At 34.1% G+C, this 140,537-nt stretch overlaps 1 protein-coding gene across 1 annotated transcript; it reads right to left on the bottom strand.

Annotated features, from left to right (window-relative positions):
- Positions 1-69,405: 69,405 nt before the first annotated feature.
- LOC143237152 (tyrosine-protein kinase transmembrane receptor Ror2-like) lies at positions 69,406-136,866 on the bottom strand. The gene is made up of 9 exons (XM_076476085.1): positions 136,495-136,866; positions 101,216-101,491; positions 90,556-90,680; positions 85,446-85,614; positions 84,906-85,239; positions 83,758-83,960; positions 80,943-81,031; positions 74,380-74,533; positions 69,406-74,040 (listed from the first exon to the last, which is right to left on the bottom strand). The coding sequence occupies exons 1-9, from the start codon at positions 136,610-136,612 to the stop codon at positions 72,851-72,853; spliced, it is 2,658 nt and encodes an 885-aa protein (XP_076332200.1). The 5' UTR covers positions 136,613-136,866; the 3' UTR covers positions 69,406-72,850.
- Between the last annotated feature and the right edge of the window lie 3,671 nt (positions 136,867-140,537).

The following is a 140,537-nucleotide window of genomic DNA, read 5'->3' as shown; positions in this document are numbered from 1 at the left end:
TAGTTAACCATTCTTGTTTGACGTAGGTTTCATAGAGAAATACTTAAAACAAAAATTTCGTAAACGATAAAGGATGACTGTCACAAGTTAGGCCTATATATTTATCATTGTTAGTTTCGCTGTCAAACAAATCAAAAGATATACTTTCATACATCATTGTTACTTTCAGAATATGCAGTGCATACTGGAGGGGTTTACTCATTTTGATAACCAAAAACAAAAGGTTAGTAAAAACTATCTTTACATTCCAGACAAATATAATTTTATTAATATTTTAGTTAACGTATCGCCTTTGCGGCTTCCTCATAGCTAATATGAAAGACCCACAAAGGCGATACATTGGTTAAAATTTTAAAAGAATGTTTTATGTATATCTGGAGTGTAAAGGTCGTTTTTTTCTCAACTTTTTATCATTGTTGCTTTCGTTCTCAAACAATAAAACAAAAGATTGGCCTTCTTGATGACGCGAAACCCCTTTGAAATAAGAATGTATCTCAGAACGGCTGGTATGGGTACTAACACTTTTACTGATAAGGAGAGAATAGCGTTTCGACCTTCCTTGATCATCTTCAGGTTTATTAAATTATTTAATAAAATGTAATAACAAGCACATAAAATGTGTAAAAGAATAAATATAAATTCTTATTTTTATTAGGTTTTATCCCAGAACTACACAATTTCCATCGCAGGGAATCGAACTCCAATGTTTAGCAATGTAAATTTATACTTACTGCTGACCTATCGAGAGAAAGCACATATTCAGGTGGTTGGGGTGTTCGATTCGTAATCTGAACGTCGCTGTTTTGAATCCCCGTCACACCAAACATGCTCGTCCCTTCGACCATGGAAGCGTTATAATGTGACGATCAATCCCACTGTTAACTGGTAAAAGAGTAGCCCAAGAGTTGGCGGTGGGTGGTGATGATAAACTGACTTCCCTCTTGTCTTACACTGATAAATCAGGGGTGACTAGTGCAAATAGCCCTCGTGTAGCTCTGCGCGAAATTCAAACCAAACTTAATTTTTTAATATTTCATTGACGAATTACAGCAGTTAGTTGTTCAGAAAGGCGACATTTAGAAACAGCGATTTTCGTTGATATGTAGTTTAAACATCGCAATATCCATTCGCCATTTTTCTCTCTCCTTTGAAAATAGCAACCTGTATGAGTTTTTTAGTATGATATATAATTAAGCAGATAAATAAGAAAAAAAATAATGAAAACATGTCCAAGTCCAAGAAAAATAAGAAACTAAATCATTATAAGACAGAATTTAAAGAAAGACATATCTGTCAACATATTAACATTGTGGAGACCAAATTCAATTGTTTGAAATACATTTAGTTACTCTTATTATGTTTATTACTGTTCCTGAGATTCTGTTTTGATTACTATTAGGTTTTCGTTTTCTTTTAAATGATTCTCCAACGAATTTGAATGTGTACGTGGTTTGTTTTGTTGTGACTAGTGGAGGCCTAATTATGTAATTGCTGAAAACGAACGCGTAAGAGCCCAGCAATAAAGGAATTAATGATTTTGCAGAAAAAAACAAAGCAAAAACTGAAGATTCGAGTTAAGGTAGAATTTTATGAGGAGACTTTAATCTAGTAAATTACAGACAAGGTAGAGTTGGTATTGAAATAGAAAAAATAATTTCCTTGAAAACAAAAATATATGTTTTGCTCTGCAATTACGATAAGTATGATAATTTAATTTAAGTAAACATTTTCGTTTTTTGTTAGCATGCCACCTAAGCCATAGGTCAGAAGAGGCACATTCCTCCACTCTATGACTGCAGAAAAGGACAAACCAGTGTAAACTATAAGACGTACCAAATTATCCATTCAAAACAAAAACTAAACCACACCGAAACGTTAAAATAATTGTACAGCTGTACCGCTATCATTTGGAACAGTCCCTCGATGGGTCAACGGTAACTTTACTAACTTACAATGCTAGAAAATTTAGGATTAGATTCTCCGCGATGGAAGATGGATACTATTATTTAAAAATATGTGGAGTTTCAGTGCCGTTGGGTTTGTACTTTTCATTCTATGTCTTTGACTCTTTGAATAAATAATTTTGGTAAATCTTTGTATATCCTTTCCTCCTTCACTTTTCCATGTGCAGTCTTTGGATTTGAAATGTCACATGTTATTTGTTGTTTACTGCAGAATGGACATATTATCAATTACATCTTTTCTCTCTTCTCACGCTACCTCGAAATGTGATTTTGTGATTGGTTGAACCGTTTTAAAAAACGCCTACTAACGTAACACTTCAGCTCAGTTGGTAGAATATTTGACTACTGGGTGAGAGAGTTCGAGTTTGAGTCCGAACCAAATAATTGTAACGAAAATACAACAATGTTTGTTTTTGTTTGCTCTGTACCTCAATGTAGAGATAATGTTATGCGTCCTCTATCGGTTATACTTAAAGGATATATTTTTAATCTCGTCTTCCTGGTCCAACATGGGCAGGTGGTTAGGGCGTTTAACACACAATCTGAGAATCATAGGTTCTAATCCTTGACAGGTTACGAATTGAATTGAAGTGTTTAAGCAACGCATTCACAAGTCGGAAACCAGAAAAATCAGAATCATAGGTTCTAATCCTTGACAGGTTACGAATTGAATTGAAGTGTTTAAGCAACGCATTCACAAGTCGGAAACCAGAAAAATCCAAACATCTGTTCAAAGCGAAAACCAAAATATACGTGTATGAACTAAAATGTAAGTTTAGATAACAGAATGAAAGTGGAACAAAATATGAATAGTGAAAATTTACTTGAGAATTGAGTTCAAAGACTTAGACTTGAACAAGTACATATTGGTGAACTGGCTTAGGTTTGATTATATAGATAATGGTCGGTTGGTCTAGACTTAAACATACATACTTATCAGCCGGCCTAGACTTAAGTATGTAAAAATTGGTCGGCTGGTTTAAACATAGGCATGTGCATACTGTCAGCTAGATTAAATTAAAACGTTAAGTAAGATGTCCTCAGTGGTAGAGAACAAAACACGTGTATATCAAAATACAAACATAGAAGATATCAGCAAAGCTGCGGTTTCATAGTTTGATCAATTAGCTTAAGAGAACCAGCAACCATGAAGTAAATATTGAGTGTATCGAGACACTGGTTCACTTATACCCATTTTTGTCACTGAATTTTGTGTTTTAGAATTCTCACCTATTACAAGACGCCCCATTTTGCTTCCCATGCTGGAGTATACTTTATTATTATTTTGTCTGAATGGTTCTGGTACCCCAAATTGTTCCACATCAAGTACAAAAGATACATTATAAATCTTCTATATAAATACATCTTTATGGTCTGAGTATAATATCTTGCTTCTAAAACAGCTGTGACAAAACGATCATTTTCGGAGTCATCACACTATTCAAGAAACGCGAAGCAAGGTCAATATTTAACTCTAAAACAGCCATTTCAATTTTTCATTGTTGTCATATGACTTTCTGATTTCAATATTAAAAATCGTTTTAATATAACGCATACCTAATATTCCTTAAAAAGAGTTGGAATATAAGTGTAATACTGATTTTTTCTCCAAATTTGGTCAAAATGGTTACCACAACATAATTGGTCATTAAAACGCATGCCGAAATTATTTCAACAATCAAACATGCATTCTGACGTTAAAATCCCGTATGTTAACGAGATGACAGGCGGTTTGAAGCGATAAAGATGAGATTGATAGTTTTAAGTTGGGTCTGTACAATTTTACATTGTAAACAACGAATATAAGGATTAAGAAGTAATTTGTTTATTCGTCAGATATGAGTTTCGTTACGGCAGTACCAAATGTGTTCGTCTTCCCCATTACACCCATCATTCTGATGCATCTACAAAAACATTTGAATTTGTTTTTCAATTATCATTTAAAACTTTTTTTTTTAATTTCGTGCAAACCTACGCGAAGGCTACCTGCTCTACCCGTCCCTAATTCAGCAGAGTAAGATCAGATGGAAAACAGCGAGTCATCATCGTCCGCCACCAACTTTCGGGCTACTCTTTTACAAACGAACAGTAAGACTGACTGTAACATTATAACGCCCCCACGGCTTAAAAGTCGAATATGTTTGTTGCGACGGAGATTCGAACCAGCGATCCTCATATTACAAATCGATAGCCTTAACCCCCTGGTCTCTTGAGGAAGCTCATTGCATTATTTATCCTTAAACTCTAACACTATATACTTTCATACAAAACATGCAAACCAAATAGGTCATATCACTAGTTCCCTAGAATCGTTCAGCTTAGAGACTTCCACCGCCAAAGCAATGGATTCGATACCAGTAGTGGTTAAAGCACATTAAGCACATTTGTGCTTAATTCACAAATAAAATATACATCTATTCAAAGGTAAAAATGTATAAAACTTACTTACAATGTTGTGCTTTTAATCTTTAAAGATTCTATTCGTAACATTTTAATGTAGGTGAAGTTTAGTTTTGTTGATAACATTCTATACTAGAATAAATCAACATGTATAGTTTGGTTTCGTTGATAACACAATATTGTAGAATCAGTCAACATGTCGAGTTTGCTTTCGCTGATAACATTATATGGTTGAATCACTCAACATGAAGAAATTGGTTTTGTTGATAATATCAGGTTGTTGAATCGCTTAACATGAAGAGTTTGGTTTTGTTGATAATATTATATTGTAGAATAAGTCAACATGAAGAGTCTGGTTTCGTTGATAACATTCAATTGTAAAATCCTGCAACATGGACAGTTTGGTCATGCTGATAACATTCTATTGTAAAATCAGTCGACGAGTGGAGTTAAATTTCGTTGATAACATTATATTGTTGAATCCCTCAACATGGACAGTGTGGTTTTGCTGATAACATACTATTGTAGAATCAGTCGAGGAATAGAGTTTGGTTTCGTTGATAACAATATATTGTAGAATCAGTCAACATGTAGAGTTTGGTTTTGTTGATAACATTATATTGTAGAATCAGTCAACATGAAGAGTTTGGTTTCGTTGATAATACATATTGTTAAATCACTCAACATGAAAAGTTTGGTTTCGTTGATAATATTATATTATAGAATCAGTCAACATGAAGAGATTGGTTTCGTTGATAACATTATATTGTTGAGTCAGTCAACATGAAGTGTTTGGTATCGTTGATAACATTATATTGTAGAATCAGTCAACATATAGAGTTTGGTTTCATTGATAACATTATATTGTAGAATCAATCAACATGAAAAGTTTGGTTTCGTTGATAACAATATAATGTAGAATCAGTCAACATGAAGAGTTTGGATTCGTTGACAACAATATATTTTAGAATCAGTCAACATGTACAGTTTGCTTTCGTTGATAACATCATTTCGTTCAATCACTCAACATGAAGAGTTTGGTTTTGTTGATAATATTATGTTGTTGAATCACTCAACATGAAAAGTTTGGTTTTGTTGATAATATTATATTGTAGGATCATTCAACATGAAGAGTTTGGTTTCGTTTATAACATTATATTGCAGAATCGGTCAACATAAAGAGTATGGTTTCGTTGATAACATTATATTGTAGAATCGGTCAACATAAAGAGTTTGGTTTTGTTGATAACATTATATTTTTGAATCACTCAATATTGAAAATTGTGATTTCGTTGATAAAAATCAATTTTCAAATCACGCAACATGGACACTTTGGTCATGCTGATACATTCTATTGTAGAATCAGTCGAGGAATAGAGTTTGGTTTCGTTGATAACATTATATTGTTAAATCCCTCAACTTGGAGAGTGTGATTTTGCTGATGGGATACTATAGTAGGATCAGTCGAGGAGTAGAGTTTTGTTTCGTTGATAACATTATAATATTAAATCACTCAACATGAAAAGTTTGGTTTCGTTGATAACATTATATTGTTGAATCAGTCAACATGAAAAATGTGGTTGCATTGATAACAATATATTGTAGAATCAGTCAACATGTAGAGTTTGGTTTTGTTGATAACATTATATTGTAGAATCACTCAATATGAAAAGTTTTTTTTTCGTTGATAACAATATACTATAGAATCAGTCAACATGTAAAGTTTGATTTTGTTGATAATATCATGTTGTTAAATCACTCAACATCAAGAGTTTGGTTTAGTTGATAATATTATATTATAGAATCATTCAACGTGAAGAGTGTGTTTTCGTTTGTAACATTATATTGTATAATCGGTCAACATGAAGAGTTTGGTTTTGCTGATAACATTATATTGTTGAATCACTCAACTTTGAAAAGTCTGGTTTGGTTGATAACATTCAATTGTAAAATCACGCAACATGGACAGTTTGGTTATGCTGATACATTCTATTGTTGAATCAGTCGAGGAGTAGAGTTTCGTTTCGTTGATAACATAATATTGTTGAATCACTCAACATCAACAGTGTGGTTTTTCTGATAACATACTATTGTAGAATCACTCAACATGAAGAGTTTGGTTTCGTTGATAACAATATAATGTAGAATCAGTCAACATGAAGAGTTTGGTTTCGTTAACAACAATATATTTTAGAATCAGTCAACATGTAAACTTTGCTTTCGTTGATAACATTATATTGTTGAATCACTCAAAATAAAGAGTTTGGTTTTGTTTATAAAATTATTTTGTTGTTGAATCACTCAACATAAAGAGTTTGGATTTGTTGATAATATTATATTGTAGAATCAGTCAACATGAAGAGTGCTGTTTCGTTGATAATATTATATTGTAGAATCAATCAACATGTAAAGTTTGGTTTTGTTGATAACATTATATTGTAGAATCAGTCAACATGTAGAGTTTGCCCTCGTTGATAACATTATATTGTTGAATCACTCAACATAAAGAGTTTTTTTTCGTAGATAACAATATACTCTAGAATCAGTCAACATGAGGAGTTTGGTTTTCTTGATAACATTATATTGTAGAATCACTCAACATGAAGAGTTTTTTTTCGTTGATAACAATATAATATAGAATCAGTCAACATGTAAAGTTTGATTTTGTTGATAACATTACATTGCCGAATCAATCAACATGTACAGTTTGGTTTCGTTAATAACATTATATTCTTGAATCAGTCAACATGAAGAGTGTGGTTCATTGATAATAATATATTGTAGAATCAGTGAACATGTAGAGTTAGGTATTGTTAATAACAATATATTGTTGACTCACTCAACTTTGAAGAGTCCGGTTTGGTTAATAACATTCAAACATGAAGAGTTTGGTTTCGTTGATAACATTATAGTGTACAATCAGTCAACATGAAGAGATTTTTCGTTGATAACAATATAATGTAGAATCAGTCAACATGTAAAGTTTGATTTTGTTGATAACATTACACTGCCGAATCAATCAACATGTACAGTTTGTTTTCGTTTATAACATTATATTGCAAAATCGGTCAACATAAAGAGTTAGGTTTCTTTGATAACATTATATTATAGAATAGGTCAACATGAAGAGATTGGTGTGGCTGATAACATTATATTGTTGACTCACTCAACTTTGAAGAGTCCGGTTTGGTTAATAACATTCAATTGTAAAATCACGCAACATGGACAGTTTGGTCATGCTGATACATTCTATTGTTGAATCAGTCGAGGAATAGAGTTTCGTTTCGTTGATAACATTATATTGTTAAATAACTCAACATAAAGAGTTTTGTTTTGTTGATAATATTATATTGTAGAATCAGTCAACATGAAGAGTTTGATTTCGTTGATAACATTATATTGTAGAATCAGTCAACATGTAGAGATTGGATTTGTTGGTAAAATCATATTTATGAATCACTCAACATGAAGAGTTTGGTTTCGTTCCTAACATTCAATTGTAAAATCACGCAACATGGACAGTTTGGTCATGCTGATAACATTCTATTATAGAATCAGTCGACGTGTGGAGTTAGGTTTCGTTGATAACATTATATTTTTGAATCCCTCAACATGGACAGTGTGGTTTTGCTGATAACATACAATTGTAGAATCAGTCAACATGTAGAGTTTGGTTTCATTGATAACATTGTATTGTTGAATCAGTCAACATAAAGAGTGTGGTTCATTGATAACAATATATTGTAGAATCAGTGAACATGTAGAGTTAGGAATTGTTGATAACATTATATTGCAGAATGAATCAACATGTAAAGTTTGGTTTTCTTGATAACATTATATTGTTGAATCAGTCAACATGTAGAGTTTGGATTCGTTAATAACAATATATTGTAGAATCAGTCAACATGTAGAGTTGGGTTTTGTTGATAACATTATATTGTAGAATCAGTAAACATGAAGAGTTTGGTTTCGTTGATAACATTATATTCTTGAATCAGTCAACATGTAGAGTTTGGTTTTGTTGATAACATTATATAGCATAATCAGTAAACAGGAAAAGTTTGGTTTCGTCAATTACAAATAAACTGTTGAATCAGTCAACATGAAATGTTTGGTTTTGTTGATACCATTATATTTCTGAATCACTCAACATGAAGAGTTTGGTTTTGTTGATAATATTATATTCTGGAATCAGTCAACATTAAGAGTTTGGTTTTATTGATAACATTATATTCTTGAATCACTCAACATGAAAAGTTTGCTTTCGTTGATAACATTATATTGTTGAATCAGTCAACATGAAGAGTTTGGTTTCGTTGATAATATAATGTTGTTGAAACACTCAACATGAAGAATTTGGTTTCGTTGATAACAATATATAGTAGAATCAATCAACATGTACAGTTTGGTTTTGTTGATAACATTATAGTGTTGAAACACTCAACATGAAGAATTTGGTTTCGTTGATAACAATATATAGTAGAATCAGTCAAAATGTACAGTTTGGTTTTGTTGATAACATTATAGTGTAGAATGAATCAACATGAAGAGTTTGGTTTCGTTGATAATATTATATTGTAGAATCAGTCAACATGAAGAGTTTGGTTTCGTTGATAACATTATATTGTAGAATCAGTAAACATGAAGAGTTTGGTTTCGTTTATAACATTATATTGTAGAATCGGTTAACATGAAAAGTTTGGTTTTGTTGATAACATGATATTGTTGAATCACTCAACTTTGAAGAGTCTGGTTTCGTTGATAACATTCATTTGTAAAATCACCAACATGGACAGTTTGGTCATGCTAATACATTCTATTGTAGAATAGGTCGAGGAGTAGACTTTGGTTTCGTTGATAACCTTATATTTTTGAATAACTCATCATGGAGATTGTGGTTTTACTGATCACATACTATGGTAAAATCAGTCGAAAAGTAGAGTTTGGTTTCTTTTATAACAATATATTTTAGAATTAGTCAACATTCAGAGTTTGGTTTCGTTCATAACATTATATTCTTGAGTCAGTCAACATGAAGAGTTTGGTTTTGTTGGTAAAATTATATTGTTAATTCAGTCAACATGGAGAGTTTGGCTTCATTTTTAACATTATATTGTTGAATCAGTCAACATGAAAAGTTTGGTTTTCTTGATAACATTATATTCTTGAATCACTCAACATGAAGAGTTTGGCTTTGTTGATAATATTATGTTGTTGAATCACACAACATGAAGAGTTTGGTTTTGTTGATAACATTATATTGTAAAATCAGTCAATATAAATAGTTTGGTTTCGTTTATAACATTATATTGTTGAATCAGTCAACATGAAGAGTTTGGTTTCGTTGATAACATTATGTTGCAGAATCAATCAACATCTAAAGTTTGATTTTGAAGATAATATTATATTGTAGAATCAGTCAACATGAAAAGTTTGGTTTCGTTGATAACAATATATTGTTGAATCAGTCAACATGAAGAGTTTGTTTTCGTTTATAACATTATATTGCAGAATCGGTCAACATGAAGTGTTAGGTTTCGTTGATAACATTATATTCTAGAATAAGTAAACATGAAGAGTTTGGTTTCGTTTATAACATTATATTCTTGAGTCAGTCAACATGAAGAGTTTGGTTTTATTGGTAAAATTATATTGTTAATTCAGTCAACATGGAGAGTTTGGTTTCGTTTTTAACATTATATTGTTGAATCAGTCAACATGAAAAGTTTAATTTTGTTGATAACATTATATTCTTGAATCACTGAACATGAAGAGTTTGGTTTTGTTGATAATATTATGTTGTTGAATCACTCAACATGAAGAGTTTGGTTTTGTTGATAATATTATATTGTAGAATCAGTCAACATGAAGAGTTTGGTTTCGTTTATAACATTATATTGTTGAATCAGTCAACATGAAGAGTTTGGTTTCGTTGATAACAATATATTCTAGAGTCAGTCGACATATAGAGTTTGGATTTCTTGATAACATTATATTGTAAAATCAATCAACATGTAAAGTTCAGTTTTGTTGATAATATTATATTGTATAATCAGTAAACATGAAGAGTTGGATTTCGTTGTTGACAACATATTGCAGAATCAATCAACATGTACAGTTTTTTTTCTTTGATAACACTATATTGTAGAATCAATCAACATATAAATTTTAATTTTGTTGATAACATTATATCGTAAAATCAGTCAACAGGAAGTGTTTGGTTTTGTTGATCACATTATATTGTAAAATCAGTCAATATGTAGAGTTTCCTTTCGTTGATAACATTATATTATTGAAACACTCAACATGTAAATTTTAATTTTGTTCATAACATTATATCGTAGAAACAGTCAACATGAAGTTTTTGGTTTTGTTGATACCATTATATTTCTGAATCACTCAACATGAAGAGTTCGGTTTTGTTGATAATATTATATTCTGGAATCAGTCAACATTAAGAGTTTGGTTTTATTGATAACATTATATTCTTGAATCACTCAACATGAAAAGTTTGCTTTCGTTGATAACATTATATTGTTGAATCAGTCAACATGAAGAGTTTGGTTTCGTTGATAATATAATGTTGTTGAAACACTCAACATGAAGAATTTGGTTTCGTTGATAACAATATATAGTAGAATCAATCAACATGTACAGTTTGGTTTTGTTGATAACATTATAGTGTTGAAACACTCAACATGAAGAATTTGGTTTCGTTGATAACAATATATAGTAGAATCAGTCAAAATGTACAGTTTAGTTTTGTTGATAACATTATAGTGTAGAATGAATCAACATGAAGAGTTTGGTTTCGTTGATAATATTATATTGTAGAATCAGTCAACATGAAGAGTTTGGTTTCGTTGATAACATTATATTGTAGAATCAGTAAACATGAAGAGTTTGGTTTCGTTTATAACATTATATTGTAGAATCGGTCAACATGAAGAGTTTGGTTTTGTTGATAACATGATATTGTTGAATCACTCAACTTTGAAGAGTCTGGTTTCGTTGATAACATTCATTTGTAAAATCACCAACATGGACAGTTTGGTCATGCTAATACATTCAATTGTAGAATAGGTCGAGGAGTAGACTTTGGTTTCGTTGATAACCTTATATTTTGGAATAACTCATCATGGAGATTGTGGTTTTACTGATCACATACTATGGTAAAATCAGTCGAGGAGTAGAGTTTGGTTTCTTTCATAACAATATATTTTAGAATTACTCAACATTCAGAGTTTGGTTTCGTTCATAACATTATATTCTTGAGTCAGTCAACATGAAGAGTTTGGTTTTGTTGGTAAAATTATATTGTTAATTCAGTCAACATGGAGAGTTTGGCTTCATTTTTAACATTATATTGTTGAATCAGTCAACATGAAAAGTTTGGTTTTCTTGATAACATTATATTCTTGAATCACTCAACATGAAGAGTTTGGCTTTGTTGATAATATTATGTTGTTGAATCACACAACATGAAGAGTTTGGTTTTGTTGATAACATTATATTGTAAAATCAGTCAATATAAATAGTTTGGTTTCGTTGATAACATTATGTTGCAGAATCAATCAACATCTAAAGTTTGATTTTGAAGATAATATTATATTGTAGAATCAGTCAACATGAAAAGTTTGGTTTCGTTGATAACAATATATTGTTGAATCAGTCAACATGAAGAGTTTGTTTTCGTTTATAACATTATATTGCAGAATCGGTCAACATGAAGTGTTAGGTTTCGTTGATAACATTATATTCTAGAATAAGTAAACATGAAGAGTTTGGTTTCGTTTATAACATTATATTCTTGAGTCAGTCAACATGAAGAGTTTGGTTTTGTTGGTAAAATTATATTGTTAATTCAGTCAACATGGAGAGTTTGGTTTCGTTTTTAACATTATATTGTTGAATCAGTCAACATGAAAAGTTTAATTTTGTTGATAACATTATATTCTTGAATCACTGAACATGAAGAGTTTGGTTTTGTTGATAATATTATGTTGTTGAATCACTCAACATGAAGAGTTTGGTTTTGTTGATAATATTATATTGTAGAATCAGTCAACATGAAGAGTTTGGTTTCGTTTATAACATTATATTGTTGAATCAGTCAACATGAAGAGTTTGGTTTCGTTGATAACAATATATTCTAGAGTCAGTCGACATATAGAGTTTGAATTTCTTGATAACATTATGTTGTAAAATCAATCAACATGTAAAGTTTAGTTTTGTTGATAATATTATATTGTATAATCAGTAAACATGAAGAGTTGGATTTCGTTTTTGACAACATATTGTAGAATCAATCAACATGTACAGTTTCTTTTCTTTGATAACACTATATTGTAGAATCAATCAACATATAAATTTTAATTTTGTTGATAACATTATATCGTAAAATCAGTCAACAGGAAGTGTTTGGTTTTGTTGATCACATTATATTGTAAAATCAGTCAATATAAATAGTTTCGTTTCGTTGATAACATTATGTTGCAGAATCAATCAACGTGTAAAGTTTGGTTTTGGTGATAATATTATATTTCAGAATCAGTCAACATGAAGAGTTTGGTTTCGTTGATAACAATATATTGTTGAATCACTCAACATGAAGAGTTTGGTTTCGTTCCTAACATTCAATTGTAAAATCACGCAACATGGACAGTTTGGTCATGCTGATAACATTCTATTATAGAATCAGTCGACGTGTGGAGTTAGGTTTCGTTGATAACATTATATTTTTGAATCCCTCAACATGGACAGTGTGGTTTTGCTGATAACATACAATTGTAGAATCAGTCAACATGTAGAGTTTGGTTTCATTGATAACATTGTATTGTTGAATCAGTCAACATAAAGAGTGTGGTTCATTGATAACAATATATTGTAGAATCAGTGAACATGTAGAGTTAGGAATTGTTGATAACATTATATTGCAGAATGAATCAACATGTAAAGTTTGGTTTTCTTGATAACATTATATTGTTGAATCAGTCAACATGTAGAGTTTGGATTCGTTTATAACATTATATTCTTGAGTCAGTCAACATGAAGAGTTTGGTTTTATTGGTAAAATTATATTGTTGAATCAGTCAACATGAAGAGTTTGTTTTCGTTTATAACATTATATTGCAGAATCGGTCAACATGAAGTGTTAGGTTTCGTTGATAACATTATATTCTAGAATAAGTAAACATGAAGAGTTTGGTTTCGTTTATAACATTATATTCTTGAGTCAGTCAACATGAAGAGTTTGGTTTTATTGGTAAAATTATATTGTTAATTCAGTCAACATGGAGAGTTTGGTTTCGTTTTAACATTATATTGTTGAATCAGTCAACATGAAAAGTTTAATTTTGTTGATAACATTATATTCTTGAATCACTGAACATGAAGAGTTTGGTTTTGTTGATAATATTATGTTGTTGAATCACTCAACATGAAGAGTTTGGTTTTGTTGATAATATTATATTGTAGAATCAGTCAACATGAAGAGTTTGGTTTCGTTTATAACATTATATTGTTGAATCAGTCAACATGAAGAGTTTGGTTTCGTTGATAACAATATATTCTAGAGTCAGTCGACATATAGAGTTTGGATTTCTTGATAACATTATATTGTAAAATCAATCAACATGTAAAGTTCAGTTTTGTTGATAATATTATATTGTATAATCAGTAAACATGAAGAGTTGGATTTCGTTGTTGACAACATATTGCAGAATCAATCAACATGTACAGTTTTTTTTCTTTGATAACACTATATTGTAGAATCAATCAACATATAAATTTTAATTTTGTTGATAACATTATATCGTAAAATCAGTCAACAGGAAGTGTTTGGTTTTGTTGATCACATTATATTGTAAAATCAGTCAATATGTAGAGTTTCCTTTCGTTGATAACATTATATTATTGAAACACTCAACATGTAAATTTTAATTTTGTTCATAACATTATATCGTAGAAACAGTCAACATGAAGTTTTTGGTTTTGTTGATACCATTATATTTCTGAATCACTCAACATGAAGAGTTCGGTTTTGTTGATAATATTATATTCTGGAATCAGTCAACATTAAGAGTTTGGTTTTATTGATAACATTATATTCTTGAATCACTCAACATGAAAAGTTTGCTTTCGTTGATAACATTATATTGTTGAATCAGTCAACATGAAGAGTTTGGTTTCGTTGATAATATAATGTTGTTGAAACACTCAACATGAAGAATTTGGTTTCGTTGATAACAATATATAGTAGAATCAATCAACATGTACAGTTTGGTTTTGTTGATAACATTATAGTGTTGAAACACTCAACATGAAGAATTTGGTTTCGTTGATAACAATATATAGTAGAATCAGTCAAAATGTACAGTTTAGTTTTGTTGATAACATTATAGTGTAGAATGAATCAACATGAAGAGTTTGGTTTCGTTGATAATATTATATTGTAGAATCAGTCAACATGAAGAGTTTGGTTTCGTTGATAACATTATATTGTAGAATCAGTAAACATGAAGAGTTTGGTTTCGTTTATAACATTATATTGTAGAATCGGTCAACATGAAGAGTTTGGTTTTGTTGATAACATGATATTGTTGAATCACTCAACTTTGAAGAGTCTGGTTTCGTTGATAACATTCATTTGTAAAATCACCAACATGGACAGTTTGGTCATGCTAATACATTCAATTGTAGAATAGGTCGAGGAGTAGACTTTGGTTTCGTTGATAACCTTATATTTTGGAATAACTCATCATGGAGATTGTGGTTTTACTGATCACATACTATGGTAAAATCAGTCGAGGAGTAGAGTTTGGTTTCTTTCATAACAATATATTTTAGAATTACTCAACATTCAGAGTTTGGTTTCGTTCATAACATTATATTCTTGAGTCAGTCAACATGAAGAGTTTGGTTTTGTTGGTAAAATTATATTGTTAATTCAGTCAACATGGAGAGTTTGGCTTCATTTTAACATTATATTGTTGAATCAGTCAACATGAAAAGTTTGGTTTTCTTGATAACATTATATTCTTGAATCACTCAACATGAAGAGTTTGGCTTTGTTGATAATATTATGTTGTTGAATCACACAACATGAAGAGTTTGGTTTTGTTGATAACATTATATTGTAAAATCAGTCAATATAAATAGTTTGGTTTCGTTGATAACATTATGTTGCAGAATCAATCAACATCTAAAGTTTGATTTTGAAGATAATATTATATTGTAGAATCAGTCAACATGAAAAGTTTGGTTTCGTTGATAACAATATATTGTTGAATCAGTCAACATGAAGAGTTTGTTTTCGTTTATAACATTATATTGCAGAATCGGTCAACATGAAGTGTTAGGTTTCGTTGATAACATTATATTCTAGAATAAGTAAACATGAAGAGTTTGGTTTCGTTTATAACATTATATTCTTGAGTCAGTCAACATGAAGAGTTTGGTTTTGTTGGTAAAATTATATTGTTAATTCAGTCAACATGGAGAGTTTGGTTTCGTTTTTAACATTATATTGTTGAATCAGTCAACATGAAAAGTTTAATTTTGTTGATAACATTATATTCTTGAATCACTGAACATGAAGAGTTTGGTTTTGTTGATAATATTATGTTGTTGAATCACTCAACATGAAGAGTTTGGTTTTGTTGATAATATTATATTGTAGAATCAGTCAACATGAAGAGTTTGGTTTCGTTTATAACATTATATTGTTGAATCAGTCAACATGAAGAGTTTGGTTTCGTTGATAACAATATATTCTAGAGTCAGTCGACATATAGAGTTTGAATTTCTTGATAACATTATGTTGTAAAATCAATCAACATGTAAAGTTTAGTTTTGTTGATAATATTATATTGTATAATCAGTAAACATGAAGAGTTGGATTTCGTTGTTGACAACATATTGCAGAATCAATCAACATGTACAGTTTCTTTTCTTTGATAACACTATATTGTAGAATCAATCAACATATAAATTTTAATTTTGTTGATAACATTATATCGTAAAATCAGTCAACAGGAAGTGTTTGGTTTTGTTGATCACATTATATTGTAAAATCAGTCAATATAAATAGTTTCGTTTCGTTGATAACATTATGTTGCAGAATCAATCAACGTGTAAAGTTTGGTTTTGGTGATAATATTATATTTCAGAATCAGTCAACATGAAGAGTTTGGTTTCGTTGATAACAATATATTGTTGAATCACTCAACATGAAGAGTTTGGTTTCGTTCCTAACATTCAATTGTAAAATCACGCAACATGGACAGTTTGGTCATGCTGATAACATTCTATTATAGAATCAGTCGACGTGTGGAGTTAGGTTTCGTTGATAACATTATATTTTTGAATCCCTCAACATGGACAGTGTGGTTTTGCTGATAACATACAATTGTAGAATCAGTCAACATGTAGAGTTTGGTTTCATTGATAACATTGTATTGTTGAATCAGTCAACATAAAGAGTGTGGTTCATTGATAACAATATATTGTAGAATCAGTGAACATGTAGAGTTAGGAATTGTTGATAACATTATATTGCAGAATGAATCAACATGTAAAGTTTGGTTTTCTTGATAACATTATATTGTTGAATCAGTCAACATGTAGAGTTTGGATTCGTTTATAACATTATATTCTTGAGTCAGTCAACATGAAGAGTTTGGTTTTATTGGTAAAATTATATTGTTGAATCAGTCAACATGAAGAGTTTGTTTTCGTTTATAACATTATATTGCAGAATCGGTCAACATGAAGTGTTAGGTTTCGTTGATAACATTATATTCTAGAATAAGTAAACATGAAGAGTTTGGTTTCGTTTATAACATTATATTCTTGAGTCAGTCAACATGAAGAGTTTGGTTTTATTGGTAAAATTATATTGTTAATTCAGTCAACATGGAGAGTTTGGTTTCGTTTTTAACATTATATTGTTGAATCAGTCAACATGAAAAGTTTAATTTTGTTGATAACATTATATTCTTGAATCACTGAACATGAAGAGTTTGGTTTTGTTGATAATATTATGTTGTTGAATCACTCAACATGAAGAGTTTGGTTTTGTTGATAATATTATATTGTAGAATCAGTCAACATGAAGAGTTTGGTTTCGTTTATAACATTATATTGTTGAATCAGTCAACATGAAGAGTTTGGTTTCGTTGATAACAATATATTCTAGAGTCAGTCGACATATAGAGTTTGGATTTCTTGATAACATTATATTGTAAAATCAATCAACATGTAAAGTTCAGTTTTGTTGATAATATTATATTGTATAATCAGTAAACATGAAGAGTTGGATTTCGTTGTTGACAACATATTGCAGAATCAATCAACATGTACAGTTTTTTTTTCTTTGATAACACTATATTGTAGAATCAATCAACATATAAATTTTAATTTTGTTGATAACATTATATCGTAAAATCAGTCAACAGGAAGTGTTTGGTTTTGTTGATCACATTATATTGTAAAATCAGTCAATATGTAGAGTTTCCTTTCGTTGATAACATTATATTATTGAAACACTCAACATGTAAATTTTAATTTTGTTCATAACATTATATCGTAGAAACAGTCAACATGAAGTTTTGGTTTTGTTGATACCATTATATTTCTGAATCACTCAACATGAAGAGTTCGGTTTTGTTGATAATATTATATTCTGGAATCAGTCAACATTAAGAGTTTGGTTTTATTGATAACATTATATTCTTGAATCACTCAACATGAAAAGTTTGCTTTCGTTGATAACATTATATTGTTGAATCAGTCAACATGAAGAGTTTGGTTTCGTTGATAATATAATGTTGTTGAAACACTCAACATGAAGAATTTGGTTTCGTTGATAACAATATATAGTAGAATCAATCAACATGTACAGTTTGGTTTTGTTGATAACATTATAGTGTTGAAACACTCAACATGAAGAATTTGGTTTCGTTGATAACAATATATAGTAGAATCAGTCAAAATGTACAGTTTAGTTTTGTTGATAACATTATAGTGTAGAATGAATCAACATGAAGAGTTTGGTTTCGTTGATAATATTATATTGTAGAATCAGTCAACATGAAGAGTTTGGTTTCGTTGATAACATTATATTGTAGAATCAGTAAACATGAAGAGTTTGGTTTCGTTTATAACATTATATTGTAGAATCGGTCAACATGAAGAGTTTGGTTTTGTTGATAACATGATATTGTTGAATCACTCAACTTTGAAGAGTCTGGTTTCGTTGATAACATTCATTTGTAAAATCACCAACATGGACAGTTTGGTCATGCTAATACATTCAATTGTAGAATAGGTCGAGGAGTAGACTTTGGTTTCGTTGATAACCTTATATTTTGGAATAACTCATCATGGAGATTGTGGTTTTACTGATCACATACTATGGTAAAATCAGTCGAGGAGTAGAGTTTGGTTTCTTTCATAACAATATATTTTAGAATTACTCAACATTCAGAGTTTGGTTTCGTTCATAACATTATATTCTTGAGTCAGTCAACATGAAGAGTTTGGTTTTGTTGGTAAAATTATATTGTTAATTCAGTCAACATGGAGAGTTTGGCTTCATTTTTAACATTATATTGTTGAATCAGTCAACATGAAAAGTTTGGTTTTCTTGATAACATTATATTCTTGAATCACTCAACATGAAGAGTTTGGCTTTGTTGATAATATTATGTTGTTGAATCACACAACATGAAGAGTTTGGTTTTGTTGATAACATTATATTGTAAAATCAGTCAATATAAATAGTTTGGTTTCGTTGATAACATTATGTTGCAGAATCAATCAACATCTAAAGTTTGATTTTGAAGATAATATTATATTGTAGAATCAGTCAACATGAAAAGTTTGGTTTCGTTGATAACAATATATTGTTGAATCAGTCAACATGAAGAGTTTGTTTTCGTTTATAACATTATATTGCAGAATCGGTCAACATGAAGTGTTAGGTTTCGTTGATAACATTATATTCTAGAATAAGTAAACATGAAGAGTTTGGTTTCGTTTATAACATTATATTCTTGAGTCAGTCAACATGAAGAGTTTGGTTTTGTTGGTAAAATTATATTGTTAATTCAGTCAACATGGAGAGTTTGGTTTCGTTTTTAACATTATATTGTTGAATCAGTCAACATGAAAAGTTTAATTTTGTTGATAACATTATATTCTTGAATCACTGAACATGAAGAGTTTGGTTTTGTTGATAATATTATGTTGTTGAATCACTCAACATGAAGAGTTTGGTTTTGTTGATAATATTATATTGTAGAATCAGTCAACATGAAGAGTTTGGTTTCGTTTATAACATTATATTGTTGAATCAGTCAACATGAAGAGTTTGGTTTCGTTGATAACAATATATTCTAGAGTCAGTCGACATATAGAGTTTGAATTTCTTGATAACATTATGTTGTAAAATCAATCAACATGTAAAGTTTAGTTTTGTTGATAATATTATATTGTATAATCAGTAAACATGAAGAGTTGGATTTCGTTGTTGACAACATATTGCAGAATCAATCAACATGTACAGTTTCTTTTCTTTGATAACACTATATTGTAGAATCAATCAACATATAAATTTTAATTTTGTTGATAACATTATATCGTAAAATCAGTCAACAGGAAGTGTTTGGTTTTGTTGATCACATTATATTGTAAAATCAGTCAATATAAATAGTTTCGTTTCGTTGATAACATTATGTTGCAGAATCAATCAACGTGTAAAGTTTGGTTTTGGTGATAATATTATATTTCAGAATCAGTCAACATGAAGAGTTTGGTTTCGTTGATAACAATATATTGTTGAATCACTCAACATGAAGAGTTTGGTTTCGTTCCTAACATTCAATTGTAAAATCACGCAACATGGACAGTTTGGTCATGCTGATAACATTCTATTATAGAATCAGTCGACGTGTGGAGTTAGGTTTCGTTGATAACATTATATTTTTGAATCCTCAACATGGACAGTGTGGTTTTGCTGATAACATACAATTGTAGAATCAGTCAACATGTAGAGTTTGGTTTCATTGATAACATTGTATTGTTGAATCAGTCAACATAAAGAGTGTGGTTCATTGATAACAATATATTGTAGAATCAGTGAACATGTAGAGTTAGGAATTGTTGATAACATTATATTGCAGAATGAATCAACATGTAAAGTTTGGTTTTCTTGATAACATTATATTGTTGAATCAGTCAACATGTAGAGTTTGGATTCGTTTATAACATTATATTCTTGAGTCAGTCAACATGAAGAGTTTGGTTTTATTGGTAAAATTATATTGTTGAATCAGTCAACATGAAGAGTTTGTTTTCGTTTATAACATTATATTGCAGAATCGGTCAACATGAAGTGTTAGGTTTCGTTGATAACATTATATTCTAGAATAAGTAAACATGAAGAGTTTGGTTTCGTTTATAACATTATATTCTTGAGTCAGTCAACATGAAGAGTTTGGTTTTATTGGTAAAATTATATTGTTAATTCAGTCAACATGGAGAGTTTGGTTTCGTTTTTAACATTATATTGTTGAATCAGTCAACATGAAAAGTTTAATTTTGTTGATAACATTATATTCTTGAATCACTGAACATGAAGAGTTTGGTTTTGTTGATAATATTATGTTGTTGAATCACTCAACATGAAGAGTTTGGTTTTGTTGATAATATTATATTGTAGAATCAGTCAACATGAAGAGTTTGGTTTCGTTTATAACATTATATTGTTGAATCAGTCAACATGAAGAGTTTGGTTTCGTTGATAACAATATATTCTAGAGTCAGTCGACATATAGAGTTTGGATTTCTTGATAACATTATATTGTAAAATCAATCAACATGTAAAGTTCAGTTTTGTTGATAATATTATATTGTATAATCAGTAAACATGAAGAGTTGGATTTCGTTGTTGACAACATATTGCAGAATCAATCAACATGTACAGTTTTTTTTTCTTTGATAACACTATATTGTAGAATCAATCAACATATAAATTTTAATTTTGTTGATAACATTATATCGTAAAATCAGTCAACAGGAAGTGTTTGGTTTTGTTGATCACATTATATTGTAAAATCAGTCAATATGTAGAGTTTCCTTTCGTTGATAACATTATATTATTGAAACACTCAACATGTAAATTTTAATTTTGTTCATAACATTATATCGTAGAAACAGTCAACATGAAGTTTTTGGTTTTGTTGATACCATTATATTTCTGAATCACTCAACATGAAGAGTTCGGTTTTGTTGATAATATTATATTCTGGAATCAGTCAACATTAAGAGTTTGGTTTTATTGATAACATTATATTCTTGAATCACTCAACATGAAAAGTTTGCTTTCGTTGATAACATTATATTGTTGAATCAGTCAACATGAAGAGTTTGGTTTCGTTGATAATATAATGTTGTTGAAACACTCAACATGAAGAATTTGGTTTCGTTGATAACAATATATAGTAGAATCAATCAACATGTACAGTTTGGTTTTGTTGATAACATTATAGTGTTGAAACACTCAACATGAAGAATTTGGTTTCGTTGATAACAATATATAGTAGAATCAGTCAAAATGTACAGTTTAGTTTTGTTGATAACATTATAGTGTAGAATGAATCAACATGAAGAGTTTGGTTTCGTTGATAATATTATATTGTAGAATCAGTCAACATGAAGAGTTTGGTTTCGTTGATAACATTATATTGTAGAATCAGTAAACATGAAGAGTTTGGTTTCGTTTATAACATTATATTGTAGAATCGGTCAACATGAAGAGTTTGGTTTTGTTGATAACATGATATTGTTGAATCACTCAACTTTGAAGAGTCTGGTTTCGTTGATAACATTCATTTGTAAAATCACCAACATGGACAGTTTGGTCATGCTAATACATTCAATTGTAGAATAGGTCGAGGAGTAGACTTTGGTTTCGTTGATAACCTTATATTTTGGAATAACTCATCATGGAGATTGTGGTTTTACTGATCACATACTATGGTAAAATCAGTCGAGGAGTAGAGTTTGGTTTCTTTCATAACAATATATTTTAGAATTACTCAACATTCAGAGTTTGGTTTCGTTCATAACATTATATTCTTGAGTCAGTCAACATGAAGAGTTTGGTTTTGTTGGTAAAATTATATTGTTAATTCAGTCAACATGGAGAGTTTGGCTTCATTTTTAACATTATATTGTTGAATCAGTCAACATGAAAAGTTTGGTTTTCTTGATAACATTATATTCTTGAATCACTCAACATGAAGAGTTTGGCTTTGTTGATAATATTATGTTGTTGAATCACACAACATGAAGAGTTTGGTTTTGTTGATAACATTATATTGTAAAATCAGTCAATATAAATAGTTTGGTTTCGTTGATAACATTATGTTGCAGAATCAATCAACATCTAAAGTTTGATTTTGAAGATAATATTATATTGTAGAATCAGTCAACATGAAAAGTTTGGTTTCGTTGATAACAATATATTGTTGAATCAGTCAACATGAAGAGTTTGTTTTCGTTTATAACATTATATTGCAGAATCGGTCAACATGAAGTGTTAGGTTTCGTTGATAACATTATATTCTAGAATAAGTAAACATGAAGAGTTTGGTTTCGTTTATAACATTATATTCTTGAGTCAGTCAACATGAAGAGTTTGGTTTTGTTGGTAAAATTATATTGTTAATTCAGTCAACATGGAGAGTTTGGTTTCGTTTTTAACATTATATTGTTGAATCAGTCAACATGAAAAGTTTAATTTTGTTGATAACATTATATTCTTGAATCACTGAACATGAAGAGTTTGGTTTTGTTGATAATATTATGTTGTTGAATCACTCAACATGAAGAGTTTGGTTTTGTTGATAATATTATATTGTAGAATCAGTCAACATGAAGAGTTTGGTTTCGTTTATAACATTATATTGTTGAATCAGTCAACATGAAGAGTTTGGTTTCGTTGATAACAATATATTCTAGAGTCAGTCGACATATAGAGTTTGAATTTCTTGATAACATTATATTGTAAAATCAATCAACATGTAAAGTTTAGTTTTGTTGATAATATTATATTGTATAATCAGTAAACATGAAGAGTTGGATTTCGTTGTTGACAACATATTGCAGAATCAATCAACATGTACAGTTTCTTTTCTTTGATAACACTATATTGTAGAATCAATCAACATATAAATTTTAATTTTGTTGATAACATTATATCGTAAAATCAGTCAACAGGAAGTGTTTGGTTTTGTTGATCACATTATATTGTAAAATCAGTCAATATAAATAGTTTCGTTTCGTTGATAACATTATGTTGCAGAATCAATCAACGTGTAAAGTTTGGTTTTGGTGATAATATTATATTTCAGAATCAGTCAACATGAAGAGTTTGGTTTCGTTGATAACAATATATTGTTGAATCAGTCAACATGAAGAGTTTGTTTTCGTTTATAACATTATATTGCAGAATCGGTCAACATGAAGTGTTAGGTTTCGTTGATAACATTATATTCTAGAATAAGTAAACATGAAGAGTTTGGTTTCGTTTATAACATTATATTCTTGAGTCAGTCAACATGAAGAGTTTGGTTTTATTGGTAAAATTATATTGTTAATTCAGTCAACATGGAGAGTTTGGTTTCGTTTTTAACATTATATTGTTGAATCAGTCAACATGAAAAGTTTAATTTTGTTGATAACATTATATTCTTGAATCACTGAACATGAAGAGTTTGGTTTTGTTGATAATATTATGTTGTTGAATCACTCAACATGAAGAGTTTGGTTTTGTTGATAATATTATATTGTAGAATCAGTCAACATGAAGAGTTTGGTTTCGTTTATAACATTATATTGTTGAATCAGTCAACATGAAGAGTTTGGTTTCGTTGATAACAATATATTCTAGAGTCAGTCGACATATAGAGTTTGGATTTCTTGATAACATTATATTGTAAAATCAATCAACATGTAAAGTTCAGTTTTGTTGATAATATTATATTGTATAATCAGTAAACATGAAGAGTTGGATTTCGTTGTTGACAACATATTGCAGAATCAATCAACATGTACAGTTTTTTTTTTCTTTGATAACACTATATTGTAGAATCAATCAACATATAAATTTTAATTTTGTTGATAACATTATATCGTAAAATCAGTCAACAGGAAGTGTTTGGTTTTGTTGATCACATTATATTGTAAAATCAGTCAATATGTAGAGTTTCCTTTCGTTGATAACATTATATTATTGAAACACTCAACATGTAAATTTTAATTTTGTTCATAACATTATATCGTAGAAACAGTCAACATGAAGTTTTTGGTTTTGTTGATACCATTATATTTCTGAATCACTCAACATGAAGAGTTCGGTTTTGTTGATAATATTATATTCTGGAATCAGTCAACATTAAGAGTTTGGTTTTATTGATAACATTATATTCTTGAATCACTCAACATGAAAAGTTTGCTTTCGTTGATAACATTATATTGTTGAATCAGTCAACATGAAGAGTTTGGTTTCGTTGATAATATAATGTTGTTGAAACACTCAACATGAAGAATTTGGTTTCGTTGATAACAATATATAGTAGAATCAATCAACATGTACAGTTTGGTTTTGTTGATAACATTATAGTGTTGAAACACTCAACATGAAGAATTTGGTTTCGTTGATAACAATATATAGTAGAATCAGTCAAAATGTACAGTTTAGTTTTGTTGATAACATTATAGTGTAGAATGAATCAACATGAAGAGTTTGGTTTCGTTGATAATATTATATTGTAGAATCAGTCAACATGAAGAGTTTGGTTTCGTTGATAACATTATATTGTAGAATCAGTAAACATGAAGAGTTTGGTTTCGTTTATAACATTATATTGTAGAATCGGTCAACATGAAGAGTTTGGTTTTGTTGATAACATGATATTGTTGAATCACTCAACTTTGAAGAGTCTGGTTTCGTTGATAACATTCATTTGTAAAATCACCAACATGGACAGTTTGGTCATGCTAATACATTCAATTGTAGAATAGGTCGAGGAGTAGACTTTGGTTTCGTTGATAACCTTATATTTTGGAATAACTCATCATGGAGATTGTGGTTTTACTGATCACATACTATGGTAAAATCAGTCGAGGAGTAGAGTTTGGTTTCTTTCATAACAATATATTTTAGAATTACTCAACATTCAGAGTTTGGTTTCGTTCATAACATTATATTCTTGAGTCAGTCAACATGAAGAGTTTGGTTTTGTTGGTAAAATTATATTGTTAATTCAGTCAACATGGAGAGTTTGGCTTCATTTTTAACATTATATTGTTGAATCAGTCAACATGAAAAGTTTGGTTTTCTTGATAACATTATATTCTTGAATCACTCAACATGAAGAGTTTGGCTTTGTTGATAATATTATGTTGTTGAATCACACAACATGAAGAGTTTGGTTTTGTTGATAACATTATATTGTAAAATCAGTCAATATAAATAGTTTGGTTTCGTTGATAACATTATGTTGCAGAATCAATCAACATCTAAAGTTTGATTTTGAAGATAATATTATATTGTAGAATCAGTCAACATGAAAAGTTTGGTTTCGTTGATAACAATATATTGTTGAATCAGTCAACATGAAGAGTTTGTTTTCGTTTATAACATTATATTGCAGAATCGGTCAACATGAAGTGTTAGGTTTCGTTGATAACATTATATTCTAGAATAAGTAAACATGAAGAGTTTGGTTTCGTTTATAACATTATATTCTTGAGTCAGTCAACATGAAGAGTTTGGTTTTGTTGGTAAAATTATATTGTTAATTCAGTCAACATGGAGAGTTTGGTTTCGTTTTAACATTATATTGTTGAATCAGTCAACATGAAAAGTTTAATTTTGTTGATAACATTATATTCTTGAATCACTGAACATGAAGAGTTTGGTTTTGTTGATAATATTATGTTGTTGAATCACTCAACATGAAGAGTTTGGTTTTGTTGATAATATTATATTGTAGAATCAGTCAACATGAAGAGTTTGGTTTCGTTTATAACATTATATTGTTGAATCAGTCAACATGAAGAGTTTGGTTTCGTTGATAACAATATATTCTAGAGTCAGTCGACATATAGAGTTTGAATTTCTTGATAACATTATGTTGTAAAATCAATCAACATGTAAAGTTTAGTTTTGTTGATAATATTATATTGTATAATCAGTAAACATGAAGAGTTGGATTTCGTTGTTGACAACATATTGCAGAATCAATCAACATGTACAGTTTCTTTTCTTTGATAACACTATATTGTAGAATCAATCAACATATAAATTTTAATTTTGTTGATAACATTATATCGTAAAATCAGTCAACAGGAAGTGTTTGGTTTTGTTGATCACATTATATTGTAAAATCAGTCAATATAAATAGTTTCGTTTCGTTGATAACATTATGTTGCAGAATCAATCAACGTGTAAAGTTTGGTTTTGGTGATAATATTATATTTCAGAATCAGTCAACATGAAGAGTTTGGTTTCGTTGATAACAATATATTGTAGAATCAGTCAACATGTAGAGTTTGCTTTCGTTGATAACATTATATTATTGAAACACTCAACATGTAAATTTTAATTTTGTTCATAACATTATATCGTAGAAACAGTCAACATGAAGTTTTTGGTGTCGTTGATAACATTATATTGCAGAATCAGTAAACATGAAGAGTTTGGTTTTATTGATAACATTATATTGTTGAATCACTCAACTTTGAAAAGTCTGGTTTCGTTGATAACATTCAAGTGCAAAATTACAAAACATGAACAGTTTGGTCATGCTGATAACATTCTATTGTAGAATCATTCGATATGTGGAGTTACGTTTCGTTGATAACATTATATTGTTGAATCCCTCAGCATTGACTGTGGTGTTTTCCTGATAGCATATTATTGTAGATTCAGTCGAGTAGTGGTGTTTGGTTTCGTTAATAACAATATATTGTAGAATTAAAGACATGTAGAGTTTGGTTTCGTTCATAACATTATATTGTATAGTCAGTCAACATGAAGAGTTTGGTTTTGTTGGTAACAATATATAGTAGAATCAGTCAACATGTACAGTTTGGTTTTGTTGCTAACATTATATTGTTGAAACACACAACATGAAGAATTTGGTTTCGTTGATAACAATATATAGTAGAATCAATCAACATCAAAAGTTTGGTTCTTTTGATAACATTATATTGTTGAATCACTCAACATGAAGACTTTTGTTTTGTTGATAATATTATATTGTAGAATCAGTCAACATGAAGAGTTTGTTTTCGTTTATAACATTATATTCCATAATCGGTCAACATAATAAGTTAGGTTTCGTTGATAACATTATATTTTTGAATCACTCATCATGGAGAGTGTGGTTTTACTGATCACATACTATTGAAAATCAGTCGAGGAGTAGAGTTTCGTTTCGTTGATAAGAATATATTTTAGAATTAGTCAACATTCAGATTTTGGTTTCGTTCATAACATTATACTCTTGAGTCAGTCAACATGAAGAGTTTGGTTTTGTTCGTAAAATTATATTGTTAATTCAGTCAACATGGAGAGTTTGGTTTCGTTGTTAACATTATATTGTTGAATCAGTCAACATGAAAAGTTAGGTTTTGTTGATAACATTATATTGTTGAATCACTCACCATGAAGAGTTTGGTTTTATTGATAATATTATATTGTTGAATCAGTCACCATGAAGAGTTTGGTTTCGTTGATAACATTATATTGTAGAATCAGTAAAAATGAAGAGTTTGGATTTGTTGATAACATTATATTGTTGAATCAGTCAACATAAAGAGTTTGGTTTCGTTGTTCACATTATATTATAGAATCAGTCAAAATGAACAGTTTGGTTTCGTTGATAACATTATATTGTTGAATCAATCAACACGTAAAATTTGGTTTTGTTGATAATATTATATTGTAGAATCAGTCAAAATGAAGAGTTTGGTTTCGTTGATAACAATATATTGTAGAATCAGTCTAAATGAAGAGTTTGGTTTCGTTGATAACAATATATTGTAGAATCAGTCAATATGTAGAGTTTCCTTTCGTTGATAAAATTATATTCTTGAATTACTCAACATAGAGAGTTTGGTTTTGTTGGTAACATTATATTGTTGAATAAGTCAGCATGAAAAGTTTCGTTTCGTTGATAACATTATATTGTAGAATCAATCAACATCTAAAGTTTGGTTTTCTTGATAATATTATATTGTAAAATCAGTAAACATGAAGAGTTTGGTTTCGTTGTTGACAATATATTGCAGAATCAGTCAACATATAGAGTTTGCTTTCCTTGATAACACTATATTGTACAATCAATCAACATGTAAATTTTAATTTTATTCATAACATTATATCGTAAAAACAATCAACATGAAATTTTTGGTGTCGTTGATAACTTTATATTGCATAATCAGTAAACAGGAAAAGTTTGGTTTCGATAATTACAAATATACTGTTGAATCAGTCAACATGAAATGTTTGGTTTTGTTGATAACATTATATTTTTGAATCACTCAACATGAAGAGTTTGGTTTTGTTGATAACAATATATAGTAGAATCAGTCAACATGTACAGTTTGGTTTTGTTGATAACATTATATTGTTGAAACACTCAACATGAAGAATTTGGTTTCGTTGATAACAATATATAGTAGAATCAGTCAACATGTACAGTTTGGTTTTGCTGATAACATTATATTGTAGAATTAATCAACATGAAGAGTTTGGTTTCGTTCATAATATTATATTGTAGAATCAGTCAACATGAAGAGTTTGGTTTCGTTTATAACATTATATTATTCAATCAATCAACATCAAAAGTTTGGTTTTTTTGATAACATTATATTGTTGAATCACTCAACATGAAGACTTTTGTTTTGTTGATAATATTATATTGTAGAATCAGTCAACATAAAGAGTTTGTTTTCGTTTATAACATTATATTCCAGAATCGGTCAACAAAATAAGTTAGGTTTCGTTGATAACATTATATTGTAGAATCGGGCAACATGAAGAGTTTGGTTTTGTTGATAACATGATATTTTTGAATAACTCAACTTTGAAGAGTCTGGTTTCGTTGATAACATTCATTTGTAAAATCACCAACATGGACAGTTTGGTCATGCTAATACATTCTATTGTAGAATAAGTCGAGGAGTAGACTTTGGTTTCGTTGATAACATTATATTTTTGAATCACTCATCATGGAGAGTGTTGTTTTAATGATCACATACTATTGTAAAATCAGTCGAGGAGTAGAGTTTGGTTTCGTTGATAACAATATATTTTAGAATTAGTCAACATTCAGATTTTGGTTTCGTTCATAACATTATATTCTTGAGTCAGTCAACATGAAGAGTTTGGTTTTGTTCGTAAAATTATATTGTTAATTCAGTTAACATGGAGAGTTTGGTTTCGTTGTTAACATTATATTTTGAATCAGTCAACATGAAAAGTTAGGTTTTGTTGATAACATTATATTCTTGATTCACTGAACATGAAGAGTTTGGTTTTGTTGATAATATTATGTTGTTGAATCACTCAACATGAAGAGTTTTGTTTTGATGATAATATTATATTCTGGAATCAGTCAACATGAAGAGTTTGGTTTCGTTTATAACATTATATTGTTGAATCAGTCAACATGAAGAGTTTGGTTTCGTTGATAACAATATATTCTAGAGTCAGTCGACATGTAGAATTTGGTTTTCTTGATAACATTATATTGTAAAATCAATCAACATGTAAAGTTTGGTTTTGTTGATAATATTATATTGTATAATCAGTAAACATGAAGAGTTGGATTTCGTTGTTGACAACATATTGCAGAATCAATCAACATGTACAGTTTGTTTTCGTTGATAACACTATATTGTAGAATCAATCAACATATAAATTTAATTTTGTTGATAACATTATATCGAAAAATCAGTCAACAGGTAGTGTTTGGTTTTGTTGATAACATTATATGGTAAAATCAGTCAATATAAATAGTTTCGTTTCGTTGATAACATTATAATTCAGAATCAATCAACATGTAACGTTTGGTTTTGGTGATAATATTATATTGCAGAATCAGTCAACATGAAGAGTTTGGTTTCGTTGATAACAATATATTGTAGAATCAGTCAACATGTAGAGTTTGCTTTCGTTGATAACATTATATTATTGAAACACTCAACATGTAAATTTTAATTTTGTTCATAGCATTATATCGAAGAAACAGTCAACATGAAGTTTTTGGTGTCGTTGATAACATTGTATTGCAGAATCCGTAAACATGAAGAGTTTGGTTTTCTTGATAACATTATATTGTTGAATCACTCAACTTTGAAGAGTCTGGTTTCGTCGATAACATTCAATTGTAAAATCACGAAACATGAAAAATTTGGTCATACTGATAACATTCTATTGTAGAATCATTCGACGTGTGGATTTAGGTTTCGTTGATAACATTATATTGTTGAATCCCTTAGCATTGACTGTGGTGTTTTCCTGATAACATATTATTGTAGATTCAGTCGAGTAGTGGAGTTTGGTTTCGTTAATAACAATATATTGTAGAATTAAAAACATGTAGAGTTTGGTTTCGTTCATAACATTATATTGTATAGTCAGTCAACATGAAGAGTTTGTTTTTGTTGGTAAAATTATATTGTTAATTCAGTCAACATGGAGAGTTTGGTTTCGTTGTTAACATTATATTTTTCAATCAGTCAATATGAAGAGTTTGGTTTTGTTGATAATATTATGTTGTTGAATCAATCAACAGGTAAAGTTTGATTTTGTTAATAACATTATATCGTAGAAACAATCAACATGAAGTTTTGGTGTCGTTGATAACATTATATTGCATAATCAGTAAACAGGAAAAGTATGGTTTCGTTAATTACAAATATACTGTTGAATCAGTCAACATGAAATGTTTGGTTTTGTTGATAACATTATATTTTTGAATCACTCAACATGAAGAGTTTGGTTTTGTTGATCATATTATATTCTAGAATCAGTCAACATTAAAAGTTTGGTTTTGTTGATAACATTATATTCTTGAATCACTCAACATGAAGAGTTTGGTTTTGTTGATAATATTATATTTTAGAATCAGTCAACATATAGAGTTTGGTTTTATTCATAACATTATATTGTAGAATCAGTCAACATGAAGAGTTTGGTTTCGTTGATAACATTATATTGTAGAATCAATCAATATGTAAAGTTTGATTTTGTTGATAACATTATGTTGCAGAATCAATCAACGAGTAAAGTTTGGTTTTGTTGATAATATTATATTGTAGAATCAGTCAACATGTAGAGATTACTTTCGTTGATAACATTATATTGTTGAAGCACTCAACATGAAGAGTTTGGTTTTGTTGATAATATCATGTTGTTAAAGCACTCAACATTAAGAGTTTGGTTTTGTTGATTACATTATATTATAGAATCAGTCAACATGAAGAGTTTGGTTTCGTTGATAATATCATATTGTTAAATCACTGAACATGAAAAGTTTGGTTTCGTTGATAATATTATATTGTAGAATCAGTCAACATGGACAGTTTGGTCATGCTGATAACATTCTATTGTAGAATCAAACGACGTGTGGAGTTATGTTTTGTTGATAATATTATATTGTTGAATCACTCAACTTTGAAGAGTCTAGTTTCGTTGATAACATTCATTTGTAAAATCACCAACATGGACAGTTTGGTCATGCTAATACATTCTATTGTAGAATAAGTCGAGGAGTAGACTTTGGTTTCGTTGATAACATTATTTTTTGAATCACTCATCATGGACAGTGTGGTTTTACTGATCACATACTATTGTAAAATCAGTCGAGGAGTAGAGTTTGGTTTCGTTGATAACAATATATTTTAGAATTAGTGAACATTCAGATTTTGGTTTCGTTCATAACATTATATTCTTGAGTCAGTCAACATGAAGAGTTTGGTTTTGTTCGTAAAATTATATTGTTAATTCAGTCAACATGGAGAGTTTGGTTTCGTTGTTAACATTATATTGTTGAATCAGTCAACATGAAAAGTTTGGTTTTGTTGATAACATTATATTCTTGAATCACTGAACATGAAGAGTTTGGTTTTGTTGATAATATTATGTTGTTGAATCACTCAACATGAAGAGTTTGATTTTGTTGATAATATTATATTCTAGAATCAGTCAACATGAAGAGTTTGGTTTCGTTTATAATATTATATTGTATAATCAGTAAACATGAAGAGTTGGATTTCGTTGTTGACAACATATTGCAGAATCAATCAACATGTACAGTTTGTTTTCGTTGATAACACTATATTGTAGAATCAATCAACATATAAATTTTAATTTTGTTGATAACATTATATCGTTAAATCAGTCAACAGGAAGTGTTTGGTTTAGCTGATAACATTATATTGTAAAATCAGTCAATATAAATAATTTCGTTTCGTTGATAACATTATGTTGCAGAATCAATCAACATGTAAAGTTTAGTTTTGGTGATAATACTATATTGTAAAATCAGTCAACATGAAGAGTTTGGTTTCGTTGATAACATTATATTGTTGAAACACTCATCATGTAAATTTTAATTTTCTTCATAACATTATATCGTAGAAACAGTCAACATGAAGTTTTTGGTGTCGTTGATGACATTATATTCCAGAATCTGTAAACAGGAAGAGTTTGGTGTCGTTAATAACATTATACTGTTGAATCAGTCAACATGAAAAGTTTGGTGTTGTTGATAATATTATGTTGTTGAATCAATCAACAGGTAAAGTTTGATTTTGTTAATAACATTATATCGTAGAAACAATCAACATGAAGTTTTTGGTGTCGTTGATAACATTATATTGCATAATCAGTAAAGAGGAAAAGTATGGTTTCGTTAATTACAAATATACTGTTGAATCAGTCAACATGAAATGTTTGGTTTTGTTGATAACATTATATTTTTGAATCACTCAACATGAAGTGTTTGGTTTTGTTGATAACATTATATTGTTGAATCAGTCAACATGAAGAGTTTGGTTTTGTTGATAATATAATGTTGAAACACTCAACATGAAGAATTTGGTTTCGTTGATAACAATATATAGTAGAATCAGTCAACATGTACAGTTTGGTTTTGTTGATAACATTCTATTGTTGAAACACTCAACATGAAGAATTTGGTTTCGTTGATAACAATATATAGTAGAACCAGTCAACATGTACAGTTTGGTTTTGTTGATAACATTATATTGTAGAATGAATCAACATGAAGAGTTTGGTTTCGTTCATAATATTATATTGTAGAATCAGTCAACATGAAGAGTTTGGTTTCGTTGATAACATTATATTGTAGAATCAGTAAACATGAAGAGTTTGGTTTCGTTTATAACATTATATTGTTGAATCAATCAACATCAAAAGTTTGGTTTTTTTGATAACATTATATTGTTGAATCACTCAACATGAAGACTTTTGTTTTGTTGATAATATTATATTGTAGAATCACTCAACATGAAGAGTTTGTTTTCGTTTATAACATTATATTCCAGAATCGGTCAACATAATAAGTTAGGTTTCGTTGATAACATTATATTGTAGAATCGGTCAACATGAAGAGTTTGGTTTTGTTGATAAAATGATATTGTTGAATCACTCAACTTTGAAGAGTCTAGTTTCGTTGATAACATTCATTTGTAAAATCACCAACATGGACAGTTTGGTCATGCTAATACATTCTATTGTAGAATAAGTCGTGGAGTAGACTTTGGTTTCGTTGATAACATTATTTTTTGAATCACTCATCATGGAGAGTGTGGTTTTACTGATCACATACTATTGTAAAATCAGTCGAGGAGTAGAGTTTGGTTTCGTTGATAACAATATATTTTAGAATTAGTCAACATTCAGATTTTGGTTTCGTTCATAACATTATATTCTTGAGTCAGTCAACATGAAGAGTTTGGTTTTGTTCGTAAAATTATATTGTTAATTCAGTCAACTTGGAGAGTTTGGTTTCGTTGTTAACATTATATTGTTGAATCAGTCAACATGAAAAGTTTGGTTTTGTTGATAACATAATATTCTTGAAACACTGAACATGAAGAGTTTGGTTTTGTTGATAATATTATGTTGTTGAATCACTCAACATGAAGAGTTTGATTTTGTTGATAATATTATATTCTAGAATCAGTCAACATGAAGAGTTTGGTTTCGTTTATAATATTATATTGTATAATCAGTAAACATGAAGAGTTGGATTTCGTTGTTGACAACATATTGCAGAATCAATCAACATGTACAGTTTGTTTTCGTTGATAACACTATATTGTAGAATCAATCAACATATAAATTTTAATTTTGTTGATAACATTATATCGTAAAATCAGTCAACAGGAAGTGTTTGGTTTAGTTGATAACATTATATTCCAGAATCTGTAAACAGGAAGATTTTGGTGTCGTTAATAACATTATACTGTTGAATCAGTCAACATGAAAAGTTTGGTGTCGTTGATAACATTATATTCTAGAATCAGTCAACATTAAAAGTTTGGTTTTGTTGATAACATTATATTCTTGAATCACTCAACATGAAGAGTTTGGTTTTGTTGATAATATTATATTTTAGAATCAGTCAACATGAAGAGTTTGGTTTCGTTGATAACATTATATTGTAGAATCAATCAATATGTAAAGTTTGATTTTGTTGATAACATTATGTTGCAGAATCAATCAACGAGTAAAGTTTGGTTTTGTTGATAATATTATATTGTAGAATCAGTCAACATGTAGAGATTACTTTCGTTGATAACATTATATTGTTGAAGCACTCAACATGAAGAGTTTGGTTTTGTTGATAATATCATGTTTTTAAAGCACTCAACATTAAGAGTTTGGTTTTGTTGATTACATTATATTATAGAATCAGTCAACATGAAGAGTTTGGTTTCGTTGATAATATCATATTGTTAAATCACTGAACATGAAAAGTTTGGTTTCGTTGATAATATTATATTGTAGAATCAGTCAACATGGACAGTTTGGTCATGCTGATAACATTCTATTGTAGAATCAATCGACGTGTGGAGTTATGTTTTGTTGATAATATTATATTGTCGAATACATGAACATGGATAGTATGTTTTGCTGATAACATACTGTTGTAGAATCATTCGAGGAGTAGAGTTTGGTTTCGTTGATAACAATATATTGTAAAATCAGTCAACATGGACAGTTTGGTCATGCTGATAACATTCTATTGTAGAATCAATCGACGTGTGGAGTTATGTTTTGTTGATAATATTATATTGTTGAATACATCAACATGGATAGTGTGTTTTGCTGATAACATACTGTTGTAGAATCATTCGAGGAGTAGAGTTTGGTTTCGTTGATAACAATATATTGTAGAATCAGTCAGCATGTAGAGTTTAGTTTCGTTGATAACATTATATTGTTGAATCACTCAACATGAACAGTTTGGTTTCGTTGATAACAATATATTGTTGAAACAGTCAATATGAAGTGTTTAATTTCGTTGATAAAATTATATTGTAGAATCAGTCAACATGAAGAGTTTGTTTTCGTTTATAACATTATATTGCAGAATCGGTCAACGTGAAGAGTTTGGTTTTGTTGATAACATTATACTGTTGAATCACTCAACATGAACAGTGTGGTTTTACTGACAACATACTATTGTAACATCAGTCGAAAAGTAGAGTTTGGTTTCGTTGATAACAATACATTGTAGAATCAGTCAACATGAAGAGTTTGTTTTCGTTTATAACATTATATTGCAGAATCGGACAGCATGAAGTGTTAGGTTTCGTTGATAACATTATATTGTAGAATCGGTCAATAGGAAGAGTTTGGTTTTGTTGATAACATTATATTGTTTAATCACTCAACATTAAGAGTTTGGTTTTGTTGATACCATTATATTGTAGAATCAGTAAACATGAAGAGTTTGGTTTCGTTTATAACATTATATTGTTGAATCAGTCAACATGAAAAGTTTGGTTTTGTTGATAACATTATATTGTTGAATCACTCAACATCAAGAGTTTGGATTTATTGATAATATTATATTGTAGAATCACTGAACATGTAAATTTTAATTTTGTTGGTAACATTATATTGTAGAATCAGTCAACTTGAAGAGTTTGATTTCGTTGATAACATTATATTGTAGAATCAATCAATATTTAAAGTTTGATTTTTTGATAACATTATGTTCCAGAATCAATCAATGATTAAAGTTTGGTTTTGTTGATAATATTATATTGTAGAATCAGTCAAAATGTAGAGTTTGCTTTCGTTGATAACATTCTATTGTAGAATCAATCAACATGAAGAGTTTGATTTTGTTGATAACATTATATTGTAGAATCAGTAAACATGAGAAGTTTTTTTTTCGTTGATAACATAATATTGCAGAATCGGTCAACATGAAGTGTTAAGTTTCGTTGAAAACATTATATTGTATAATCGGTCAACAGGAAGAGTTTGGTTTTGTTGATAACATTATATTGTTGAATCACTCAACTTTGAAGAGTCTGGTTTCGTTGATAACATTCAATTGTAAAATCACGCAACATGGATAGTTTGGTCATCCTGATACATTCTATTGTTGATTCAGTCGAGGAGTAGAGTTTGGTTTCGTTGATAACATTATACTGTTGAATCACTCAACATGAACAGTGTGGTTTTACTGACAACATACTATTGTAAAATCAGTCCAAAAGTAGAGTTTGGTTTCGTTGATAACAATATATTGTAGATTTAGTCAACATGGAGAGTTTGGTTTTGTTGATAACATTATATTGTAGAATCAATCAAGATGAAGAGTTTGGTTTCGTTGATAACATTACATTGTTGAATCAGTCAACATAAAGAGTTTGATTTCGTTGATAACAATATATTGTAGAGTAACTGAACAGGTAGAGTTTGGTTTTCTTGATAACATTATATTGTAGAATCAATCAACATGTAAAGATTGGATTTGTTGACAATATTATATTGCAGAATCAGTCAATATATAGAGTTTCGTTTTGTTGATAACATTATATTGTACAATCAGTCAACATGAAGAGTTTGGTTTCGTTGATAACATTATATTGTAGAATAAATCAACATGTAAAGTTTGATTTTGTTGATAACATTATGCTGCAGAATCAATCAACATGTAAAGTTTGGTTTTGTTGATAATCTTATATTGTAGAATCAGTCAACATGAAGAGTTTGGTTTCGTTAATAACAATCAAATAAAAATCACCCAACATGAACAGTTTGGTCATGCTGATACATTCTATTGTTGTATCACTCGAAAAGTAAAGTTCGGTTTCGTTGATAACATTATATTGTTGAATCAGTCAACATGAAGTGTTTAGTTTCGTTGAAAACATGATATTCTTGAATCACTCATCATAAGGAGTTTGGTTTGTTGATAATATTATATTGTAGAATCAGTCAACATGAAGAGTTTGTTTTCGTTTATAAAATTATATTGCAGAATCGGACAGCATGAAGTGTTAGGTTTCGTTGATAACATTATATTGTAGAATCGGTCAACAGGGAGAGTTTGGTTTTGTTGATAACATTATATTGTTGAATCACTCAACTTTGAAGAGTCTGGTTTCGTTGATAACATTCAATTGTATAATCACGCAACATGGATAGTTTGGTCATGCTGATAACATTCTATTGTTGAATCAGTCGAGGAGTACAGTTTGGTTTCGTTTATAACATTATATTTTTGAATCACACAACATGGACAGTGCGGTTTTACTGATAACATACTATTGTAAAATCAGTCGAAAAGTAGAGTTTAGTTTCATTAATAACAATATATTGTAGAATCAGTCAACATGTAGAATTTGGTTTTCTTGGTTGAATTATATCGTTAATTCAGTCAACATGGAGAGTTTGGTTTCGTTGTTAACATTATATTGTTAAATCAGTCAACATGAAAAGTTTTGTTTTGTTGATAATATTATGTTGTTGAATAACTCAACAGAAAGAGTTTGGTTTTGTTGATAATATTATGTTGTTGAATAACTCAATATGAAGAGTTTGGTTTTGTTGATAATATTATATTGTTGAATCAGTAAACATGAATAGTTTGGTTTCATTGTTAACGATATACTGTAGAATCAGTCAACATGTACAGTTTGCTTTCATTTATAACATTATATTGTAAAATCAGTCAATATAAAAAGTTTGGTTTCGTTGATAACATTATATTGTAGAATCAGTAAACATGAAAAGTTTTGTTTTGTTGATAACATTATATTGTTGAATCACTCGACATGAAGAGTTTGGTTTTGTTGATAATATTATGTTGTTGAATCACTCAACATGAAGAGTTTGGTTTTGTTGATAACATTATATTGTAAAATCACGCAACATGAACAGTTTGGTCATGCTGATAACATTCTATTGTTGAATCATTCGATGTGTGGAGTTAGGTTTCGTTGATAACATTATATTGTTGAATCCCTCAGCATTGACTGTGAAGTTTTGCTGATAACATACTATTGTAGATTCAGTCGAGGAGTAGAGTTTGGTTTCTTTGATAACAATATATTGTAGAATCAGTCAACATGTAGAGTTTAGTTTCATTTATAACGTTATATTGTCGAATAACTCAACATGAAGAATTTGGTTTCGTTGATAACATTATATTGTTGAATCAGTCAACATGAAGAGTGTGGTTTCATTAATAATAAGATATTATAGAATCAATCAACAAGTAGAATTTATTTTATTGATAACAATATCTTATAGAATCAGTCAACATGTAAACTTTGGTTTTGTTGATAATTATATATTGTAGAATCAGTAAACATGTAGAGTTTGCTTTCGTTGATAACATTATATTATTGAATCAGGTAGCATGTAGAGTTAGGTTTTATTCATAACATTATGTTGCAGAATCAATCAACATGAAAAGTTTGGTTTTGTTGATAATATTATACTGTAGAATCAGTCAACATGAAGAGTTTGGTTTCGTTAATAACAATCAATTAAAAATCATGCAACATGGACAGTTTGGTCATGCTGATACATTCTATTGTTGAATATGTCGAGAAGTAAAGTTCGTTTCGTTGATAACATTATATTGTTGAATCAGTCAACATGAAATGTTTAGTTACGTTGAAAACATGATATTTTTGAATAACTCAACATGATGAGTTTGGTTTGTTGATAATATTATATTGTAGAATCAGTCAACATGAAAAATTTGTTTCGTTGATAACATTATATTGTAGAATAAATCAACATGTAAAGTTTGGTTTTGTTGATAATCTTATATTGTAGAATCAGTCAACATGAAGAGTTTGGTTTCGTTAATAACAATCAATTAAAAATCACCCAACATGGACAGTTTGGTCATGCTGATACATTCTATTGTTGAATCAGTCGAGGAGTAAAGTTCGGTTTCGTTGATAACATTATATTGTTAAATCAGTCGAGAATTAAAGTTCGGTTTCGTTGATAACATTATATTGTAAAATCAGTCAACATATAAAGTTTGGTTTCATTGATAACGTTATATTGTCGAATAACTCAAAATGAAGAATTTGTTTTCGTTGATAACATTATATTGGTGAATCAGTCAACATGAAGAGTGTGGTTTCATTAATAACAATATATTGTAGAATCAATCAACAAGTAGAATTTATTTTATTGATAACAATGTTTTGTAGAATCAGTCAACATCAAGAGTTTGGTTTCATTGATAGCATTATATTGTGGAATCAATCAACATGTAAATTTGGTTTTGTTGATAACATTGTATTGTAGAATCAGTCAACATGAAGAGTTTGGTTTCGTTGATAACATTATATTCTGGAATCAATCAACATGTAAAGTTTGATTTTGTTGATAACATTATGTTGCAGAATCAATCAACATGTAAAGTTTGGTTTTGTTGATAATATTATATTGTAGAATCAGTCAACATGTAGAGTTTGCTTTCGTTGGTAACATTATATTGTTGAATCACTCAACATGAAGAGTTTGGTTTTGTTGATAATATCATGTTCTTAAACCACTCAACATGAAGAGTTTGGTTTTCTTAATAATATTATATTGCAGAATCGGTCAACATGAAGAGTTGGGTTTCGTTGATAACAATCAATTAAAAATCACGCAACATGGACAGTTTGGTCATGATGATACATTCTATTGTTGAATCAGTCGAGGAGTAGAGTTTGGTTTCGTTGATAACAATATATTATAAAATCAGACAACATGTAGAGTTTGTTTTCGCTGATAACATTTTATTGTTGAATCACTCAACATGAAGAGTTTGGATTCGTTGATAACATTATACTGTTGAATCAGTCAACATGAAGAGTTTGGTTTCGTTGACAACAATATATTGTAGAATCAATCAACATGTAGAATTTGCTTTCGTTGATAAGATTATATTGTTGAATCACTCAATATAAAGAGTTTGGTTTTATTGATAATATCATGTTGTTTATTCATTTAACATGAAGAGTTTGGTTTCGTTGATAACAATATATTATAAAATCAGACAACATGTAGAGTTTGTTTTCGCTGATAATATTTTATTGTTGAATCACTCAACATGAAGAGTTTGGATTCGTTGATAACATTATACTGTTAAATCAGTCAACATGAAGGGTTTGGTTTCGTTGACAACAATATATTGTAGAATCAGTCAACATGTAGAATTTGCTTTCGTTAATAAGATTATATTGTTGAATCACTCAACATAAAGAGTTTGGTTTTGTTAATAACATTATATTGTTGAATCAGTCAACATCAAGAGTTTAGTTTCGTTGATAACAATATATTGTAGAGCCAGTCGACATGTAGAGTTTGGTTTTCTTGATAACATTATATTGTAGAATAAATCAACATGTAAATTTTAATCTTGTTGATAACATTATATTGTAGAATCAGTCAACATGAAGTGTTTGGTTTTGTTGATAACATTATATTGTAATATCAGTCAATATAAATAGTTTGGTTTCGTTGATAACATTATATTGTTGAATCAGTCAACATGTAGAGCTTTGTTTTGTTGATAACATTATATTGTAGAATCAGTAATCAGGAAGAGTTTCGTTTCGTTAATAACATTATATTGTTGAATCTGTCAACATGAAAAGTTTGGGTTTGTTGATAACATTAAATTGTTGAATCACTCAACATGAAGAGTTTGGTTTTGTTGATAATATTATATTGTAGAATCAGTCAACATGAAGAGTTTGCTTTCGTTGTTAACATTTTATTGTTGAATCACTCAACATGAAGAGTTTGGTTTTGTTGATAATATCATGTTGTTAAACCACCCAATATCAAGAGTTTGGTTTTGTTGATAACATCATATTGTACAATCAGTCAACATGACGTGTTTGGTTACGTTGATAATATCATGTTGTTAGATCACTCAACATGAAAAGTTTGGTTTCGTTGTTAATATTATATTGTAGAATCCGTCAACATGAAGAGATTGGTTTCGTTGATAACATTATATTGTTGAGTCAGTCAACATGTAGAGTTTGGTTTTCTTGGTAAAATCATAATTTTGAATCACTCAACATCAAGAGTCTCGTTTCGTTGATAACATTCAATTTTAAAATCACGCAACATAGACAGTTTGGTCATGCTGATAACATTCTATTGTAGAATCATTCGACGTGTGGAGTTAGGTTTCGTTGATAATATTATATTGTTGAATCCCTCAACATGGACAGTGTGTTTTGCTGATAACATTCTGTTGTAGAATTAGTCGAGGAGTGGAGTTTGGTTTCGTTGAAAACAATATATTGTAGAATCTGTCAACATGTAGAGTTTGGTTTCCTTGATAACATTATATTGTTGAATCACTCAACATGAACAGTTTGGTTTCGTTTATAACATTATATTGTTAAATTAGTGAACATGTAGAGTTTTGTTTCGTTGATAACATTATATTGTAGAATCAATCAACATGTAAAGTTTGGTTTTCTTGATAACATTATATTGTAGAATCAGACAACATGAAGTGTTTAGTTTCGTTGATAACATTATCTTGTAGGATGAATCAACATGAAGAGTTTCGTTTTGTTGATAACATTATATTGTTGAATCACTCAACATGAAGAGTTTGGTTTCGTTAATAACAAGATATTGTAGAATCAGTCAACATGTAGAATTTGCTTTCGTTGGTAACATTATATTGTTGAATCACTCAACATGAAGAGTTTGGTTTTGTTGATAATATCATGTTCTTAAGCCACTCAACATGAAGTGTTTGGTTTTCTTAATAATATTATATTGCAGAATCGGTCAACATGAAGAGTTGGGTTTCGTTGATAACAATCAATTAAAAATCACGCAACATGGACAGTTTGGTCATGCTGATACATTCTATTTTTAATCAGTCGAGAAGTAAAGTTCGGTTTTGTTGATAACATTATATTGTTCAATCAGTCGAAGAGTAAAGTTCAATTTCTTTGATAAAATTATATTGTTGAATCACTCAACATGGACAGTGTGGTTTTCCTGATAACATACTATTGTAGAATCAGTCGAGAAGTAGAGTTTCGTTTCGTTGATAACAATATATTGTAGAGTCAGTGGACATGTAGAGTTTGGTTTTCTTGATAACATTATATTCTGGAATCAATCAACATGTAAAGTTTGATTTTGTTGATAACATTATGTTGCAGAATCAGTCAACACTAAGAGTTTGGTTTCGTTAATAACAAGATATTGTAGAATCAGTCATCATGTAGAGTTTGCTTTCGTTGGTAACATTATATTGTTGAATCACTCAACATGAAGAGTTTGGTTTTGTTGATAATATCATGTTCTTAAGCCACTCAACATGAAGAGTTTGGTTTTGTTGATAATATTATATTGCAGAATCGGTCAACATGAAGAGTTGGGTTTCGTTGATAACAATCAATTAAAAATCACGTAACATGGACAGTTTGGTCATGCTGATACATTCTACTGTTGAATCAGTCGAGAAGTAAAGTTCGGTTTTGTTGATAACATTATATTGTTCAATCAGTCAAGGAGTAAAGTTCGGTTTCGTTGATAAAATTATATTGTTGAATCACTCAACATGGACAGTGTGGTTTTCCTGATAACATACTATTGTAGAATCAGTCGAGGAGTAGAGTTTAGTTTCTTTGATAACAATATATTGTAGAGTCAGTCGACATGTAGAGTTTGGTTTTCTTGATAACATTATATTGTAGAATCAATCAACATGTAAAGTTTAGTTTTGTTGATAATATTATATTGTAGAATCAGAAAACATGAAGTGTTTGGTTTCGTTGTTAACAATATATTGTAGAATCAGTCAACATGTAGAGTTTGCTTTCGTTGATAACACTATATTGTAGAATCAATCAATATGTAAATTTTAATCTTGTTGATAACATTATATTGTAGAATCAGTCAACATGAAGTGTTTGGTTTTGTTTATAACATTATATTGTAAAATCAGTCAATATAAATAGTTTGGTTTCGTTGATAACATTATATTGTAGAATTAGTAATCAGGAAGAGTTTCGTTTCGTTAATAACATTATATTGTTGAATCAGTCAACATGAAAAGTTTGGTTTTGTTGATAACATTAAATTGTTGAATCACTCAACATGAAGAGTTTGGTATTGTTGATAATATTATATTATAGAATCAGTCAACATGAAGAGTTTGGTTTCGTTGATAACATTATATTGTAGAATCAGTCAACATGAAGAGTTTGGTTTCGTTGATAACAATATATTGTAGAATCAGTCAATATGTAGAGTTAGGTTTTGTTGATAACATTATATTGTAGAATCAGTCAACATGAACAGTTTGGTTTCTTTGATAACATTATATTGTAGAATCAATCAACATGTAGAGTTTGCTTTCGTTGTTAACATTATATTGTTGAATCACTCAACATGAAGAGTTTGGTTTCGTTGATAACATACTATTGTAGAATCAGTCGAGGAGTGGAGTTTGGTTTCGTTGAAAACAATATATTGTAGAATCAGTCAACATGTAGAGTTAGGTTTTGTTGATAACATTATATTGTAGAATCAGTCAACATGAACAGTTTGGTTTCTTTGATAACATTATATTGTAGAATCAATCAACATGTAGAGTTTGCTTTCGTTGTTAACATTATATTGTTGAATCACTCAACATGAAGAGTTTGGTTTTGTTGATGATATTATGTTGTAGAATCAGTCAACACGAAGTGTTTGGTTACGTTGATAATATCATGTTGTTAGATCACTCAACATGAAAAGTTTGGTTTCGTTGATAATATCATATTATATTGTAGAATCAGTCAACATGAAGAAATTAGTTTCGTTGATAACATTATATTGTTGAGTCAGTCAACATGTAGAGTTTGGTTTTCTTGGTAAAATCATATTTTTGAATCACTCAACATGAAGAGTCTCGTTTCTTTGATAACATTCAATTGTAAAATCACGCAACATGGACAGTTTGATCATGCTGATAACATTCTATTGTAGAATCAGTCGACGTGTGGAGTTAGGTTTCGTTGATAATATTATATTGTTGAATCCCTCAACATAGACAGTGTGTTTTGCTGATAACATACTGTTGTAGAATTAGTCGAGGAGTGGAGTTTGGTTTCGTTGAAAACAATATATTGTAGAATCTGTCAACATGTAGAGTTTGGTTTCCTTGATAACATTATATTGTTGAATCACTCAACATGAACAATTTGGTTTCGTTTATAACATTATATTGTTGAATCAGTGAACATGTAGAGCTTTGTTTCGTTGATAACATTATATTGTAGAATCAATCAACATGTAAAGTTTGGTTTTATTGATAACATTATATTGTAGAATCAGACAACATGAAGTGTTTAGTTTCGTTGATAACATTATCTTGTAGAATGAATCAACATGAAGAGTTTCGTTTTGTTGATAACATTATATTGTTGAATCACTCAACATGGAGAGTTTGGTTTTGTTGATAATATTATATCGTTGAATCTGTCAAAATAAAGAGTTTGTTTTCGTTTATAACATTATATTGTAGAATCGGTCAAGAGGAAGAGTTTGGTTTTCTTGATAACATTATATTGTTCAATCACTCAACTTTGAAGAATCTGGTTTCGTTGATAACATTCAATTAAAAATCACGCATTATGGACAGTTTGGTCATGCTGATAACATTCTATTGTAGAATCAGTCGACGTGTGTAGTTAGGTTTCGTTGATAATATTATATTGTTGAATCCCTCAACATGGATAATTTTTTTTTGCTGATAACATACTGTTGTAGAATTAGTCGAGGAGTAGAGTTTGGTTTCGTTGATAACAATATATTGTAGAATCAGTCAACATGTAGAGTTTGGTTTCATTGATAACATTATATTGTTGAATCACTCAACATGAAGAGTTTGGTTTTGTTGATAATATTATATTCTTGAATCACTCAACATGAAGGTTCTGGTTTCGTTGATAACATTATATTGTTGAGTCAGTCAACATGTAGAGTTTGGTTTCGTTGATATCATTATATTGTAGAATCAGTCAACATGTAGAGTTTGCTTTCGTTGATAGCATTATATTGTTGAATCACTCAACATGAAGAGTTTGGTTTTGTTGATAATATTATGTTGTTGAATCAGTCAACATGTGGAGTTTGGTTTGTTGATAACATTCAATTGTAAAATCACGCAACATGGACAGTTTGATCATGCTGATACATTCTATTGTAGAATCAGTCGAAGTGTGGAGTTAGGTTTCGTTGATAACATTATATTGTTGAATCACTCAACATGAAGAGTTTGGTTTTGTTGATATTATTATGTTGTTGAATCACTCAACATGTAACGTTTGGTTTTGTTGATAACATTATATTGTTGAATCAGTCAACATGTAGAGTTTGGTTCTGTTGATAACATTCAATTGTAAAATCACGCAACATGGACAGTTTGGTCATGCTGATACATTCTATTGTAGAATCAGTGGAAGTGTGGAGTTAGGTTTCGTTGATAACATTATATTGTTGAATCACTCAACATGGACAGTGTGGTTTTGCTGATAACATTCTATTGTAGAATCAGTCGAGGAGTAGAGTTAGCTTTCGTTTCGTTGATAACATTATACTGTTGAATCACTCAACTTGAAGAGTTTGGTTTTGTTGATAAAATTATGTTGTTGAATCACTCAACATGTAAAGTTTGGTTTTGTTGATAACATTATATTATAGAATCAGTCAACCTGAGGAGTTTGGTTTTGTTGATAACATTATATTGTATAATCAGTCAACATGTAGAGTTTGGTTTTGTTGATAGCATTATATTGTATAATCAGTCAACATGAAGAGTTTGGTTTTGTTGATAGCATTATATTGTAGAATCAATCAACATCTAGAGTTTGGTTTCTTTTATAACATTATATTGTAGAATCGGTCAACATGTAGAGTTTGGTTTTGTTCATAACATTATATTGTAGAATCAATCAACATGTAGAGTTTGGTTTGTTGATAGCATTATATTGTAGAATCAATGAACATGTAGAGTTTGGTTTTGTTGATAGTATTATATTGTAGAATCAATGAACATGTAGAGTTTGGTTTTGTTGATAACATTATATTGTATAATCAGTCAACATGTAGAGTTTGGTTTCATTGATAACATTATATTGTAGAATCGGTCAACATGAAGAGTTTGGTTTCGTTTATAACATTATATTTTAGAATCGGTCAACATGTAGTTTGGTTTTGTTGGCAACGTTTTAAAGCAAATTCATTTATTATAAAATATTAGAAACCTCGAACATGTTCACTTTTCTACACATGTCAATATTTTTATCTTTTATTATAAAATATTTATTAACTCATGTACAAGTTGTAAGTATTCTAAGTTGAGTTTACTTACACATTGAAAATTAATGTCAACCCTTATGCAGTTATTAAGTAACGTTGTCGAGGTTGTTTCGTTGGTATTGGATTGTTTGTTTGTTTGTTTCGGAATTTCGCACAAAGCTACTCGAGGGCTATCTGTGCTAGCCGTCCCTAATTTAGCAGTGTAAGACTAGAGGGAAGGCAGTTAGTCATCACTACCCACCGCCAACTCTTGGGCTACTCTTTTACCAACGAATAGTGGGATTGACCATCACGTTATAACGCCCCCACTGCTGAAAGGGCGAGCATGTTTGGCGCGACCGGGATGCGAACCCGCGACTCTCAGATTACGAGTGGCACGCCTTAACACGCTTGGCCATGCTGGGCCCCGTTGGTATTGTATGTGACTGATTGATTATTTGGAATTAATCACAAAGCTACACATTAGGCTGTCTGTGCTCTGCCCACAACAGGTATTGGAACTTGGATTTTTGAAGTGTGAGTCCTCAGACATACCGCCGTGCAACGGGGGTGCTACTGGATATGACAGATATAATGTGGTTGGTATATATTATTAAACATTGGTGTCTTCTGTTACTCACAAGTTTTTATGATTGCTAATAATTGTGAGAAATCCAGGAATCAGCACATGGTGAGTTTCAGCTCCTCTCTGCTGGGGAGAGCAGGGATTTGAAACATGTGACGTACCAAGCACCTGAAGCATATATGACAAAAGGTAATCATTGTAAAAGGAAACACGACGACAAGGAATAATTAATCGCATGGGGCACGTGTTGACTGTGAGAAAAGCAATCACGTTAAAAGTTCTAGAACGTTCGAACACGAGTCAAAAATACATTTATCGACATCCACTCTTTGTTCCGTTGCCCGTTTTCTTGTTACGTAAGGAGGGCTGTCTCTCCGTGCCCGCATTTTTGAGTACCACACTATCCTAACAGCAGTGATACCGCTATGTTTCCTGGGAAGTCAATTGATTTATTCACATGTATCGTGGCGGCTCTAGTTGCATCACTTAGTTACTCCATTCTCGTAATGAAATCGGGAAGAACCCGATTTTCTGTTAGCACCTTCATAAATCAAACAAATTAATAAAAGAAAGGTGCTTTGTGAATTTGGTTCGAATTTCGCTCAAAGGTACAGGACGACTAATTTATTATTATTCTTTGCAAAAGGCTTGGCGTTAGTGGTTAGGTCTCTCGACTCGCAATCTGCGGGTCGCAAGTTTGAATCTCCAAGAACGAGTATACTCGCTTTTTCGCCCATGAAAGCGTTATAATGTTTCGGGCAATCTCACTATTCGTTGGTAAAAGTTTCTCAACAGTTGGTGGTAAGTGGCGTTAACTAGTTGCCTTCTCTCTTGTCTTTCATGGCTAAATTATTGACGATTATCTGGAAAAAAGATGGACGTCACGAGGCCAAATTTCCTGATAATCACTGGTCAAGCATCAATATTTATGGGGTGTTTCAACAGTCTAAGCGACCTAAGGGCTAAAATAAAAAGTGTATACACAGTTGAATCGATATATTGCCATTAGGCCTAATATGTTTGTGATATCAACCATGTTACTTGCAGATACAATACGCTGTATCTTTCTTTTCGTAGTTGTCCACTAGTAGGCCAACAGTAAGTTTACAAATATGCAACGCTACAATCAGGGATTTGATTCCTCTTGGTGAACACAACAGATAGTCTGCTTTTCGTAGTTATGCAGTTTTTCCACACACCACTTTAACAGGGAACTCACAGATTGTGAACACTTTCATTACAGAATTCCAAATACACGTCACGTAATTAAGTTTTAAAACAGGCAAAACGCAAACAAAAGGTGTGAGTTATCAATAGATTATACTTAGCCCAGTCTAATTTGTGAATTTATAAACAAAAACATACACGTGTAGTGACAATAAGGTCACGTTCTTTAAAAAAGAAAAAAATCGCATAAAAACTAAAACTGTGACCATTTAGGAGTACCGACTAGTACTGACCGTCCATTAATTCATTCCCACCACTCATCCATTCTTTGGCATACTGAAATCACAGACCCTAAACTATATATTAAAGAAAGCTTACTCACAGCTAAAGGCAGATCGGCTCTTAATAATATAGTTAGGATTAAGATAGTTTTATTTAAACTATTTGGACAGTCGTTTGTTAATTAAGGTTTATATTAATAACTTGTTTTTTCGTGCAACTCTTAATTCCTGCCACTCACATAACATTCTATAAACTCTAGTTCCTGCTTTTTTAACTCTCTAATGAATATTTCGAGTAAATTAGTTATTGAAGTTCTTATAACATTATTTAATAAATATGATAAAAATAATGTTTCCAGATTTCACTGAAGATGGAGTAAGTGTACCCCAAAACATTAGAATATTTTAGTAAATAAAAATGTGTGTTTTGTAAACTGTCTTCACCATTATTATGCAATCATGTTTTCCAAATCACGAATCTACTGCCAAGGTTCTTTGTAGTGAGAGCTTATTTTTGCAACACGAATATATTGCCAGATTTCTTTATTATGAAACACTGTTTTTCCATCACGAATCCATTACAAGATTTCTTTGTAATGAAACATTATTTTCCCAGAACGAATCCATTACTAGGTTTCTTCATTATGAAACATTATTTTTGCCATCACAAATCTATTGCCAGGCTTCTTTATTATGATACACCGTTTTTTTTATCATCATAAATTTATTGCCAGGTTGGCCAGTTATACATGATCCATTGGAAGGTTGATCCGTTATATCATATATAACTTCCAAACACTGAAAGTTGTCTCAAAGCCTGACTTTTTACGTGGATAACGACCCTTCTTCATAGGCTCGTTCAGTTAGAGTTAAAATCGTCATTTGTTGGGTATTTCAACATCCCATTTCACGGATGTTGCCTTAAATTTAGATAATGAAATGGATGGGATTAGCCGAATGTTACAGTGTCAGTCCTGGGTTCATGAGGCCAAATAACGCCTGTGACGAATTTTTGTAAGGGAAATGACTCATTGGCTGTCATTGACAGCAGCAGACGAGCCCACAGGCGAGGTAACGGTCGCAATTCTCTCACACCCAATGGACACGTCTCAATGTATTAGTTAATAGCCTAGCCTCATCATCTGTCTAGCTTCTGACGTAAACAAGGTTTTCGTTTGTTTTGTTTTGTTTTTTTCAACGTCGGCACAAGATACTAAAACAAAGCCAAAAAATTCAAGCTTTCAGGTACATTTTGTATCTCTTTTTTCAGTTTTATGCTTTTTTTTAATATTTAATTTGGTACGTAATTGTCTACCAATTTCAGAAACTGAAAAACAAGCCAATGAGCCTAATGTCGCTACAAAAACAAATCCAACTTACCAGTATAGTTGGTTCATGTTTTTTTAGTTCTTTAATATTTTTTTTTCATTGTGGCTCAATGCCTCTCTTTTGTAAGAACAGGTTTCAGTGTATTTCATCTAACAAATGAATACTTCTGTTCTATACTCTGTAACGATAGATAAATGGTCATTGGTTAGTTAAGGACGAAGTCTGTCAGTCAACGAAACGTCTGTTGGAAAAGCAAGCTACCAAATGGAAATAACTCTTCGTATGTGACGTTTCACTTTCTCCACCCGAAGAAAGGAAAGCGTATAACCTTCCAATAAACATCGCGTTTCACTGTTTTAACTAGATAGAAACAATGCTGTTGTGAGTGACGTTTCGTTCTCTTTACTGGACAAAATGAACGTTTTTATTCTGTATGTCTGTTTTTCTGTTTGTATTTGTAAACAACGGAGTTTCGACCGTCTTGATGTGAAGATAATCTTAGCTGAAATAACTTGGGACTTAAAATGTTTATCTTTAAGAGGTAGGGTAGAGTTTGGATCATTTCCCCAAAACGGTGCAGAAGGCCACTTGGAGGGGGTCACCTGTTTTAACCACTAGCACTAGTAGATAGCAGTGTTATCTGCCAGTCAGTCAGTAGACGGTAAAATGACTATGCTTGAAGAACGTTTAACATCAATAAAATGTGTGTATGCCATGAATCACGAGAAGAATTATATACTCTCTAGACTACAATACAGCATGACATGTAAATTTGAAAAGCAAGAAATAAATACACGTTACTCTTAATATTATTTTTTATTTACTCTTGAAATAGTATATGATTGGTGACGCTGCGGAAGTACTACATCGCTCCGTGTCTTATATTAGACTACTTTATTTGTCAGTTTTAAAAAAAATCATTACCCGAAACTCGAAAATAACTAACTTCAAAAGATGTTGAATCACACAGCGAGAGGTGTAAACTGTTAATGGTATCTGTAGGAACGTGAGTCCTCACTCTCTTATCAACAGAAGGATAAAATCATACCTGTTCTGAGGGTCGGAACACCAAACATTAATGTGTTTACAACATTAACTAAAAAAAGAAAACTTTTCGTACAAAATATTAGTATGAATATTAGGAAACTAGTTTCTATTCACGTCTTCTTCGGATTTTGGTCCTACACAGTCTTCTGAGAAGAAATTTGTCACCTGGCGGAGAACACACGTGGTTAGGAAGTGTCCTTCATAGATGGTAAAGTTCTAAACACTTTAATACTATTATAAGTTTCAGTGACGTTTCGTTTTTGTCATTTTCGGTTTAAATTATCATTCTGGTTAATATTCTGTTCGTGTTCCGTAGATTATCGTATTACGAACTTTACGAGTTGTTTATGAGATGATTATGTCTCATATGTTTAGTAGTTTTTGACGAAGTTACTTTTAAAAAACAACAGACAAGATAGTCCAAAGTTAGGTTATACGTAACAAATGGAGACCTGGCATGGCCACGTAGGTTTAGGCACTCGACTCGTAATCTGAGGGTCGCGGGTTCGAATCCCCGTCACACCAAACATGCTTGCTCTCTCAGCCATGGGGGTTTTATAATGTGACGATTAATCCGACTATTCGTTGGTAAAAGAGTAGCCCAAGAGTTGGCGGTGGGTGGTGATGACTAGCCGCCTTCCCTCCAGTCTTACATTGCTAAATTAGGGACGACTAACGCAAATAGCCCTCGTGTAGCTTTACGCGAGATTGAAAAACAAACTTCACACACACAGTATTGTTTTTGTGATATCCGATCTTAATTTTCAACTGACTTGAAGGAAAGCAGCTAATCAACGGCACCCACCCCCAACTCTTATCTGACCGAATGGTGGGATTTGACCTTCAAAATGTGAAGCGGGTTTTTTTGAGAAAACGAGGCGCGAGCAATGGACTCATGGATTTGCAGTATGGAGCACACTAAGCACTAGGCCACCCTCAGCCCACAAGAAGATCTTCCCGAGTTAGTCTTTACGTAAGAAATATTCCCTCCTCCCCTCAAAAAAAAAGGAAAAATACATGATAAGTGTAGAAACATAAGCAGACAAGAAATATGAGACAAAATAAAAAATGAAACCAGTGCACAAAACAACTTTATAGAATTGTGCAATCGAAAGATGAAAATAACATAATTTTTGTTTATTTCTTATTAATTACACACCTACACAAATTGGTTATCTCGACTATGACCACCGCAGATATCGAAACAAGACCTTAAGCGTTATGAGCCATCAGACATATTACTGAGACACCTGGAGGCTAACAACAGAACTAAACAGAACTTTAGAAACTACTTCTTGACAAAAACTTGGTGATTTAGACTTCATTTTCTCTCTTTTTATTTTTATTTTTCCTGAAAACGGGCAAAGTGAATTTCTTAAACCTAAAATAGCTCGGAAATAATGATAACAATAACAAAATAATAATCAGATGATGTCGAGAAAACCCACTTGTAGAGAAATATATATGCAAAAACGGCTCGTTTGGGTTGAGAAAATATTTTACATAGAAGAGCGAACAACGTTTCGACCTTCTTCGGTCATCGTCAGGTTCACAAAGAAAGAGGTAACTGACCGGAAGTTGACCACATGTTTGGAAGGGGTTGTGCAACTGAGTGTCGGAATGTAGAGAGCGGTGTTAGATGTTTGAATATATAATTTTATTTATAAATAAACACAACATAACCACAGAAAACACTCAAATACTAAATAAAGAAACAAACATAAACAAACGCAAAATTAAAGAAGCCTTACTTATACAACAACTTAAACCCAAAATAAACCAATATAAAGGAATGTCTTTATACTTATATTAATATAATAAAATAAATATTATTTTCTCAACCCAAACGAGCCGTTTTTGCATATATAAATAACAAAATAACTCTAATAATCGACACTTCTCCAAAACTAGAAGCAAATATTTTAATGAAAAGGAAACAGCAGTTTTTATTTGCACATTGCAGAATGCTTTGCTCTTTGTATAGATAAAGCTAGTGGGTTATATACGAAATTAATATGTGCTCAGTAAAACGAAAGGTGTTTGTATTTCTCAGTAATGTTGTAAAGTGAAACTCACGATTAATCCATTCTGTTTAACTCCCTAACTTCCTGACTCAGTAATGTTGTAAAGTGAAACTCTCGATTAATCCATTCTGTTTAACTCCTTAACTTCCTGACTGATTTTCCATTAGTTTACTAATCTTTATTAATCTGTTTTGTTTTAAAATATTCCAAAAATGCTTTGTGTAGGTTTAAGGTTGATCGTTTGCGGTTTTTGTGATATTATAAGTCTGTAATTATGCAAGCATATATATATAATATATATAACTTAAACTATGTATTATTTTAATCTATTTGCCTGTTTTCTAAAACTTTTGTTGGTGTTGGCAAATTACATTATGATTTTTTTAACAACAACGATTTGTTTTTTAAGTATCTGTGTGTATGTTTTCTTATACCAAAGCCACATTGGGCTATCTTCGAGGGAAATCGAACCTCTGATATTAGCGTTGTAAGTACGTATACTTGCCGGTGTACCAGCGGGGGACTTTACGTATCTATGGTAAGTGAACGGTACACAACTGAGTAGTATGTTTTTGTTTGTTCGTTGTCAAGTGCAAAGCTACACAATGAGCTATCTGTGCTGTGCCAACTACGGGTATCGAAGTTCGGTTTTGAGCGTTATAAAGCTTCTGATTTACTGCTGAGGGAGGAGCTTTCAAGGAACGTGAGTGACGTATTCAACGTGTCCTTCCTGTTGTAACTAATAAGTGCTTCATGCTGTGTAGTTTTCGAATAACCACAAAGGAAAAAGTGGCATTAAAAATCACGTGACGTTGGAGACCAGGATAATTCACATTCATAGATGTTTTAGATGAAGAAACTCGCTAATGTTCTGCAACCTACCGCACGTGAATCTCCCAGATGCGCAGTGCAGTTCTACCAAGTTTCGTATAGTTCACGCGTCAGACATCAGAGTGATTACAAAATACGATTGTTGGATGTATCAAATACGTTCTGACTGATCACGCTTGGACTTAAATCGACTATATAAGGGTTATTACAGCTACTTTCTGAGCAGCTTCGCAATTCTGTAGTCCTAAAGTAATAGTGAATGAGATGACGCAGTATTGGAGTTCATATGTCAATGAATAAAGGTTGACACTCCATAAGCCCGAGGCTTAATTGGTATTACTGGTTTTACAGCACACGTAATGACCATAGCCTCTAGTCTCTAGTTACGCGTACGGCCCAACCTCGTCAACATCTAAATAGCAGTTTTGTACGACTTCATTTTCTAACCGTAAGAGCGCGTTGTTCGATAAGAGGATCAGCGTCCACATTAATCCTGAAGATCAGACTCCACCCCCTCTCCCCATAGCTCATGCTGGTCGCTGCTAGTTGTCAGCGTTAAGGGGTGAAGTCTCTCTCTTTAGTTTTTAGCTGGGCATGTGAACTACCATCTATTGAACTGTAAAAAGAGTTTTACCAGACGTAAAGTCAAGCCGTCCCTGACAATTTAATGGAAAAAAAATCTATAGCTAAATCCATTTTCTATTATAATTTCTTTGTATTTTAGGTTACATCTCGATTTTTCGGTTAAACAAAACTTCAGTGCATTTTCCCTTGGAAATCAGATAAACTTCACGTCTGATAAACAGATTCAACAGTAAATTCAGTGTTTCTTTTATCTAAAACATACACAAACAGTTAAAATATCTAGAAAAAAATGATCTTCAGTTAATCAAACTTCACGGTTGAGCTGTTAGGGGCATTGTAAAAGATGTTATAAAAATATTACAAAATTTATTGTTTGCTAGTTTGAATTAGTTAAGTCTTAAGGCTGAAATTGTTAAGGATGGTTCGCTTATTTCAGCGCAATGCTACACAATAGACTGTGCTCTGTCCACCATCGAAAAATCAAGTCTGGATTTTAGTGTCCGTAAAGATACCACTTACCATTAGAATAAACTCCGTTAAAGCATTCGTAAAGCATTTTATACAGTTTCTTGTTTGTTTTAATTAGTTAAGCCTTATTGTCGATGCTCTTCAAATAATATCAAGTTTTCTGTTTGTTTGTTTTTTCTTTTAAATTAGTTAAGCCTTATTGTCGACGCTCCATCAAAGCCTCTTCAAATAATATCAAAGTTTTCTGTTTGTTTTAAATAAGTTAAGCCTTATTGTCGATGCGTTATCAAAGCCTCTTCAAAAAATATTAGTTTTCTGTTTGTTTGTTTTAAATCAGTTAAGCCTTATTATTGATGCTCTTCAAATAATATTAAAGTTTTCTGTTTGTTTTAAATTAGTTCAGCCTTATTGTCGGTGCCCTGTCAAAGACTATTCAAATAAAATTATGAAATTTCTCATTTTGTTTTTCAAGTTAGTTAAGCCTTACTACAGAATAATAATTAAAAATTACGTAATAATAATAATTCAAGTTTTTCAGCAGAAAATATGAAAAGTTTTTCAAAGTGTGTTAGAAATTAACCCAATTACGTTTTAAAGTAATTAAACTAAACGTTTTGTTTTTAATCTAACATGTGCGATACACAATAATGTATCCATACCAGATAAATTCTGTTCTTCATAACAAATATGTAACTGTAGACTTGAAACAAACATAGAAAATCACAGATATATTACAACGTAAAGTAGGAATATATCTGTGCTTTTATATTTCTGTTTCAAAGTTTAAAGACAAATTTAATTTATTCGAGCAATAAATTGATGCTTAAGAATTTGAGCCATTAGTTTGTTCAATGTAATTAATACTTGAATTAATAATGGTGGTTATTAATTATTTACTACTAATGATACCCAGCGTTATTTTTATTTTCCTTATTAATACTCTTAATAATTATTTTGGCAATTCTCCAAAAATTATGTTTTTGTAGCGAGTATAAATATCAAATTAATCTTCTTTACTCTTTTGATATTTTCGGTTTGTTTTATAAAAAAACAAAACTTATGTATTAATATGTTTTATTAAGGTATTTTTTGAAATAAAGTTTAGCTCCAACAGATACACAACAAGTAATTTTCTTCCACGGAAATCCTACAGTAGGCTTAGAACATGGATCATTAGCTACACATGTCGTTTAAAAACGTCCAAAGAGAGGAAGCGTTTAGAAACCATTAATCAAACCGAATTCCAAAGACATAAAACTCTCTCCTCTCTTCGCTTTCTTTTTCCTTCTTTATTTCTTCTTATCTCTCACTCCTTCCCTGCTTTTTCTTTCTTTTCATTCTTCGTTGAATTGTCAGTCATTCCATTTATTATTCTTTTTATCTCTCGCTCTTTTCAATTTAAATTCCCTTGATTCTTTTTATTTGATCTTTCGCTTTTTTGCTTTCCATTTCCCTTCAACCATTTCCCAACATCTCACACTTTCAACATTCACATTCTTTGTCATTCAATCCAGAAAAGTTTATTCTTCAAGTTTCAGCTAAATTTTAAAGGAGAATTTTGTTACGCGAAAACAAAAAAATCTAAATCCACAGATCAGTAGTACCATATAAAAGAGGATGAAACAATATTTCGCCTGCAAAAGTGTTTTTTCTGTATAACAGCCAAAGTAAGCAGAGCAGCTAACTTCACAGTTTAGTTTCCAACATGATAATTCAACACAAATCTTAAACGAACGAAGTGACGTGACAAAACTTAATTTATGATATAATCCAGGCTCTTGTAAGTTAAGCATCTACTAAAAATTTTGTTTTGCCTGAGAAGTTTCTGTTACTTTCAGTCAGTATAGTTGGCCATTGGTTCACGAGGAGAGCTACGGAATGCTTGTACGGTTGAAACTCTTAATTTGATAAACAAGAAAAATGGCACTACCAGAAAGTAACAGAACGTTATTAATAGCGAGTTTATGGCATACTTAATTACTGAATACAAGGAAAACTGTACTAACTAGTACATATAACCCTCAATAGAGGGGGTGATGCTTGCCATAAAATGTTTCATAACAGCTTGTAATAAATGGTTGCTGTAAATCAGAAGACGGTATTTCGATAGCTGGTCTATACTGTAATTAGCTCTGTATGTTCGTGTGTGTGTTTATACAAGTGAACTTTCCATCCGATACCAATACTGTTTCCTTCGTCTCTCAAACAATATATGTACTTAATTCTAGAAATTATTCTAAATTCAATGTTGATTTGTTGTTAAGTACGAAGCTACAAAATGGATTATCCGTGCTGTACCCTCCGCATGGATCGAACCTCAAATTTTTCCGTGGTGTATCCCCCGCATGGATCGTACCTCGAAGTTTAGAATTATAAGCCCCGAATTCTTCCAACTGAGCCATTAGCTCTCGTCACGAAGAACATCGTTCGTTTACTGGTAATCAAGAATGGCACAAATGGCTAATTGTGTTGTAACCAGTGAGGGACTCGAACCATGAATCTCAGTAGTATAAGCCCTCAAGTTCACTGCTGAGCCGCTAGTGTTCACCATGAAGACCATTCTTGTCAAGGTATAAAGTTGCACAAAAGCCATGGCCACCAGATGGATCGAACTCCGAATTTGAGCATTGTAGGTCTTCATTCTTAAAACCCCCAAGATTCGCCGTGAGAAACACTGTCGTAACTTGTAAAGAAAAAATTCGAAAGACATTTTATGTTTATAAGATTTAAACCCAGTCTGGAGATCAATAAAAAGTTACATGATAAACTGAAGACAAAAGTAAAATAAATACCAAAGGGAAAATTGTGTTGTTTTTTTTATTATTATTATGCATACTTATGTAAAGCGATTGGCTGAATTGTAGCCAGAAAGAACGAATTTAGGGAATTTTGAAATTTTGTTTGACGTTTCAAAACTCGAAGAAGAAAAGTGATTTATATTGTTTAAACAAAAAGAAATCTGAAAGAAAATCGCTGTGCTGTTACTCGCATGAACGTTTATTAACCATGCTGTTAACCTGTAAAATCTTAGGCCTAGCGCGAGTAGTAGCTTACAAAAAGGGGACAAAAATTGAAAATATTTTGCCTGTAAAAAGTGTTTTTCTTTCATGATGTCGAAGTAACCAAAACAGTTAACTTCACAATTTAATTTCCAACATGAACATTCAACTACTGCTGTTACTCCGTAAAAACTTAGGCCTAATTCGAGATTACAGAATTAGTCTTATTTCCGACGGTGTGTCCTTACTGTTACTAAGATAAACTATCTGTTCGCTGTCTTTAGGACGAACTAAAGTTACTCACCCTTCTTTTTGTCATTTATTTCTCCTGCGTTTTCGGTCTGAAGGTGACAATTTTTTGTTACTCTCCTTGTCTATTACTTGCTGGAGTTTCTTTTTGTTTTTCCAACACTCACGTCTCTTATTCCTCATTTTTCATCTTACTGTCTTCTTCTCTATATCACGTCTCACTCTAGCGGGGCACTCCAAAATTAGCTATCTTTCTGTGATTCTTCCACTGGAAATAATAATTGCCACTTTATCTCTACCTACATTGATAAAACACTATCCAAGACTGTGAGTTGTAACTTTTAATTATTTTATACAGATCATTAAATTGTTTAACTGTTGTTGTTTTGTTTTTTATTTGTGATACTACGATCACAACAGTGCCAGTGGTTAGCGTGATGGACTATGAATCGGAAGGTCCAAGTTTCGACCTACCGAACACATTCCGTAATTACATCTGTGAAGAAGTAGTGGCTATGGAAACTAGTTATGTTTGTTGGTAAAGTCTAATCGCAAAGACATTAGGTGTGTTGACCTGCCCTTCTCGAGCCAACAGTTCTAAATCAGAACTGTCTGTGCTGTATATTTTAGTCATTCTGATAACGGGCTTCAGAATAAAAAGAAATAATTTTGTATTAAATCAATGTAAACAGTTTTATGAGTCCAAACAAAATGGCTGGCATATAGAGTATTGGTGAAATATTATTAATAAACTTTACTTCTCGAATTGCATTTTAGTTGCGGCAAATGGGCTTATAAAATAACTTGGAATTTATTTATTTATTAAGTACAAACGTTTAACTCGTAGCTCCATCTCTTAACCAATTTAAGATCTAATTACAGTTGTGGCTACAGAGGACTCCCTCTTGTTTGACATTTTCCGACTCTCGTTTTCGCATGTTTGTCTCGCTCTCTATATTTTCTCCTTTCCTCGTTTTATCTTTTCACGTTTAACTTATTCATTTGTAGTGTTTCTTTAAACTTAACGTTCTATTTCTAACTTTTTTATTCTTAAGTCTCGCAGTATCTGTACATCTCAATCTTTTACTCTTTCATACTCTAATTGATTGTAAATATATGTCATTTAAACGTTTAAAACTGGTTGGAGGCGGGCATAAGCTACTAGTATTGATTCATGGATTCTTGGTTTAATACCCGTTGCCATATAATAAAGATGTCTTTATGCTTTAAAAGTGACGGTCAAATACAACTATTCGATTAGAGTAGCCAAAGAATTGGCGTTGGTGCTTCACTGGCTGTCTACAACGCTAAAATCAGGGGTTCGATTACCCTCGGTGGGCTCAGCAAATACTCCGATGTAGCTTTGCTATGAGGAAACACAAACAAACACTGGTTATTTTCTGGCTTTTGTGTAGCTTTGCGCAATAGGCAATACAGACAAACAAACGTGTAAAATAACTGGATGTAACAGTACTGTATACTCATAAACATAATAAACACGTCCATTCCTATATATGTATGATGTTTAAATTGCGTCTTACGTACAACAGCGGGAACAATTAAAACATCATACATTAATCTATACTCCAGCGCCATGTTAAGCCTCGTCTTATTCCTTATATTCGCTGGTGTTCAGGTTGAAATTTCTCGAAACTGGTATAACTTTGTGACAAACAGTGAACTGAATCAAAGAATGTGCTTTCTTATGAATTTTTTTATAATTTATATTATATTTCTCATATAATATAAAAAAGGTGTCTGTTTAATGGCCGGTATGGTCAGGTGGTTAAAACACTCGACTCGTAATTTGAGGGTTCGAACCTCTTTACATCAAACATTCTCGCTCTTTCAGCCTTAGGGGCGTTATAATGTGATGGTCAATTCTACTATTCCGTTGGTAAAAGAGTAGCCCAAGAGTTGGTGGTGGGTGGTGATGTCAAGCTGCCTTCCCTCTAGTCTTGCACAGCAAAACTGAGGACGGTTAGCGCAAATAGCCCTCGTGTAGCTTTGCAAGAAATTCAAACCAAACCCATTTGATTGACTGTATAATCTCCTTCAACATATTCTCAAACAGAAACAATACTATTTTGTAACAATCTATGCCATAATTTTTGTTGTTGTTCTGGAATACATTTAACATAAAAATACCTTCCCCAGTCTTTGTACAGAATGAAGACATTCAAACGAAAGATCACTCGATGTGCATCCCCCCCGTTATCATGACCAGTCAGCCCTTTCTCATCATTAGCAGGTTTTATTGTTCATCGTTATACTAAACACCCCCTTTCTTCCAATTTGAAACGTGTACTACACAAGTCGCCCTGCTAGTGCGACTCGTACGGAAGAAGAAAAGGTGCGATTGCTATAGATACAGTTCCCATAGCAACTCACAGTATCTCCCAGTTCGTATTGAAAAAAAAAAAAAAAGTTAAGCCTGGCGTGGATCTGGTTGTAACTAAAGAGCACGCGCATAATTTATGTCACAATGTACTTGATAAGGGGCCAACTATTCTTACCTGAAACGATTTGTCTGGAGATAAGGGTGCATTTAACAAGATACGACAATGATTTCAAGGGTACATTTCTCGGCCTTTCGAGTTTAATTAATTTTGTCTCAAATAACTACGGTATTGACTGATTTCTAATCAAATTCACTAAAGGTTTTCATTTTTAAAATTTATTTCAGAACACGGTTTGGTTCAGTAGAAATTTTGAAAAACAAAGCGTGTTTTTATTTTTGATACTGTTGATTCAGGAAATGGTTTATTTCATTTTCGGTCTTCTTTCCCTCTGGTAATTTTTATATTTCTCATTTTTTGTATCATGCACAGATTTGATTATTATGATGTTACACCTTAAAATAACAGGTTGATACAAGGACTACAGGCATACCGTTTATTACATTATGGCAGATGTTAATGCACAACCAAGTATTAACCTACTGGTTTCACGTGTTAATGCACAACCAAGTATTAACCTACTGGTTTCACGTGTTAATCTGCAACCAAGTATTAACCAACTGGTTTCAGGCGCTAATGTACGACCATGTATTAACCGTTCATCATTTGACCTGGAAAGGCCCATTATAATATTTCTACGGTCTCGTTTAAACATAGTTAAGTTGTGAAGTTATGAATGGCACAGCGAAATAAACAACAACAAAACTGTAAACATAACATGACCACGAAAAATTATTACTATAACAAATGGCCACGTTTCGCACTTACAGAATATAACGTAATAACGACAGTAAGCACAATTCTTTTTCGAAGCCTGAACACGCATGCGCCCTGGCCGTGACAAAGATAAAGGCATAACCAGAACACAATATCTGGCAAACAAAGAGCGTACAAAGTATTGGCTGTGGACATTGTTTTGTGGCCAATCCTGTTTATAGTTTCAAACCCTACTTAATAAGGATGATTTTCGGATACGTTGTTACATGAACTGTACATGACACCACAAGAGTCAAATACAGATAAACTGGAAACAGGAAACAACATAATAATTACTGACAATTAAATGACCATCGTTCTGAGAGCAGCATTCTTTGTAGGGATGTACGTACAAACCACATATCTTTGTTAATTACAAAATTACACAGTGGGCTATATGTGTTGTGTCCACCCGTTTTGTAAAATTATGAGCCTGTAAACTTACCGCTAAGCCACTGGAGATGAGGATATCGATATGTCATCAGAATAGTTTGTACTGCAGTCATATAAATTCGTAATGATCCAATGAATACACCTAAAAATGTCGGCATCGTTGAAGCGTGATGCTGATCTATAAAAGAAAACAATACAAGTATTTTGTATTATGTAAACAACTGATTGGTTTAAGTAACACCGTGACTAACGTTGTGAAAAGGACGTAATGTGATACTCTGTCCTTTGTATCCATGGCGACTGATTTAGTTATCCGGACGTCTCAATAGAATCGGAAGAAATATTTAATTACAAATACCTTTGAATGAATAGGGTTCCGCTCTATACGTTTGCTGCTGTGTTTCCTTGACATGTGGAGGAATAGAAATTTACAAAATGGCTTCTGTGAGTGGCACTGACTTTGGAGGGCAAAGGGAATTTGCTTAATTTTCGAGCACGTTGGATTTTTCAAATCAAAATTCCCGCAAACTTTATGTCTTTTATAGATTGATTTTGGATAAAGTACTGTAATTAATTAAGTAAAGCATGAAGTGGTCTTTACCATCTCTTTGGTATTCTCAAAGATAGCCTTTGTCAATAATGATTGGAGTCTACACTAGTTGTAACAACACACCTGCATTGTACCGGAAATTTACAGATTGGTAGATAGAATACATCGTATTTGGGTCAGGCCATGGTGAGGAATCCTAAACAGTGGGTCTGAGGATTCATAGTCATGAACCATTGCTGATAAAATGTGTTCTGTGTTTGGGATGATAGATTCACTATAAGAGTGACAGTTAAATTCCTATGTTCAACCTGAGAAAAGCAACCCAAGTATCTACGTGCCTATAATCATTGTACATTTGTGTGCAAAATTTTGAAATAACCACGTAGCCTATTTAAAAAGAACCATGCTTAGAAAGGATGTTTCTTATCCAAAACATCAGTGATTTGTATTTGTTATCTGATCGTTAAGAACGTCATTTTTAACTTAACGGGCAAGATCAGTCTATAAAAGGTTTTTTTTCGTTCAATATTTTTAGCCCGCAGACAAAAAAAACAACAAAAACTTTCGTTCTTAGAAACCCTGGTAGACAACTGGTAAAGACAAAAACGTCTGTCTTTTTAAATGGAAGATATTTGATTAAAACTTATTTACCACAGAAACTCGAAATTGCATTTACAAGTTGTTGTTTTTTTACATAAAATCAAACTGTTTGTTTTTTAATTTCGCGCAAAGCTACACGAGGGCTATCTGTGCTAGCCGTCCCTAACTTAGCAGTGTAAGACTAGAGAAAAGGCAGCTAGTCATCACCGCCAACCGCCAACTCTTGGGCTATTCTTTTACCAACGAATGGTGGGATTGATTGTCACATTATAACGCCCCCACGGCTGAAAGGGTGGATCCCTCAGATTACTAGTCGAACTCCCTAACCACCTGGCCATGCCAAAATAAAATCAAAAACTGGGAGAGAAGATTCAGAACGAGTTGTAAAACCGAGCCATCCAGGCTGGTTAACATTTTTGATAAGAAAATAAAATGTTCCCCATGTTGAATTTGAAATGCATCTCTCTTGATTAAAGTTGATTGTCCTGAAGTTTTTAACGACACGGAGATCGTGAAGAACAGTTAACGCGGCTATTTAATAAGTTACAAACACAGTGATTACTTCGTCTATGGAATTTTATTGGAAACCTCTTAATCATTCAGTTGTTTGTTTTAGAGCTGCCATATTGGACTGTTTTCACTCTGTTGATAATTACGGTTTACCTTCAAAATCTGATTCACGTCATAATGCTTGATGAGTTTAAGCTATTCCAGCTGGCTTGGTATGTCGTTGTAATGGACGAAAGACCTCGACAATACTGGATATGGCAAACGTAGTGTGGTTTACACATTATAACATATTCTTCTTTGATTTTGGCCATGGGTTGTTAGAATTATGCAGTGAGTGTTAGAACTAGTTGCAATTGATTACTAGTGATGAATTCAGTTCAGTTATGCGTGTTCCACGAGAGATGACGTCATTAGTAGTGTAATAATGTACAGCTCCACATCCAGGTTTATTTTTAAATAATTCAGAGTGAACTTTTTAGGTTCGTGCACTATCTTTAGGTAAGATTTTTTAACCTAATACTTTATTAGAAAAGCGTTTGGCTCAGAACTAAGACGCCCCTCGGTAGTACAGCGGTGTGTCTACGGATTTGCAACGCTAAATTCAGGCGTTCGATTCCCCTCGGTGGGCGCAGCAGATAGCCCGATGTGGCTTTGCTACAAGAAAACGCACACAAAGCTAACAAATTCAGAAAGACAATTTAAATTTATCGAGTAATCTTCACGTGATAGGAAATTAAGCGAATTTCTGTATTAGAAAGTCACATAACTTTCGATTATATATATTATATATATTGCCTCTACGTTCTCTTAATTAAGAATTTCCCCGCAGCTCCAACAATATTTACATCAAACAAATTACGACTTTCGATCTTAGAAAACCCGTCTTCGGCTCCGCCTAGCATCAAAACGTGACTTTCCTCCTTGGGTAAAGAAAGCCCTGTGTCCCTACCACGAGTTTTCTATAGTTAGAGTTGTTTTCGATCTAAAGTTTAAACACACAGAGGGCTGTTGCAGTTACGTAATTCACGTCACGAGAATTATTACTTTAACTCGCAAAATTTACTCCGCGCTGTGTGGTGACGCGGAGGTAGCTTTCCCCCCTTGTATATGATTATCTTCAATAAGTTTCTGGAACATTCTAATCACTGCGAGTTATGTGTGTGTATACAGAGGAAACACGGTTCTATGTAAAGCTAATGAGTTGGAAGTTGAAATGGTGTTAGTAAACAACATGAATTAGAACGCCTTCCTAATATGAGCTCTACTGGTATGAACTTATGAAACGTCGGGAGTAGCCGCTATTACTTTAAGGTAATGATAAATGGGGCGTCATCTTACCCGCTGTGTAGAGGAGAAAGTGGGGCTGGGGTTGAAAATTGAAGCACTGAAGTCACATTTGATCGCAAGCGACAATAACACTTGATTGCAAAGAGCGCGAAAGCAATTGGCCTTCAACTTTATATTTAACACTAGACAATTTTCTTTGTGACCTTTGTCCTGCTATATGTTAGTTCCTTGGTAATCTATAGAAGAAGAAAGCGAGGTTTAGCTATGGTCATTCGTTATTGAGGGATTAGTCCATGTTCATCAACAAAGAGGGGTGAGCTGAACTGTGCCCATCAAATATCGTATTAATTATGTGAGAGATCAAATTAAGTTTACTCTCTAGTAAAACATCCTTGGAGCTTTATTTCAGTTTCGTTTTTGTATTTATGGCATGACCAATAGGGTTATCTGCAGTCTTCCCTAACACTGAACTACTGACTAGTGGGTAGTACTTCAACCGCACGCACCATCCATGCTGAAAATGACCGTCACTCTTATAACGCAACGGTGGCTTAAAGCGCGGGAAATATTTAGTGGTATCGTACGGATTCGAACCCAGGTTGCCAGCTACGAAATATAGAGTATAAAGTCACAACCAACCGCTAGTACAGCGATAAGTCTACGGATTCACAGTGCTAAAATCAGGGGTTCAATTCCCCGAGATGGACTCAGCAAATAGCCTGATGTGGCTTTGCTATATGAAAACGCATACATACAGCCAACCAGTACAGAGTATAAAGTCACAGCCTATCACTGTTCTGTCTTTTTCCACTTTCCAAATAAACCAATTATAGAACTGCAGCTATCATGAAGACAAACTCCCATCTATACGTCTGTAATTATCAACATTTATTATAATTCAAAACTGTAGATCCTTTCTCATCTTAAGATAGAAGTAGCGAAATACATGGAGTTTTTGTTGTTTTGGCATGAGTGCGTGTGTTTTTTGGGGGCATCCACCAATTAATATAAATTCGAATTTTGGGTAATGTTGATAATTTACAGGCTACAACTGTAACTAAATTTGTAAAATATCCCTGTAGATAGCGTATTTTGTACATTCTAAGCTATTTTACACTCGCAATGTGATGTGTTGTACAAGATACGACCTTAAGTATCAATGGATTCCCTGAAACGTAAAGTTTAGGGTGTTTGGCTGGTTGTTGTACACTGATTTTACGTTCATTTGTTTTGTGTTAGCTTATTCAAATTCGAGTAAAAATACTCGAGGGCTACGTGATATAACCGTCAATAATTGTAAAATGCCAGACTAGAGAGAAGGCGACTATTCAACATCACCCACCGCCAACTCCTGGGGTAGTCTTTTACCAATGAATTGCATGGTTGACTGTCACATTATAACACCCCCTCGTCCAATACAGGCGAGCGTACCCGGCAAGTGTTTCGATTCCGCAGACTGTGAGCCGACTGCCCTAATCATTCGGCAGTAATGTGCTAATTAAATTTAAGGTAAGCAATCAGCTGTACTTGAAACCAACTGCGTTTACAGTGACTGAATCATAATATTGGAGGACCTACTTTGACAAGTGTGAGCGCACTGCTCGTGATATGTTAGTTAGTAAAATGTTAATGTCACCCAGTATTTGTTTGTAGTTAAGCGCATACCTACAAAATGGGCTATCTGTGTTCTGCTCCCTACGCGTATCAAAATCGTCTTTTAGCGTTGTAACTCCGCAGATATACCGTTGTATCACAAGGGGGCGTTAACATCACTACTGTTCTCAATGTCAGTCTTTGTTCGAGAAAAATCTGTAGTTTATCTTTTTTTTAGTAACAGAATTACTTGACAGTTTAATACGGAAAAATATTTCTTGTTGTTTTTAGAGCAAAACTACACCATAGGCAATCGGCGCTCTGTCCACCTCAGGGAATCGAAGCTCGGACTTTAACGGTGGAAGTCCGTACACCGTGACCGTTAATATGAATATAAAGCACTCCGCCTTCTTAATTGAAGGTCTCCAAGATATCCACACAGATACAACAATTACCTTCTTAAATGTAATTTTGACCGATAGGGCGATTTCACTTAAACATATTCGTGTGAAACGTGTCAGTCTTAAGGTTGAGATTAACAATTTTTAATAACCAACGCAGTAAGTCACGTGACAATTACGGCTACACAACTTAAGTAGCGATGGAACAGACTGTATCAGAACTATATTATGACGTTAATGTTTTATAGGCAGTACGTAACAGACATTTCCGACTGAAATACTCATACAAGAAGATCATAAAAATGTGTTTAATTCGGAAACTTAAAATGATATTGGTAAACAAAGGAATATGGATCAGTTTGGGGACCCAGAATTATCTAGCAAAAAGAGACAAGTAGCAAATCATACCGCATATTAGACATTTTATTATTGTATAGAGATATGAAAATTATGTACTATTAAGAGAAATGATATTATGTATATATATATTTATATATATGTCGTAATTAACGTACGTTTTGGTCCATTAAAATAATTACACTCCTGCATGGCGTAATATACACGACAATTTTTTTTTCCCTGGACGAATACTTCATGAACAAGTTATCATTCACTTTATGTGTCCTCAAGAGTAAAGTAAATAACACAACTGTATATAAAATTAATAAAAACCATTATTACAAATGAAGTATTTTAGTGTTTTAAGACTCAAACTCTATACCTAATTTTATACAAGCATAATACGAAGTTTATTTGATAAAAAGTAATTAGCTTTATACTGCCAATAGAAGTTTTGCTGTTAACGAAAAGGGGCGATGCACTGGATAGTAATTTAAGTTTAGTTTGTATGAAATTCACGCAAGGCTAATTTTCCAGTGTAAGGGAAGGCAACTAGTCATCACCATTCACCGCCAACTCTTGGGCTACTCTTTTACCAACGAATAGTAGGATTATAACACCCCCAGGGTTGAAAGGGCAAGCATGTTTGGTGTGACGGGTATTCGAACCCGCGACCCTTGGTTTACGAGTCGAGTGCCTTAACCACCTGGCCATGCACAGTAATAGAGAGTTTTGTTAACGTGAAGATTCATATTTTTCGGCTAAAAATATAACATATATTCGGAAAAGATGCAACACAGCAGGTACCATTAGAAAGTTGGTAAAAACCTATAAATCTTAGAATGATCATGCTGTGGCTTTATGCATATTTTAACAGGAGGGAATCGTCAATAGCCGCGGCACTTGAAATTCGTTTAAGCAGAATTAGAGTAAATTAATCTACAAGGCCTTGGTCATGGTCAGGGTTTGACGTCCGAAATTGGTTAAGAGAAGACGGAGATATAAGCTAAAAGTTTGTACTTGTAGTAAAAAAAAACACACCAAAAAACTCACAGCTGTTATGCGTGGCTAAAAATATATAAATTTAATATAACCACTCTACCTTTTTAACGACTCCTATTTTCAGTCAACTAGAACAGTGTTCTGTTACTAAATTTCACGATATAACGGAAACGGATTTTTCAAAATAAACGGTACTTTACGCACACGTGAGCTAAACGATTAGGTCACAGATCTCTAAAGATAGCAATCTCTAACTTTGAACTACTGACCACAGAGACGACAGACAGCTAGAAATACGCGTTGGCAGAAGTTTTTTTTTTTAATTTTAACCGAAAGTGTGGCTTTTCTACATGAAAATCCACATTGCTCACCGAGAGGACTCGAACTCGTTATTTTAGTGTTGTGAATCCGAAAGGGTGGGGAATTTTTAAAACCGAATAACAAGATTAACATTGACATCTATAACACACATACAGCTGAAAGTGCACAGATGCTCAGGTTCACGACTTCTCGATCCGCCGCCCGAAACACTGTATCAAGTCAAGCTTAATGGGAACTAAACCACTGTCAAATCGTCAGTAGATAATAAAATTAAAACTGCAAAAGTTGATAAGTATTAATGAATTTACAGTTTAAATAAAACATACTTCGAGACAAATTACGAAAAAAAACGTTTTATTGAGATGCACAGAGATTACAAACATGACAGACGACGGGGTATGGGATCGAACCCATAATATTAATACCACAAAACACGAACCAACAACACAGTTATCACAATGCAAAGTATCCAATTACTTTTCCGAAATTCGTAAGGCGAATAGTGGATGAAGTTCAAATAAATCGGGAATTTGAGATGTTATCAAGTTTCTATATAATATGAATCAAACCTCCCACAGAAAGAGATGTCATAAGCAATGGTACTGACATCTAAGAACACTGATAGAATGTTTCCTTAAATACTTGATGGTGATCAGACATTACTAGAGCAATAACAACTTTAGAACGCTAGAATCACCGATGGTAGAATTAAAGAGTGCCATCTAGTGACAGTCGAAAGGGAATACACCAAAAAATATTACTTGGGTTTGTATCAGAAACAAAATAATACACTACTCCACCTCTATTGTTAAATATCGTAGCGAAGTCGCCGATTAGAAATTTGTAATGTATGATTTTGCAATTAAGATTGTCTGATATTTATTGTTTCCGATATAGTGCATGAAATACGGTGGGTGAAAAGCTATTTAAGTTGGAAAGTTATAATTTCGCATTAACAGCATTATATTTTTTTTTTTTTTTGCCGCGCATAAGCCGCACATTAAGTTCAGGCCTAAACACAACTTAATAATGTAAACGTAGACTTCCTTTGTTGTACACGTTCTACACACAACGCGTGAGCCGAAAAAAAGATTCTCGTAGCACACGAACGACAAATAACTGCTAGGCCTAAAGTGTTTAAAAAGAAGTAAAGCTTTACAAGCGGGACTGAAACTTTGAGGGGGAAAAAAAGCGCAAATAATTTACTTTAAGTTTAAAATATTGCATGAAGAATTACCACACCGTTAATAAATAGACTATTTGGCATTAAGTGATTACCGAAACACCTACCTCCTTGGGCACATTCAAATCACGTGACATCACAGGTTATTTTAATGAAGGCTCCCCCAGACACCCACACACACAAAAAAAAACTTTTCTCCATCCACTCAAGTTCCCAATAAGATCTAATAATAAAAATGAAGATAGTTGATAAAACACATATACTGTTTAGAAGGTTCACACGTTTCGAAATACACTCATTTCATCTTCAGCGAAACCTGAATATCTTAAGAGATAATCAGTAACCAAAACTATAATGTCATTTATCACTTAGTTATTAATAATAGTAAACATAAGGATAAAACAAAACGCCTCTTAAAAACTGGAGTCTGTGAACATTCATGAGTATATAACAGAACCAACTATCTACTACTAAAACCCAGCCATCCATTCGTTCATGTTCTGAAACCATAGGTCAGAATATTTCATTTAAAGATTTCTACGTCATCACTCGTCTCCGGACCTTGAACTGTACATTAAAGAAAGTTTATTCATAGACCGTCCAACTTTTAACCAACAACTGACAAAGCTCTTTAGATTTAAAATTATTCTAAATTTTCACACTTGAAAAAACTTAACTGTTTTGTTTTATGTATCTATGATCCTTCCATTTAGCACTTTTATTAATAACTAAGTAAACTACGTTATTAATGCTAATTATAGTTTTGGTTAACAGTCATTTTTCTAACACGATTTTCAGGTTTTGCTGAAGGTGAAATGAGTGTGTTCTGGAACGTTCGAACTTTATTATACTTCGGTTTCTCCACCATGAATTCATTAAGACATAAATCCACCCACTTTTATCAGATACAAGTAAATGTACAGTCAGACACGCATTATTCTTGTTAAAGATTTAATAGTTAAAACTTGGCAGTTCGAAGAATAATATAGAACATACCGAGAAAAGTGACACCAGTAATGTTGCCTGACTGGTAAAAAGGCAACGTTATTTCCATAAAAGCAGGCCTAACAATGTTTCTCTAACTTTACATTATTATTACTGGTGCCATTACTACTAGAAACCTTAAAAGTATATACACGAAGCAAAGATAATTTTTATCAATGGATTTTATATCCAAGTTGTGGTTTACAAATATTTAACTATAAATATATACATGTATATCTTGCAAAAGCATACTTAAGACGTTAAACGGCATTTATCAGTACTCGTGAAACGAAATGTACAAAAGTTTATATGAATATTCAAGAAAACTATGTACAGGATTTCTTAACACTTGTGATTACAAAAATTTAAAATAATCGTGTTTTTCTTTTATCTCTCTCTTAAGGACCCGTTGTAAAGCATCGATAAACTTCACATAATTGTCACAAACCCCCTGAAATTAGGATGGGACCTCGACCAAGAGGCAGTATTGTTAATGAGAAATGTAAAATTATAAAAATCGCTTGGACCGAAAGAAGACATAACGCTTAAGAACAAGTGGTTGCACACATGGAACTTTTTAAAATATCTCAACAGTACAGTAACTAAAGACAAAACACAAAATCACTTCAATGACTTTGGAATACGTTTGGAATACAGAACCATTTATAACACAGTTTTAAAAAATAAGATTTAAAAACTAAGATAATTTTATTTTGTTTTTACATCTTTACGAGATCTATGTACTTTCTGGTATCTTTATTAGTTTTTGAGTAATTATTTGTCAAGAGGATAAGTCACATTATTCACAATTAAACTCCTTTCACATCAGATGAACGGTTTGCACCATTCTGACCAGTTGATAATTTTCTACAAACTTCTATCTAGCTGATTCTTCTGACCAGCAGGCAGTTTTCTACAGCCTTCCATCTAGCTGATTCTTCTGCCAAGCAGGCAGTTTTCTACAGACTTCTATCATCTGAACGTTCTGAACAGAAAGTAGTTTTCTAAAGGCTTCTATCTAGCTGGTAAAAGTCACTCACCCACTACAACTGTGACAATCAGTGCTGTACTTTACTGAACAATAAAAATATTACGCAGTACAGAAAGATATTTCTTTGCTTGAAATATAAACATTTCTTCTCTTATACGCCACCATTTTATATCTCATCCATTACTTCTCTCAGGATTATACATTACATTGCTTGTTAAATAAATATTTTGATTTGTCGTACGAATCTTCGCACAGGAATTGAACGTGTACAGCCATCAACATCAAAATCAAATCTTAGGCGACACTGAAACAATACGAACGTTTTAATTTTGGAAATTTTTAGAGGAGAAATGTTTTAAATGCACACAACACGCGTAAATTTGATGTCGATTTAAAAAAAAAAGTCTTTTTTTCACGTTAAAGTAAAAACTATTGGAGAAAAACGTTCTTCATGTGAAACTTTAATCAAATCGCACATACAGTTTCTGTAGGTATGAACAAATCTTGTTGTATAAACCAATCTCAGCACATGGGTACGAACAAATCTTGTTGTGAAACCAATCTCAGCACATGGGTATGAACAAATCTTGTTGTGTAAACCAATCATTGTGCATGCAAGTAAATCTTGTCTAAACATGAGATCTTCGAACTTTTTCTTGGTATCTGGACATATCATCATGAATGTCTGTCAGCTTCTTGTAAATGAATTTGAAAGAAGGTCTACTACTCGGCTTTCTGGTCCAGCAAATCTTCATTAAGCTGTAGATGGACAAAGGAGTGTGATCTGGACATGACAAAATGTTACCCTCCTGGACATACTTCACCACTTCCTCATGGGTCAAGCCATAATACGGCTGGAGGGCAAAGGAGAATACTTCCCATAGCACAACACCAAAAGCCCAGACGTCAGACTCAACTGTAAACTTATTGAAGAGAATGGACTCTAAGGGCATCCATCGGATTGGAATGGCATCATGCTCGTTACCTTTATAGTAGTTAGAGGTGTAAATTTTATGAGAAAGTCCAAAGTCCGATATTTTCACAACCATGTCATCACTGACTAGACAATTCCTAGTGGCTAGGTCACGGTGGACAAACTTCCGCTCAGACAAGTAGACCATTCCAGCTGCAACTTGTTTGGCGAGGTTAAGGAGGTCGAGATGACCAAGCCTAACATCACTAAACATGTCACCGTTCGGAGTTCGAACAATGTAGTTACTTGGAGCACAAGATCTTAGGAATTCATTCAAATCACCTTTTCCCATAAATTCAAACAACAAACACATGGGTTTTCCAATGGCACAGACTCCTAGTAACTTGACGATATTTGGATGGTCGAAATCAGCCAATATGCATGCTTCTCGTTCAAAATCTTTCTGAATATCTTCTGTGGCTTCCTCTTTGAGCATTTTGACAGCAATCATAGTAAATTCTTCTTCCTTGACTAGAGACGAAGCTTTAGCCTGGAAGACCCGCCCAAAGGCTCCTTGTCCAATGTCCCGGATGTAGATTATGTCATTACGAGGGTATTCTAAACTTTCCAGTTTAGGATTCAATTGCACGTTTGTTTTATGATAAGACATATTGGATGGAAGTTTGTCCAAATCAATCTCTACTTCCGCAGTAGACGTGGCATTATAGCCTTTGTGGATGTTACGAAGGCGTCTGCAACACAGAAGAATGGACAACATAAGAGCCACAGCTGTGAGACTGACAGCGCATACAATGAGAATGAATGAAGGAGTGAAAACAGGTTCTTCTGGAGGTACAAATGTGTCCAGCAGTTCAGTTTTGGTTTCTTCTTCCAACGTGGCATTTTCTGAATGTCATATAAATAAAACAGCAAACATTATTTTACAAGCAGCTGCACGCAATAAAACCAAATACAGTAAGTTTTCATTAGATAACAACACTCACAGAAAAAAGAAATGGTATACTGAACATTATAAGTTAACACTCACAGTAAAGAGAAATGGTATACTGAACATTATAAGTTAGCTGTAGCATGAAATAAGCTGAGTTCTCATTGGATAACAATACTTGTAATTAACAAGAAAACACAGAGACGGTGCTACTAGGAAGATGAACATAATACTATTAAGAACATTCCCGAGAACTAACGAGGAAAATATTCTAGATTAAGTAGGTATGTACAAACCACATTTGGGAATATCACAGTGTTGCCATCGGACCATCGGGTCCATTGTATAGCACCATGGGCTCGGTTCTTCACCTCCAGCGTTTCGACAGAAGTTTTCTGAGTTGAGGACTTCTGGAAAAACCATCGGGGGACGGTGATGTTTGTGGGGTTCCTATCCAAATGTACAGATAAAGAATTAATGTTTAGTGTATGCATGAATGATTACACGGTGAAATGGAAAAATATATTTTAATTACCGTACAAAAAGTCATCTACGTGTTATGAAACTAGTTTCAGACTTAAAACTAGATCAAGCAACAATAACCTATTCCAATGATAACAAGAAATATTTTCACACAAATATTTGTTAAATGGAAAGTTTTGGCCTTAAGCTTAAATTATGCAACAGTAATTTGTTGTTCAATAGAAAGTACCCTCACACCAAAAGATGTATATTACACTAGTTTTTGGCAGTAAGCCTAAATCAAGTGACAATAAGACTCATTTAAGTAGTTAGGAATGTATCTTTACTACTCATCACCATCCACCAACTCTGGGGCTACTCTTTTACCAACGAATAGTGGGATTGATTACAACTTCATGATGTCCCTACGGATGAAAGGACGAGCATGTTTGATGTGACGGGGATTCGAACCCGCAACCCTCAGATTACGAGTCGAGCTCCCTAGCCACCTGGTGATGTCGGTCAGGACCAAGCTAAAAGAACCGTGGTTACTGTAAAAAACAGAAAGGTTGTTCATCACTTGAACAATAAATAAACTAGGAAACGAACGAACCACGGTAATAGTTTGTTTCAGAAAATACACAAGGGCTTATCTCTGAAATGGCAGACCAGAGTGACGGAAGTTAATCGACAGTACACAGCGCCAACTCTTGACATGTGTGTTTTCTTATAGCAAAGCCACATCGGGCTATCTGCTTATCCCACCGAGGGGAATCCAACTCCTGATTTTAGCGTTGCAAGTCTGGAGACTTACCGCTGTACTAACGGCGGGGTAATTCTTGACATATCAAATCGTAAAACGAAACAAAAAATTCCGTGTATAATTTGACGACTGTTCTTTCGGTGGTCTGCTGTTATACCAGACACGTTAGAGACTATCTACCATGTTATTATCACAGTAACAAATATATACATATCAACAAACATCGCTCGACACAATCTCCTGTCAAACTACTAGGAAACGCATTTTCATCTGCGTTTATGTTGCGCTCACTCGCACTTGTCGACCGAGTCAGTTTCTACAGAACACGTTCGTGAAATTCTACGAAAAAAGAACTTAGTATTCGACAAGTGTTACAAACTAAGGTGCAGTGAAGTCGCCTTGATAAACTTGGAAAGGATACAATGTCGAATGGATGCAGCTTTGAAGATAAATAAAGCCTTCCTTTTTTACATACAAATAGATCAAAGCCACCTACGTATAATATTCAAAATCACACAAATTAGAATCAGTAACAGACTGGGAACAGAAACCCAGTAATCAGAAATCCCTGATGAAGTAAAAGCCACTATTAATATCTTATTCTGACCCTGGACCGTTATAAGTAATTGTGATATTTCAATAACAAATCCAGACAAATACGTCTCTTCGATTAATCCATACTTTTCACTGACTGTTGGTTCAGTTTGTAATCAATCAATGTCACAGTTATACACACTGGTCGATCCAAGTTGACATTTCATATACCAGTGATTGAGTCCATCACTGATTTATACACCTGTTCCATTACGTAATGAAAGAGCTTCACTCATTTGGCTGGTGAAGCTTACACGACGAAGCCAATACACCGTATCAGTTTTATAACGTCTCGTGTATCCTAACTTGCACGTGTTCTTTTCTAGCACAATTCTATTGATCTGCTACACAAATGTAAGCAACCTATCGTTTACTGAACGGTTACAGTTAACGAAATGAACAAGGAGCACACGCTATTACAACATTCCTTATCTCAACTTCGTGAAGAAAAAAACAAAACATAACAAAGACGTACACATTTACGAAGTTTGTTTCAAGAGCTATCTAACTTGAAAGTGATAGGACTAGAGAGAAAGAGACTAGTCAACTTTTGAACTACTCCAACAGAACTTGACGTCACTCTTACAGCGCGTCCGAGGCCCCTAACTTCAGTTTGTTTGTTTGTTTGTTTTTTTAATTTCGCACAAAGCTACTCGAGAGCTATCTGTGCTAGCCGTCCCTAATTTAGCAGTGTAAGACTAGAGGGAAGGCAGCTAGTCATCACCACCCACCGCCAACTCTTGGGCTACTCTTTTACCAACGAATAGTGGGATTGACTGTCACATTATAACGCCCCCACGACTGAAAGGGCGAGCATGTTTGGCGCGATGGGGATGCGAACCCGCGACCATCAGATTACGAGTCGCACGCCTTAACACGCTTGGCCATGCCGGGCCCCCCTAACTTCAGAACATGTTACTTGTGGCAATGGGACACGAACTACTGTTGGATACATAAAACACTTCAGTCTGAGTTATTATTGTTTATTTAATGATTTAATATTTAATGATTATTTAGTTTTCATAACAGGAATGTTAAAAGTAAATTATTTTTAAATTGATAGTTATAACAAGCTTTGTTACGTAACTCGGTACGAGTTGTACGTTGTGTATGTTTGTTTAATTGTTGTACAACGTTTTTGTAATATTGTTGACGTCATCTTGCTCAAAAGTTCGAAGTTTTTCTATCGTGTGTTATAAATACGTGCCGATACAGAGGAAGTTAAGAAAGCATGTTAAATGAGAGATAATTAGAGAATTGTAGACTAAATAACAGCTTGGCTGTAACGGGATGATATTTTAAAATGAGTTTTACAGTTTAATAGATAAGTAAAATAATTTGTTCTGTCAAAGGGTCTTCTAAAGTAAATGAACCCGTCTGTGTCGACTTTGATAAAAAGGAGACAATTATTTAATGTTCGAAATACAACTATGGTAACCCAAGGGGTAACGTAAGTGAACTTTATCGCAAATTGTACAGTAAGAAACAGAAAAGAGAAAACATTTCGTCTTGTCAGCTGGATTCTAAAGTAAATCAGTCTGCACGGATTTTTTATCGGAAAAGACAATTATTTATAGTTTTAGGCACAACCGTGATATTTTTTATTGTAAAGAAAGTTTGTACACATGTTTGACTTCTTTTGTATACATTATTTTAAAATAAGTGGACTGTGTGCTGTCCGCTTATTGTTCGAATTTATCGCCACCTACCGTAAATCATTCAGGCCCATAAAAACAATCATAAACCCTCGTTTTCACAGTCCAGGCACCCTAAAACCTATAATTAGGAAACTCAAAGTGAAAAAAATTGTGAGTTTTAAAAAATAACGTTTTCCTCTCAACATATTTTATTTTCATTTTACAGAAAAACCACAATGGGCTATCAGGTATGTCTAGCATGGGAAATCAAATCCCGTATTTTAGCGTTGTTAGTTCGTATCGTAAATTCAACGCTGACACACAGAAGGACGACTTTAATGTACGATGTTCGTGGAACATCTGCACGAGCATCTCTCAGTCGTAAAAGCCAATAAAACCACTGATGATACATCACAGAAAACGTGAAACAGCAGAAATCTAGTAATGAGCTTGCTTCACATAAGTATTATTTTTAAAACACGTGTAAGTTACACACTAAGTCTCCGTTTTGTTCAATTGAACACAACGAAAGAAATAATTTTTTAGTAATTGTTTGCAAAAATATTCATTATGGCTTGTTCACATTTGATAACATATGAATTTTTATTCATTTTTATTTCCTGGAAGATACACCTTAGAAAAGGGCTATATAAAATTGAAGAAAGGTTTATTTATCTCAACTTTTGAACAAAGCTACACGGGGGTTTTCTCTTTCTCTCTACGCATAGTCATCCCCAATTCTGAACTAGCAGCTAGAAGGATCTGATTTGTGTTGAATAGGAGGGTTATCTTCACTAGTCGTTTCCAAGTTAGCAATAAAAAAGTAGAGGGAAGGCAGCTAGTCATCGCCACCCACCGCCAACTCTTAAGCTACTCTTTTTGATTGTCACACTATAACGACACCACTGTTGAAGGGCATTTTTAGTGGAGACGGGGATTCGAACCCGTGATAAGCAGATTGCGAGTCGAGCACCCTATCTATCTGGCCATGAGTTAGAAGGAAAGTATCTCGTCAACAGCACCTATCGCTAATTTTTGGACTATTCGTCCTTTAATTTTATCCATAGTCCATTAAGTTTGAAAAAAAAAGAACAGCTACAAAATATAAACACGAATTAGACATAACAAAAAAGCATGATATCAAAATGTTCACAATTAAATACCAACAAGTTTGCATTAAATATACGATAGATGGCAACTGACTACGTTCTCACAAAAGACTGAAGTTTCCTTTATACAATAATGGGCTATTTGAGCTCTGTCCGTGATGGGAATCGAGCCCTGGATGTTAACGTTATAAGTCTCTAGGCTGATCCAGCGAAGAAAAATTTTAAAAAGGAGAAAAAACTGTTTAAAAAAGGTTTTTACATTTTAAAATAATCTTTCAACATCAAGTGAGGTTAATAAGTCGTCATCATCATCAACGTGTAATGTCACTTCAGTATCAAGTGAGGTTAGTTAGTCGTTATCGTCTACGTGTAATGTCACTTCAGTATCAAGTGAGGTTAGTTAGTCATCATCATGTACATATAATGTTACTTCAGTATCAAGTGAGGTTAGTTAGTCGTCATCATGTACATGTAATGTCACTTCAGTATCAAGTGAGGTTAACAAGTCGTCATCATCATCAACGTGTAATGTTCTTCAGTATCAAGTGAGGTTAGTTAGTCGTTATCGTCTACGTGTAATGTCACTTCAGTATCAAGTGAGGTTAGTTAGTCATCATCATGTACATATAATGTCACTTCAGTATCAAGTGAGGTTAGTTAGTCGTCATCATGTACATATAATGTCACTTCAGTATCAAGTGAGGTTAACAAGTCTATGGTTTGAAATGCTAGAATTAAACTTAACCGCTTCTGAAAATGAATGTTGGTAAAAAAGTAAATACAGTAAAGTCTACTCAGAAAAGTCTATACAGCAAAGTTTTATTCAGTAAGAATAATTCAGGTTTTAATTGGTGTTTGTAAAAACTTAAAAACAACAAAACACTGACGTATTTTTTTATTTCTTGTTCCCTAAATCAACAGCTCACAACTGGGGTCTACGTAGAAATATTCCATACGAAACACCCTTTACACCCAGTCCCCCAGTAGTTCCTTAACAAATTTAAAAACTAACAACGCTAAATCTGGAGTGAAAATTCCCTTGAAAAGAGGGCATTTTTACAGACAGACACTAGACACCAGAGATCTGACAACCTGCAACTACACTGGTTTTGAAGACATGTTTAACTGATTTAGAAAGGTTTTGAAGAGACACGACATTGAGTCACACCACTTTTGGAGACACACGTCACTGAGCTCACCACTTTTGGAGATACATGCCACTGAGTTATTTACCATAAGTAGCCTGCACTGTGTAGAGCTTTATGTATATAGTGTTTGTAAAGTAATTTATTTACCACGAGTAGCCTGCATTATAATGATTGAGGCTAAGTGAGGCGCTACGTAATCGTAACTGACTGGAATGTAACACCTCTCTCATAGAAACATGCTCAATTGATCTAGTTTTTTTACAGTTGTTTCACCTTTAGTGATACTTTAAAGATGTGGACAGGAAAATTAGCCTAATAAAATATCTAGTGCTCACCGACACCCCAATGAATCGTAGCAAGCACGGATAGTTTCCAGAAACTATTCAATATCAGACGAACTTCCATGCATGCATAGTATTGCGCTTATTTTCAACCATTTCTTGTTCAAATTCGGTCTTCAAGAGTGAGATATTGATTGCTCAACGTTTCTTTAACCCAATTTACACACACGTGTACACGCCATACATACATTACAAGTTTCTGTAACACAAAATATACAATAAGAAGACATTTTTATACCATTTCTCTCATTCGTTGTAAGAGTGGCATATCCTTCTGTGCTTTCGAAAATTTTACGAAAATGTGAAACGGGCGGGAGTCGAACCTGTTATTCTGCTTCTCTGTCAGATACTTTAACTGACTAATTTAGTGTCACGAGCGCTGCAAATCTCAGTTTTTGATTGGCTAAGGACGGAACACAGCAGAGTCCAAGGTCATGTCATCCTTAGTAACCAAAAGTTTGAAACGAGATCCAGTAACTAAATTGACCCGACCCAAAAAAAAACAAAAAAAAACCGAAGCGTAAGACTTAATCTCACCAAAAAAGTTCAACTTAAATTAAATTCCACGTTAATTATGATCACAGACGTTCTGCGACTAAAGATCCTAAAAAAATTGAACAATACATGTGACAGCCCTAAAGAGGATGAGCAAAGCTAACAAGAATATCGTTACTATGACAACATAAAATGTTAACACTTCAATGTTAGCTTGGAAAGGCCGTAGTGTTAGTCATATTTCCTAATGACTCGTCAGAAATTGTTTCAACAACAACAACAAAAGTGTAACAATTTCATGATGGCTTACCTGCGAGTCCCATCTCTGACAGGGAATCCCCGATTTGGTAACATTAACCTTTCCTTGATAGTAGCGCCCTCTTCCAGAAACACACTCCGCTGGAAGAAAAAAGAAAAATACACGAAAAACAGTTTAACCTCACGCTTCATTTACATTATACTGAGTAACAGTATCATTATAACTTATCACCACTTCCATTTCTGTCTGATGTTTCTTTTAGCACGGAGATCGAGCCTCGAACTTTAGGGTTATTTAACTGGAAATTTTGAGACATCACTGTGAATAATGTCTTTATTCTCTCTCTCTCGATGATGTTCGTTAAATTCGGCGGCGACCTTCCACTGGGGTCACCTTCTCTTGCCACATGGCAGGATAAACCCGACCTTTCCGAACATCACGTATTAAAAACAAAAGCTGGTTTAACCTGGCCAGAACATAAGTTTTATAGTATAGCCTGGTAAGTACGGTGTTGAACGGTATGGTACTTGCGCATTCGCCTCGTACAGAAATACAGGATAGTTGACCGCTAAATACGTTGTGATACGTTATGGCTGTAGAGACGTCAGGCGATAGGTGCAAAAACACCGTACTTTTACATACTACTTATATAGCAACTTTAAAACTCTTTCCTACATCACTGATTTGTGTTAAGATCATAGGTTAGTAACGTCTACCGCATCAGCACAGTTTCGACTCACGCGGTACTTCACGAGGCCACCACTCACAGCAAGGTTACGTGTTACTACAGAGCTGTGTATTATTTTTCTCAATATGATTACTTGTGTAAAATTATTCGCTCCTAACTCCACTTTATTGTGGTCAGTATAAGGTACAGAGGTCCACCAAGATTATTTTTCTTAATACGATTACTTGTGTAAAATTATTCGCTCCTAACTCCAGTTTATAGTGGTCAGTATAAGGTACAGAGGTCTTGGTGGACCCATACCTTATCCGTACATGCCAGGAACAGACAGAGGTGAATAGCAAAGGTATCACTATGGTTATGGCAAGCAGATCGTGGAATTATGGTTTACCTACTCTCAAAAAGTGGTTATTTCGCCCCTGTTCTATTGACTCCTTCATGTCTTTCTGTTGATGTTTTATATTTATATAACATACAATGCATAAACAATAGTAAACTTAGAAACACATTTTTTGAACAAAACTGAATTTAATCATATTTGTCAATAGTGGCGTAACAAGAAACGCCATGTAAAGTTTATTCTATCCTGTATCATTTCTTGTCTCTGGAGATAACAATAATAATAATAATGACAAACACTTATCTTGAGTTTACGTTTCTTTGTTCTGAATTTCGCGTTAAGCTACACTGACGGCTATCTGCACTAGCCGTCCCTAATTTAGCAGTGAAAGACTAGAGGGAAGGCAGCTAGTCATCACTACTTACCGCCAACTCTTGCGTTACTCTTTTACCAACGAATAGTGTGATTGATCGAACGTTATAACGTCCCTATTGTTAAAAGGACGAGCATATTTGGTGGTACAGGAGATTCGAACCAGCGATCCTCCGGTTGCGAGGCGAGCACCATAACCACTTCAAAATGCCATGTCAATGTTTTTATTATTATTTAAAAACATATTCTAGTCAGAAGTCTACGGTTGAAATTATTTCAAGTCCGTCAATAAACATTATTTTTTTTTTATATTGTCTGTGACACGGGCGTGGTGAGGGGTGAAGTGTTATATCAGGTTTTTCTCTACACTATTATATTTGTTGGTGTGAGCAAAGTTTTCATCCATAACAGCCATTATCACATTAATTATCCTGCCCTCACGTTGGTTTAGCATCCAGTGTTCCCTCTAAGCTGCGCAACCACACAACAACCAATCAGATTCTGCGCACATTCTCAGCGAGGAGTCTCAACACGTTGATGGCTTTTAACGACCCTGTCAGTCGTTAGGCCTAAAGCTCAAATAACCAACTGGTAGCATTGCAACGTGACCTAATGCTTTGGCAGGGTTGATGGTCTAAAAATCCATACACTTACGTTTAAAAAAAACAACAACAAAAAAAAACAAACTGGAAGTGTACATCCACATGTGAATAGAAGAAATCTGAGAAAACACTATTCCTGTTGCTCAGTGGTGCGTTTGGGGGTTTCTAACGCTTAAAATCGGATTTCGATTTCCGCACCCATTGTGTAGCTTTTTATGCTAAACCGCAAACAAACACATTGTCTTTCCTTTTCAACTTAACAGGTTAGCACTGACAGTAGCGGTGAAAAGACACATTAAAAAAAGCATTAATTTTACGACTAGTTCTTTATAATCGGATAGAGGTGTCTGGTTTGTCGTCACGAAACATGAATGTCATTAAAAATTCAAATTACCATTTAAACTGACGATAAAGATATTCGTTCACATAATCAATTTTCTTCAATTAAACGTTTGTTTGTTTTTTGAATTTCGCACAAAGCTACTCGAGGGCTATCTGTGCTAGCCGTCCTTAATTTAGCAGTGTAAGACTAGAGGGAAGGTAGCTAGTCATCACCACCCACCGCCAACTCTTGGGCTACTCTTTTACCAACGAATAGTGGGATTGACCGTCACATTATAACGCCCCCACGGCTGAAAGGGCGAGCATGTTTGGCGCGATGGGGATGCGAACCCGCGACCCTCAGATTAGGAGTCGCACGCCTTAACACGCTTGGCCATGCCGGGCCTCTTCAATTAAAAAAGGCAATACTGAAAAAGGCTTAGAAACACGTAATGATTAATATCCAAATCTCACTGTAGCGCCCTCTTCCGTTTCATGTAGAATATCTTCAAGCAATAATAATTATGAATTTTAATTAACTCTCACTTGTAATGTCATCGTCTCTCATTTGCGTCAGGTGAGACTGCGAACACGGGAAGATAGAGGAGTTGCCCCTACTGGGCAGGGATTCGCAATGTGGCAGCCTGAAGTGACCACGAGACTGAAAATAGATACCCCTTTCCTTATTATCCTCGATCTGAGCCCACTGGTTGTAGCAGAAAAGTTCTCGGACTGCTATACAATCCTCCCTAAAAAAATAAAGAACAAATTACCAACAAGAGTACACAATCTTCTACAACGGTAAACAGAAAAACAGATATTAAGAATATTATATTAAAACGACTTTCTACCCTAACCATATCATTGCAGTTAAATGTTGCCACATCGACTCTTGCATTATCCGATGACTGTGCTCTTTGACTATAGTCTTGAAGCATAGTTTCTATTGCAAAAGTATCGGGCGTAAGATTGTCACGTCTTAAGCACACCATTCCTCCCTAACTCTTTCCATAAGCCATTTAGCGTACAAAGGCAATGACTTCTCAATCCCATTTTCAACGGTTCGATCGCACAAAAAATTACAAACACCGCATCTGGCGCCTTGACTTGTGTCATCGTATGAAATAACACGAATACCAATTCATTCTCCAACCGCTTGAGGAATACCACTGTTAAAGATTAGGTCGTGGTAACAACTCGTGTGGTATCGGTTTTTCAGGCGGAGATTCTTCTTGGTTTGCTGTTCTACTGCGAATTTTTGTCGGCTGTAGTTATCACGACTTGCTGATTTGCATATTAAAAATTGACATGACGTAATCAAACATATGTGTGGCTTGCACACATTGGTCGTTCGTCATATCTCAAGCTAACAGCATACAAGGTTTATTAGTGTACGTTTAACATACCTAATAATGATAAAAGGATGAATAGATTGTACAACATATTTGCTTATCTTTTGAAACGATAATACAGTATACAGTTCAGTGATATTTCACAACAAACAGCCAACCAAGGCTTGCTGAATTAAAAATAAAACAAAACACCAACCAACTTCTAACACAACAAACATATTTACTATACATTTTCTTTTAATACCAATCATTTTGATGTCTAATAATTCATCAAGAATATTTCTGTGTGGCAGAAGGTACAAAGGACACACAGAATAATAAATATTATTTTAATTTACTCGCCTACAAAGACTTTTTCCCGTTTGAAATCCTTCCACCAGGTGGCACTGTGGGAAGGCATAGGCGCACAGAAGTTGTTCTGCAGCAGTGCGACAAGGTTCCATCAAGGAAGAAATGAGTTCATCCCACAGATTCTGCGTAATCTGTTCATTAATCCATGGTGTGGTATCACTGAAGTTGTAATAAACAAGTCCAGAGTTATTTAGGTGAATTCTACACACCTTCCCGACATAGGGAGAGCAGTAGCCTTGTGGTTCTTTAGTTTTACCATCAAACACCAAGTCCTTTTCTTCTTCACTTTCCAGATCTTCAGTCCTCGTTTCTTTTTCTTCTGGTTCTGTAAGGAAAACCGTTCCAATGTAACCAGAACCAACCAAAGTGAGGTCATCACTGATTCTATTTAATTATTTAATTAAACTGAAATTATTTAGTTACCTGTCTTAGGAAGAACGTGGATACTGACTGACATAGTCACCTGTCTTGGGAATAACGTGGATACTGACTGATATAGTTACCTGGCTTGGGAAGAACGTGGATACTAACTGATATAGTTACCTGGCTTGGGAAGAACATGGATGGTAAACTCTTTGCTATCTGACCGAGTCTGGTTGGTACTTCGTAGTGTATTAACTGCTTTACACACAAACGATGCTGACGTTCTGGCAGTAAAGGATAAAACTGAATGGAAATATTCTGGAATCTTGGTAGACAACTGTAAAAAAGTGTAACGTACATCTAAAGTGACTTGGGAAACTGACCTTAACCTATCTTCTACCGAAAGAAAAACTTCCAAATTAATAAGTATTCCTTCAACAGTCTCAAACCATGATGATGGCCACAAAATCGAAAACAAGATAGACATTAAATTAAAAACATCTGACACTCCTATAGTTTAATAGATCTTTCTCTCTCATAATGTTTAAACGAGCTAAAAACTTTTGAAACAGACCACTACAACAAAAGTCACAAATCCCTTACAGTATGTATTCGTAATCTTGCATAGAAAGTATCTATGAATCACAAACCCTCGATGATCCCCCTTCGTACGTATTGTACACATCATTTACTGTACAGTTAGGCAGAAGTCACACGTGTACAGTTTTGACTTTTTTTTATTACATAATCAATGCTATACACAGAAGAAAAAGAAGTTATAATCGGTTTCACTTCCATTAAAGTTGTTAATGTTATACTAATTTATTTTCAAAAAATATGTGTGTGTATTATAAGATCATTATGCAATATTATTAAACAAATATACTGTCCTCAAATATTAATAATATTAGTAGAAAGAAGAGCATGGTAGGGTTAACTCCTGAAAATATGTTACATTTAAACAAATACTGTTAAGTATTATACAAGAGGGTAAAATAAAACGAATAAAAACCAAAAAATGCTAATTTAGTTTATGCTTTTCCAAAAAAATGAAACATCAAAAATTGTAAGTTTAACACTAGTCAAGTTACCCCCCCCAAAAAAAAAAGTAGGCTTAACATTAGAGTACCATAAAGTAGGCTTAACGATGGTGTAGTTGCATCCTTGATGACATAAATATTCAAATATGCATATCTCAAGCCAGTCGTTTGCTGTACTAAAACGACCCCATCTTTATTACCACAATCGCCCCCCGCTAGTACAGCGGTATGTCTACGGATTTATAACGCTAAAATTAGGGGTTCGATTCCCCTCGGTGGGCTCAGCAGACAGCCCAATGTGGCTTTGCTATAAGAAAACACACATTAACACAATGTGTACCACATCCACTTCTCAATAAACTGTCGGATAAAAGTGATTTAAATAAAAACACGTCAGATATAAGGTTTGATTAGTCATACAGATAAACACAGCACTTTTCACGAGCAGACAATGCCTTTCCACATTGTCTTAATTGTGGGAAACGGCAAAATGATTAAACACAACGGAGATATAGGGTAGGAATAACTTAGTGCTTGAGACATGTATAACCCCACCTAGGAACTATTAGTTAACATGTTTGGAAATATGGAACATGCTCACACTCGCATGTTTTAAGTGCACGTAAGTGTCGTTTTATTGTAAGTATTATAAGTGGTCACTCTAACAGAGTATTGTTATTAAAAGTAGTCAACAATCTTTCAGTCCAGAGTATTGTTATTAAAAGTAGTCAACAATCTTTCAGTTCAGAGTATTGTTGTTATTAAAAGTAGTCAACAATCTTTCAGTCCAGAGTATTGTTGTTATTAAAAGTAGTCAACAATCTTTCAGTCCAGAGTATTGTTGTTATTAAAAGTAGTCAACAATCTTTCAGTCCAAAGTATTGTTCTTATTAAAAGTAGTCAACAATCTTTCAGTCCAAAGTATTGTTCTTATTAAAAGTAGTCAACAATCTTTCAGTCCAGAGTATTATTGTTAAAAGTAGTCAACAATCTTTCTGTCCAGAGTATTGTTATTAAAAGTAGTCAACAATCTTTCAGTTCAGAGTATTGTTGTTAAAAGTAGTCAACAATCTTTCAGTTCAGAGTATTGTTGTTAAAAGTAGTCAACAATCTTTCAGTTCAGAGTATTGTTGTTAAAAGTAGTCAACAATCTTTCAGTTCAGAGTATTGTTGTTAAAAGTAGTCAACAATCTTTCAGTTCAGAGTATTGTTGTTAAAAGTAGTCAACAATCTTTCAGTTCAGAGTATTGTTGTTAAAAGTAGTCAACAATCTTTCAGTTCAGAGTATTGTTGTTAAAAGTAGTCAACAATCTTTCAGTTCAGAGTGTTGTTGTTAACGTTAAAAGTAGTCAACAGTGTTTCAATCCAAAGTATTGTTGCTGTTAAAAGTAGTCAGTATGCAACTATTATAAATGGACTTCTAAACATCACATTACATAATTCCATTACAGTGTGTCATTACTGCTCACATTTATTCTGTAGCAATTTTTGTACCTACTATATCAAATTGTAATATGTTTAATAGATCGTACCCAGTAGCTTATTTTTGACATTCTCTACCTCTCCATGCCATGAATTCATATGTTCACTTATTTTGATTAAATACTTCATAATGACTGCATGTGTTATGTTTGTATCTCGCTTTTGTATACACTGTACTCAAATAAAATAAACGTTTCATTCCATCCACCCCTACTTCTCGCTGGCATATATTTCGTACAGTAATTAAACGAGTTAACGGTCGTTCAGTGGTCTTCTTCAAAAGACGTATTACTGGCTTGATATTGACCCGGAGGTCAATATTTCCATATTAAAGAAGAGAAAAAGAATACAAGATTAAAAAAACAACAGATTTCTGAAGGTAATTTTTAGTTACATATATTTGTAATTGTACAGAGACTATATTTACATATTTGTTTTTGCTATCAGTGAGAATATTTGTCGTTGAACACAAAGTTATACCATGGGCTTCCTGTGCTCTGTTCACCAAGAGTTACAAAGTTTCATCATGAACCCTCGACTTCATTAAAGATTAATTTTGTTTGCAATTTTTAGCCATAAAATTCAAATCCATCTTTGTTCTTATCATGCACTCTTGACCTTTTGAATTTATATTGGAAGGTTAGTAAACAAAGTGGGCGATTACGGCTATAGTAAGAGCAAATCACCTTGGAGTCTGCAATATTTGGGAGCTAAAACAATATGATGAATAATTATCAACTGCTAATTTTCTGTTGTTACAGTACATTCTTAAATTACTAGATACCCAGCTATGGGCCGAAGATAAGCTGATCAGTATAATTAGTTACATAAATAAACAGCATGTGCTTTCTAGTAGTGAAAGAGATTCTAATCCTTTCGATGTGTAAGTGCATAGCTTAAATGTAATGTAAGACCTCCAGTCTGTTGAGCCTAATTGTAACCGAGCTTTGTTAGTGTCTAGCTTAATGTAATGTAAAACCTCCAGTCTGCTAAGCCTAATTGTAACCGAGTTGTTTTAGTGTCTAGCGTAATGTAAAACATCCAGTTTGACGTGTCCCACTGAAAAACAGATGATTGTACGTTATTTTAGAATTCACAACTTTTTTATCTTTGCTTGTTTGTTTGTTTTGGAATTTCGCACAAAGCTACTCGAGGGCTATCTGTGCTAGCCGTCCCTAATTTAGCAGTGTAAGACTAGAGGGAAGGCAGCTAGTCATCACCACCCACCGCCAACTCTTGGGCTACTCTTTTACCAACGAATAGTGGGACTGACCGTCACATTATACACCCCCACGGCTGGGAGGGCGAGCATGTTAAGCGCGACGCGGGCGCGAACCCGCGACCCTCAGATTACGAGTCGCACGCCTTACGCGCTTGGCCATGCCAGGCCGTTTTATCTTTGCAAATTAATTTTTCAATCTTACAAATTACAACCATCGTTTGCTTAGAATACTCTTGACTGTTCGAAATAAGATTCTTCTACATTATTATTATTTAGTGTGTGTGGTTTTAAAAACTGGGCAACAAATTATGGTTAATTAGGAAACAGTCAAGAGATCTTTCAGGGTTCATTCAGTTAAATCGTCAAACTTCGATGGATAGCATCTTTAGAAGGGCATATATTGTCCACCTTTATTCAAATTTTGATCTTTAACCTTGTATTTGTATTTATGACAAAGGTCAGTTACCACCATCCGTAATTTTTAATCACTGACTAGAGGGAAGGCAGGCAGTCAGCAAAATAATTACTGTTACTCTTACAATACGTCCTCAGTTTGAAGTGTAGGGAATATCTGGGGTAACGAATAGATTCAATCCCACTCCAGTATAAGGGAATACCTGTGGTAACGAATGGATTCAAATCCACGCTAGTATAAGGGAATACCTGTGGTAACGAATGGATTCACACCCACCAGTATAGATTGTTTTATTTCTAAAGTTAACGTGACACGAAAAAGTTTATATATGACGTCATTAGATGGCGCACTCTAACAGTGGCTACCTCCCAAAGAACATTAAACTTCACGTGTAGTCATTATCACATCAAAAGATCTTAAAAAATAACAAGTGTATTCACTTCACAACTCTTTTCGATGATTCTGTCGCTCGTTAAATTTCAATATATATAATCATTAAGATGTCAAGAATTCTGCAGACGATTCACATAGTTATAAAGTACTACCACGTTGAAGTGTTTTTATTATTAAGCTCAGAATCATAGATGGGGTCCATGTGCTTCGTCGGCTTTTTTAAAAACGTTCTTTTAAAAATTTATGCACCTAATTGCTTTGGGGACCATTATTTTGCTCGTTGTAAGGGCTCTAATAACATACTATTCATATAAAAAGACAAAAACTAAGCTAAACGACCATTAAAAACTGTAATTAATTCTACTAATTTCCGTTAGGGTTCCCATGTATTTTACAGTAGCAAATGAGCGTTTTCATTTTTTTTCTTCCGTGTGCTAGGTTCTTTATTAAATAAACCCATCAATATAATACAATATATGGACCCCACCGGTAATGAACAGTACATGAACGAGCCAGTAAACAAGATTAACAAATGAAACGAAAAAACGGAGGTAAGCTTTAGTGTTTAATAATATGCAGTAGCTTATCTTATTACTTCTAGACTAGAAGCCTCATGGATACTTAACAAATAATACACTTACATCGGTTAAAGCTACATTCTACATTATTCAGTTTCTTATATCACAGACATTCGTTTCATGAGGATGTTTAAAAACAGACACTTACTCTTTTACCCTCTCGGAACCAGATGATTCTTGGCGGTGGCGCTCCCTGTGTCGAACAAACTAACTCCACCAGAGAACCAAAGGTGACGTTGTAAACGGTTCTTCCACCTTTAATGTACGGTGGAACTGGAAATATTGAAGATGAAACGCTAATAAAAGGCTTTTGTAAACCGAAACTAGCAATATTTAAGTAAATAACGATTTATTAATATTTAAGTATATCAGAAATTGGTAAAATAATTCCTTAATGAGAAGTAACATTAAATACGCGTTAGCAAAACGATGTGACAAAGTGGTAGTAAGTTATTGATTATCATTATGTTACAACGATTCAGTGAGAAACTAAGGTTATTAAAATATTTATTAATACAGTAATTATCAAATGGCTTTAGGCCTTTGTTTAGGGCCACTTAAAGGCTTACTGACATGAATTATAAACATAAGTTGCTGATACCCAATATGGAGTCCAGATAAATTTTTACAGTGTGTCCGGAAAAATGAAACTAGTTAAGCTGAACCCGTGCTCTGAGTAGAATGCATATGTGACGGTCAATCCCACTATTCGTTGGTAAAAGAGTAGCCCAAGAGTTGGCGGTGGGTGGTGATAACTAGCTGCCTTCCCTTTAGTCTTACACTGCTAAATCAGGGATGGCTAGCGCAGATAGCCCTCGAGTAGCTTTGCGCGAAATTCAAACAAACAAACAAGTATAAGCAAGCTTACAATGCTCCCAGTTTCACTTTCTAAAAACTAGCTAAAATAGAAAGCAATAAGAAAACACTGATAATTATCAATCCCGTTCTGCTGTACACACTTACATTGATGAGTGAAAGACAACAATCTAATAACCAACAATATACAGGGAGGCCCGTAAGTCACTACCCATCCATATATCTTATGTATTCAGTGAATCTGTGTGCTGTCCCTCATTCTCGTTGCATAATATTATGCAATGCCATGTCCTATGAGACATTTTCCTCAACATAGCAAGGGTTATTGTTCGAAATGCCGCGGTAGCAGCTGCCTTCAACTCATCATTAGTATTATAACGTTGTTTATAATAACATATGGATGGGTAGGGACTTATGGGCCACCCTGTACATTTTCAAATACGATGCTAGTTAGTCTTAGCTTGTTTCTCTTAAACATTTAGGTAGCTGTTATGGCCACGTAAAGCTTTCATTTTGTCCCTAAACTTCTTAATAATACATATTAATATGTTTAAGCAGTCTTTGCTTTCAATAGCAACTTCTTAGACACTAACACTTTAAATACACGAAACGACGTTAGAAAGTTTTGAAAACTCCACTAACCGCAACAACGCGGTTCCAGATGTTAAAAAAAATCTACAGAAAAACAAAACACATGGACTAACTTGTTCCTAAAAAAAAACAAATGTATGGACTGCAAAGACGTTAGTTGCTCTAAAGAAACCGAATGTATGGACTACAAAGACGTTAGTTGCTCCTATACAGAAAGTAAATATATGGACTAGAAAAGGCGTTAGTTGCTCCTAAAGAAAGGCTACAAAGACGATAGTTGCACTTAAGAAACTGAACGTATGTACTACAAAAACGTTAACTGCTCCTTAATAAAAAGTAACTTTGATTTTATGAAATTTTTTGTAGCAACTGTTGTCGTGACATGAAACATTCAACAAAGAAGGGGAAGAATACGAGCTATTAATATAAAACCTAGAATTAAAATAAGGAAAAACTTTACAAATAATGTTACAGATAACAGTGAAGTAATTATTAACTAAGATTTGAAATCTACACTTCAACATTACAGAGCCTATCACTTGTGTGTCCCGTGAAAGTTTAATTTATAGTTACTGCATCTTTCGACCTTGTGGAACCATTTGAAAACACACCCTCTATAATTTACTAATGTATTTATTATTCAAGTAAATATTTTTATCAGAAAGTTCGTTTTTGCATTTTACTTACAACATCCAAAACGAAAGAACGTCGAAAAACATTTTCTTAAATAACCATATTTTTAATGCATCACAAAATCGGTTGCAAATAGCATTATATTTCATAAGGCGTTTTGAAAAAAGATGGAATTCATAGGAAATCTTTTTCTTTCAATCAGCTGGAAATATTATTTATTAATTGAATACAGATGTGACAGGTTGTTAGATGGAAACATGATTTATTAACTGAATACAGTTGTGACGGGTTGTTACATGGGAAAATGATTTAACTCAATACAGTTGTGACGGGTTGTTACATGGGAAAATTATTTAACTCAATACAGGTGTGACGGGTTGTTACATGGGAAAATTATTTAACTCAATACAGGTGTGACGGGTTGTTACATGGGAAAATGATTTATTAACTGAATACAGGTCTGACGGGCTGTTACGTAGGAAAATGATTTAACTCAATACAGGTGGTGATGGGTTGTTAGCTGGAAACATCTATACAGTTAAAAGAGTAACGTGTGTTTGTGTGGAAAGCTTTTTAATCTTTTTTTTTAAAGCAGAGCGTCATCACATACGTAATAGCAGGGGGGTTAAATTGTACAATGTATCGGAAAGAGAAAGGAATTTAGGGAATAGTGTTGTCGTCCCTCAGCCCCCCTCTAAAACAGTAGTGTTTATGTGTTAAGGTTTTATGTACGAGTTTCTTCATTTGTTTATAGACACTTATGAGTACCGGTTCTATCACCTTGTTGAACTTTAGTAATTACCCTCTCACACCCATGTTTTGAAAGCATCACTACACATGGTGTCTTTTACCAGTTCATTCCATCGGTTTACACTGTTGATCCGACCAAAGTGTTTGATGGGTATCAAGTGTTGTGGAGTAGTTTTAACCTCGCAGCCATTGAGACGCCCTGCATGGCTATGAGATTCGTTCAGAATTGATAGGTCACTTAACTGTTCTAATTACTTTAGACACACAGCACTGTTTTAATATTTATAAATTACGCGGATACGAATACAAAATACCACAATAAAAAACTTGCTTTGTAAATACGTTAAAGAGTTGAATAAGATAAACAAAACAAGTCGCTCACACTCAGTACTTTTACTTCTGTTTGTATCGGTCTGTTACTGTGGTCAATTTTAACACGAACTGATTCCTTGGTACCCACCACTTCGGGTGATCACTAGTTGGTTTAACTAATTGAATGCTTTCCAATATAATGCTGTGGCCAATGGAACGAACGTGTTCGTCCGCAGCGGTTGACGCGGTACAACATAATATTGCAGATTTATGTTTCCCAAGGAATTCAACTGCAATCGCCGCCAGTCAGCCATAAAAGATAATGTTTGAGACTCAACATATTTTACAAACACTAGTGACGTTTCTTTCCTCCCTTGTGCCTTCAGCATGGAAAAAATGTGATTAGAGGTTAGTCTGGACTAAACTTCGAAGACTGCTCTACGTTCTTTTCCAATAACTTGGTGCATCGAACGTTAGGACCTGCGTTTCCAAGTTGACATTGTAGTTCTCTTGGAGCTTTGTCAATATGCGAGTCGCTTCTGGCACGTGGGAGTAGAACCACATAGAGAATTACCTACAAACATTGATCAATCTGATGTTGGATACTCTAAATGTGAACGCAAGCAGGTCGGGTACATCTCAGATCAAACATTGTTGTGAATTCATAAATAACTGATGACCAGAGAAAAAGGAACCAGACAGCAACACCTGCCGCCTACCCGTAAACTCCTAATGGTAGAGCGAAATCGGTTAACGTGGCCATAAATACCCCACAACTGAAAATATGGAACACGTTTAGTAACATGTCGAGACTCAAGCTTCGAATTTATCGATTTGCAACCCAGAACACTCACCGCTTGGCCACACCCGTCACACTATTGTATTCTGAAAGATAATAGTTTACTAAATGTTTTACAAATCTAGTTATAAAATTTGAAGGACCAACAGCATTCACGATGCCTATTTTACTCGTCGTGGTTTCACGGGGGTTTGTAATCGTATTTATGGTAAATTTAATAAAGCGCCACCGTCCCTAACTTTAATCGACTCGCACTGTATTTTGATTACCTGCGCAAACGCTTACCCTGGAAACTTTCGTTTTACTGTACAAAGGACTCCAGCATTTCGTGAATCGTGCTTCCCACTTTATAAACATACGAGGATTTACGGTCGCCATTCTACCTTTCTTTCTTCACAAACGACGCCCAACAAACGTTTGAACGTCAGATTTGAGAAACAAGAAATAAAAACCTCGCACTGAGATGGGTTTATGCTTTCATAAACTATAATAAATAAATATATCGTACATACAACGTGGAATTAACTAAGCGTGCCAAGAACAACCCCCCACTTCCCCAATGACGTTAAAATGTATCACAAATGCATTAAAAAAATGAAACGAAAGTGCTGCGCCTTGAAACCTGTCAGTAGACAAGCACTACTACACATATCTGTGAATAATTTATAGTAATGGAAGTTAGGCTAAGTAGATGAATCAATGAGAAAAGGAAAAAAGTTGAACGTAATAAAAGAAAAACGTGGATTGATAGAAACGTTTATATTCTCTTTCTCTCGTTATTTATTTATTTATTTTATATTTTGGTTTTATTTTGAACTTCGCGCAAAGCTACACGAGGGCTCTCTGTGCTAGCTAATTCAGCAGGCAGCTAGTCATTACCACCCACCGCCAACTCTTGGGCTACCAACGAATAGTCGGATTAAACGTTACTTATAACATCCCCATGGCTGAAAGGGCAAACATATGTGGTGTGATAGGGCTTCGAACCCGCGACCCTCGGATTACGAGTCGAGTGCCTTATCCACCTAACCATGCCGGTTAAGGTTATTATTTTTTTTATAGCATTCATTTTAATCGGCTGTTAACAGTTCATATACTATAGGAGCTGTAACACGTTACTCTTAAAACAATAATACAGGTTCTAAAGGAGTTTTGCATAATAACAAAAGAAACTAGTTCCATTGTTAATTTATATATACATATGTATGACGGTATTAACGCGTACATGTCAAACCACCTAGCGGACCGTAACCTTTTCTCCTTAAGAAAATTAAGTTCAAAGAAAGATTTGTAACATGTCTTCGGAAGTATTGGAAATCTTTCACTCACTCAGTCAACACGTGCTACGAAACTTAACCAAAGTATGGTTTATGTACACAAAGTCGATGTTCTTTCACATATAAGATCTATTTGGTGACCTGAAGTAAAACGAATAGATCAATATTAAAGGAAAATTTCTTGTAGAAGAACAACTCAATATTTTAAATAAACTCAACAAAAAAACTCATAACGTATACGATAAGAACCACTTTTAAAGAAAGCCTTGGGTTTTGACACAGCAAAACGTGATCTCCATTACGAATCGTTTCTTTAAAATTCCCATGTTTTGAAGCACTTATCAAATCAACATCGTAATAACATCATTGAAAATGTAAAGAAGGAAACTTGGCGATGTATCACAAAATATATTCGTTCATACAACCCGAAGATCTAATGTTTAGACCAGATAAAAAAGAAAAAATGAAACTTCTGGTTTCATGTTTTAGTTTTCCTTCTCCTGTAACGTCCGTTTCGATTTTGGTTAGAATGCGAATGGACACTTTGCATTTTAAACTAAAAGAAACGGAACTAGAAATCTCAACTTAAATTTCACTTTACTCTTACCCGTTGGCTAAAGGGCCACCTCACGAACCTCCCACCCCCACCTAAGAGACCCGCTACAAAAAGAACTTTATCAGAATGTTTTAAAAACCGAATATAGAATTGAATGCTATTTTTATAACGTATCCACATATGAAAACATGGACAATTCAATCAGTATCCTGGAACGCTATCTACTGCACGCCCTGCACTTTAATTAAACTTTTCACGTTTATCTGCTTAATTAAATATTATTGTTTAATTAAATGATTTTGTTCTCAGACTCAGGGTATTTTCCACTATACTTGGCCTACTCTGGTCAGCGCTTTTTTCGATACTACAGTTGGTATCCGTTCCAGCTTCGATCTGCCATCCTATGAAAAAGTCCATCTATTACAGTTTGTAACTACAATCTGATCCGTAACCAATAGATAGTTCTTACTTTTATCTTACTTAATAACAACAACAAAACATATGTTTTCATCACATTAAAGTAGAGTGGTGTGACTTAACTTTAATAACCACTAAAGATTCAAGTCACACACAGGAAATAAACAGAAAGTTACACCTGTATTGTTCTAATTCTGTATACTATAAAATGTAAACAATATCTGTGTTGTTCAAGTCCTGTTTATTGTAAAACATTCAATATCTGTATCGTTCAAGTCCCTTGTATTGTAAAACAAGGAATATCTATATTGTTAAAGTCCTGTATGTTTTAAAACATATTTAATATCTGTAGTGTTCAAGTTCCGTGTATTGCAAAACATTAATAATATCTATTTTGTTTAAGTTACACGTATTGCAAAATAAATACAAACCAAGTGGGTATTTAAAATGTAATCTACAAGTAGGTCTAACACAGAAGGCAGATTGTCAATAGCGATAACAGCCAACTGTTAACTGATCAAGTAGTGGAATCAGAGCTTCACTTTTACCGCGCAGCCACTACCCCGATGCGAGAAAAGCGTTTTTACGACAACGAGACAAGAGCCTTGGATCCATAAGCTGGGTTTGGTAACCACTATATCACACACATAAACAGATAAATGTTCTAAAATTGATCCAATAGCTGCAAATAAAAGGCCGAAAGGTGTGAATAAAAAAATAAAACAAAAAACATATGCATTCATGATATACGTACATATATATAAACCACACATTCATGATACATATATATAAATAACACAAGTATGTCGTTAATTAAACCGATATTTTCAAATTAATTTTCCTTTATTTTCTCCCGGATTTCTATTATATCTTAAACTCCATTATACTGTATTAAATAAAAACTGTGACGTTTGTTTTAACTCATAATTTAGGTCTGCATTTTGTTTTGTGATGGTTAATTAGGTTTCGTTTGTTTTGAATTTCGCGCAAAGCTATTCAAGGGCTACCTGCGCTAGCCGTCCCTAATTTAACAGTGTAAGACTAGAGGGCAGGCAGTTAGTCATCACCACCTATCACCAACTCTTGAGCTACTCTTTTACCAACGAATAGTAGGATTAACAGTCACATTATAAAACCCCCACGGCTGAAAGGGAAAGCATGTTTGGTGTGACGGGGATTCGAACCCACGACCCTCAGATTACAAGTCGAGTGCTTTAATCACCTAGTTATGTCGGGCCCAATTCAACTTCAAATTTGTAGACGCACATATTATGTTCCCTAAAAGTTAACCTTCTTTGTTTCATGAAAACGTTATAAATCATGAAACATTACAACTCCCGAGTTTACTAATTGAGGAATTAATAGTTTCATGCTGAATGGCAGCTTAGGTGCACGTGGGTTAAACAGCCAGGTGAAATAGATCCCACGATTCTTCAGTTATTGACCACGTGGAAGACATTTCGTTAACCTGAAGATGACCTAGGAAGGTCGAAAAGTTATATTCTAAAAGTTTTAATACCCATAACAGCAGCCCTGAGATACACATGGAAGACAGACACCAGCATTCGCCGCCATATTGTCTGTTTCTGAAAACGAAATAATGGTACTTACATTTATTTTAAAGTGGCGCTCACAGCGGAACTGTGCCAGCAGTATCACGTCTCGAACCTTAGACTTTTCGATACATAGTCCATCAACTTTATGCAAAGCAAAGCCAACTCCGGCTCTGAAATAAACATGTTTAGCAAGCTAAGCCTTTTTTTTTTTTTTGACACACGTGTCAGGAGATTTCACAGTGATACAGGATACTTATAAAAACAAAACATACTACTGCTGCAATTGGGGAAACACGTGTTTTGTAAGACAACATTAGGAAAAATCGTTTTCGTCCCCTCTACAACCCCCTCAAACAATCACTTATGCGCATGTTACTATCGTCGTGGTAAATGGGCCGAAGATGAATAACACAATGCGACCCATTTAAACAGTGAAAGTAAAAGGCACCAACACAGCACGTGACTCACTCCACGCGCACCCCAAGCATTCAACATTATCGACTCGTCAGCATGTGCCCTCTATAAAACGCTGTTAAATCGATTGCAGCCGTTGAAAATAGGAAAAAAAACATGTGGTGGTTAAAAATATACTTTATAAATGTCTATTAAATTTAAATTAAACTGTTTAATTACTAATTTATTGAAAAGTAATTCTCTGTTTTTTTTTTTTCGTTAAGAGCACACTTACACGACAGAAGACATTTGCTTTATGTGTCAAGTGCACGGCTTACACATGATAATACCATTTTATTTTGTTACATGACTAATATTCATGATAGTCAGAGGGCGAACTCTTTCTTCAAGAGATGTGAACAGACAAGATACAGTTATTAAAAAAATAGAGAGAGAGAGTGGTAAGAAACAACCATATGCGAAACACTCGATATTTTTATAGGCTTCGTTTTTGCTTTCTAAACGATAATGTTCGAAAAGAAACGTCTCCTCAAAAGAAGAAATTCCAGAATGTTCGATGTTAACATCTGAATAAACCTGCGTATAACTAAATAGTATTTGGCATGATTAATTTAAACAGAACGGTTCCTTACTGGAAAGATGGACTGCCGAGCAAGTGAAGGGCAACCAGTCAGAAAAATTGGTTACTCTTAAACGAATAGTGAGGCTGATTATATATCACAGTTATAACACTCACAAAGATAAAAGTGCTCAGTTTGTTCAGTAGTTTATCACGAATCGAACTTCAGGCCTTCCAATTCGCAGCCCACAAACAAAAACCACAAAAAACTTAATAACCCTACGCCTACACGAGATAATCTCAAATTGAAACTTGTTATTACTTTTAACAGTTTTTAACCTAGAAATTGCGCAGATTTCTAAAGTACTTTGGTCGTACTGTTCGAGAAGAACTACAACAAAGTTCGACAGTCAACGGATATCGTTTTCGTTTTGCAGAATGTTAGGGATAACAAATATAATGAGTTGTTACATACAGTCACTTCGAATAACCCAAGCAAAGGACAATATCAATATTTATGCACATTATTACGTCACAAGAATCATATTTCTAGACCAACGATTCACTTTCAAAAATAATAATTTTTCAAACTATTGGTATTCCAACCTGAAGAAGACCCCACACTTAGAACGTCTGACGTACATAGGAACATTCCCAGATTCTTAACAACCTTGGACCGGAATGCTGGTCGTCTGGTCCAGAATTTGAAACGCGATACAGCAATAGCATGCTACACATTTTCATCTTTTTGTGTTGAAAACGTAGTACAGTTTTGTTATACGGTTCAAAGCTGGACAAAGTAGGCAGCATGGCTGTCTGTATAGCGAAGAGGTCAGGGTTCGAGCCGTGATACGCTCGCTGTTGAACACATTTCCGAGCCTTAAAGATACAGTGAATCACATAATCTGCTTCCAAGAGCTGGACAAAGCCCTAGTTCAAAATTAAAGGCGGTTACCTCAAACCTTAGGGCATTCTAGCCTTTAGTTGACCTACGCTTAAAAGGAAAAAAGCTACAAATTATTTTACTATATCAACATTGTAACGAGAATATGTACTTTTCTTACACTCTTACTTATAAATATTATAATGTAGTGTTTCACCAGTTGAACACCATTACTGTTAACGACATTGTTTACCATAAACCAAAAACACTTCACGAGGTTCAGCCAGCTCAGAAGATTTAGACCAGTACTAAATATTTCCACTAAGGTAACAGAGCAAAACAAACTCTATAATGAATACTTTCCTAAATAGTTGCCAATTTACAGGGCTTATATATATATATATAATTGGTTTTTTAAAATGTCAGTTTATCAGGCTTTTCTTATGTTCTGTTTAACGTTACAGTAACGAATTTTATCCTTCCTTCCAAAGTCCTGTATCTGATATACATTAATGATTGTTTGTTTGTTTTTTGAATTTCAAATCTACTCCTAATTTAATGCGTCCCTAATTTAGCAGCGTAAGACTAGAAGAAAGGCAGCTAGTCATCACTACCCACCGCCAACTCTTTGGCTACTCTTTTACCAATGAATAGTGGGACTGACCGTAACATTATAACGCCTCCACAGCTGAAAGGGCGAGCACATTGGTGTGACAGGGATTCGAACCCGCGATTCTCAGATTACGAGTCGAACGCCTCAACCCACCAGACCATGTCTGGCCTATACATTAATGAAAACATACAGTTTTGTACGTGGTTTTCATACATACACACACACACAAAAGGATCACATTTAAAAAATACGTGGTTTCACCGAGAGGCTTTGGTTTTCTTTGGATTTTCAAAAGATTTTGAGTTTAACAACAATCGCCATTTTCACAAATTATTTGGATGACGTTTGACCTTCCTCAATCTGTGAACTTTTGTTGTTCTTGTTTTCTTTACCACTTTTATTAACATAACACGGCCATATTAACGACCAACTTGTACACAATTCGCGAAAACAACGTTCATTTACACAACAAAATCCAATGGACTCGATAAGAATCATTTACACGACGTAACTAAAACACGTACATGAGAACTGTTTATTTACACAACGTAAATAAACACGTACACCAGGCACGACAACTGTTTATTTACACAATTGAAACCTGTAAACTGGGGCTGTTATTGATTACTTACTGTCAACAATGAGGCTGGCTGGGTCGGAATATTGTACACCTTTGTCGTTGCGAGCGATGCAGTGGTAATTGCCTTCATCCGCTTGTCCTACATTGTTTAGTAAAAGGTCACCGCTGTCAAGAACTTGAAAAGTTGCTTGACCATTGTGATGTATACTTCGTCCATCTCGTTGCCAGGAAACGCTTGGCTGTGGACTTCCGCTTGTGAGGCACGTGAAGACGACTGTTTCGCCAATCACAACCGTCTTGTTGCTCGGTCCTTTTAGAATGATCGGTTCTAAAACATGAAAAATAACAACGTGTAAACTGATACGTTTATTGGAAACAAAGCACGTGTATAATCTGTGAAGCCTTCCAATGTCTTGTAATAAAAATTATTCTAATGTTACTCTAGCCTACTTACTCGCACGAGCGAAACGAGGCGGTGTTGAATATAAAAATTAAGAGTACAGGCGGTAAACGTTTTATGTCTGTCTGTAGATACGTAACTTAAAAGGAGATCTAGACCTAACTTGGCATGCAAACTTAGTTGTTCAAAACGAAACCAAATTCATATTAATCTTTCTCATATATTGGGAAATATACATACATATATAAATATTTTGAAATAACTCTTTATATCATTACTGCAGTACCTATTGTAAACAACCGAGTCTGAAGAAAACGCAAACCACAACAAATTTCTACAATTCAATGATTACAAATAAATTTTTCAGCATTTTGGCTTGTTTCCCATAATAACCAGAATATACAGTAATAAAATATCCATCTACAAGGCGGAAAATAAATATATTACTACTGTTTCACATCACGTAACTTCCGATTTATACTAGGGTTAGAACAAGTGCTTAAGCCGAAATTAGAGAACAATTTCACGGTTTAAAAATTTCTTGAAGGGTATTTCTCACTTCTTGACACAGAATATAGTTTTCCGCAAGAAACAAAATTAAAGATTATTAATAAATTTAATTAATGTATTAAAGGTATAAATTCAGACAGTAGGAATCTTTACCACATCTCTACTATAAAATGGGCTGCTTTGAGCAAGAAGTGACGTAACTACTTTGCCATTTCTGCCAAGTTTCTCGATTCTGCTGCTTCATCTCCTCACTTCCCTTGTCTTACAACTGTTTTGTAGAGTAAACACGCGACTGAAAAATCTTTACAGAGATTTTCCTAATTTTTAGTCCACTTACACGTTTTGTTTTTTGTTTTCAAGAGAGAAAAAATGGAGGAGCACACTCTCCTTAAAATAAGCTAAAAAACAGTTTTAAGGTAAAACATTTAAAATGCATCATAAGAGCTGCAGAAAGAAAGCCCATTATGCACTGGAGAGTTCACTTTATTCGTGGACTTACCCGGAACGTTTTAAGACATGTTAACTTTGCCAGCAACAACCAAAAGAGACAAGTTAGCTCTTCAGTTTTAAAGATGAATAAGTTATTTTAAAATGACAAAAATACAATTAACTAGACATAGAATTATACACGGACCGTTCTCTACCTTAAAACAGTTTTTATTTGCAAGACTGAAGCTTTAACCGAGCAAGAAAAAAAAACTTTCGTAAATAATAATAATAATAAATTCATGTTAAGAACGTTCCGTGTATAATTCTAAATATTAATTTACCTACCTTATGAGTCTTAAAAAGTCAAGTTAATAGATTCTGAAGGCTTGGGGATTGCAATCAGAAAATTACAAAAATGATATTTCTGTTACTTGTTAATCTACTAAAATTAAAACCCACATTCTTGATTTTCGTTTCTCGAATGGAAACAGTTCGATTTTCTTACATTTTTATTTTCTGTTACCAGCAGAAATGTCTTTTCTTCTCTCTCGGTATCATGTTAGGAAACAGTGGAAATGAGCAGTTTTAACAACAACCGACAGTTTCTTTTATCAATCTAATACCTACTGTGCTGACATATATCAGTTCATTTCTTTATCAGATCGTAAACTAACTGAATACATTCCGGAAAACTGATCAATGAAACGAAATAATTTGTACGTTCTTATGAAAGCCCAACACAGTAATGGATAGAAACTAGCGATACTGTCCGTCGTACATTTCCGTTTCTTTCAACAAAGGATGGCCGTGACCTAGTGGATCAAGGGGGGACTGTGGATCCCAGGTGTTCGTGTCCCCTTGACACGAGGGGGGGGGAGTCTTAAAAGTATACGCGCGTTTTGCAGTTAGACAAAAGGGATGATGTAGTCTAGCTATATTCCCACTAGTCTATCACTTCATTGTGCGTAGATAGCTCACGAGCAACTTTGCCAACCAGGATAGCACATTTAACGGTGCCATTGTAGCGCGCGGTCTACATAGATACTATCAATAGCACTGTTTTAATTATTCGCTAATACATAATTTCTCGATAAATGATTTATATCTATTCACGTATTTGTTCAGTAAATAAAAATACTTTAAATAAACTGTGGGTTCCAAAAAGAGTACCTAAAACCTTAGGTTATAATTGCATTAGTTTTGATTGTTGGAATTTATTTCATTCGCATTAAATTTGCCCCCAAAACGTTATTTAATCTTGTTTGTTTTTTTTACTTTATTACTTTAAAGGTGTTAATTTAAACACCTGGTGCCAATTGTAGGTAAACGAAAATTAACACAGTGATACCATCGGTGTAGACCACACGCTCCAGTAGCACACATTTAGCTATAGATGGCGCCGTATCGTTGATCTTTACGTCCATAATTGCGACACCAGTGGAAAAATTATAAACTATCATTGGCGGTAACAAACTGGTTCATATTAAACAATCGCTTGTAATATCCACCCTTACTCTTTATCTCGAACTACATATCCACACCAAGAAATCTTAAAACTTTTGAATACAGCACTGCTTCCGATATGAATATTCATTTTCAACGTATAACGTAAAAAAAAAAAAAATCACTGTTTTCATATCGCACGCTCATTTTAGCACACTCCTCAAGGATTCGTCATTGCAATCAGCTGATGTGCACGTTGTACAGTCGCCCGAGGTTCAATATTAGTGACGTCAAAGTGTTTTAACCAATCAAAAATATTCATTTATTATTATTAACAACTTGTGGGATTTCGACCAGAAGTTTGTTGCTTGTGTTTACTTCCACAGAAATGCAGATAATTTTTCCCACCAGGAGATGAAACTTGATACTATTTATTCCCTGTAAGAAACATCCGGGAAATTCCAGCGATATGCAGTCTTCTTCCATTACAACTAAATATGTTTCGACAAGTTTGGCATTGCAAAGATGAATAATTAAGCATTTATATCTGGGTCGCTTAAAATTTCCAACCGTTAACCATGGGAGAAAATAACAACTATTTAAACTATTCCAATAATTTTCATTATTTGTTAATAGAAAACTCACAATAAATCAAGTTTAAATACTTGGAAAGTTAAAAAGTTCGTTGCGTTAAAAACACAAACACCTTCTTTAAAAGGTTAAGCTATGGTGAGTTTACAAATAACTTCTTTACTTCAACTGGTGTGGTCACGTTTAGAGACAAATATACTACGTTAATATTCAAAACAACAGACGGTATCTCGAAACAATTCAGTTACGTTACGACTACCGGAAACAGCCAAGTCATTACAGAAATTGACAGCATATCCTTCTACTATCGACGTTGCTGTTCACCGCTAATTAATAGCAGTATCAACTTCTTTTATATGTCTGATAAACTTTAGTTTAGAGATATAACTTTGTTGACACCCAAAATGCTAGGAATCGGAGGGAGAATTTTGCAAGAGTGGGAAGCTGACAAATCCGGTTCCCCGTGGGTACTAAAACAGCACAAACAATGTCTACTATGTTACCGTTCCAGGAAATGGGAAGCTACTCGGACAAACTAGTCTGTCCCCCCACCCTTAGTCTGACAGATACATTAAATGTCTCCACTTTCACGTGATATAATCACACGACAAGGATATCTGGGATAAACGTTCTGTTTTATGAGCTCATATCAGTCACGCTATTCGTTAAGTTTGACCAGACCAACTGAAAACAACCTACAGATATGTCCAAATAAGCAGACAATAAGCACAACCAGAGAGGACGTTGTTTAACCGGAGCTGTTATAATCTTCGTGGAATTTCTCAGGCTAGCTAGGGTAGTTTTATTTGTTTAACCAGTCCTTGCCTTTTGAGGTTAATTGACGTACTCTGATTCCATCAAGCAGCGAACGAAGTTTCTATTCATATAAAAACAAAAAAACAAACAAAGCTCATGTGGGTGTCTTTTTGTAGTTGTTACAACTCTTGTAATTAGCGATTTCCTACCATCAAATCTGTTGGTTTGTTATTTTGTTTCAGGCATTCTTAGAAATATATGTAGTGAGAGGGGGCGGTGGTTACAGGTAATTATCATCCAGTTAGCCACAGTAACTAAAAATCACAAGTTTTGTCCATGACCTTGACATTCGAGAGAGGCTGGGGCATTTTGGTACGTAAAAGAACAGATATTCAAGATGTACTTAACCATTATAACATGAATTTTTTATCGTTCATTACTGACGGGATAAAAGCTACATCATACTGAGTGACGTTGTAGTTGCATCTATTTAAAACAAAAGTCTGAGTTTATGGAGCTTACTGATGAAATTATGTAAGAAACATAGGGGAAACTCTAGCATCAATCAGTACGAGTGACTGGAACACCAATGGCACTTTTATATTATACTTTCGTGCGTTCTTAGAAATACAGTAACTAGTTTAGGAAAAATTAGTTTAACCGTATGTGCACGGTAGGGGTCAAAGTTCAGAGTCATGACCTTTTTACAGAGTATAGAACGATTCAATAATGGTTTTATGTGATGTCACAGTTATCAATGATTCGTTTTACTCAACATTTCTGATTTAGCGACAGTTTCTGACAGAGAAGAAATACCAGAGGCAGTGTACATGGTTCCCCAAAAAATCTTCAGATATGTTATTTGGAGGTTCTGCATGTGATGTAAATACGATCTGCAAAGCATGCAATGGACAAAGGTGTTGTTGTTTTTTTTATTCTTCACGTGAACACCATTTTGTAGTCCATCTGTGTCGAACTGACTTCAGTACTTCACGTACACAATCTTCATCAGCACACCTGGTATAACAGACTACTGACTAGCCTTTCGTGAAGAAAGGCTACATAACTTTGGGATTAGAGTCAAGATAGATTCCTTTTCCGATACGGAGCCTGTCCAGTAAAGTAGTGACCAGTAGGGTCAAAGTTTGTGAAGATGTTTTCAACAGACACAATGTTTGAAGATAAGCTTAAAAAAACACGAAAGAAAATTATGAAAAAAATCGTTAGTAGACCACAAGGGGTGCGTGGAAAAAATCGTTAGTAGACCACAAGGGGTGCGTGGAAAAAATCGTTAGTAGACCACAAGGGGTGCGTGGAAAAAATCGTTAGAAGACCACAAGGTGCGTGGAAAAATCGTTAGTAGACCACAAGGGTGCGTGGAAAAAATCGTTAGTAGACCACAAGGGGTGCGTGGAAAAAAATCGTTAGTAGACCACAAGGGGTGCGTGGAAAAAAATCGTTAGTAGACCACAAGGGGTGCGTGGAAAAAATCGTTAGTAGACCACAAGGGGTGCGTGGAAAAAAATCGTTAGTAGACCACAAGGGGTGCGTGGAAAAAAATCGTTAGTAGACCACAAGGGGTGCGTGGAAAAAATCGTTAGAAGACCAAGGGTGCGTGGAAAAATCGTTAGTAGACCACAAAGGGTGCGTGGAAAAATCGTTAGTAGACCACAAGGGTGCGTGGAAAAAAATCGTTAGTAGACCACAAGGGGTGCGTGGAAAAAATCGTTAGTAGACCACAAGGGTGCGTGGAAAAAATCGTTAGTAGACCACAAGGGGTGCGTGGAAAAATCGTTAGAAGACCACAAGAGGTGCGTGGAAAAAAATCGTTAGAAGACCACAAGGGGTGCGTGGAAAAATCGTTAGTAGACCACAAGGGTGCGTGGAAAAAATCGTTAGTAGACCACAAGGGTGCGTGGAAAAATCGTTAGTAGACCACAAGGGGTGCGTGGAAAAAATCGTTAGTAGACCACAAGGTGCGTGGAAAAAATCGTTAGAAGACCACAAGAGGTGCGTGGAAAAAATCGTTAGTAGACCACAAGGGTGCGTGGAAAAAAATCGTTAGTAGACCACAAGGGTGCGTGGAAAAAATCGTTAGTAGACCACAAGGGTGCGTGGAAAAATCGTTAGAAGACCACAAGGGTGCGTGGAAAAAATCGTTAGTAGACCACAAGGGGTGCGTGGAAAAAAATCGTTAGTAGACCACAAGGGGTGCGTGGAAAAAAATCGTTAGTAGACCACAAGGGGTGCGTGGAAAAAAATCGTTAGAAGACCACAAGGGGTGCGTGGAAAAAATCGTTAGTAGACCACAAGGGTGCGTGGAAAAAATCGTTAGTAGACCACAAGGGGTGCGTGGAAAAATCGTTAGTAGACCACAAGGGGTGCGTGGAAAAAATCGTTAGTAGACCACAAGGGTGCGTGGAAAAATCGTTAGAAGACCACAAGGGTTCGTGGAAAAAATCGTTAGAAGACCACAAGGTGCGTGGAAAAAATCGTTAGAAGACCACAAGGGGTGCGTGGAAAAAAATCGTTAGTAGACCACAAGGAGTGCGTGGAAAAAAATCGTTAGAAGACCACAAGGGGTGCGTGGAAAAAAATCGTTAGAAGACTACAAGGGGTGCGTGGAAAAAAATCGTTAGTAGACCACAAGGGGTGCGTGGAAAAAAATCGTTAGAAGACCACAAGGGGTGCGTGGAAAAAAATCGTTAGTAGACCACAAGGGGTGCGTGGAAAAAAATCGTTAGTAGACCACAAGGGGTGCGTGGAAAAAAATCGTTAGTAGACCACAAGGGGTGCGTGGAAAAAAATCGTTAGAAGACCACAAGGGGTGCGTGGAAAAAAATCGTTAGAAGACCACAAGGGGTGCGTGGAAAAAAATCGTTAGTAGACCACAAGGGGTGCGTGGAAAAAATTTCTACAAGAAAACAGTCCGGAGATGTTTTTTTTCAAAATTTTGTTTCGTTCATTTTCTACAATATTAAACGATAACATTTAAACCAACGGTACCCTAAGGAACTTTGTGGAATATAAAAATTCCCTTGTGTAAGTTTTCATTATTGCTTTAACATCTTTATTCTTATCACAGAAAACTTTTATATATTAGAAATATGTCAACTGAAGATACTACAGTAAATATGTAGTCTTACGAACCTCAAAGAAAATCAATATCAAGGCATTTTAAAATGACACATGCGACCACCAACCTACCCCCCTCCTTTTGTTTTTTGTACTTTCACATGAGTGCTTCGGTGTGAAATATTTACTATTCAACTTAATATAGTAAATTACATATAAGCTTATGTAGCGTGTAATTTAACTGAAATAATTTTGTTTTTTAAGAATGGTTGCGCAAAGCTACACGAGTAACCAGCCACTAGCATAGGTAGAGCTGGCTGTGTTTTGAGCCAGTAGGGAAGGCAGCAAGAAAAAAAACAAAAACATGCCACGATCTTTTGGATCAAACAGTGGGGATTTAATGTCAAATCATCACCACAGCCCCAAAGCGAGAAGAACTTTTTTTTCCGGCTACGAGACATAAACCATGAATCATCGGATTCATCTTTTGTGTGCACGCTAACCAAGTTATACCAGGGCTATTCAAAAAATACGCGGACTGACGTTATAAAACAAAATGTACTTTATTTAGAAGTTACAGGTCTGGGACTCCTTCAAAGTACTCTCCTCCCCAACGCACACACTTATCGTAACGGTGTTTCCACTTGTTGAAACAGTCCTGGTACGCTTCTTTTGTAATGTCCTCCAGCTCCTTCGTCGCATTTACCTTAATCTCGGGAATCGTCTCAAATCTTCTTCCTTTCATGGGTCTTTTGAGTTTGGGGAACAAGAAAAAATTGTAAGGAGTAAGGTCAGGTGAGTAGGGGGGGGGGAAGAACAGTGATCGAGTGTTTGGTCAAAAACTCACGAGTTCTGAGGGCTGAATTTCGCAGCAACGCAGTGCATCTTCAATTTTTCGGTCAAAATCTCGTAACCAGATCCAACTGATATCCCACACTCTTCTGCAAGCTCCCTGACAGTCAGACGTCGATTTGCCCGCACCAGGGTGTTGATTTTGTCGACATGTGGGTCGTCAGTTGACGTGGAAGGACGTCCAGGACGCTCATCATCTTCAATGGACTGTCGACCATCCTTAAAACGTTCATGTTACTTGAAACATGCCGTACGCTTCATAGCAACATCACCGTAAGCCGTGTTAAGCATAGCAAAAGTTTCAGTCGCAGATTTTCCAAGTTTAACACAAAATTTCACAGCAAGTCGTTCCTCCTTCAGGTCATTCATTCTGAAATCCGCCAAACGAAAAAATCGCACTTCACTTAAAACCGCGTAGCTAATACACAAATGAAGATATCTGCAATCGGGAAACGGCGTCGTAATCAGCTGATTTGTGCGAACCTAGCGACACCAAGCGGATTCCCCTGGAACCAACTGGAGACGTGCAATTCAAACAGTCCGCGTATTTTTTGAACAGCCCTCGTATGCTAGTTAGTATTTTGTACTTATGTCTTTAATAAAAGCAAAGACTAATAAACAGTAACTATAAATATACATTTGTAAATAATGTTTGACACCAGGTGGTGTTGTACAGATACACATCTGGTGAGATAGTGGATTTTTCTCTTCTGTTATTTATTTTAAATAAATTCACTTTGTACGTTTTTTTTAGTGGGGGGGACACTACAAAGCAGCTGTTCCTTAAGTTAAGCCTGATGTAGCCTTTCTCTACTTGTACTCGGTTGGATTTCAAAGCGCGTGAATGTTAAATCTATCAATTCACGTGTTTTTTCTTGTTCAGACATTCTTCACTACTCTCGTGAGGATTCTAAAAATATCTTACTTATCGAAAAAAAACAACACATTAACAGACATTCGAATTACTCATCACAGCACTAAAACTTGGATGTTCTCACTGACGCCAGACGCAAAGAAAAACTCGGTTCAAATTGGTATAGCTCTTTATTTAACTTCCAACTTTACATAAAAATAAGTATGAAATGCGGTTAGAAAGAAACGAGGTTTCTTTTCATTGCGCTGAACAGTTAATTACGACCGAAGAACAGTCAATCATCTTAAAAGATCAGTGTCTGTCCGCTGCCATCGAGGTGGTTCGTTTTGCAAGTTTATAAAGGTCGAGAGCCCGGCATGGCCAGGTGGGTAAGACACTCGACTCGTAATCCGAGGGTGGCGGGTTCGAATTCCCGTTACACCAAACATGCTTGCTCTCTCAGCCGTAGGTGCTTTATAATGTTACGGTCAATCCCATTATTCGTTGGTTAAAGAACAGCCCAAGAGTTGGCGATGGGTGTCGATGACTAGGTGCCTTCCTTCTAGTCTTACACTGCTAAATTGGGGACGGCTAGCGCAGATAGCCCTCGCGTAGCTATGCGCGAAATTCCAAAACAAACAAACCAAACTTTAAAGGTCTATATCCGGCCGCTGCTATTCCTTTGCAACACTGCAATGTCAAGCTTCATAATGCTCCTAATTTAACGTCTATAACTGATAATTTGGTGTCAACAAATATTTTATATTCTACATAAAGTCGTAGCCCATGCATCCCCTGACTTCCCTTGATGTTGGTCCTCTCAAACACGTGGACAACACTTGTACCCAGTTGGATGAATAATAGCGCACCTACATGGTATCGGACTAGTACGAATATTAGAGAACCATGAGAGAAATTCGTGGTACTTAACTCTAGGGTTACTGCGAGTCATATGGAACCCACTGGCTTTTCAAACACATTTGTATACACTATATAGATGTGCACCAACCTGTAACCGTTTTTCTTGATTGTATGGTCTCTAATAACAAGAGAGTCACACAAAAATACTTTAAACGAAAACGTTAACAATACTGTAAACAATTCCACTATTTATAGTTCGAGTTCCTCCTATATTAAATGGTTGATTTCACTCACATCTCTGTCAGTTCTGCGCACCGAGTATTGTAAACAAAACATTACATACTAAGATGCAATATGACCCCAAAGGTCAAGAACCTCGTACAAAAACAAGTCGTTAATTTAGAGGTTAAAACAAGTCGGCGACTTAATAAAAGAGTACTATGCTGCTAAGTGGGGTCTGGTCCCCACGATCTAAACACCACTGTTGTATTTTTAAAGGTTCTAATCCAATGTTCATATCTCCATTCTTTCAAAATAATATAGGACTCAGAGAACCGAAGACCCCAAGTAATTTCAAATACAAGCTTATTTTTAATTCAAAGAACATTTAAGCATATTGTTTTAGGAGCCAGAAACGTACTTCAGGTTATAAATATCTTAACCACGTGCATCTAGTGTTTAGAATATAGTCCACCATGATTTCTTGGACAATACGGTTCAGTAGTTTTGCGATTTGGGCTCATAATCAGATGGTTGCGAGTTCACGGGTGGCTGGTATCATGGTGGTGTGTTCTTGAGTAAGATACTTTACCCCACTTGTTCCATTATACTCAGCTGTATGATGGATATTAACCTGCGATGGACTGATTGACATCACGTACAGGAAGGATGGTTACTAATTCCAAGAGGAAAACAAGGAGTTAATTGTTATTTCTAAGCTAAACGCTTATTTCATCTTTTCACTTTGAAATCTTTTGACAGTGATCATCTCTAGCTTATTATTTTCGGTGGTTCGGTTGAAGATTATAAATAACCTATATTCAAGGGGCTGTTCACACTAACAGGCTATTTATAGCACAACATACGTCTCTTTCATACTCCTGTCTAACGAATCACGACTGACGTTACCAAGCACAACAATGGCTCTTGCCCTGACTTATCGGTTAATAAAAATATTTCCCTGACTTGACTAGACAAGACATACTGATGTCAATGTCCTAAACTGACCAGACATAGTGATGACATTGTCCTGATTTGACCAGCGAAGACATCCGGATGTCAATGTCCTGAACTAACCAGACATAGTGATGACATTGTCCTGACTTCACCAAATACAGATGTGGTGATATCCTCACGCAAGGTTATTAATACAGCGAAGTTCTAAAACAAGATTATGCATGTATCAGTTGAAGAACCACGTCGATGCTGACTGATATTTGTCATGGGTGTGGGTGGCTTAGTTTAATCTCTGTGAATAGCACGTATGAACCAATCAACTATCATATCTTACAGGACAAAAACAAATGCGCTAAAAACTTGGTAAATGCAATTTAGCTCTATTCAAGTTTTCTTTATTTGTAATTATATTTATCTTTTTTTACTCAACATATAAACTATACCTCAAACTTATGAATCAATGTTAAAGTATCATTAGAACATACAAATACAGTGTCTGAAATTCTGAAGAATAGGAATAGCAAAAGGAAACCAAAACCTCGTCATCGTTGGCCACTTAGTCACTCCTATATTATCGGTTCATGGCCAGATTTCCTGGAAACGTACGTACTACTTTAATGTTGGTTTAAAATCTTTTTAACACTCGTAACAATAAGACGTTTTTCTTTTATTGTTAGCGAGCAAGGCGTGGTTAGCTAGTTAAATTCGACTTTTAAATATATTCTTATGTATATACAGTACCGGTGGTAATAAAAACTGACATTTTGAATTGTATTAACTCTGGCAAATTCTGTCTTTGGACCAACTGTTTTACTAGATTTTTATCTAAAAAAACAAAAACTAATAACCTTAAGTATTCTAGATTGTGATATATTACCTTAACCATAATCGTTCTTTAATAAAACTTACTTTTTATTTATTCTACGAATTCTTGGGTAAAAACAAAGATACGTGTATTGTAACATATCTTCATTATATTTGCTATACCCAGTGCCAACTAGGCCACATCGTCCAGTACAAGAGCTCTGATGATATCAGACCGCCTGGGACACCACTGCTCCAGGTGCTATTTGTATTATTAACTGTTTAAACAACAACTGTTATAACTGTTAAACAAATTCAGCAATAGGGCACTAGTTACTGAATATAATACACTATTTTTTTCACTAAATCCTTATTTAAAAGTTAGGTTGTGTATACAGGCCCTCTCAAAGGTTCAGTGAAGCCCGACTAATAATAATAATAATAATAATAAAAGACGTGAAAACTTGAAGATAAACATTAGCCGACGAGAAAAGCGAAACTTAGTTTGAATATTTGTACTTAACCTATATTTATCGTTATTTAACCTTTAATAAATGCTTTTCTAGCCTTTTCTGTACATAAAAATAAGTCGTGAAACTTAATAAATGCAAAAAAAAAAAGTGTCTAAATTTGAGTCCAAGGTCAAATGGTCATCCAACTCATCTACATTGGCCCTATGTGTATATATGGTAAAAAAAAAAACAATTATATTTTTTCCCGACATACGTTGTAAGCAATAATGCATACTTACTAGAAAGGTTATGTCTCTAAGATATGTCATACTAATTTTTTCTAAGTTGGAAATGAGAACGGGCTCCAGTTTTAATTCATTTGAAATATCTTTGAACTCGATTTTTTCAAATAATAATGATCTAGAAACTAAGTAAGTCTCATGACTTTTAATATTTATTTATGTGCACACTTAATGTTTGAAAATACAAAATGACAAATCGCCTTTGATGTAACTTTCAAATTCTCCAACGTTTAGTTTATTGGTCGTAGCAAGCACTACGACGGATACGCAATTAATCACAGAACACATGAACATTCTCGTCGTCAGTGCTACTTTGACAACAGCAATGTGAAAGTCTAGGTAAATATCAGTTATGGTGATAAGAAATATAGACTGAGGATTAGAGCGCGTATTATATTCGCAGAATTACAGTATTATCAAGTTCATTTAAGATATTTACAAATCAGACCTTGAGGGTAAGAATTAATAACAAAACATTTATTTACAAGTACCCGTCCCCAGTGATAGAAAAAAAAAAAAAGAATAAGTTAATATGTGTATTTAAATTAGTTCATGGACTTTACACAGGTTAATTATATTGCACTCATGACACCAAAAACATTATGTGTAATTCATAACACAAGAACAACACATCTTATTTTTACTTCTGCTTTGCTATTCATTCTTCTTCTTTAACTATTATTGGATAATAACGTTTTCGGAGGATTTCTCTTTCTCCTCACTTTAGCTTTCAAAGGAACCTCATCGTGACTGTTTCCATAACGTATACAAACAAAGCACTTTACAACCATGTATTTACAAGAACTTAACTTTAGGACATTCTTCTATTGTACATGGACCAGCTTATCACAAACAGGTTCTATACTATACTATGGTAAACATAACTTTAGGACACTCTCCTAGTGTATATGGACTAGTTTATCACTGACAACAGGTTCTCCACTATACCATGGTAAACATAACTTTAAGACAATCTTTTAGCATACAATGATTGGTTTATCACTGATAACAGGTCCTCTAGACTAGGTGTTAACATGACTTTTTGTAAAAGATGAACCGATAAACACTTTGGAAGCTCCAATACTAAACTCTCGTTAAAATGTGATTTTCTTGCTTATTTTAGCTTGCCGGATTTTATGATCACATAGTATTATGCTTTACGATTGTTAGTATACACAGAATGAAATATCATAGCGGCTTTATATATAATCTCGCACGTGTGAATTTACTCAAGTCCGCCACGCCTATTTTGATTACTTCCATCTGTTATGATAACCTCCGGTAAGTAGAACATGTTTTAATTTGTACTTCGCACAGCTGGATGCTTTGTTCAACAAGACATTCACTACCAGGGACGTACGCCTATTACGTTATTTTCGAAGTATAGTTCCGTTTTTCTAGTAGCTGTAAGTTAACTCGGACATACTAGTTTTTATTCCACTTGTATACTCGCATGTGACGAATACGGAGACTGGTATGATAACCACAGATCACCTGGCTATAGAGCGGCAAGTTTACAAACTTACAACTTTAAAATACGGAGTTTAATTCCCGCGGAGGACACAGTAGATTGTCCACAGTGGCTCTGTTCAGAAACAAACAAACAAGCTAACTCCAGAAGATAAGTTTAGCTAATAACACCCACTGGTCCGTTTACATCAACTTTTTAGGTGCGGCAAAGAGGCTCATGTAACGAATCTCAGTTTGGTGGCGTCGTTTAAGTACAAACATTTAGCTCATAGTTTAAGTTCTAATTACAATTTTAGACTCAAGAGGTCAAACCTTTCCGATTGATGCATTTCACTATGCCCAAGGTCTCAAAGAATAATTTACTCTAATCCTGTCTGAAATAATTCAATTTGAAGGTAGGTTGATAGAGATCCTGATGAGTAAGAAAATTAAACAGGGTATACTCGCACCCCACGCTTGGTATTTCTGGTGCACAAAAGTACAGTTAATAAAAAAAAAGGGGAAAGGAAAATTTTGATACTGGATATTTTATAGGTATAGATCACCCATGCTTTTAAATATTACAATTCTCTTTTCACTTCATAAGTCTGAGGTCAATTTAGTTAGGCAGCTTGTCCCCACCGTTTCGTGGGCCCTTATTTTTCAGATACCTCTATTACATACACTCTTGTACAAATTAATTGAAACAAGACGGAAAATTATGATTTTTTTCAATTTTTTTGCATTTTATTACTGAGAATCCAAAAATTACTCACAAATTAATACATGATATAACCGCCTTTATTTTTCAGAAGATCATTAATCCGCTTTGGCATCGAGTCCACGAGTTAACTGCAATCTTTACTAATTTTTGGATCGTGGTACCACACCTCAATTATGGCCTCAATTAGCTTATCTTTCGTAGTACAGTCTTTTCCCCAAAGTCTTTCTTTACAAATCGCCCAAAGATTTTCAATAGGATTTATGTCCGGAGAGTTTACAGGCCAGTCCAGACCTTTATTCGCGTTGTAGCCATAAAATTCTTCACAAGTTTCCTTGTGTGTCACGGAGCCAGATCTTGCTGAAAAATGCCAGATCCATCTGGAAATCTCTTTTTCAATTCTGGAACGACTCTTCTCTGCCAAACTTCAATGTACTGTGGTCCTCGGATCATACCTTCTATGATATATAAGCCTCCGACGCCATAGTAGCTAAAAAAGCCCCAAAACATCTTCTTCAAGGGATGTTTTACGAACTGATTGATGTGAGATTCTCAAAGTTTCTCACCTGGAGATCTGCGAACATGCAGACTTCTTTGACTCTGTACGAAGAAATGAGTCTCGTCACTGAATAACACCTTCCTCCACTGCGCTTGCGTCCAGTTCTTGTATTTTAGACCCCACTGATACCGTTTTTTCTTCATGGAGTTGGTAAGAAGTTGTTTTTTGACTGGTCTCCTTGCCCTTCTAACGCAATTTCGAATGACGTAATATTCCTCAAAATTTTGTCATATATCCCAAAAATATATATCGACCGTACTGCAAAACATAGCTAATGACGCAGTCTGTGTGAAAAAATCTATTAAAGGAAGTCAGCGGGTCCAGCGAGCCTACACCGGCCGCCAGGCTGAAAATATTGTAAAATAACCATTTGTTTCAATTAATTTGCACAAGGGTGTAGATAAATTTTAATCGAATTTTATACCACCACGTTGCCATCAGAATATACAAACATGTTTCTTGAAGTATTATATGAAGTCAAGTAACTGACATGTCTCCTTGAAATCGAACTATAAAGGGAAGGATAAATTCGATAGTTCTCGTGAACTTAAATGAGGTACGTTTTCTACCTCTTCCTCTACTCCTTTATCGAAGCATCTTCAGCTTTCGAAAATGGCGGGAAAGATAAATAAACAAACTCCCCAATAATTACAAGAAATATCTCAAACCTGCTACTCACACTTCGATTTTTGAATCTTACATCTAAAATGTAGTTTGTTTGGTTTAAATTTTGCGTAAAGCTGCTCGAGGACTGGCTATTTGCACTAGTCATCCCTAGTTTAGTACTGATATGCTGGAGGAAGGCAGCTACTCCACACCACCCACCACCAACTCTTGGGATACTTTTAACAACAAACAGCGGGTCCTCAGGCTGTAAGGGTGAACATGTTTGGTGACAAAAATTCGAACCCGCAACCCACAGACTGGGAGTCGAGCGACCCCTAGCTACAAAACCCTTAATTATAAGATCTTATCACGAAACGAGGGTCTACCCACTGAAACCTAGTTTATACAAACCTCTATGAGCTCAGACAAGATTATATTTCTAGAAATCGTAGTGTGTTTACGTATTTATTACGTAAAACCGATGTTTGTTTGCCCGTTGTTGTTGTTAAAGCACAAATTTCAGCACAGAATAAATTATATTGATAACTAATTTCACTGATAAAATAAACTGACAATAATAATCCCCTTATATTTTTTTAATTTGGCCCAGCATAGCAAGGTGGTTAAGACTCGTAATCTGAAGGTCGCGCCAAACATGCTCGCACTCTCAGCCTTGGGGCGTTATAATGTTACGATCAATCCCGCTTTTCGTTGGTGGTGATGAATAGCTGCCTTCCCCCTAGACTTACACTGTTAAAGTAGGGGAGGCTAGCCCAGATAGCCCACGTGTAGCTCTGCGCTTATAATGTGACGATCAATCCGGCTTTTCGTTGGTGGTGATGAATAGCTGCATTCCCCCTAGACTTACACTGTTAAAGTATGGGAGGCTAGCCCAGATAGCCCACATGTAGCTCTGCGCTTATAATGTGACGATCAATCCGGCTATTCGTTAGTGGTGATGAATAGCTGCATTCTCCCTAGACTTACACTGTTAAAGTATGGGAGGTTAGCCCAGATAGCCCACGTGTAGCTCTGCGCGAAATTCAACAACAACAAAACAACATTTTTTTTCTTTACGTTTAGTTTTATTTTTGTTCGCTGTTATTAAAAACGTGTCCCCACTGGGAATTGCCAGGGGTATCGAGTTAGACTTCGAGCCAAGGATATATAAAACAAATACGTACATAATTAGGAGACTACAGGGGGGAGATAAAACTCTTCTTAGCTTTACCAGTAACAAGATGGTTCAAATCATCGTGATTCACGTGATATCAGAACGTGGAACGAGCTACTTAACACTAACTGTCGTTGAGAGAAACAACAGTGTCCATGCAATTGATACAAGTCGTAACTACCACGTGGTAGTGATTGGCAAATCACGTAATTAATCTCACAACGTGATCAAATTTCTAAGCTAACCGCATGACACCGTCTCCAAGCAGTCGACATTCAAGTTCGAAGTGTTTTCTACTTCTTTAATAGAAGACTCGAGAACTTAAAATGCACTAATTGCTAGGTAGTTGCTGTAACAATGTTCTAACTGCAAAGAAATTTTTATAATTTCGTCATCACATCCTTTTTTTAGCTTATGTTGCCAATTATTAGATTCGGAAAATATTGAAGTAAATCATAAACTCGTGTAAAAGAGCTAGGGCACGAGGCTCTCGCTTTGGGCATTGTTTAGTTTGAACTTTCACTCATTATCCCACCTACATACATACTCCCGCCCCCCACAAAAAGAAACGATTTAAGGTATCGGTATTTGATTATATATATAGTATCTTTAACTGTCTGTAAAGTTGTCTCATAACGGCTGGTATGGGTATTAACGATGTGCACTAGGAACTCATACATGGCTTAACAGAAATGAAAAACCTTGCACGAAGATAAAGAAATTACAAATAATATCGAATTTTAGTCAATCCTGTCTAACAATTGATCTCGGATCAAGATAGGTTTACACAACAAAATTGGACAGTGATCCAAAACGCATACAAGAGCGACTAAACTTTGTCAGTTTCCTCCTGTGGGTTTAGTCTGTTCAAGGTTCGTCCTGTAACATTAAAACCTCTACACTACAAGGTTCTGTGGACATGTTTTAAAATGGTTCGGGTTACACAATACTGAATCACACACAATCATTTTAACTAGTGGAAACTAGTTTCCGAGAGAATGCCAGTGAAATGAATTTCACCGCGTTGAATACACACCCGACAAACGGACAAAATGATTGGTCAATGTATAATCTCGCTCTCAACGGATCACAAAATAACACCAAGTATTATGTAGTAATTAGAAACGAAAGTAAAAAACAAAAACACAAGAGTTAAGTTTATTTATCCTAATAACTCTCCTTGCTTTTTAGTGTTTCCTACTGTTTGATAGGTTAGTTTCTCACTATTACGCTCTCGCGGTTTTCCAGCCAATCAGAGTCGAGAGAGCTTGAAGCACCCAAACGCTTTTTACACGCCTCTTTAACACGCTTGCCATTCACAAGTATATCTGTTAATATATAAAAAACAACAGATGGCGTTAAATAGCGAGCACGAATAATTAAAACCTTTAATATTTTCAATATGTCGTAAGTTGTTTCTGTTTAATTTTTATCATTTGACCTAGAAATAGAAGGTTAAAGTAAAAATTGAAACAAATGGTTTTTGTAACATTCCGCACTCAAACTATTTCATACGTTGGTAAACGAGAATTTAAGTCCAAAGGTGAATAGTTATCTACTATGGAGACCAGTTCATATTTTAAAAAGGGGTGTACAGTAGACATTCCAGTAGTATGGATGGGAGATTTTTCACCTCTGAAAGTAAACGTTATGACAGAAGAATTTCCAAACTTCAATGTCGTTGTCAGTTTCCACGTCTAACTACAACAGGAGTATCTTTTTCACGTATACTTTAAGACTTCCCCCCCCTTTAATACAACATGAGTGTCTTTTTCACCTCTGCTTTAAGCCTTCTCTTCCATCTCACTGTAAAATATACTTTAGGAAAGCTAGGACCACACACCTTTATTAAAAACAGATAAAAGGTACAATAACTCGCTTCATATGTCTGAAACAACGCCTGTATAAGGAACGTTTGTGTTTGGAAGAGTGTTACTATTTTCATAACTTCAATTCTTTTGTTTGTCAAACATGAATCCATCTTGATTCCCTAGGCCTCAGACACGGGATATTTCCTGTACAGTGAAAATAAATCCAAACACCACTAGTTCTTTACTTCAATAAACAAACGGTATCGTCACACAACGATACTTAGAAAATCCCACGGCTCATCAAGTGGGAAAGAACCATGAATATACAGTCTGGAAAACATTAAAACTCAATAGACCCTTCTAGTTTACTCTATAATATGAAATGAATAATATTAAACTAGACTGAGAGTTAGTTAAACAGTTACACTCAAAATAAACAGACAAGCGGAGTATAGAGACAAACAGGGCCGTTTAACACTACATTAACCTTTATAATAAATCTATGGTTAAACGTGGAAAGCGTACTCGCCGTATCACGCCTCGAGCCTCGGATCTTTCAGTCAGTAGCTCAATACGCTAACCACTAGGCCACGTCCAGTTCAGAAGAACAATAAATAGAAAAGAAATACATAGATTGATTGATAAAAAAAAAATGCTGATAAGTAACGTTAGATGGCTAATGGAATTATTTTATTACCTAGTTTAAAGTTTTCCATTTTATTTCTTTCCTTCTTTTCATTATTCGCAACTGTACGTTTTTTCTCCGTCGTATTCTGTATTCAACGTTGATCTCCATGTCAACCCCTCTTACACGTGGAGCACGAGCCTCTTTCCGGGCGGACCCCTTACAAAAGCAGCATTTTTCTCACGTGGTCGACAGACGTTTTTTTCTAAAACATTCACTGTTACGTCCGTGTCATCTCCTATTGGTAACCTTCCTCTACTGAATGAAAGGTTCACTAGTTAAAAGTGGAACAAGTCAGTTTTCTGCCACTGATACTTGGAAGATACCGTTTGCAACTTACCTTATTTTCTTCCCTGAAATGTGTGGTCTCAATGAAGTAGTTTCATAGTTAAGCTCGAAAGTTTAATCTAATTGCACTAAAATGTTTAATTTGTTTACAAAAAATTATAGAAAATATTAGTAACAAGTTTTGCCGCTTGGTTCACCTTTGTTTGTTCGAAGCCAAATATATGGGCCATCCAAGCTCTATCCACCATGGGGAATCAAACCTCGGATTTTAGCACCATAAGTTCTTGACCTTATCGTTGACACCCGAGTGAAGGGAAACGCCACATGGAAAATTAGAACTTAAAAACAAACGTTCTATCGATTTTTAAAAGTAAAAAACGAACCATTATGTTCTTAGTAAGTAGTTACTGCTTACAGCTTTTCAAACGTTTTATTTGTGAATGTGAAAGTGTGCATTTATATATTTGTATACGTTTCCAAAGTTTAATTTAAAATTTAAGTCCTGTATCTGATTTTTTTTTTTTTATGTTAAAGCTACTGACCAGTGAGGAGCTATTCATCAGCAGGACTCCATATCACGAACAACAGGGGTCTGTCACTCTTACAACGCATCCTTAGGTTTGAAAACACCACTGTCATTATTATTCAATTCGCTAGGGTCGTAAGGTTAGAGTTAAGTCTGTTTTAGCGCAAAGTGATAAAGTGGATAGTTCTATCCATTGCATGGACTCGAAATTCGGATTTTTAGAGTTACGAGCTTCTTAATTTACCGCTTCGGGGTGGGGGGTGGTGGACATCAATCAGTAACTACTTCTCATTGTTTATAAAAGTATCTTTGGCACTGAAATACTGTGTCAAAAATCACGACTTTTTTTAATGAAAATATAAAGAAAATAAAAGTGGTACGATTCATTGTGAACAACCACTGAAACACAGGTCAGATGTATTAAAATGTCCTTTTTTCTTTTTTGTTGTTCTTTACTTGAAAAGTTAGTGTTTAGGTTACATTGGTGCACAAAGGTTTGTTTTTTTAGGAAATAATGTAAAAACATTACCTCGAAAAATTTGTTTAGAAGATCGAATGAACTAGTTTACATCGACATGGCCTAGGTTGTATACACATGGGTTTGATTTCCTACTTCTGTGACGTCACAGAACTGGGTGTGAACTGACAAGACTAATAACCACGAAGGCATTAAAGAAGGTGCTAATGGTGGACTGGTGGTAACATGTATTGTTATTAGAGCTGCTATTTGTTTGTCGAATTTTGCCCAAAGCTACGCGAAGGGTGTCTGCTCTAGCCTTCCCTAATTTAGCAGTGAAACACTACATGGAAGGTAACTAGTGATCACCGCCAACTCTTGGGCTACTCCTTTACCAACGAACAGTGGAACTGATCGTAACAATATAACGTCCTCCCACAGTTGAATAGTGTAGCATGTTTGGTGGGACGGGAATTCGAACTCGCGACCCTCAGATTGCGAGTCTAGAGCCCCTAAACCACCAGGCCATGAGCTACGTGCAAAAAAAAAAAAAAAAAAAAAAAGATTTAAGATAATTTCTGGTAAGGTTTACAAAGAGTGAGAGTAAATAGCTGTTCTGTTATTGAACTTTTTCCAATAGCTAGAAATCGTTAGGAAATTTTATCGTCTCTGTAATACAGCCAGAGGTTCCCTACGTTACAGACAGATCTCTCTCTCTCTCTCTCTCAACATTTGGCCTCCACGTGTGTGCATAAAGACGTTAAATTCAAACACGAGATACGAAATGTTGAACGAATTATTTCCAACAGTATAGCGGTGAATATCGTTTCTTTCAGCAACGACGGGAGCTACTTACGACGAATAAAATACTCCCGTTACAATAAGTGATAATTAGGCTTTCAGGTTTGGTTTGAATTTCGCGCAAAGATACATGAGGACTATCTGCGCTAGCCGTCCGTAATTTAGTAATATAAGACTACAGGGAAGGCAGCTAGTCACCACCCACCGCCAATTCTTGGGCTATTCTTTTACCAAAGAGTAGTGGGATTGACCGTAACATCATAATGTCCCCACGGCTGAAAGGGCGAGCATGTTTGGTGCGACGGGGATTCCAACCCGCGATCCTCAGATTACGAGTCGAGTGCCTTAATCACCTGGCCATGGCGGGCCGATAATTAGGCCCAGCACAAAGTTTGCTGAGGTTCTGATACAGACAGACTTAAAATAACTGGGGACTTCTTATAACTTATAGTTTAGTTCAGTTTCATACACGTCTAGCTGATGTACGCCTTCAACGCTCAAGATAAAGCGGATATGAAGAATCAGATCCAAAACCGCCCCCCTTACGTCTCTCCCGGGGTCCCAAAGGATACATGACAGTCGACAATCAGTCAAGTAACTTACTTTTGTCAAATAACAGTTTAGATATACAAAAAGACAATATACTAAAAAACAAGTACAAATTTGATCAAAGACAATAAATTATACAATACATTAAAAATTTGAATACTGATAGGTTAATGGTCCTGATGCAATGCACGTATTAATGCGAGTTTAATCAATCCACCAACACACAAACAAAACATACTACGAACAGTTATATGCGTTTAAATTAATCAAACAAGTCTAATATTACAACCACAAATGAATGTATTAAAAACCAACAACGTGTTTAAAATCCAACACTATAAATTAAGCACGAATGGATATATTTAAAACCAAACTAAAAACACGTGCAATAAAGATCATAGCCAAGCCTCTCAGTCACAATTAGGATTGTATTATTTAAAGAACTGCTATAGGTATTCAGCTGGTGACGTCACGATAGTGGTCCGAAGAACGGTATACATTTTTGGTTACTTTAGTCGCAACCAGCACGAGCTCGGAACTATACCCACTGGTATAACCACAAATTTGATAATTGTTGTAAGTAGTAGTTGGGGGTTGTGGGGTGATGGTAGACGTCAGACAGTCTGACGGCAACAGTAGCCATCTCTACCGAAGGTTGCAGACATATGGTGTCCTTTTTCATCGATGCTTCTCGTGTCTGTCGAATGATTGATTGGACGAAACTTCATCGCCTCGTAAAGTGTATACTTACTTACACTACGAAACTTTCTCTTCACTTTTCGTTCCTATAATCTCACCGCAACAAATGAACGTTCTGGAATTTTCTTTCGTTCTCTACTGGCTGAATTCTACTTCGCGAAGTATTCGACATATCTACGACTGTACCTTTAATGATAAGTTTGTTTTTGTTTTAGAAAAAAGCAAAAAGTTACAGAATGAGCAATTTCTGTCTGCTCACCAGGGGTATCGAAACCCGGTTTCTAGCGATGCGAGTCCATAGACATATCGCTGTGCTATTAGGGGCGACCTTTAATGATAAGAGAATGTTCGTTTCGTTAAATCCGAAAGTTCATTGCCGGAAAACTGCCCTTCGTATTTCGGGGTCTGTGGGTGCATTTTGGCGGTGAAGAGTCAAATTAGATACTTTTACAGTGAGTCAGCGGAAGAGTCAAATTAGATAATTTTACAGCGAGTCAGCGGTAAGTTTCCGAATTTACGACACTGCAATCCGGATTTTAATTCCCCAGGGTAGAAACATTGCAAATTATATTGTTCAGTAAGATCAAGATAGCCAACGTGATGGCGGAGGGTGTTGCTGGCTAGTTGCCTTTCTTCTAATCTAACACTTAAGAACGTCTATCATCGTAGGCCTCTCTCATCTAAAACTGTGGCGGCACTCACAGTGAACCTTGGTAGCCCGGGAGGTCCAGATACTAAACTTTTTCTTCTTCAGGATTCGGTCCACGTGTTGGTCCAGGAAGGGTCAGCACTGACCTCTTCCTCCTTCTGAGGAACTTTTATTCTCTTTCCATTGTAACTACACCCTAGGTCGTAACCCTCCGTTACTTTGTTGTAACATAACGTACAGTATGTTAAACTTTGTCTATTGTCCGCAGCTGTAATTAACGTTAATACGTTTTTCGTGCGATGTTAAATTCTTGGAGTAATATTAACTCGTATATTACTACTAACTTTACACTATTACTCCGTGTTCACAATACAGTTACACTTAGCAATCATACACACACAATCATATTTTCACATATAAAATCTGTTAAAATAAAGTTAATTTGTGTTTAGGATTAGATTAGCCAAACACTGTTTGGCCTGTAAGTTTCTTATTTGCGATGTTTAGAGGAGAAAGGTTCGTAACGTATTACGTAACTCTGTCGTTTGGTCATCAGTTCATTTTTATAAATATATTTGTTATAAAGTTGAAGCACGTTATCCAAGAGTTTGCCTTATAGAGTTGGTATGCTTGAACAGTTGTGTAGAAATACTGGAGTTGTTAACCGTGGAACTCTATATGTACTTTCGTTAAACAGTTTTGTATTTACTATAGTGGTTGATGCGTGTTTTTTATACATCTGTCCATGTTATATAGGCATATTCAACGACTGATCCTATACGTGTTCTGTACATGTTTAACATGTTTTTTTGATAAATCCCCTGAGGTAACTTGCTCTTTTCCAAATTCTGTGTGTTTGTTTTTTTCTATGAATGTGTGGTATCCAGTTTAATGTTGATCCAACTGCGATCCTTAAGAACTCTGGTGGTGTGGATACTTGTAAGAGTTCCATTTAGATGGAACTGTGGTGTTAATTTGTTTATTGTTGTACGATTTCTAAATAACATAACTCGTGTTTTGTGTGTATTAATTTTAATTCTCCACTTATTACATTACAATTATATTTCGTTAAGTAGTGGTTATATGTTAGATGATGATGATGTTGGGCTTGGGGCACTCTTCCAGACTGCAACAACATCAGCGAACTGTGGGAAAAAGTCTTGAAAAGCATATAGGGTTAAATCCTTCTCCTTGAGAGGCACCAGCCTCCAGAGTGCAGCACTCGGAGTAGGTGCACCCAAAATATTCACTCTGATGCTCCACGAAATCAGAAACCACAGCGAAAAACAGGCGCTAAACTCTGCTTCTATTAATTCCTGTTATAAATGCCCGCCAATTCCTTCAAGTCGCCCAACGTCAACAGAGCCATATAACTAATTACCAGAACAGTTATCTACAAATGTGTGTAAGTGGGATTTATTGCCAGGAAGAAAAATTCTGAAAAAACATCCCATTCCGTGTGCCACTGTCAAAATGAAATCATCTTTTCTTAGCAAAGCCTATCGTGATGGACGATGTCGGTGGACTTCGCGGTTCTAAATGTTACTCAGACTACTGATGTGGAAGTGTCAGTGTCCACAACAAAGCTGCAGGGAGATAAACCTATGAAAGTCACTTACGGATTGACAACAAATAAATATCTTAACACTCCTACGAAAATTGGGGCCTAATGGGGACCAGAGCAACTTGAAAGGTTATTAATATTAGGCTAATAATTTTGTATTTAAATGAAATTGCCATTAACTGACCCTATACCTTTATATTTTAAGGAGCAATAATATTTTGACTTTTCAGACATTCGCGAAATAATATTAAAAAAATTTTTTTAAACATCCACTAAGGGTATTTTGGGGCCTATTAGGCCCCAGATCAAAAAACATAAAAATGACTATTTCCTGAATAATTCTAGAACAGGCCTGGGCAACCGAAAAAAGCAAATTATAGTAAAAATATATTAATTTTACAACTTCTTTTCAAAAGATGGATATTTAGGATAATAACTCTACTCCAACAATAATTTTAGACGGTCCTGATTATTGCCTAGTTTGCCCACGCCTGTTCTAGAACATTCTAGAAACTTTACAGAAGTATTTAGAATAATCTAGAATATTCTAGAAGAATCCACAAATCCTATATATATATATATATAGGAGCTGAAATCTTCAAACCATGTCAAAAATGATACCTCTTGATGAAGCTGTACATTTACTGACAAAACCATCCGACGATGAAAGTGAACATGATAATGTCGAAGACTACTCTGAAAGTTGTGATGATGATCCTTCTGAAGCCAAAAATGATGAACAAATCGCGCCGTACCCTTCTGAAAGTGAAGAAAGTAATCAAGAAGATCTTACTACGATGCCAGTGAACGAACTTTTGTCCAAAGATAAGAATTTTAGTTATTCAACAACACCTTCAAGGATCAACAGAAGAACCGCAGCTCTCAATATATTCAATGGGAACCCAGGCATTACAAGGCAAGCTGCTCCAAGAGTCTCTACACCATTCGAAACATTCAAAATTTTCATTTCTGATAATATGATGGAACAGATCATTCACTCAACAAACACCGTCATGAAAGAACCAATTTTTGAAGAAGACCTCTGGAAATGGATCGCAGCTAATCTTTTCCTTGGAATAAGCAAATCCAAAAATGCATCGATAGACGAAATGTTTTCAACCGAATTCGGTTTGCCATTTTTGCGAAAACTGATTACACAAGACAAATTCAAAAAAATGTGCTTAAAAATCAGATTTGACATCCACTCTCAAAGATATAGAGAAATCAAAGATGCCGCCATCTCTGGAGTCTGGAATTTTTCATTGAAAATTGCAAAAACAGTTACAACCCAAGCGAATACTTGACAGTGGATGAACAACTATGTAACTTCAAAGGAAGAGTTGGCTTCAGAACATACATTCCGACAAAGCCAGGCAAATACGGAATAAAGATTTGGTGCCTAACAGATGCAAAGACAAGTTACCTCCTCAATGCTCAAATTTATACTGGAAAGGTTGGAAATACGACAGAAACAAATCAAGGAGAAAGAATAGTCAGAGAACTGAGTCAGCCATTTCTTGGAAAAGGAAGGGCAATAACGACAGATAATTTCTTCACAACAATGACACTTGCCAAGTACCTACGAACAAAAAGAACAGGCCTTGTTGGAACCATACGGAAATCAAGAACATTCCTGCCTCCTGAAATAAATGCAAAATCTAGAGAGTTATCACCAAAGTTTTTCTACCATGACGACATCACTCTTCTCAGGCACTCAGACAAACGAGGAAAATATGTGCTACTACTGAGTTCTCAGCATCAGTCTGGTGAAGTAGAAGAGAATGGAAAGCCCGAAATCGTCAATCTTTACAATGCAACGAAGGCAGGTGTCGACACTCTCGATCAACTTGTGAGATATTATACAACAAAGAGGCGATCAAAGCGCTGGTCAGTCTGCATATTCTATAACATTCTAGATCTTGCTGCGTACAATGTTTTCGTTCTATACTCGACAAAACATCCAGAATTTCTTCGTCAACATAAATCAAGAGCCAGAAGAGAATTTATACGGCAATTGGTGCTTGAAATCAAAGAAATTTACTGCAAAGATAATGACAAAACAACCTCATGTGAACCGCCTGCAAAGAGGGCAAAAAGAGGACGATGCCATTTGTGCGGCAGATAAAAAGATAGACAGTCGAAAATTGTTTGCTCAAATTGTAAAAAAAAAAATGTTTGTCAGAGCCATTCTAAAGTTGTTTGTGATGAATGTTGCTAAATCACTGTGTTTCTATTGGAAAAATATATGGGGCCTGATAGGCCCCAAAATCACTTTAGTGGATGTAAATATTTTTTTCGTAGGAGTGCTAAAGGTTCTGAAACAACACTCAGTCTTAGCAAAGGTGTCAAATATAACGTGAATCCTGAAAGATGAGAACACGAAACTGCAGATTTTTATTATCACATCCCCCACTACTTAATTATCATAAAGATGCACAGTGGGCCATCTGCGCTCTGCTCACTACCAGAATCGAACCCCGAATTTTAACGTTATGAGTTCCACTTCCCGCTTCCAGGGATCCATGTTATATTGGTCTATTTTATATTTACACATGTCTCCTATGGGCTTTAGGGCTAACTTTTTATAGCAGATTTCAAAACCAGGTTTGTTTTTGTAACACTACACACAATTGTGGGTTAATAAAGGCGTAATCGTCCTTAATTTTGAAACAATCAACTAGACGGAAAGCAACTAGTCAACATAACCCATCACGAACACCTTGGGTTATTCTTTCCTGATCCGTTTGACCGTCACCCTTATAACACACCCACAGCCCCAAAATAAGGCGCATTTTTGTGACAAAGGGACGTGAGCTATGAATCCACACTCAGGATATTTTAACCAGTAGGCACACCTGGCTACAAAAACGTGGAGAATTAAGTACAGTAGATATTTTGTAACGTTGATTTAAGAATTTCTATTCTCGAAACAAAAACTTTAGTCCTAAAAGGACGATCACGTTATATACTAGTGATATTCTGCACAGACGGTAAGAGAGAAGTTAGAAAACGCCACGAGAGAATACTTTTTACATGTCAAACCTAAGCAACTCGCATTTTAACATTATAAAAGAGACTTAATGACAGTGTAAAACTACTTTCACAATGTTTAAATGGTTTAACTATTTCTACATTAATTGTGTGTTGAAGCAAGTAATACCAGATCATCGTCAACCTAAAACCTACAAAATATTTACATTGTGCCGTAAAACACAAACAACAAATTAGTAGGTTTCAGAACTGTCTGTTAAGCATAAACCTACAGGAAGGTGATGTGTTTTACCCACCACAAGTATGGAAAACCGATTTTTAATGTTAAAAGTCCCCACACTTATCGCTGAGCCGCCGGAGAAAGGGTTTGTTTGTTTCTGAATTTCGCACAAAGCTACTCGAGGGCTATCTGCGCTAGCCGTCTCTAATATAGCAGTGTAAGACAAGAGGGAAGGCAGCTAGTCATCACCAGCTACCGCCAACTTTTAGGCTACTCTTTTACCAACGAATAGTGGGATTAACCGTAATTTATAACGACCCCGCAGCTGAAAGGGCGAGCATATTTGGTGTGACGGAGTTTCGAACCTACGACCCTCGGATTATAAGTCGAGCGCCTTAACCACCTGGCTATGCCGGGCTCCCGAAGAAAGAGCCTCGGGATATGAGAGAAAGTAGACGTTAGTTATATCGACAAAATTATTTAAGTTACACTTCGGAAATTAAGAACTGTTTCCGTATCTGTTATTAGAAGCTAAAATTAGACAATCGGCCATTTGTAGCCTACTCACTGTGAGTATCAAAACCAGGTTTTTAGCATTATAAACTCTCAGAGTCAACGCTGAGTCACGGGGAAGGGTAAGTAAGAAATTAAACGGGGTATATAATTCTTAATAACTTGTTTGTAATTAAGCACAAAGCTGCACAATGGGCTATTGGTGCTCTGCCCACCACTTGTTTTAACACCGGTTTCCAGCTTTGCAAGTTGGTAAACACTCCGCTGTGCCACTGGGAGAGGGGCAATTCTTAAAAGATCACGTAATTTTAACTATCAACTTAATATATCTACATGTTGATACCACATAACGAATTGTGATAATGGCCTCGTTCCTTCTTCAGACATTTATTTTTTTATATAGATGTATCATATCACAAAATTTTATATAATTTAAAAAGAAAGTTTTCTGTTCCTGTTCTAGAAACGTAATAATTTAGCTATGAAACTGGAGGTATACAAGTAAGCTTTTAACAAAAAATTCAATTTTACTTAATTTAAAGAAGGTCGACTTTTATATTACATTTGTATTTTTTTATTCAGTTATTTTACACAAGATTCACTTGGACAATTGTATACCGTAATATCTCGAATTTCTCATTGTTTTAACTGTCCCTAATTTAGTAACAAACTAAGAAACTAGTGGGAACGAAGCTAGTCAACACCACCCACCACCAACTCTTATACTGACGACCACTTGCATCACGTATATTTCTTTAGAATTTCGCGCACAGCTACACGAGGGCTGCCTGCCTTAGCCGTCCTAAAATTTAACAGCGTAAGACGAGAGAGAAGGCAGTTAGTCATTACCACCCACCGCCAACTCTTGAGCTATTCTTTTACGAAAAAATAGTGTAATGGACCGTTATAGTATAACGTCCCCACGGCTGAAAGGGCAAGCATTTTTGGTGTGACGGAGATCCGAACACGCATAACATTGTAAGACTGCTGTATCAGTTCAAACTTGTAAATAATATTAACAACCGTGTCTTACCCACATATACGTGCAGTTATCATATTAAAGTATACTTTATGTATGAAAACAGAATAATTTTCTCCTCTACGCATGCGTAGGGTACCGTTATGTTTCAACGACGACTGAGAAAACAAACTAGCCCTGAAATATTCTGAGAATTACGAAGTGTATAATAAGGATATGTTTTCGAAATAAGTATATTTTCTTACTATTTTAGGCCATATTTTTTGTTAAATAAAAACATTTATAAAAAAGTACGAAGTGTTCTGATCAAAAAGAAAATCTTAAATTGTTTTCGGCGAAGATAAAAGTCTTTATCGTCTTTTATTCACGGTGTTCGTGTTTCTGTTAAATAGGACTTGTTTAAAAAAAAATTATATTAATGGATATTTCTCTTTTGGTCCTCTAAATCGATTCCGTTTCATTTAGCAGTTGGTAGCATTTGACACCCACGTCACAAACGTGATACGTCATCAGATACCCCACGCGTCACGAGACGTTAGGACAAGAACGTGTGCTGTCACAGAAAATTGGACTACCCATTTTGCGTCTGTAGTTGAAGTGGTTGGTGACACTACGATACATTTACGGGTTTAACACCCAACAAAATAGGTAACCAGACATTATGAGACAAGAACATCTTCCGACAGCGCCCTCTACACTAAAAATATCCCACCCTGTGATTGTAAATTCGAAGAACTGAGGAGTGAAAGTAAATGGTAATGTAAGAGCATGTCAACCACTCCATATCTGCTACGTTAATAAATGTTAACGAGGTACATCAAGCTAGTTGAGATAAGACAGACATATCATTGGTCTAAACTCTATTTATGTCACCAATGAATTGAACAAATATACAAGTTACGTTGTATATTTTATCCCCACAGTTCTTTGTTCAAGAGGCCTTTCGTTTAATACCAAAACTTTACGGGTGAGCTGGATATATACGGCAACAGATCAATTTCAGAAAGGTATGATGAGCGCTTAGAGAAGACGAAACAAAATTAAAACTTGTGTGTGTAAACACGTGTACACAGAAAGAACAACAACGAAAAGGCATTATTCTCTAAAGATTCCCACCAAGAATGTAACAGTACATACAGCAGTACTGAAATGGAGACGGCAAATAAATGGTACAAAATAAGGTTCAATCTGTGATGACGAGAAAACCCACTTGTAGAGAAAATTATATGAAGAAAGTCGAAACGTTGTTCACTCCTCTACATAGTGCCTTCTCTACCCATACCAGCCGTTTTTACATATATAATATAAGGTTCAATTGCTCTTCCCTTTATAGCACGAAAATTAACTGCAGAGTACAGTCAAGTGTTGATAATATATACACTCTTATTGGCTGTCATTCAACCAATCAGACGATACTGCATTAGCATAATGCCTATAAAAATACAGGAAGTCATATGACTAGTCTCAACAGTAGTATGATAAGTAGTACATTCACGGATCTTCAGCACAAAAATGTTAGAGAGCAGTCCGCAGAAATCTGACTTGCGAAGCCTCCTACACGCAACAGAGGGAACCCAAAACTAGCACTGTTGTTAATAAAGGTAATCGAGGTTGAAAATCCAAAATTATCCAAAGTGGTGTCAACTGTTTCAAGGTATACAATAAAACAGCAGGTAATAACCTCACTGTAAGTACAGGTACAAAAAGTTATTTCCAGACTAGTAAAATACACATTAGAACAAACTGATCTCTACAAGTATGCTAAAGGACTTCTTCTTAAGAGCAAAACGATGCAAAATACCTAAAATAGACATTATACAATTTAAATTGTGTAGGAAGAATAAAAGATAAAGTTCGATGGGAGAAAGGAAAATGTTAGCATGGTCAACGTACAACATTTATTATCAGGCATGCTATATGATTAATACAGGTAAGAGCAGCATTTCAACTAACGGTACTGGATGTCTCAAGAAGGCACCCTGACTGCTGATGGGTGTATAGCAGATTTTTATCCATCATGGCATTTTCCAAATTGGTTTATCTTCCAACAAGAAAGCAATACCAATCACGAAGAAAATGTGAAACGAAACTAGGAAACTAGAACACTTACAACCGTGGTTTGGTCTGTACAAAGACCTCTTATGAATATTAAAGTTATATCAATTTACACGAAAACCAAGAAATCAAAATCGACACCTTGGCTCAACGATGGGGAGTTTACAAATTATTGAGCTAAAATACCACCAATTTATCTTTTAATAAAGTTCTATTGTATATGTATTAAATGTATAAAGTTGAGGGTCATTTCGATGGTAAATTGTCTGGAAATATTGTTTTCAGTTTATAAGTACGTGTTATTTTGTATAACAACCTTACACTCAAGAAACACGAACTTCCAACATGGATTTTTGCCCCTAGAACAAAGAACCATGAAGTTGTAATTACTTACTATTGAAAAACGTACGAACCATATGTGGTAGCTTTGTTATACACTTTGCAGAGTCAAAATTTGACTGGTAATAAAAAACATCTTACATAAGTGGATTGATAACACAGCTTCGATATTGATAGAGTATTTTATCTGCCGGATAAGTCATGCATACCTCTGTCTTTCCACCTATATTCACCTGTTTATATGAGAAAAATACATTTCGAGGTTGGATGTTTTCCTTTTACGTTGTAACAAAATTGTTTAGAAAATTATAATGCCATGTTTTCTCAGTAACAGTTGAAGGACGATAGAACGTCTATTAAAAATCAAGATTAATATACATAGACGGCAGCCCTGTTATTATAGCTCTTCTAAATCTAATTTTTCTGTCTTGGATTTTTGTAATTAACAAACAAAGAATGAGTTTTGAAAATATAAGCGAAATTAAAACACCGTAAAAGGTAAAATTAAACAGTAAAAAATAAAAAAATGGTATACAATTCGACACGACTACAATTTTTTTTTACTAAATCCACTGTAATAATAATCTTATGGTACACTGATTTCAAGTTACGAAAACTATCTTTATTCTCATCGGCATACAATCGTCGCTAAAAGACGTGAAACGCACAAAGAAATGTGGGAAAACAACGTAACATACAATTATAGCGACGACTGTAACGTGGTAATGGGACAGCTGGGCATTCGCTGTCAAATGCACGTGATGAACAACCGCTCAGGAAGCATTTAACGTTTCTGTTTTGTGCAAGTTAATAGCTGTGACCTAGCGTGATTGTTGAGATTCGGGACTCGTGTGTTGAGAAGATCTTTAAAGTTATAATTTGTTATTCACTTAGGCTTAAGATGAAAGAAATAATTAACTAGATTTGATGAATTTGTTATAAACAGATGAATAACAGCAGGAAAGATTATGTTACTAGGCTTAAGATGAAGAAAATCTGTTTATTAAATAATTAGGTTTAACGATATTTTTGTACTACTGTTCTCTTGTTTACAAAACATGAATTATTTCGGTCAGTCTTTACTGATTGTACATAAATGTTCCATGTGATTATTCGGTAAATTTACAGTTATGTATATGCTTACAAATAATATTTCGGAGGTAATCTTACATTATTTTATTTAGAAAATAATGAAATGATGTACTTATTATTATAGTTTCCCTCTGAATTAATAGAACTGTACGCTGTTTTTATTAAATCTAAACGTTTACATTTCCTTTTATTATTTAGTCGGAAGATGTTCAACTTAATTAACGTAATTGTCGTGACCTCGAAAGCTTGTTCGTTTTGAATTTCGCGCAAAGCTACCCGAGGTCTATCTGCACTAGCTGTCCCTAATATAGCAGTGTAAGCCTAGAGGGAAGGCAGTTAGTCATCACCACCCACCGCCAACTCTTGGGCTACTCTTACTAACGAATAGTGGGATTGATCGTAAATTATAATGCCCCCATGGCTGAAAGGGCGAGCATGTTTGGTGTGACAGGGATTCGAAACCGCGACCCTCGGATTACGGGTCGAATGCCTTAACCACCTGGCTATGTCAGGCCTCCTCGAATATTAAAGAAACAAACCGTATATATAAAGTTAGGGAAAACTGGATTATTATGTCAGTCTGTTAATGTGTAATTAGTGCGTTAATTACTCATATCGTATGTTACTGTCACTACTGTTTGTATTGTGACAATGAAACGTAATACGTCGAACAGATTAGTAAGCAAGCAAGCCTATCGCGTTCGACAAACCTTACATTAGTGAAGTAAAATTATAGAACTAGTAGTGGAATAAATAAAACGCTTTCTCTTTCATAAACTTCGTATTATTCTTTTTAACGAATGATCCAAAAGGACTGGTACAGCAATAGAAACCATTTAACATTATGGTCAAATAATATTTAGCTTCAAAGAATAAATCATAATACTGAACAACGGCCAATAGTACTACTGTCAGCAATGACGTCATAATGAATACGCTACACTAACAAGCGGTTACCCTTTCTTACTGAATAACGAAAAGCGACTCGTCTCATTTTCTGGCAAAAACTAGGTGACCGAATTATATATGCACATATGACATACACTAAACTTTCCACGTATTGATAACTTATTATAAGTTACATATAACCTACACTGAGTTTTTCATGTATTGATAATTTATAATAATATTAGGCTTTTACCTTCAACACTGAGTCTTTATCCGATCTATCAGATTTTTCATAGATGAAATTAGACATTCTTCAGAAAGGGGACCGAAAACCTTATTCACCCATAATTACCCACTCCTGTTATCTCATTCAACTCCTTCTCCGGTCAACATCTTCGTCTCATCAATTATACAAAAATATAAACACACAAATAATTACTCGTTTTGACAAAGGCGTCTGATTTGATTCAAGGCAAAATTATAAAAGTGTGAAAGCCATATTTTGGATGATGTGCAAGTCTGCCACCAGGGTACCTGTGTGCAGCCCACCGTAAAACATTGCAAACGTAATACACTACCAATACTAAAAGTTAGTTATGCAATATTACAAAGTTCGTCGCTGATAATTATTCACACAATACCACAGCAACAAAATACGAAATACAATACCAGAATACTTGCATATTTCACAAATTTGTTAACTATTGTCATAATCATCGGCGTAATTTTCACGATGGGGGCGTGAACCCTACTCATTTTCAAGGCAATAATACCTTTTTGTTGTTGTTTATTACAGGAAGAGAAAATAGCATGCAGTCAAACCGTGAAACTACCTCCACCCTTGAAACTAAAGTCTGCCACTTCTCACAACAGTAGTTTGGTTATCCAAAAAATATATGTTTACGTTGCTAGGCTACTCCAACAATAATACTTCACTTCCTCTGCACTTACGATGTAAAATCAATACTTCTGTTATGAAAATATTTAAAAAAATCTAATGATGTGGGTTTACATTTTTTAAGAATTTTACATTTACAAATAAATAATATGCGAACGTGAGTACTGACGAATGATAAACCGACGAAACTTCTAACACCAGTTTTATTTTCGTCTGCTATTATTAATTTAAAAACATCGTGCGAAGATATACCAGAATGTTGTCTGATTAAATATTTATATGTAACTGACTATTAGTATTATTTAAAAACTTACCACTCTGAATACTGGAATTAGCAGTAAGCGCCTCACACACCAAAGTCAAAGAAGTGATGACCACCACCCAAGATGACAGTGACCAAACACACGAGGTTGCAGTCATGTCTTTCTCCATTTATTTTTTGTTAATGTTTAGTAGCTATTATTATGTTACCTAACTGAAAGGTGCCGACAGTTTACTTGTATAATTACAGTCTTACGGAAACCTTGAGAACCATTTCCGTTTTGCACTATTTAAGCTCTTATATCTGACTTTTAAAATCAACACCACTTGCCGTACATTCTCAAACATGAAACGACTGGTTCTTAAGCAACCAATCCTACGTCCAAACTAACAGCCTCATATTTACACTCGTACTTCCCTCTGTATGCTGCTTGTTTCTTCGTCATTCGTGATTATTGCGCATGGGTAGTACTGTTTTTATGCAGTGCCATCTATGAAGCACAATACATATTAAAATACTATTTCTTCCTCACAGATTATCGTTTTACATTATTACTGTAACTTACTAGAAATAACTTCTTTTTTTCCCGCCAGGTAAAGACACTTTCAACAGACTTGAAATTATCAAATATCACTTACTAAGTAATTAATGAAATTGTACAAAAAATATGATTTTTATTTAAATTTTGAGGAATGAAAATGTTGGATATCTAAATATAAATGCCATTGTTGCTTTAATCTCTATGGAAATTTTTCTACTGAGGGTGACCATTACTGCTACAGGATGATCCATCTAACTAAATCTAGGAAAGAGATGGTTCTACTGCTTTCTGTGTTACTGATAAGAAACACTTCAGAAATATTAAATTTTTAATATAACAGTTGAAAATCAAATTCAGTAACATGCCAATAGGTCAGTTAATAGCGTCAATACAGTTGGCATTTTCATTTATTTTTAATCCTTATCTGGAATAACTGATAAGAGCATACCAAAGGCTGAGTTCTTCAAGCTATTAATTTAACTATAAACTGCTTGAAAATGTAAAGATTGAAATTTTGTCTTTGTTTGAATAAAAATATTTCTTTTTTAATAATAAATCACTGAAAGTGTAACTTTCCTATTGCAGTATTAGAAAAAATTCACCTGCTTAACCGAATGTTGTTTTTATTGTTTTCGTTTAAATATACGTAATGAAATATCTGCCTTTTATACGCGGCGATGGATCAAACCTCGGATTTTAGTGATGTCAGTAAGCTTACTGCTGACCAACCGATGAATGTTAACCAAAGTAAAAAGTGCTTTTCGAATATTTCATATTATTGTTCATTTCTTTGTCTACTCTCTAGTGAAATATCTCTCTACATCATCGTGTTTCTTAGTTATTTTTTTAATACTCGAGTTCGCCTTAATTTCATATCTATTTTTGCTATTTTGATACACTTTTTATAGATGACTAAGTTATTCACATCTAAAGCGTAAACAAAACATAGACAATAACAATAAACAAAATAGTAAACAAAACATAGATAATAACAATGAACAAAATAGTAAACAAAACATAGACAATAACAATAAACAAAATAGTAAACAAAACATAGATAATAATAATAACGTAAAAAACATACGTAGATTTCTTAATAAATTACGATTAGGATTAGGTCGGAAATGATAAGACCAAACACTGGATTTCTGGCTTGTTGACCGCAGCATTGTTTTGTTGGTCTCTCATCACCAAAGCAATGTCCAACTCTAAATAGAGCCTGACATGGTTACGTGGTTAAGACGCCAGACTCACAATCTGAAGGTCGCAAGTTCGAATCTCCATCCCACCAAGCATACTCGTCGTGTCAGCCGTTTGAGTATTATAATGTAATGTTTAATCCCAGTCTTTGTTGGTTAAAAAAAACAACAACCCAGAAGATAGTTGTGGTTGGTGATGACTAGCTGCCTTCCTTCTAGTATTACACTACTAAATTAGGGACGGCTAGCGCAGATAGCCCTCGTGTAGCTTTGCGTGAAATTCAAAACAAATCCTATTTAGACACCACATGAGGCCCGGCATGGTCAGGTGGTTAAGGTACTCGACTCATTATCTGAATATGACCGATCCGAATTCCCGTCACACCGAGCATGCTCGCCCTTTCAGTCGTGAGGGCGTTATTATGTGACGGCCAATTCCACTATTCGTTAGTAAAAGAGTAACCCAACAGTTGGCAGTTGGTGGTGATGACTAGCTGCCTTCCCTCCAGTCTTACACTGATAAATTAGGGACGGTTAGCGCGAAATTCAAAAAACAAACAAATGGCGCATAGTGAAATATTTTAAACATTAATCGTGCATTAAGCGCTGGAGACGAAGTTTTCTGGAGTAAATTACCTGATGATGATGATGACAGATCAAAAATTGATCACACTTTTTTAACCGTCCTTCTAACCATTTGTGTTAAGTGTCGTCCAATTTGGCTTCCTAAAATCGACAGTTCGTTTGAAGTTCTAAAAAGCCAAGCGAGTTGCTGAAAATTATGCAGTGCACAAAAACTTTGACCTATACACAGAAACACACTAAAATGCGTAGGTCTAATCAAAACTGTATACACAAATTTAAAAATGCATTTAGTTCCAAAACCCTCAGTCTCATACACAATGTATTACACTGAACTATTTTCACGATAAGTGAGCTACCAAATTATTCATTCGTTTTTGTTATTCAGTAACGTCCTAAGATATAATGTTTTTCTTCATTATTTAACCACCAAAAAAGTTATAATTGTTAATCCTACATAGATGTCGCTTGAGTATACGAGTTCCACGAAAAGGCAGCCATGCCTCGTATGTACATACATTGCTAGTCCAAAAAATGCTGCAGTAAGGCATGATATACACTAAGAAAGTTGTTACCAAATGCGTCACGTTAGGTTTCAGTTACGTGTGCTCACTACCTCGCACTTCACTTTACTTTTGTTCGTTAGGGATTTTGTATTTATTTCCTACGTTATATTTTTGACACGATGTGTCTAATGACCTACTTTACTTCTTAAAAGAAAAGCAAATATACACGAAATGCATCTAATTATAATTTTAAACGTCAGTAAAGGTGGATGCAGGAGGGTGAGGCACCTCCGATTCTCTCTTTGTTAACAAAACTTTTTCACGATATTACATCGAACAAAAATTATTCGAACAACAACAACAAAAATATTCGTCCTTTTGTCGAAAATCTCGGAATAAAAATAGTTTCTTATTACAAGTTTTCAATCAACCAAGAAAAACTTGGTGTTATGCACAAGATAAAATTCTTAATCAGAAGAATATCCTGCGACGCAGGTGCTGTTTTGAAGGTTCTTTTAATATCAGTACTTTATCTTCATCTACACCAACGGCCAATTAGAAGAATAGAAGGGCAGGAAAGCCATTTGGCCCGTGCGTCAAGTTTAGACACTTATATTTCGTGTGCAAGTTTCACCACTTGATTTTATGAACAGAAAAGAAGTTAGAAAAACATTTAAGTGTTAGTAAGTATACGTTAAACAAAAAATATTAAAATTATTTTTCGCTCTTTGCTTGATTCTATGCACAGTAAATGGCTAGAGAAACATGTATTAAATGTTAATTACTACATGTACAATAAAAATTATTAAAGTTAGGTTTCGCTTCTTCTTAAGACTGTATTAATCTGTTTAAACGTATCATCATTGTTTTTATCACAGCCAGGAACCTCAAAAGATAGAAATGGTCTGGGCCTCTCTGAACTTTTAACGGCTCTTTACACATTTTCCGCTTAAGAATATCCGGAAAAGGTTGCTGAATTTGAATTTTCGAATTGTTCTAAACATTCGTCTACAAGGGTTAAAAGTTCACAAATATATACAGATCCGAGAATTATGAGAAGATGGGGGGAGGCCACCATGTCTGTTATCCAGCAAGAGTACTTTTCAAGTTGAAGACAAACATGTTACACTTACCTTGATGTCATGTAAGTTTTAGGTTTATTTACAAATTAAACATTTTATTCTTATAAAGATGATATTTGATGTTCTATCTTTCCATGAAAACGGTTGGATATTAATTAATAGGGGATGGGTCCCCTAATGGATTC

The sequence above is a fragment of the Tachypleus tridentatus genome, chromosome 13 (assembly GCF_004210375.1).
Source record: "Tachypleus tridentatus isolate NWPU-2018 chromosome 13, ASM421037v1, whole genome shotgun sequence".
Lineage (NCBI taxonomy): Eukaryota > Metazoa > Arthropoda > Merostomata > Xiphosura > Limulidae > Tachypleus > Tachypleus tridentatus.
This window is presented reverse-complemented; position numbering and strand designations above follow the sequence as displayed.

Excerpts from the sequence above, each read along its gene's own strand:
- LOC143237152 (XM_076476085.1), bottom strand. The coding sequence starts at position 136,612 with ATGGAGAAAGACATGACTGCAACCTCGTGTGTTTGGTCACTGTCATCT. Across the intron at positions 101,492-136,494 it reads TAATTCCAGTATTCAGAGTG|AACCGATCATTCTAAAAGGA; the intron begins GTAAGTTTTTAA and ends TTCATGTTTTAG. Across the intron at positions 85,240-85,445 it reads CAAGCCAGGTAACTATATCA|AACCAGAAGAAAAAGAAACG; the intron begins GTTAGTATCCAC and ends TTTTCCTTACAG.